We start from the raw sequence: 121,751 nt of genomic DNA, 5'->3' as shown, positions 1-121,751 counted from the left end.
TGGTTTCCATTACCTATTTTGGCTGAATAAGAGTGAATTTCCTTAATTGCAAGAACATTATCTCTGCAAGGGGTTGGGCTAGATAGTTTGGCTCTTGTTTCTGCCCTTCATTTGTATGCCCTGGGATGCTGGCGAGACAAAATGCTGCATAAATGCATGGCTAAAAACCCTGCAGTGTAACACTCAAATTCAATGGGACCACAGCATCATCCTTCCCATGCTCCCAGAACTCTACTCCAGTTTACAGACCTCACTGTTTTGTGCTGGCTCCTTTGAGCATCTGGCCATTTTCTGCCCATACCGCACAGCTCCATTTCACAAAATCTAAACCTCAAACTGAAAATGGGTATGGTAATACATCCTGGAAGGGAGATGTGTGTGGAGATATGCTAATTGCTAATGGATAAAGTCCCAATAGATGGCACTTATTTCTCCCAGACCAGATCAAACTTCCTTCCATGCATTGCAAACAGCTTTTCACGTGCATCCCTTTACAATAAGCTCTTAAGAACAAACACACTACCCTGCTTTTTGTACAGATCTGTTGCTAAAAAGAACAGGTATTATGGTTCAAAAGTCACTTTTTTTGGAGCATCTTTTATTTATTAATATAAAATAAAAGCTAAAGAAAACGAAAGTAATCCTGACATTGATGAAACTTACACCTAACCCATCCAAAGTGGAAACTCAAATCTTATCACAAGGAAAAGACGTGGAAAACCTTTTAAAGAAGTAAAACCAGGATGTCGGATACAGTGCTACTATTCTACAACGCCATTTTAATCCAGTTACACAACTAGAATTTAGTAAAGTCACTACAAAGCTTTCCCCAGCTCTGAACTGAATTCATTATTCCCATTTAAAAACATAATCACTTTAGCTAAAGTAACCACAGTATTGTCACAGCTCTGTGTCACTGCAGCTCTGTGTCACTGCAGCTAGATAAGACCTTAAATCTTTCTCCAGCAATATAGCTGAAAGCAAACTCTTGCAGCAGAACAGGTTGAATGCCGTATCACAACTACATCACGTCCCTTAAGACTGAGAATTCCCTTGAGTTTAGGACATTTGCTATAAGCAAACACTCTTCCTTGGAAAGCAAACAGTTAATTTCATCACTGTTTTAACCTCATTGGCTGCAGGCATGTTTCCTTCAAACCCCACTTTCTGTTCTAAAATTTCTTCTTTTTATCATCTCTTTTTGTTCAAATGCTGTATAACAGTTACAGACCAGACCCCTTCAGAATATTGGGCCTATTCTAGAGGTAGCATGTAGTTAGTCTAGTATAGTGCCCGAGAAGACAAGGGCCTGGTACACCTGACAAACTGGCTGCAGGGATGTCTGTCCCGTGAATCACAAAACAGTGATTTCATGTTTTAATACAGACCATGTAAAAGACGTGGTTTACAGCACATGTTCTTAAACAGCTGCATCAGCCATAGCCACGGGACAGCAAAGCGCTGTGCAAGGTTTGAAAGGATTGGTGAGGAGCAGAATATTCTCAAACTGGCTGTGAGAATGAAACCTATCACAGGGTATACAACTCCCTCTGAATATTATGGAACTGCTCTCTCAGACCTGGTTTGAGCCACCAGAGCATCTGATCCACTGATGAATATTGAAAAGTCTGAGCATGGCCAGCAGCAACACTAGCTCCTTGTGTCCCATATAAACTGCAGATTTATACTGCATCATATGTGTGCACTGAGGCTTTCTACAGTGGCAAATCAAAAGCTTCAGAGTGAGCCAGTAAGGAAGTTTTTTAATTTTTTGGCGTGTTGTTTGGTGGGATGCTGAGATTTGGACTGAACAGATTTGTTTTCATAAAAAAACATTTGACTTCTGGGGAGATCACAGTTCTGTGTGAAAACATGAATGCCCAGTTCCCAGCTACTTGAGGCTGAAGTAGAGATGTTGTTTTCAGTGCTCTACCACAACATTGAGACAGAGTTTGTGTCTTTTCCCATTGTGGACCCCTGCCCAGCTTTGGGGAAAGACTTGTGGCATTATAGTGGGACTGAGCTGGTAGGAGGACCCCAGCTATTCTGTCAGAAGGAATACCCAGTTTCCTTCTCCCTGGGAACCACAATATAATTTCCAAAGAAATGTATTTAAAACAAAAATCATTCAAAACCTGAATTATTGAAATTAATTACTTGAATGACTAAATTTGAAAAAATATAAAGCTTTTTAAAGAAAGACATGATCAATTCAAGAATTGTTATAGCATGTTAGATCAGAGGTTTGTCTTGCTCCATTACCCTGTCTCTGACAGCAGCCAATACTGTGCTTGGGGAAGTACATAGTGATTGTTCCCAGGGAAACTCCAATCCTCCAGCAACTCGCAGCTCAGGCTTCCCAAGACACAGGAAAAGTCTTTGGAAAAAATGCCCCTCCATGAATTTTACTTCAAGGAATCTGTGCAGCCGCTTTTGTAATGTTGTGAAGTTGTTACTGTCTACAATATCCTGTAGCAAGGAACCACACAGTTCAATTCCCCACCTCCTTTTTCATTTTTAGTCTGATCGCTGCTAATTATGCACTTACTAAACATCGTTTAATCTTTGCTTACATATTATCAAGTGAATGCTGAAATAAAATATGCTATCATCACATCTACTATCATATCATAGTGGTCAAACAGGTCATACAAAAATGAATCAAGCATAGCAATATCCCTATGAAGCAGCAGGAGTAAAAGTTATCTGCATTGGCATTTCAGTTTGCACCATTAGAGTGCTTCTGAAATTAATCTCCTGGTTGTCCCTACCTAAAATGCTTTTGTTTATACTGTAGAGAGGTCACAGTAACAGCTGGATTCACCCCAGGTGAAACTAAATTAAGATACATACTAAGATGGCTCCTAAGCCTCAGGGATGTTCAGCACTTTTCAGACTAGACTATTTTTCGGGGAAAAAAAACAACCTATGAGGTCGGTGTGTGTGTGGAGGGGGAACATCAGCTCCTTACCTTCAACTTTCAGTCTTCAAACCCAATCCTTCTACACTTCACTGATTGGTAGTGTAGACAAAGCCTACACAACTTGCTCAAGGCTGTAGAGAACATGAAAATAAAGCTCAGCCCTCCTGAATGGCTTCTTACCTCTTTGAGATATGTAACACAGTTAAGTGTGCAGTTACAACTTACTGCATCCAGACATTTCAGGCCTCGTATCAGGCTGCACATTTCATCTATCACCAGCTGCAGTGATTCAAGATTCCCTCCCTCGCCCCTCCTTCCCCCCTGTCACTTGGATCTGTCCCTCTCATGTTTCTTTTCCACAGAAAAAGTGCTTTTATTTCCATGAATGAGTTCCACAGTGACCTGGGACAATTCCACCCACTGGCTTCTAACAAACCAACTTAGTCATGGATGATGGTATAATTTGACTAATAATAGGTCAGCAGTGCAAATGCTGTGAGGTCAGAAATAATATAGCATGGTGATGACAGTCTCTTCCTGCTGAAAGGATAAGTGGGCAGTATTACTTTTCAAATGAGATTTATTGACCGCAAGCTGAAGGTGAAGAGGATGCAAGTCATCCCATCAGTAGACTTCCTTCCACTGTTTAACAAGTGATTGTTTGCTCTGCTGTGTAGGTGGTTTACAGTTAGTTGAATCACATCATAGAATCATAGAGTCATAGAATAGTTAGGGTTGGAAAGGACCTTAAGATCATCAAGTTCCAACCCCCTGCCATGGGCAGGGACACCTCACATTAAACCATGTCACCCAAGGCCTCGTCCAACCTGGTCTTGAACACTGCCAGGGATGGAGCATTCACAACCTCCCTGGGCAACCCATTCCAGTGCCTCACCATCCTAACAGGAAAGAATTTCCTCCTTATATCCAATCTAAACTTCCCCTGTTTAAGTTTTAACCCGTTACCCCTTGTCCTATCACTACAGTCCCTAATGAAGAGTCCCTCCCCAGCATCCTTACAGGCCCCCTTCAGACACTGGAAGGCTGCTATGAGGTCTCCACGCAGCCTTCTCTTCTCCAGGCTGAACAGCCCCAACTTCCTCAGCCTGTCTTCATACGGGAGGTGCTCCAGTCCCCTGATCATCCTCGTGGCCCTCCTCTGGACTTGTTCCAACAGTTCCATGTCCTTTTTATGTTGAGGACACCAGAACCACACACAATACTCCAGGTGAGGTCTCACAAGAGCATCTGAGTATCTTACAGAATACCAGCATTTCAATTCCTTAGTGCCAGTTGGAGGGCTTATAGCACTTTCAGTTGGCTTCAGGGTTTACATACACAGTCTCTGGTTTCGATTTAAGGGGGGCAGGGAGAAAGTACATTACTTTCTGGCAAGTTCAGTGTATTTTATTTTCATGTTTCATCAGGAAAGAATTGTAGTTTTAAAAATGCCTCTCTGTAAATACCTTAGTTCGTACTTTCTTATTTGTTATACAGCCAAATTTTGAGGAGATTAAGGACTAAATTTAAAAAAAAAAACAACCCACAGTAACAGACCTAAATATCGCAGACCTAAATATCTGTCTTGACTCTTACAACAATCTCAGTAGACGTTTGCAGGTCTTCAGAAACCTGGCTATGTGGAAAATGGTTTGCACATCCACAGATCTGTCAAATATTTGTTGGTTTATCAATTTTATCCCCCAACTCCTCACCCCAAGAGTTTACTTTTTTGGAAATAAAAAATAAGGTTGATATGTTATAGAGGGTCTAATGCATTTAGCATTATAGAAGAATTACAGAAAACAGGGAGTGGGAAGAGAGACAAAGAGATTTAGTCATTAATGAAATTCTCTCGTCAAAACTAATGGCAATGCTCCATTGAGACTTCAGGAAAGCAAGTTCAGGCCACAAACCACAACTACCACAACTAGAAGAGAATAAAAGCGCATTGTCTGGACAAGACATGTGCAGTGTAAATTCAGAGATGGATGCTACTCGGTTATTTTAACATGTTTCATTTATGAGCCAGACCCAGGGCTGCAGTTACCTGAGTGCTCCTTATTTGAGCATGAATTAAGTTTCATGTAACATTTACTAGCTGCAGAACAGATCGGTGCTTTTTTATACTGACACAGTAACTTATACAATGTTCCAAAGAGTGTGGCAGGTCCTGAAGAGCTGTAGAGAGCAGAGAGGAAGACTTGTGTATGCAATTAGAATTGCAAAGGAAATTATATAAAGCAGAACATCATTGCCAGGTTGGTATTTAGCCTATAAACAGGCTATAATATTCCCGCTTTTACAAACTCCTTCAAGAAATCTGATGTAAACTCCTTAATATACTGGAAATAATTATGTTCTTGGATTTCCTTTAATCTCATATGTGGGGCTTAATCTTGAGTGAGGCACCTGTGGTTTGAAGCTGATCTGTTGAGCTCATCTGTATCTGATAGTCCCTGACACACCATTGTAAATTAAACATGGCTAATTTGGTTATAGCTATGTTATCTCTTTTTGTTATGACATCCTCTGTCTCAGAATGAGCACTATGCCCACTGCATTTAACTCATCTATGTTTTCTTTTCCAAATGATCAGGAGCAGAAGTGAAGGAAAACAAACATTTGTAACTCCCTCTTTTCCTGTCAAACCAAGCCTGCAGTCTCCCTTCCCAGCCTGGGGATCTGTCAATAAAATAAGATTACTTTTGTAGACTCCATTTTTTGACTGAAGTCCTCAAATTCCAGTCAAATGGAGCAGAACAGGGTGATCTAGATTTTTGCATTTAAAGCTCACACCAGTTTCCATAAAGACTCTGATATCAGAGTGAATTCAGTTCAACAGCCTTTTGAGTTACAGACCCTTGCTGGCCCTCTGCTCAGATTCACTGGCAACAGATACTACAGACAGAATTGCCTTCCTTCAGTGCCATTTTTTTCTGTCAACACATTAATGGTCTTTATTTATTTATAGCATGCAGTTTATTTCCTGTATTGTTCTATTTAGTAATTTATTTTTTCTAAAAAGTGTCTGTGTATTTTATTTTTTAAAAATATTCTAATAGAAAGAGGAATGCTGAGACTAATAGAATGACTTAAAGATGAGATTTGTTTCATTCATCCTGAACCATAATCTTGATGTACTTTCTATGAATGGGGTGAAAAGAAATATTTATTGCACTTTGCTTTTTCATACATATCAGAAAAATAATAGGATTTAAGCTTCCAAGCCTGCTGTTAGTAGTTTCCACTGATAGATCCGCAGAGGTCAATCCGACAAGACCCTCAGAAGTACTTCATACAGAGGTCTTCCTGGGCACAGCTGTGGCAGACTGGGAGGTCCTGTTGGTTTTCTTCTGACAAGAACCAGCCGAGTGATAGCACCTCTCATTCATATCCTGGAGTCTGTGGTCTATAAATAACTCATCTGGTTTACATACAGGTAGCTATCAAATGCTCCTATCATCCGAGCAGTTGCACTGCTATTACCTGGCAGCCACTCAGCCACTCAGATGTAAACCCACTGGGCTGATATTTCTTTACTCAGAAGAAAAAAGGAAAAGCAAACCCAGAAGCTGCCAACTCTCCCCAGCTCCTTGTTCAGTCTTTCTTTCTACCTGCATTACTCTTCTGTTTTGGTCAGTTCTTGGTTGAACATATTCAGCTTCTCTGCCCAGTCACTTTCTAGTCTGCATTTTCCATTTCCAAGCTAGACAAGATAATACAGAAAAATCTTCTCCAGATGTGCTTCATTTCTTATAGACACCTTTCCCTACAGCCAACATCTGCTTTTGCTTATCCTCATCTGAGAAGCATGGCAAGATGACAGAAAACAGCCTTTTTTTTTTGGCTACACAACTCTATTTTCCTGTTATCTCCATTCGATTAAACCTCATTTTCCCTTTTACAGTGGCTTGTCAACAAATGGTTTTGAAAGCCCATCAGCATGAAGCTGTGCTAGCCTTTATTCTGCTGAATTCAGTGGTGAAATTCCTGTTGGCACAAATTACTGGATCCAGTCCCACATAAATAAAGACAGCTCTTGACTACTGGAAACAGAAGAATGCCACCAGTTTAGATATGGCCATATCAGCTGTGCCTGACCTGTGTCGTCCCACCAGGGCAGGCCCCAGGAGGGCTCAGTGCTCTAGGATGCCCTGGAGATGGCGTTCAGATGCTGAAATCCAGGCAGTGACAGTCAAGATGCCCCCTGGTCTTCACCCTCTTCCAGAAGGGTGCGGGTCTCCTAGAAGTCCTCAGTCATATCCTGTGCAACAGAGAGTTGTCTCTGACATCCAAAACCACCAAAAATGCCACTAGAAGCCAGTTGGTTAAGCAACTGAATCCCACCTATCAGGTCCTTGATGAGAGTGGTGTTTCTGACTGAATGTCCACTTTCACAACGTGTGCTCCTGGGGCCATGTGGAGACAAACAGGACAAATTCAAACAAGACTCTTTTGCTTGCCAGTCTGCCTGGGGTCATTGTGGCAGGACTAGGTGGGCTAGCTGAAGGATACAGGGGACTAATGCACAGGGACTGATACACTGGGGAGGAGCCATTGCAGCTGAGCATTTTAAGTGACCAACTGACCAAATTCCCTGGAGACCCCAGACAACTCCTTACAGATTAACAGCCCTGTTATTTCACAGTCACATTTCAGGTAGACCTGCACCTCCATCAGCGGGTGTTTCAGACTGAAGAGCTGTTCCAGGGAGCTACTGTTTCCTTAAGAGCTGGCTTCACAACATGGTCTCTGATCTCCCTGGTTGCTGCCACTGCTGCTGCTGCTGCTGCCGCTGCTGCTCCCTCCTCCAGCTGGCTCTGCTGCCTCGTAGTCCCTTTGCTTCCCACCCACTCACCCCAAAAGCAAGTATTTATGTCATTTTGAAGGCTTCCATCAGTTCAAGGAAAGAAGCACCCAAGGACCAAGAGCTGCAGGTGAAGCTCTGTATTGAGCCCTTAGAGTGGCTCTGGAGGATCAAACCACCCGTTGGGGACCCTCCCAGCTCAGGATAACCCACTGCAGACTGCAGGAGCCAACAAAAGCCATCCTCTTCAGCAACACGGGTGCTGCTAAGCTCAGCACTGCAGAAGATACTTTTCTTTTTGGCCTCCCCAACTACTATCACCACCTTTCCACTGTTTCTGTGAAGTTTCTGGGTTATAAATTTAAAATACTTACAAAACATGTTAACACTTTTGTATAACTAAAGATACATATTAAGATAAGCCAATTAATAAAATTTGTGTTCTCCCTTGGTGACAGAACAACTTGATTTCAGTAGCAAACCATCAAAATGTTCATTTTTCAGGTACCTGTCCCTATAATCGCCATAAAAGAAATGGGTAAAACATGGTGTAAAGAGGTGAGGTCTGAGGTCTCTTTATGATGTTGAATGCCTGACAAATAATGAATTGGATAATATTACTTTGGATAGCTTGGGAACCCCACACTGACCCTATGTGGCTGGCACCGGAGAAGCCATCCAGACCCCTGCCACGGCATCCAAGCAGATAAGAAGCCAGGTTTGGTACAGTGAACACAGTGTGGAGCCAGTGTGGCTTCCCTGTGTGCCTGGTGCTGTGTAAAGACACAATGAGCCCTTCTCTCTATTACAGTTGTGTTCCTCCCCTCTATGGGTTCATGCAGCTAACCTCACCTGCTGCTGGACTCCCCCCCCCAGCTCAACAGTGCACATCTGCCCGCCCAGCTCTGCCAGACACATCCCTGCTGGGAGATCAATCCTGTTGGCTTGTATTTTTCCTCCTTCTTTCCTCAGTAGGAGTGGTTTCTCCATTTTGCTAGAATGTAACTGACTGCTGTGGAAAAGAGGATGAACCAGTTGGTTCCCAGTCCTTCTTGCCAACCCACTGCCTCCATGTTTCAGAGGAGATGGGGTTCCAGAGAAAGGGGCATGAATTCTGCTTGCAGAGATACCAGAGGCCCTCCTGACCAAACTGCTTTTTGAACTGCTGTTCTCCCTCTGCTCCCCTTGCAGAGAAGGTTCTGCAGAGGCAGTCTCTAGACCAAGTATTGACTACAAAACCACCTCTGAAGAGGGGGATCTCTGGATCTCACCTCAACTGACCACTTGTGCCTTTTCAGTCCTTCTGCTGCTGCCTAGGTAAGCCCATCTCTAGCCTAGCCATGGAGTTCTGTTTCAGCTGCTCTCTAACCCTGCCTCAGTAAGCCAGGAAAGTTCTAACCCTGCCTCAGTAAGCCATTCATCTGCAGATCTGGGAAAGCTTGTGGGTTTTGGGGAAATAAAAAAGCTGCTCATTTTGTCAATGCTGTTCAATGAGAGCAATCTTTCAGCCACCCACGCCTATCAGCTAACTGTGCTTGGCCAGACATCAGAAAGTCAAGCCTGAACCACCAACAATTTCAGTATAACCTTTGCCTAGGAGGAGCTTGGGAAAGCCCACATGTTTTCAGACTGCATTAATGCCTGCTTCTTGGCTTGCTAACAGATGCTTTCCTGCCTCTATCCACTCATCTCAACCCATATAACCTTCTTCACTGGGTATCTGCCTGACAGGGAGGCAGCAGCTCTGCAAACGTGGAGGGCTGTGTTTGACTGAGGCATCAGCAGCTGACATACTCTTTTTGTGTTCCCAGCTGTTCCACACCTGAGAAACTTAAGGAAGGGAAGGTCAGGTGTGAAGCTTACTCAGTGTAGGGGTAAAAAACTGTATTCACAAACATTTACAGAGAGATCAGCAGCCAAAGGTACATGAGTTTGGAGAGAAGAGATTCGCCTGCACGTGCTGAAGAAATATCACTGAATTAATTCTCATGTATATAATTAAAGACAAAGTGAAGCTCACTTTTACTGAAGAAAGCAAAGTTTACCATGACCTGTTAACTAATGGGGTCTGAATTAAAACAAATATGAGATTTAGTGGCTGCAGAGGGGGTCTCTGATCCATCAGAGGTGAACTGCATCATAAGTTGAAGGCTACAGAGTCCCTTTTTTCTTATGCTTTGGGCAGTTGTTTTACAAAGTACTTTGTCAACTGGATACCACAGATAACCTGATGCCTGGTAGAGCTGGACAAATGGTCACCAGCTCAATATGTACAAACGTACAGCAATTTTTCCACTTTGGAAAAACCATTCTCGTCTAATTTCTAAATGCTAGACAGCTGGCCACAGTTACAGCACCATCTAGTACTTTCTGGTTAGCCTTAGTTAAACACATATTTGTAATCTTCAAAACCTAAACTGTAGTTACGGAGTTATGATGGTATCCGTTACACTGATGCTTTTTTATCGTTATTACAACTTCTGCCCAAAATGTTGGCAGTATTAGGACAGCTCAGCAGCATGTAATTTAACTTCCCTCACATCCAGAGTTGAGGGTGGTCCCTCTGATCAGGTCTGAGGTCACTGATGGGGCAGGTTCAGAGAAAGTTACTTTTGCCTTTGCCAGGGTCAGCCCAACTAAGGAAACCCAAAAACATTCCTCTTCTGTCAGCTCTCCCCCACCATCACTGCGTGACCTGCACCAGATCTCACTCATGTGAGAACCATCAGCTAATGGCAAAACAAAAGAGCTAATCACCATCTCAGCAGTCAGCCTGCAAAGGTCACTCTGCAAGAATTGCCGGGTCAAGATACTGATCACCTGTGCTGTCAGATGTGATACAACTGGTTTTCTTTCATTTCATTTTTTTATTGTTTTTCTAATTTCAATGATGTAAGGGAAGCCATTTACAACAGAGAAATACCAACACCAGACTTACTTAAGCTAGCTGTGATCATAAAATAGCCATGCTTTGCTCTTGTAGGATCTCCCTTGCAGGATGGGAAGGAAAGCCCCGGCTTGCTTTGATTCCCAGAAGTCCCAGGTCTTCTGATGGGACGAGCCAGCCTTTTAACACAGGCAGACCCTAAATGTCTTGTAATGCACCAAGAACATGATTGTAACAGGAATTTGTGGACCTCCTGTGTGGCCTCTCTTCCCATAGGGACTGACAAAGTACCATCCCAAATGGGAATATCTTACAAAAGAAGGGGTCTGAGTCTTCCCTATTGCCCTATGCTTCACATTTGCTATTGCACTTCAAAGTGCTGAGGTACATGGATTTAGTTGTAAGATGTAAGTTTAAAAGAGGGTAGCCATAAGCTGTCCCATGAAGGTGGCCATCCTGGTGTGCTCTGGATGTGATTCATAGTGCTATGGTAAAACATTCGGGGTGTGAAAGCACAGCGTGTTTTTGTCTGTCTGCAGTGACCCCAGGACAGGTTTTCTTTCTGCAGCTCTTCAAGATGTCTCTTTTGGGTCTGGTGAAGATGTTTAATTTCAGTTGCTAAGTTAACAAGTAAACACTCAGTGATAGAAGAAAATGCAGGGAGTAAAAAATAAGGAGACAGAGAAGAGAATCCAATAAAAGTAGAGGGAGAGGAAAAAAAAGATGAAATAGGATAAGGTGAAAGCAAAAAAAAAAGGGCTCATTACAGAACAGATAGCACATTCTTAGCCGCAGCCGGAATGAAAAATCTTTCATCAAATCAATGGCTTTGGAGACTTGGTGGGTGTACTTTATGTCTCTCTTGTCTAGTAGCAGCAATTTCCACACAGCCTCACACCTCCTGTGCTCACCACAGGCAGCAGGGAACAAAGATGCTCAGAAAGCAGGAGTGCTGTTGGGAAGGGCTCTGGCATTCCTGGCTGTTGCAGAGCAGGGAGGACCCCTTGGATCACACCAGACGGGTAATTTAAGGGAAGGGCGTCCTCCACAGGCAAGGGGGGAGCCCTGGTGGGATGGGCAGGAGCTGAGGTGCACAGAGGGCAGGCAAGGATGTGGGACTGCCTGCAGGCATGTTTGGAACCTCAGCCAAACTCAAGGCCTTGAGATATAAATCAGATTCTGGTCCCTCTCACTTTGCTTAGGAGAAACAGTATTGCTTAACTAATGGCTAAGCACATGCTGGACAAACAGAAGCAGCTCTGGCATTTTCATCAAAACTGCGTTCACTTCAGACTTGGCCAGGAGAGGACAATCAAGTGCTATTTTTGAGTGCAACTCACAGCAGTGCCTTGGAATAAGCATCTCTAGGAGACCTCAGCTGACATCTTTTAAAAAGCCAGCAAAAATCCCAAGTAAGGGAAGGGAAGGTTTTATTTTTTCCTGTCAGAGAGAATGCCTTTTCCACAAATCCAAATGAATATGTTTAATTAGTTCTGACTGGGTGTTAAACGTACTAAAAAAACTAAAGTGAAGCAGCAGCAAATGCACCTAAACTTGAACCCTGCTATACCTTTCAAAGGAGAAGACAGAATATCAAGAGTGTAGGTATGCCCACAATAGGAAAAGATTGCAGAATGCTGTTATACATGCATTTCTTTTTTTTTTTCCTCAAAAACTGAAAAAAAACCCAAAAACATAGAATGGTTTGGGTTAGAAGGGACCTTAAAGCTCATCTAGTTCCAATCCCTCTGCCATGGGCAAGGACACCTTCCACAAGACCAAGTTGCCTACAACCACAACCAGCCTGGGCTTGAATGTGTAATACTAAGGATCACATTTATTTACTCCAGTTCTACCGAATTCCAACAGCCTTGTCTCAGATTCTTCTCGGAACTACCATGGATTCATTTTGAACGCCTCAAAATAAGTTACTTTGCTGTCCTTAGCATCATTTGCTTATTTTTGAGATGCACTAGATCATCACACAAAAAGTAGATAAAAATGCAGTTTTTCCACTGTGTGGATATTTTTACTGCTGTTTTTACAAATAGTATCCTCACAATTCACTAGCAAAAAAAATTAAACAGATTTGGGGAGAAGGGAGAGGAAACATCCAAATATTTTCTACATTAACTCTTACTTTTGTGCTGATACAGCACACGAATCATATAGAAAAAGCAAGATCATTTTCCAATGGTCTCATTTAGACAAGACAAAATGCAGCCAAGGCACGCACTTCAAGCAAGCTGACATCCCTCAGTCATCCTGCCATTTCTGTGGAGGAGGAGCAAGCAGTGTTTTACATTCACAAAAGCTCAGTGAAACAAATCACAGTGAAATGATGTAAGGGGAATTACAACCAGAGAGGATGTGGAGGAATCTGTGCTCCTCTGACACATATAGCACAGCCACACCCTGAGCCTGGTACATACACAGGCTGCTGTTTAACGTCTGTGAAGGACTGCCTACCTGGGAAAGGCCATCCCACAGATAGATAGCATCCTGTGGTGGGTTTCTTGTCCAGTTGTGTTAGTGATCTCACTAGTATCAAGAGTGAGAAACTTGGGAGATGAGCTGTCAAGCTCAGATGGGTAGGGTAAAGGCAATATGATTATGGCATGCACACATTCCCCATTCTAGCAGGTGTGAACTGCTCCTCAGGCATCAGGATTTCTTATTCTAAACAGCCTACCTATCTAGCAAGCCACACCTAATACATATGTATACACAATTTTCTTATGCAATATGGATTAACACCACTGCAGAATACAGAAAAGTCACGTCAGCATCCCTGTAAAAGCCTTTCACAGAATACTAAATCTAAGCTGCTGAAACATTGCAAGAGGATCGCCAGAGACTGTAATTCACATAAAAGGTTTTTAAGAGCCCGTACTCTCTTTTTCTGCCACAGCTGGCAGCTACTATTTTCTGCATCAACAACAGTGTCACAGGCCAAAAATAGAAATAGTCCTTTAGAAAATAAAGATATCAAGATCACATTGATTGATGAGCAGAGCATATTCTTTGTGTTCAGTGGAACAAACTGCATATTTCTACTGACACTCACTCCTGGAAGGAGTCGTCTTCACAGCGGTATACCTATACACCACCTGATGTAAGGCTGGTGGTGTTCAATCCGTGACCTTAAGCCACTCTCCAGAATTAGATATTAAATAATAATTTCATTCACTTCAGTTACCAGTATGCTTGAAATATGGGCTGTCATCCACATACACTTGCTAGCTCAAATATGTATCATCACAAAGAAGTACTGTATTTAATCTGGAAACTGTCTCTGTTTTAATTCCGTTATACCAGCATGGATGTCAGAACAAAACTGCACTGTGCCTGCTTTCAGAAGTGCATTCTGTCACAAGCTGGGGACACTGGTTGTAGCTCACTGTGCTCCAGAAACCATCTGGGGCTATGCTTTTCACTCTACCCCACACTGCATGAGGCAGGAGATTTCATCAGGGCCAGGCTTGCAGCACTGACTGATTGCATGTGTTCAGGGACAGAAGCAGTCATGAACTGAATAGGCAAAGCAGATGCAACAATATTTTTTCATGGGCCAAATTCAGGCATAGTTTGAGTTTCTGGCTGAGACAGGAACACATTACTGCTACAAAAGCTCCAAATTAATGGAATTACTCACAGTGCTGACAAGCAATTGCCATGTTGGGGTGTTACTGTCAGTCTCCAGCAGCTTCCAACACTTACCATACACTAGTTAGGACAGCTAACCTGGAAAGGCACACAACATTTCTTTCCAAATCATGTAATAACATTTGTCATCACTGCACCAACTTATCATGTGTGGAATGTACTGATTCAAGCACTGTTATGAAACTTGTTTGTTCTTCATTGCTATTGTCTTTGGCTGCTGTGCCCTGTAAAAGGAGTAACTATGCTAGGATTGCATACACTATGCTATCTTGCCTTCTTGATCTGCTAACACATTACAGATCCATCAAGAAGTGGTTTTAAACTGAAGAAGTAGTTCAGCCTATCAGAAACTTGATCTGAAATATTCCTGGTTTTAATTATTTCACTTGACTAAATTACTCAGAGCCGTCTATGTACACTGAATGCTTACTAAGGCAAACTGTCTTAGTCCCACTAGAAATAACTGAGGCAATTTTTCCTGCCAGAAGACTTAGAAGCAGTCCCTGTGACACACAAGAAGTCTTCCCATCTATGCAGGTTGCCTGACTTGTGGCAGAACAACCTGAGAGCTGTTGCTCCTCCCATTGGGAATCTTGCTGGCACCTATGAGCCTTTGCTCATCCAATTTTTGTCTCTCCATACTCATCTAGTGTCAAATGAGAGAGTTTATCCTGTAAATTGAGCCTATGTAGCATCTGTAATTGTGTCTTATTATTACTCATTCTTTTAATGGTGTGCAATTGGTTTTCCAAGGCACGCGATAATAGTTCTGTGTGTGACTGAGCAGATGACTCTTAAAAAGCAGACTAATGAACACCCAGCAGCCTATACTTGTTCTCATTGTTTCTTCTAAATACTCATTCACTAGTGATTCTGTTTCTCTACAATTAAAATGATTTGAACTTAGATCTAATCAGTCCAAAGAGAACACAGCAAAAAAAACCCCTCAAAGTGTATGCATCTCAGTGACAATTTCATAAGCATGTTCTCCCACTTGAACAGCTTTAATGCTTTGCCAGTAAAAACTACAAATAGTTGTACTCCGCCCCATTTACAACAAACTAAACTTTATTGTTACAGTTTGCATGAGAGAAATATTTAATCTTTCCTATCATTACTGAATTATCTAGTTTTTCTATGCAGATCTATTAAAAGTTCAGCCATATCACAGTGACCATGGCACTAAACACTCTTTAATTATACATAAAACATAAAATCATTTACCAGATCAGTGTTCTCATATGACAACAGGACTATTTAAAAAGCTGTTTGCAATTTTCAAAGATTACTTGGGACAATGTAGGAAAGCAGGTCTCCAGGAAGTAGTGGTAATCCTTCATCTGTCCTATTTTTACTCAGAAATGCAGACAGAAGAAGGGGAGAGGTGTGTGTCTGTGGTGGTGTGTGGTTTCTCCTTTAGAGAAAGGAGAAATTTGTAAATTAGTTTGTTCATCAGTTTGACCCTAAAATTAGATTTCTGTCCCAAAGTTCTTTCCACTGTAATTAAATACCGCTTACGAAGGAAGTAAAGGATCAAAAATTGCAGTCTAGAGAATCGGATGGAAACAGTTTCTGTATTTTTGGTATTAGGGTACTTACTTTTCTTACACCAGCAAGAAAAATAACTCAATGGTATGAAGGGAGCTTTTCAGTCTTCTTTTCTTGGACTCTGCTAGCATAATAAAACATTTTAGTTTCCAATCTAAATCAGAATTACATTGGCTAGTAATCCCTGAAGTCAACAGCAGCTCTTGGAATCTGGAGTTCTCCAACATCTCCATCAGTTAGCTGAATGATGGTCACCTGCTATAAATATATCTGCTTTACATAATTTGTCTACAGAAATATGTTAACTATTTATTGAAATCATAAGGACTGTAGAGGTAGCCACAGACAACACTGGACACATTTTAAACTGATGGCATCCTGAAAACCAGGCTATGTATGGGGTCAGGATGCTCTGTAAGTGTGGGGGAAACAAATACTGTCAAGAAGGTGTCCTTCAGTCAAATTTTATTTATGAGAATGTGTTATAAAATCTTACTTTAAGGAGTGAAAATTCTGCAGTCAGAGAAGCTTCCCTGGAATTACGAATTCTGTGTGTACACAGAAAAGTTGCTTGGTCTTTTATTTGCAATGGATCAGAGAGGATGATCCTTATTCTTCTTCAAAGATCATTCAGGTCAATCAAAAGAGTCCCTTCAGCTTCAGGGGCTTTTGTATAAAAGGAAGAGACAAATGCCTAGGGCCAATAATGACCAATAAAACAGAGGCCTGTTTCGAGTGAGGAATGTGTATATATATATAGAATTAATTTGCTTATGGGAGATATATCATCTATTTTTTTTCCAGTAAGCAGAAACCATAACATACTTCTGAGTATTTCCCCTCTTTGTTTATTTCCTCATATCTTAACAAACACAACAAACTGAAACATGGAGCTATTTATTTTCTGTTCTGTGATAAAAACGATACATTACTTTGATGTCCAGAAATTACATTAAACATTCATTTATTTGTGAGAGTTTCATTATATTATTACATATGCCTTGCTTTGGTGCATAGGAAGTGTACAGTTTAACATGCTAATTTTATTACCAATTTTTAAAAGGTATGGAGCTTTACTCTATAATAGACAGGAGGTACAGGTCTGAGATTTCCATGTATTGTTGAGTACAGATGAGACTGGAATTTAAGCAATATGCCTTATCCTTGTAACAGGTTACTTTCAGTGAGAGGTATTTGTTTAGTTAGAATCAAATATAATCTTACAATCAAATAATAAGTAATTTTTTAATATGTGCAATAGCCTGCTAGCCTCTTGCTATTTCTGATTCTGTTTTGCATTTCCTCCTGTAGCCATAGCTGGATGGCGTTTTTTAAATATCTAGGCTAAACTTTTCAGAAATGATTAACAATTTTGGGTGCCTATTCAGGGTTATCCTATTGGGGCCTGAAAGCGAGTATTTAGCACTTTCTGAAAACCTGACTCCTTCAAGGTAGTTAATACCGAGGTGAAATTACTAATATTTACCAAACTTCTTCCATCCAAAGACACCATATATTCATTCCAATGAACTCTGATATCCGTTTTGTTCCACATCTTCAGTCGCTCTAGATTTCTGGCCAAGGAGCAATGGTTAAGATCTGCCTGAATATTTAGAGAAGTTTTAAATTTCACTAGGCAGCCGAGCACTTTTACACACTACTTATTTATACAGACAACTACATCAGGCTCACTTAAATTGCTCCACCTTATGTCTAATCAACATAATAGCTTGTTATTTGTCTTAAACTATAAACCAAATATTTAAACAAAACAAAATGCTATGGGGTTTTACAAACAAGTATATGACATAATAGTAATGATTTTGGTTAGAGCGGCTCACTTGTCTGGGAATTTAAACACTCTCTCAGAACCAGTACTCGGAGACAAAGATGTGAACATTGACGATGTTACGATGAGATACCACTCCACCCATGACGTAGTTCATCTCCAGCTTCAGGATGGCATGGAAAGGTCCAACAATGGGCCTTACCTGGCGAACTACACCTGTTGGGATACAAATAGGATGCTGAGATTAATAGGAGAATCAGATGGGTTCGGATGAGCTACACTCCCTTTCATTTTCAATATAGCTGATGGAAAGTTGGATCCACAAAGAGCTTGCAAGAAAGCTTGCAAAATAAGAATAAAATAGAACTTTTAAATCAAAATACCTTAAAGAAGATCTAAAAAGAACACTAAAATGCTGCTAATGCAGAAAACCTACATATCCTGAAATTAGTAATGGGGATTTTTTTACATTTTATTCAGAGAGATAAATTCTGTAAGCAGTCTGCTTCTAAGTAGGGCATAAGAAGACTTTCCCTAGTAAGGCAGCACACACATTGCCCTGAGAACTACCTAAGCACGCTCCCCCAAGACTGTGTTGAAAACCACATTTCACTTGGAACAGTAGAAATTAGTTGTAATGCAGCAGTAAAACCAACATTTTCCCTATAAACATCAGATAACACTCATCTGTGAACTGTTACTGTGGACAATCCCAGCAGGAGAGCTTAATGAGGAAAGTGAGACTACCATGGCATCTGTTCCTGTGTCATTCCTCACATGGATGGTGGCCATTCCTTCACCAACTTCAGGGCTTGATAATGAGGAAGGAATTGGCAAGGAAGAAATGAGTTATGTCTTCTAGGGCTTTAGTCCTTTTGTTTGCTTTACACAGAGGAGCCCCAGTGCTGGGATGCAGCAGGATGAGGACAGCTGGGGGCTGAGAGTGGTGAGGTCCTCAGGGGGGTGGCAGGGCAGGGCTTCTCCAGACCAGGCTTGTCCCACCACTCCAGCCAGGCAGCAGGGCAGGCCAAGAGGCAGACAGGTTCATCCAAGGGCCCACATCACTGGCCAGCTTCATAGTGATGACACTGGGCCAAAGGCAAACTGCAGAGGCAATGTGTGGGTCAGAGACCAGAACAAGAGGACATACGGCTGCGATGGAGCTGGAGACCAGCCCTCTTCCAGCACTGCTCAGGCAGGCACTGAAGCTGAAATGGGCCTCCTGGCCTGCGGGCATGGCGTGGGAGAGGACCTGGGGAAGGCCCATTTGGGCCATGAGGTCTTACCCATGCCTTGGCACAAGATGGCTAAACAGAATACTGTTACAGTTTCAGACCTATGCAAAAGAAAGTCTGCAGGAGCTTTGCCATTGACTCCAAAGGATCCAGATCAGATCATAAACATGTTGTAACTTCATGGTCATTTTCTAGGTCCGGTGTCACAGAGCAGGGAGCTACCAAACATCTCTCATCTGAAAGGTTGTATCCAAAAGGTCAAAATCACATAAACCTGAGGTCAGCCAGAAAGCAGAGGCAGTCTGGCGGAAACCCCCTTCCTTAGGCACCTCCTTCTGACAATTGACTTATCTGACAGGGTGTTTGATTCAGAAGGAAATACACAGTTCAAGAAAGGATTATTTAAGATGTATTCCTTCTGCATGCTTCACAAACAGGCAGCACACCAGTGCCTTCCCAGAGTCCCAGATGAGCTCCTACAGCAGTCCCCTACGAACACATTGGCTTGAGATCTGATGGGAGAGATAAACGTTTGCTTATGCAGGCTGTCAGCACCTTCTTCCAAGGCAATGATGACATTACAGTTTTTTCCTAAATACTAACTAATATCTTCAGCATGCAGTAAAATTGCAAACTTTTCACCACATTCGCTTTGCTTGCCATATTTGAGGAATACATTTTCAAGCATCCTTCCCCCTACAATTTATATGTACGTACATACATACATATATATATATACGTATTTATTTATTTTATTGTAGTTTTCTTGGCTACTCTCTTGCACCTTATAAAAATGGTTTGGCTTGGCAGATGATATATTGAAAAAGAAAAGCCTTGCTAAAATTGCCCTCCCTTTAGGGTAGCATTTAAAGCATTTTGCTAACAACACATCACATTATTGCAGGCGCTGCTTTAACTGACAACCGCGGAAACACACAGCATTGGAATCACTCAGTACTGGCAAGCTGTTTAACCCAGCCTGTTAGAGCTCATGCAGTGATCACCAAGCCTCAGATGGCAAAGATTGCTGTTTCCATTTACCAACCTTTTTATAGTGCTCTACACTTTCTTGCTCTACTCCAGTGGAATCTACTCCAGCCTAGAAGTGGGATTGCAAATCTTGTTTTTTTCTGACATGATGCCATTCTACTTAAGGTAGTTTATGCCATAGTATGGCATCTATCTATACATTATTGAGACACAGCATTCAAAGCAGTTAGTAACTTTCTTATTCTTGTTTGGATGCATTCTGCTAATATAACATTTATTTTCAAGGTAGAACAGGCAAACACACTGTGATCCATGTGGCAGTACTTTTCCACATAGTTCTCTTGCTGCAGTTTTAAAATCTAGCCTAACAGTCGTCTGAGAAGTGAATGCTGCACATGTTAAGACACATACATCAAAGCAAGAAATCGAATGAATGCACAAAGAAACAATACCCTTATGAGATTTATTTATCCAGTTTGCTGTGTCAGTGTCCTAGATGGTGCTGAAATGACCACCAGTGCAAAAGAACTACTTTTCTTCCTCTCCTATTAAATAAATAAGATAACTCAGATGGGTTTGTGCTTATCTGTGTGCATCAGAATGCAGTCACTCTAAATGTGCAGAAGAGTAGAAAAAAAAAAGAGTAAGAATAAAACCATGAAATGTTCTACTGGACAAAAGCATGTGGCAGGTTTTCAGTTCCTGGCAGATTTACTCATCGCAAGCTCTTTTTTTTTTCCATTTAATGAAAAGGGCTCAAATGGAAAACCTGAGTTTTTTCTCCACCAAACTCAAGGACAAATGAGGGTGGAAACCATGCAATAGCAAAACTGCCCAGAGCCTGAAACGTGGCTCCATGTTTATCCAGTTCCCAGCGCTCCTGTTGCAGTAGTCCCAGGATTTGTCTCAGGAACAGCGTTAAAGACTTCCTGCTATAATGTGTCACTGCCTTTTGATACTACCTGTGTCTAATTCTCTAATGTCTTGTGCTACTCATGTCAGGGATGAGTGAAAATGCAACTAATCCAGACCCAGATAAAGCAGTACCTTGTGCCTACTTCCACAAACAGATGTCTTTAAAAAAAGCCTGAGACTCATTCCTGGTACATATAATTCACATACATGGTTGAATGTATCAGTCGATATCTCCAGAGCATTTAGGATAGAACACATTTGAAGATGCCATGTGGAATAATTCTGGATGTTTTTAAGCAATGTGGATTTATCAGTTACTGCAACATTTTCCTAAACATGTTGTTCCACTATGCCTTTTGGCAGACTACTGCTGGGTCCAGATTTGTGGTCTGGCACCCTTCAGCATTTATAGCTGAATAGCAAGTATAAAAGCATACTTGATAGTAATAGGAAGGTTACCATTTTTAAATGTACTAAACAGAATCACTGACTGCTTTTTGATCTCTATTATACCAGTCTAAATCCGAAGTAGCTGGATGGAGCCACTCAGATTTGACATGGGGTAACTGCAGGCTGGGACTTGGTCTTGGATCACTGTAGCATTACACACTGTCCTGTGAGTCAGTTTCTGTAAGAGGCCAGGAGAACAGTGGTGTTGCGCATTAAATGACCTTAAAATAGGGGGCTCTCAAATACCACCATCAGCTAGTCCTCTCTGGGACCAGAGCTCCAGACCCTGCAGTCAGTAAATGGGGTGAGTTTATTAATGCAAGTTCACTCACATCCTTTTCCAATAAAATTAGATTTCAGCTAGGTTAGCATTTTGCACAAACACCACCCCCCCCTCCCCCCACACCAACCCCCCCCCCCCAACAAACAGGGAATGTTTAGCTACATTAAAATAGGGTGAATCACTTATAACTGAACAAGGAAATTCGTACTGCTGCTGAATCTCATGTGCCAGGCAATACTGAGCCTCTCTGTTGTCTTGCCTACAGGCACATCTACTCAAGCAAGTGCTTTTACCCTCCACTCTCATGTGCTTCTGTTGCTGTTTATACTCTTCAGTTCGTAATCTGTGAGCCAACCTACAGAAAACCCTATGTGTTGCAGGCCAAGCAGACTACTTTCCATCAGCTCCCCTTTGTTTGGTTTTGCTTTTTGTTAACCGAGCACAGATGTTATTACACATCCCAAATCTGCTTGGGTATCTTCATGGTTTGCTGACCTCCTTTCAAAAAACAGTGATAAGACTCCTTTTTCTTCCACACTTTGCCCTTATTGTAAACAGGATCTACACCAATCCTTTCCATCTGCTGATCTGTGTAAGCAAACAGCCTTGGCTTGAGAGTTAGTAAGTTTTTGGATGTCACAGTTATTTCTGCAGTGATAGTCAGACCATGGCCCAGAACTTTTAAAGCTCTGTGATGAATACTCTGAGCTGCCCTCTTGCTCTGTTTCTTCTTCTTTCATGTTTCATATTTTGATTTTGTCTAAGGTAAAAGTATGTACCATATGAGGTGAAGACATTAACCTAAATAATATATAATACTTATTTACAAGTGAGAATAATGACAACAGCCAACAGTCTTAGAGTTGCTGTTACTGGATTACTGAGGCTTTGCTTATCAAAGGAGATGGGATAAATAAGACATCGAGGCTAATACTGTTAATCTTATTAAGCCTTTCAGCAGAATTTCTGGTATTGTAATCAGATAGAATCATAGAATAGTTTAGGTTGGGAAAGACCCTTAAGATCATCAGCCTCAACCGTTAACCCAGCACTGCCAAGTCCACCACTAAACCATGTCCCTAAAAGCCAGATCTACACATCTTTTAAATACCTTCAGGGATGGGGACTCAACCACTTCCCTGGGCAGCCTGTTCTAGTGCTTGATAGCCCTTCTTGGTGAAGAAATGTTTCCTAATATCCAATCTAAACCTCTCTTGGTGCGACTTGAGGCCGTTTCCTCTTGTTCTATTACTTGCTGTTTGAGAGAAGAGGCTGACCCCCACCTCACTGCAATCTCCTTTCAGGTAGCTGTAGAGAGTGATAAGGTCCCCCCTTGAGCCTCCTTTTCTCCAGGCTGAACAACCAAAGTTCCCTCAGTCATTCCTCATAAGACTTGTTCTTGATATGCCACAGGTATTCCTTGGCTTGTCTATACCTCTTTAAGATATCATTACATTTCTCTGCTTTGAAATATGTCAGACCCTCAGGCAATTCACCTCTGTGTCTGGTTTCTGCTTGTATTTTTGTGTTAGGCAGTTGATTTGCTAAGAAGCTGTATTTTGAACTTAGGAGAAACACTGCTGTTTTGTTACCATACCATACTAACCCATTCTGGATGACAAGTCCCCGCATTATCATGTGTTAATATCTTGTCTCCAGAAATCCAGACTCCTAATTCTGACTTCTGTGCTAAGCTCAGTGCTCAGTACAGTGAAGGAGCACTTGCAAAACTCTTTATATAGTTAAATAATAAGCTCTTTAAATACTTAAAAAAAACCAAAACTTTTCTTATTTTCTTTTTTTTTTCTTCCTTTTTTTTTTTTTTCTTTTCAGTGCTAACCACAAAATTTGCAGCAATTACACTTGCAATGAGTGTGGGTCATTGTGTTCCTTACACCTCTTGCTGAATACTGCATTTGCATTTTCTCTAGAAAAAGTTCCTCTAAACAGGGATGACCACAGTTTGCCTGAAAGCAAAGCAGAACTAAAGAAGCTTATTTCCACACTGCCACTAGATAAGGCTGTTTGAGGTTAGTAGTGAGGATATGTGGTTTTATGTTTTCTGTTCCAGAAATGAAGGTGACAGTATTTTCCACAGGGATTGATTCTTGAGTCTAGTCAAGTATTTAAATCTGTATCATCGTAAGAACACAGTACAGACACGAATTGCATGCATTCCTCAAAAAGAGAGCCTCAGATAACCTAAATTCTAAGGACACCACCCCCTCCCCCCCCCAAAAAAAAAGCTGAGAAGTATTAGGAGAGCAGGGAAGGAATCAGAGGCTTAAGAGAGGGTCAGCAAGGACTGGTGATTACTGTGCAGCTGTATCAGATGATTGCTGAAAGAGGCGATGTGCTGAAGTAAACCTCCTCTTGCCTTACCTGCATATGCAGGCTTATGCCTTTGTGGATATATAAACAATCCAAACTACTGCCAAATCAAAAGCTGTTCTTCCAGGTAGCCCATGGGCTATGCTCAGGAAAATACAATAAACACAGTTATCAAAAATGTGATCAATTCCCTCAACCACATTTCAAGCTTTGTGTTAAGTAGCAAGAACAAGAGATCTTTTTCTCTTACCACCTTCCCATCTTTTCCCCTATACACATGGTTACAGCTATATTGTTTTGTTCTGGTCATCAAAGGAGGGTAACAAAACCACTTTTTTTGCTTTTCTTTTTGCTTACAGCAAGCACCCAGTCTCCTTTCTGTGATTCTTCTCTGGTGGAAAGTTAACAAAGAGATGTGGCTTTTTACTATCAGTTGAATCCAAAAGTCTTGCCCCATTTTCGTTACTGCAAGACTTCACATTTGCCATTACAGGCAAGTACTCATTTGGCAAGTTTTTCTAGGAGCAAACAATTTATTTAGGAAAATTTGCTCTTTTTTTCCCCTTTCTTCTTTACGTTCTTTTATTGTATGAACTGTGATCCAATAAAAAGTGACCACAAACTGATTAAACTTAGGATGGATGGTGAGGAGTTATGAAAAGAGCATAAGGTGGTGAAAAGAAGAATAATCCACTGTTCTGAATCATTAATCTATAGTTAACATATTAATCCAGTCTTAAATAGAACAAAACACATCTTTATATTAATTCAGAGGTCTCTTTTAAATGAAGCACTCTGTAAAAAATATCTAAAAGAATAAGAATGGGATATATATTTGAAATACCACAGGCAGACAAACAAGTCTGAACATAGGTCATTGTTTGCTTTTCCTTCAAAGTAAGCACACACTGCACTAGGGAGGGAACTTGTGTTTGCATCCTGGCAATGCAATATTAAAAGAAACCAATAGGGCAACTAAGAATTAGTCTTCATTCACTCTACTGCAAGTGGAACTACTGACCATATATATATAAAAAAAGAGTATTTTGCATTAGGTAGAATTAACAGCAACTCAGCATATGATATATATGAATTATAGTGTGGAATATGACTGCATGAGAATGCTAATATCAGCTCCACTGTACAATACAGTCATAGACAGCAACAGGTCTAAGGGCTGAGGAAAGCTAAAAAATATCCATCACAAAATGCACCCCTTTAAAAAAAAAATAACACAGGAAGGCTTGTCAAGAGAATGTGCTATTACATGATGAGAGAAAGTGCTGCCTCTTTTCAGATGGAACTTATGGGATGAGCTGCTAGTGACAGCTACAAGAGAGAGATTTCAATGACACAAAAAGACACCTTATAAATTTTCCTCTAGCTATTTTCCTTGTGCTTTAAATGGATACTTGGAACATGAAATGATTAATTTGGAAAAAATCGAACCACCAGAGAATGTGGTGAGAGCTGTGGAGCTGGAGCCTAACTCAATTGAAACTTAGGTAATTTATTGTACTTTATATTAACTTCCAGTTAATCTCAGTATATGTCCTGAAGTCCTACATTTGGCTGTTCCTAGATCTGTTTCCCCACAGAAACCACTTCAGTCCTTTTTACATCCTTGTCAGAGATGAACAGTCCTAGCTGTCACAATACAACAGTAACTGCACTTTTTTAAACAGTAGATCTTTCGGAATCACAAAAATAGCCTTTAAATACTCTGCTAGTCTGTGTCAGGCCACAGGTACATATGATAATATACAAAGGATGGACACAGGCTGTCCCCTAACGTTAGTGAACTTCTTTAATCTCATGTGGATGTTGAAGTAATGAAGCAGAGGTGATCACCTCAGCCTCCTGGAACCTAAAGCCAGTGCATGGCTATTAAAAGAAAAACAGCCCTGAACACCAGCATGCTAGTGTAACAAGTGGAGAACAAGTTTTTGTAGGGGAAAAGCATGTTTATGAGTTTTCAATGTCCAGCTGGAGACCAGTAACGAGTGGTGTCCCTCAGGGATTGGTGTTGGGACTGGTCTTGTTTAAGAACTTCGTCAATGACATGGACAGTGGGGTTGAGTGTGCCCTCAGCAAGTCTGCCGATGACACAAAGCTGCGTGGTTCAGTTGATACCCTGGAGGGAAGGAATGCCATCCAGAGGGACCTTGACATGCTTGTGAGGTGGGCTGATTCCAACCTCATGAAGTTTAACCATGACAAGTGCAAGGTCCTACACCTGGGTCGGAGCAATCCCAGGCACAGCTACAGGTTGGGCAAAGAAGAGATTCAGAGCAGCCCTGCGGAGAAGGCCTTGGGGGTGCTGGTCAATGAGAAAATGAACATGAGCAGGCAGTGTGCGCTCGCAGCCCAGAAAGCCAACTGTATTCTGGGCTGCATCAAAAGGAGCGTGACCAGCAGGTCAAAGGAAGTGATCCTGCCCCTCTACTCTGCTCTCATGAGACCTCACTTGGAGTATTGTGTACAGTTCTGGTGTCCTCAACATAAAAGGACATGGAACTGTTGGAAAAAGTCCAGAGAAGGGCCACGAGGATGATCAGGGGACTGGAGCACCTCCTGTATGAAGACAGGCTGAGAAAGTTGGGGCTGTTCAGCCTGGAGAAGAGAAGGCTGTGTGGAGACCTCAGAGCAGCCTTCCAGTATCTGAAGGGGGCCTATAGGGATGCTGGGGAGGGACTGTTCGTTAGGGACTGTAGTGATAGGACAAGAGGTAACAGGTTAAAACTTAAACAGGGGAAGTTTAGATTGGATATAAGGATGAAATTCTTTCCTGTAAGGTTGGTGAGGCACTGGAATGGGTTGCCCAGGGAGGTTGTGAATGCTCCATTCCTGGCAGTGTTCAAGACCAGGTTGGACGAGGCCTTGGGTAATACGGTTTAATGTGAGGTGTCCCTGCCCATGGCAGGGGGGTTGGAACTTGATGATCTTAAGGTCCTTTCCAACCGTAACTATTCTATGATTCTATTCTATTCCCTTAAGCAATACAAGAAGACCAATCTCCTCATGTTAATGCAAGATCCTGGACTATAATTTCAAGTTTGCTTTTCTCCTCTAGGCCTCTTGCTTTATACTGCTGGCCAAGATTTTCAAAATTAAGAGTAAACATCTCAGATGCATCAGTGTTACTTAAGACCCTAGTTATAGTTTCAAAGAAGATGTGCAGGCAATTAGGAAGTTTAGGACTAGAGAAATGATCGTTGCAGTGGCTATTGTAAAAGGCAAAGCTGGTAGGATCAAAAGAAAAAAAATCCAGCCATGCTGGGTGCTTCCTTGGATCAAACCATAGACAATAAGTTGCTGGTTAGACTTGAATACGAGACTATCTCAACCTAAAACATGTAAATACTTATCTATAGTGTGGAGCCAAAACTATATAGCCAAATTGGGTTTTGGCTCTGTAGACAACTCAAAGAAGTCATGTTAAGATTTGTAAGAAAAAAGTTATTTCTCATTCAGTATTCATTACATATATATGAAGTTCATCAATAAGGTTGACAAATAATTCACATCCTCATCACAAACAGAAAATACATATTTTAGGGTATTTTATCCACGGTTGTTTTTTTTTTTTCCTGCAAAAAGCTTTGGGGCTTTGCATACATTAAACTTTAATTAAATTCCTTTCCTAAAGGCTGCTCTTTATTCCAAAAGGTTATGCCAAAGTAATGATTTTTGGTGCTTAAATTGCTCTGCCAACATGGTTACTAGAGTACTTACTGACCCAGGGGAGAAGGGAAGTGAATCAACTGTTGGGTAATTGCTTAATGTATCCTAGCTTTGAAAATATAGTGTGTCAACCATTGCATGTTATAGAGAATCTTTTACTGCCTTTGGTAGAGTGAAAGCTACTAAGTCCAGTTCTGTCATGTTTTCAACATCACTGCAGTCCAGAATCAAAATCATGGAACAGTTGAGACAGGAAGCACCTCTGAAGACCAATCCGTTGCTCAAAGCATAGTCACCTAGAACATCTTGCTCTGGTCTGTGTTCAGTCTGGTTTTGAATATCTAAATGGATGGAAACTCCTCAGCTCTAGGCAACCCGTTCCAGTGTTCAACCACCTTTACAGTAAAGAAGTGTTTTCACATGTTTAAATGGAATATCCTGTATTTCAATTTGTGCTCATTGACTTTTGTCCTTTCCATGCCACTGAGAAGAGTTTTTCTACTTTATTTCCTACCATTATATTGATCAGATTCCCTCGGAGCCTCCTCTCCTCCAGGCTGAACAGCCCCAACTCTCCCAGCCTCTACTCATATTATGGATGCTTCAGTGCCTTAATCACCTTCTAGACTCTCTCTCCTATGTCCACTATGCCTTGTACCAGGAAGTCCAGAAGTGGACGCAGTACTCCAGTGGTGATCTTGCCAGTGCTGAGTAGAGGGGAAGGATGACCTACTTCAGTCTGCTGCCAATGCTTTTCCTCACGCAGCCCATTGGCTGCTTTTGGTGCAAGGGCACATTATTAGCTCAGGATCAACTTGGTGTTCCCCAGGACCCTCAGGTCTTTCTCTGTAAAACTGTTTTCCAGCTGGTAAGTGCCAGTGTGTATTCGTACACAGGGCTATTGGTCCCCTGGGGTAGGACTGTGCATTTCCCTTTGCTAGAGTTCATAAGGTTCCTGTCAGCCCATACTCAGTCCCATCATCCAGGCCATTAATGAAGAAATTGGCCCCAGTACTGAACCTTCAGTTATATCATTGGTGACTGGCTGCTAGCTGTGTTGATGATCACAAACCTTTGAGTGTGGCAGTTCATCTACCTCACTGTTCACTTATCAAGTCTACATTTCCTCAGGTTGCCTATGGGAATATTAAGGGAAACAGTGTTGAAAACCTTAATGCCTCTGTATCTTACTAAAGTCAAAACAAGCAACATTCACTCTTCTCTCATCTGCTAATCCAGTAATCTTTTTGTAGAAAGCTGTCGGGTTGGTCAGGCACAATTTCCTCTTCATAAACCTTTGTTGACTACTCCCAGCCACCTTCTTGTCCTCCGTACATTTGGAAATATTCTCCAGACGGATTTGCACCATCACCTTACCAGGGACTGAGGCAAGGCTGATGGGTCTGTAGTTCCTTAAATCCTCATTCTTGAAGATTGCTGTGACATTTGCTTTCTTCCAGTCCACAGGAACTTCTGATCACCACAGCCTTTCAAAAATGATGGAGAGTGGCCTCACAACGACATTGGCCAGTTCCGTCAGCACTTGTGGGGGAATCCCATCAGCTCTCATGGACTTGGATATGTCCAGTTTTTTTGTTTGGGGGTGCTGATTGACGAAGCTGAACATAAGTCAGTGTGCCCAGGCAGCTGAGAAGGCAAAGGATAGCCTGCCTTGTATCAGAGATGGTGTGGTCAGCAGGGCCAGGTCAGTGAGCATCCCCCTGTACTTGGCACTGGTGAGGCCTCACCTAAAATCCTGTGCTCACTTCTTGTCTCCTCACTACGAGAGAGACATTGACGTGCTGGAGCAGGTCCAGAGAATGGCAACAAAGCTGGTGAAGGGTCTGGAGCACAAGTGTGATGAGGAACAGCTGAGGGAACTGGGGGTTTTAGGCTGAGGAAGAGAAGGCTCAGGGGGGACCTTATCACTCTCTACAACTGCCTGAAAGGAGGTTGTAGTGAGGTGGGAGTTGGTCTCTTCTCCCAAATAACAAGTGATAGGAAAGAGGAAATGGCCTCAAACAGTGCCAGGGGAGGTTTATATTGGGTATTAGGAAACATTTCTTCACAGAAAGGGTGCTCAGGCACTGGAACAGGCTGCCCAGGGCAGTGGTGGAGTCACTGTCCCTGGAGATAGTTAAAAGATCTGTAGATGTGGCATTGACATGGTTTAGTGGTGGACTTGGCAGTGATAGGATGAAGGCTGGACTTGATCTAGGTCATTCTGTGATTCTATGATTCTATGAAAAGTTCACTAACCTGATCCTCCTCCACTGAGGGTTAGTATTTCTTGCTCCATACTCTCCTGTTGCTATGAGGGCTCCAGGACTCATGAAGGCCAGTCTTATCAGTGAAGAATGACGTAAAGGTGGCATTCAATTCAGCTTTCTCTATGTCTTTAGTCACCAGGTTTCCTGCCCCTTTCATAGGCACATTTTTCCTAGTCTTTCTCTTGCTGTTGATGTACTTGCAGAAGCCCTTCTTGTTGTGCTTCACAGAAGTGGGCTGTGCCTCTGTAAGCAGTCTCACAGGCATTATGTTCCTCCAGGCCTCCTTAGTTCATGACTGTGCCTAAAGGCGCAATCTAGCTGTCAAATGACAGGCATTTCCCAGACCACCAGATGTCCGCTGACTTCAGACAGTTAATGTACACCTTAGATTCCTCCATCTCTCAAAAGCTAAATAATCCTTTTCATTTTTTTCTTTTTTTTTTTTTTTAATTTTCCTGAAAGCTATCTGTATTTCTCTCAATTGTTTGTGACAATAACAATGTAGGCTCCTGCTGTGTGGTGCTCTGATAGTTTCTGATATAATCAGTTTTTATTAATAAGTGGCTACTCTTTGGAAAATGAAATATTTCTTGGTAATCATCACTGCAGGCATCAAATCATATACAGAAAAATAGCTCTGAAGATATCATTAATCCTTGAGCTTCCACAGCTGACAAACATAAACATGGTTACAGGATTCAGAAAACTCATTAATCAAAATACAAGTACTGAAATAGATTTCCTCTTGCTCTGAAGTATATTGCCCTCGTGAGTTAGACCTTCATTCAAGTTTGATGCTGAACACTTCACAAAATAATAGATTTTGAGAGTCAGTTTAGAGTTGGATGTTAACAAGGTTTCCATGCTGATGGAGAAATGCTTTGTGGGAATGTGGCTGGCTGTACATATCTTTGCTGAAGTATCTGGGGGCAAGAGTTTCAAAAACATGTGCTTTTCAAACATGGATCTCCCAGATCTTTATTCAAATTCCTAAGAGAATGGCCTAATTTTCAGCTATTGAGAAACCAAGTGCTTATAAACTGCTTCAGAAGTCAGCCTGAACATAAAATCATATTTTCATAAGGTACATACACTCAGGGCTACTTCACTGTTGGTTTAAGCTGACCAAAAATAGTGGACCTGCTATATCCTCCACCCCTTCCCTTGGATTAACACCTGAAAGAACCAAAAATGTAGCTTGCCCCAAAAGCACTAATGCTGACAACAGGGAAAGGCCTGGAGCGTTAGCACAGAGGTCAACAGGAGAGGGGTTTCCCTTTTGAGCACCCACAAAGCTCCAGATCACATAATACAATCCCAGTGTTCCCTATTAAGGAACAGAAAGGCAATGGTGGTTTAGGTACTGTAATGGTGAGTATCCCCCCAGTGGCATAAACAGGACTCCTAATGACTTAGGCCAGTTGATGCAGTTCTGACCATGTTATCGCAGGAACAGACAAAAATGCCTGTGTCCCTGGAGCAATTCAGTAACCACTACCCAACAGTGCAGCTCAAACGTGTACTGTTTCCTTCTCTGAGAGGTGTAAAAGAGGATCAGGGGAAGGGCAAGACATCCCTCAAAAAAACCCAGTGTAGTATAACAAGGTGGGCCCAAGCCTGCGACCATAAGCAACATCTATTGCTCATATCTCTCCATGGTCAGAGCATCTATTGATCACAGTAATCGTTTTTAAACCATGTAAAGACAAGGCCCTCCTTTAAAGACTGTCCAAACAATTGTCTCTAAAACTCTCCAGGTACTCATAGCCTTTGAAGTTTCCGCCTACTGTACATATCTCATTTTAAGTTAAACTAAAATGGAATCTGCTTCTCCTTTTGCCTTTAATTTTACCTCTGAATTAAAAAGGACATTACAGTACAGGAATTGCATTTCAGCATGAAAAGGCATCTTTCTGCCTTATTCAAGAGATCACAAATTTGGGATTCAATTTATTAGAAATGCTATCCTTCAACCACTCAATGAAGTTTAATTTCATTAACACTTGGGCTTCTCTAGAAAGCTTTGGCTGCTGAAATGCATCAAATAAAGAGGCAATAAAGAGGCCTCATGGTATTAATACTTTTTTTGGCCAGAAACAAATGGTAAATATTTTCAAAGCTATTATCTGTCATGTTGGATCATATGGAGCCTTGCTATTATGAAAGAATTAAAAACAACCTTTGATTTTACTGAGGTTTGGCTAGTTTACAAATACTATGATCTTTATTAAGGATACCAAATAACTTCAGAGAGATGTGCTCTTATCTTGGTTTGGCAAACTTGAAGTGCTTTTAGATCTCTGGTTTGCCTGCCAGCCAAACCTCGCAATGGGTTTTAATGTTGACAATGCTGTGAAATCACTCATGCCTAAAATGCAATAACTGTACTTAAAGTAGCCTCATTAAAAAATAGTTTCCACCATACATTTTTTAATCCTTCTTTTTCCACCTCTGAGAACGTGTCATGCTTTATGTAGTTCGAGAACCTCACATGTTACAAAAACAGGTGGAAAAAACTTAAGGGCTGAATGTCCAAAAGAGGAAAAAATCATATATGTCAGCTTCCTGATTTTAGCCCTACTACCTTATTACAGGGGGGGTTAGTGTCCACTGTGGTACATCATCACGTACATGCAATCTCTCCATTTAGCAAGAGTGGCTTTGTTTACCCTACCTGTCCTGCAACCACATTATTCTGTTTCAGCCAAGCTTGGATACTGTAGCATATCCATGACACCTGGGCAATTAATTATTGTCACCCTAAGCATTTCTTGGCAAAAAGCCACGCTGTGGCACACAGCACGATATGGCTCTGTGATTCAATTTACCATGGAAGAAAAGTACCTAATCCTGAGGATTTGACATGAAAGCCCTTCTGTAGCTGCTCAGTCATCACCTAGAGGCGACAGCTCTGCGGGTATTGTTAGCAGAACTTCTGATGAGGGAAGCTCTCTGAATCTTAATGCGTGTTAATCCCTGACCAAATTCTCAAAACAAGGCTAAAATAAGGGGTCACTTCACCACATTTGACCCCTTTAAAAATAAAAGTAATCCATGCATTTGTGCATCATACTGGGAAAAATTTATGATATGCTTTGAGTCTTTTATCTTCTGTCTCCATTTTTATAGGGTGTGTAGGTGCTACTGCAGGAATGAGACGCTTGCCATCAACACATGAACTTGGGAGCAGCAGCAGAAGCAGCTGAATCGGTCACACAAATATTTCACACTTGGAGATCCTCAGAAAAGTAGGTCTCTGACTACTCTAACCAGGGCAAAGAACCTCAGAAAGCTGAATTCACACAGAACTCTCTCAGAGGAATTGCTGTAGGATGTTTCTTGGTGTACTGAATCCAAATATGGCTTTATTGGCCGATTTATGTAATAACCCAGCCCAGTGTTTAAAATTAATATCAAAAAATGCATGCTATGCAATCTGAACCAAGGACCTTCTGCAGTCCCCTTAGCTGTTCCCTGACTCAGTCTGTATCTTTCCCAATCTGGCAGGTTTTATACTTCATGCCACAGTTCACAAAACTCCATCAGAGCTGCAGTGTGATTTATTTGTCTGCTTGCTTTATGGAAGCTGTAACCAAAGGTGGTCTGTATGAGTGTTTCTGTGATATACTATACCTTCGTACCTGAGGGGTGAGATGAACATTGGTCAAGGAGGAGTGTTTGATTAACCAGATACTTGTGATGTGCTAGAGTGAAATTTGGCATTAGGAAGGTTGCTCCACTCGAGCATGAGACTCATTCTCACCAGAAAAGCACCTTCAGCATTTCTCAGATATGAAATGGAAATTCACCTCCTGCTCAAGTTGCCTGTTTGCCTCCAGAAGAGCTCTCCAGCCTGACATTTTTTCTGGAGGGGAGGGAGGGTATTGAGAGATTTGACTACTGAACAGCACACTCATCAGCATCCCAAAAGGGCAGGTTCAGGCAATAAATCTAGGATCCCATTTACCAAATGGCTTCTGGGCACTCTCATCTCAAATGCATAGCTACTAATTTCAACAGGGCATCCTGGCCTAGAGAAAAACTCACAAAATATTCTTTGCTGAGGGAGTCCTCTTGTGAAAGGGGCAAGCCTAGATGAAACCAGAACAAAGATACTGAAAGGGACTGTGTCTTTTTACTGTAAGGTTGCAAGAGCCTGTCGAAAAACCTGCTGAATTATGTCCCTGCTCTCTGTGCTTACTGTGAATGACTGGACAGCATCAGTTTTGTATTGCCAGACACCATTGTCATTTCATGCTAATGACATTATAGTCATGACAAAAGGTGGCTATTGTTGCTTACTTTCTAGTAAGAGTACCCACCAGGGGAGATAATGTATGTGCTGAAATCCTCACCCACGAACAGCAGAGCTCTCCTGAACACCCTGACTGCCTACACCTAGCCTCCATTTCCCAACAGAGAAGCAATTGCAGGTGAACTGCTACCTTCAGCATTAGAGCTGCGCCAAGAAGCCCAAATCAGTCCAGGGATCTCATTATGCTAAAAGCAGTAACAAATGCGTGGTAAGAGCCAGCCAGCCTCTGGCCCAAAGATAAAGTCTAAAGCAAGAGAGGATAAGGGAAAAGCAGAGAGGAATGTGAAAGTACTTGCCCATCACAGCAGAGTGGGCCCAGGGACAAAGTTCAGAACCGAATCTTTTGCAACCCAGCGCCTCTGAATGTAATGTCAGATCATGCAAATGTCAGACCACGCAAATGTCAGACCACACAAATGTCAGACCACAGCATGGCAGACTGTGAAAAGACCTTGCCACACTGGGAATGGCCAAACTACTTACAAGACACAGAACTACTACCCTGTGTTAAGGAGAGGTTTCCTCAAAAGTCAAACCTCCAGTCTCCTTCTCCTGCCCCCAACCAATATGGATTACACAAACACACTTTCTTATGATATCTGTTTTTGTTTACCTTATGATCAATTTTTAAATGTGTCTTCCCAGCCTCTGGATCATACTAAATGATACCATAGTAAAAATTAGACTACTACTAAATCTTCTGTTGTGCTATCAGTAGCTGAGACACTTTCTGTAGTAATTCCAGGGTAATATCATGAACTCTCACACTTGTACATGTGGCTGGAAAGCCAGCACAGAGATAGCAGTGAAATCCTCGTCATAACAATGGAGAACAGCAGTACCTATCTGTAAAATGATAAGCAACGTTGATATCAGTGTATTCTAGCACCAGCACAACACCCCTGAGAAGCTCTATAGGTACAAGTGAAATTTTATAATTGTATTGACTCTGGATGTTTTTGATCAGAATAGTACAATTCCGCTTAATAGGCAAGAGTATCTGCTTAAGTTAGTATTGAATGCAACATGAAAGATTTCAGCCTACGAAAACTGCTTTTTGCTGTATGACAAAATTTTACAATCTTCCTGAAGTTTACCAGACTACAAGGTGGTATTACAGTCACCTAAGGAAATGAATGCATAGCTGAGGGGGGAAATGTTTTATAGTATCTTATAATACCTTAGGCATTGCTAGGACATTTTTGTACAGGTTGAAAATGCATTCTTCATTTTTCACTGACAGCTGGTTAAAGGAGGAATGCACTGAGAAGTCTATAAAAGCTTTTTTTTAAAAAAAATCCACAACTGGATAGGTCTGCACTTCTGTTTTCCTCCCACCCATGATAATAAGTGATGTGCAGTTGTTAACAGCGTCCTTTGGATTCAGTGCCACCTTGGACTGTAACCACACCAGGCAGCAAAGACTCCACAGCACTTCTCGAATCAGAAAAGAAAGAGGTTTCGCATCTCTTTTTTAGCACAATAGCGTAGAAATATTGGAGACAACTTTTTACACAACTATTTTTCTTCAGCTTGCAAGAAGTCTATGCACTATAACTCCAGCAGGCTGGCTTTCATTCCTTCTCTTCCACTGGAAGATACTTCCTGTAGGTCAGCATAGTTAGTTATGGAGTCTGTTCTTACTTCTTTTGGACCTCCATGTCTGATACGGCTGATCACTGATTTGATATATTTTCTTTCCTTGATCTTGCAATACTGTCCTTACCTCTTTCTTCTCCACACTTGTGCCTGCTTTTCCTACATCTCCTTTGGGAGACTGTGCTCTTTCTTTTTCTAACATTTCCTGGAGCAACTGTTTCCTCTGCTTCTGGTGTCTCTTCTTTTCCTCCTCACAAACTGCTGCTAGACACTCATCTCTCCCTATGACCTCAGCGTCTGCCTTTCCATCAACAAATCACAAAAGTCTGACAAGCCACTCTCCATCCAACCCTACATATTTCTCAGCATCACTAACATCTTCTCCTTGATGTCTCAGTGTCAACTTCAATAGATAACAGCTAAAACTGATGACCCGATTCTTCAGTCCACAGTTCTTTGTCGGTATTGAAGTCCTCACTTTTCTTCTGTAACTCCTTCTTTAACAGCTCCTCCCACTCTCTAAGCCTTTACCAAAAGGAACCTGTACCTTTTTACTTTTTTTCAGTGCTACAGTTTTGAGAGCATCTTGTTCCTTTCCATTCACACACAGGTCCTTCTTAAGGTGTCATCTCTCGTGTTTGTGACAAACTAGCAAAAACCTGTTTTACTAATGAAGGATTTCCTGCAAGGGCATCTTCATTGATCTGTCCTTTCTCCCCCTTTTTTCTCAGTGCTTGCTCCCTCTTTTCTTTGAATGCCTTCATCAGTTTCCTCTGCTCTGACATGTTGTCAAGGTTTACTACACTCAGCCCTTTCAGTAACACTAGTAATTATTTTCCTGCTTTTTTTTTCCATATGCTCTTATGTGTTTCATCTCTCTCTGAGCTAGTCCATGTCTTTTCCTTAAAGAAAATAAACCCACAGAACTCCTGTAGGGCTTTTCTACCTTTTCTCTTATAGAGAAAATTTGTCTTGTAGACAAAGGTATTTGGTGATCTAATTTCCATTAGCAGATTAAATAGCTTTGATACTCTGGTCATTTCTCCTGAAATATTACACAGAATGAAACATGCTTATTATTCCTTTTACCCATGCATCTATGATTTCAGGGTAAACGTATTCTTTCCTCTACAATATAGACAGCAAAAATTAATAATAATTAAAAATAGGTTACACAGATTTAAGAGGCATATGTCCATTAGTGGTCATCAAGCATGGTAGCCCAGGTGCACTTTCCCAGAAGCACATAAACTAATGATTACAGCAAGTTGGAATATTACATTTGCAGAAAGATTCCTATGTACCTCTCTGTTACTGGCTCATATGTTGGACAATGGTTACTGAGCTAGCTGGGAGTTTGTTCTGCTAGAGTCCCTGTGTTACATCCCCACAGTACTTATGTTCATGTAACTTAATGGGATAACCAATGAAGTTTCTGATATTGTTTATGCCCTTTGTCTTCTTCCACCCTTATGCAAACCCTTCTTCTTTCTTTACAAGAGGGACTCATTTTATGAACTCCGGAGGACTAGGATCCCATCTTATTTATTGTCTTGAAAACTACTTAGCACTTTCATGGAAACACCTAACATTCTGATTATTAACAAGAAAAAAATGATATTCTGATGAGAGCAGCAGAACTGCTGCTGGCAGAATTATTTGTAATCCTGATTTCACACATACAACATGCCGCCCTGAACCTCTGCCCCTTCAGGTAAGTATCAGCTGGAGTTTTGTTTTGTTTTCCCTTTTCCAGTTATGCTGCAGGCAGTTTACTTTGCAGCTTCCATCCATTAATCTCAAAGTAGTTTTACATAGAGGAATTAATTAAGAATCTTATATACAAGAATTAATTAAGACAGTAGTAGGCATGTTTTATCATCTCCATGTTGCACATGGGGGAACTGAGGTGAAGAAAGAGTTGCGCAATTCTTTTGCAGAACTGGGAATATACTTAGGTGTATATCATATCCTCTCAACTTGCTGTATAAGAATATCCTTTTTCTCCTAATGCTGTGAGGCAGATATCCATTTTACCAAGTAAAATACCATCGACACGCAGTCCTGTTATTCAAAATGGAAAAGCTTCCCTCAGGCGAATACCTTGGCCAGCCAAATATCCAAACACATCCCTCTTTCTTATTTCAGACAGAAAGAAGCACATAGCACGAAAAGCAAACTACTGTAACTACTGTGGGATCTGATAACATTTATACTCTTCTAAAGAATCAACCCAATACCTGAAATCTGTAATCTTATCATCCCACTTTAACAGACTCTCCCTCTTTCTCAGCATTCACATGTATACTTCTGTTTGATAAAGAAAGAAATATAAACCTAATGACTGATGATTTTTATCTACAGTTCATAAAACCTTTGCACAACTCAGGCTGTAATGTCAAGCTTCTGAAATGCAACAGTGCCACCTTCAGATCATGCTAAGTATGACTTTTTCACAAACCATCAGTGTGGAAGAAGCACTGCAGTAATTTTCCTATTCATCCAAAGTCCTGCTAGAAAACCCAGAAGCACATACATTTATAGAATCGTTTTAGTTGAAAAAGACCCTTAAGATCATCAAGTTTAACCATGAACTCAGCACTGCTACGCCCACCACTAAGCCACGTCCCAAATTGCCACAAGTTTTTAAACTGAGAAACCCAAATACTTCCAGCTAACTTACTCTCTAGTAACATGGCCTGGATTATGAACTGTATGATACGCAGTGGATTAAAAGAAAAAATCCCTAACCAAACCTTGCACCACGCATTGTTTCACTATTAGAGCACTACAAATAATCACAGAGGAATCCACTATTTTCATTGTAAAATATTTCTGCCCAGTTTCTGCTGTGTTTTTGACTCCTGAAAACTGTCTCACATGTGTAAACTTGAGCAGAACCTGCACATTCACATATTGAAGCACAAATGTTCAGTGGGAACAGTAGTCCTCTATTTTCATAAATAGACATTAATAAAGACCAAACAAATATTACCTTTTACTACCTGGCATATTCATTCTTTAAGCATAAGAATCACAGCATATTCCCTTGCTACAGCACTAGCATCTTGCATCAGGCAGAGCAGCACATCAACTGGGACCTGCTTCTGCTCTGCAACCCTCACATGATTTGCCACCTACTCCTGGGTATGCTGGGTCCTAGAGTGAAAGCCAAGCAGCGTAACACTGTAAATATATATCTGTGTGCATGTATACATAAATATGTATGCTAGATACACTATACGCATTACATACTGCATACATTATGCACTATATCCCCCAAAACAGCCCTGCTCTGAGAGCAGCTCATCAGAAAGAATGACCCCAGATTGTGTTGCGGCCCCTCCCTGCTATTTAAATAGATGCAAGTCTACAACATGATCCATATACACACATATACCTCCTGCCATGTCTCCTCCCTGCAAAGCTGAGACTCTAAATCAAATTCATATGCTCCATTCTGAAGTTTCTTCTAAACCGCAGCATTTGTCAGATCCCTTTTACCTTCAACAAAGGTATTTATTTAAAACTGAACCAGCCTGTCATTAAGTATTAAAATAGGTAACGGTTTCAGTAAATTCAGTCCTGCTTTAAAAAAACTATTATCCAAAAATTGGTTCAATGCTGTTTAAACAAGAACCCTTAATTAAACTTACAGTCTCTTCACTAACATGCTGTATTATTATATTGAGTTTGATTATAATGGGCAAGGCTCATCATTTTAAAATGAAGCCATTTGCATTTGTAATTAGCACCAATTCTGAAAGAAGTTAGAACATTTCTCAAATTGAAGTTTAGGCCTTTACTATTTTTAATAAAAAACTAATTGTGATATTAGTTCAAATTACATAGATGGACTGGAGAATAATAAATCAATACAGGCTTGAAAATCAAGGTGGGAGTTAATTACTTGAGTTAATTTCCTTGATCTTGTTCTACAATATTATTGGGAGAAGAAAGTAAACAGAAAACACTACTCACCCACTGTCATACCATCCATGTAACGCTTGATGATATCAAAGGAATCTCTTAAATTTCCTTCTGTTATGTCAAATATGATATCTGCCTGGTTGGCCGGATATGTAGGTGTGATGGCACGAAGAAAAATAATCTCTGCAAAGAAAGAGGATCACAGAATGCACTGAGAAGTATTTGAAAACATCACTGAGGAACCTGATAGAATGTGATCCATAATGACTTGCCCTCAAAGCTGGTGGAGGACAGCCCCCTCCCCCACCGCTCTCAGTTTGTCCTTTGAAAAGAAATGAAAAGAAAGAAGATCTGGGGGAAGGGAGGATTCAGAGAGATTTATTTTCTCCTCCTGCACCATGCAAGAAGCCCTGAAGCCAAAACACTATTAGAGTCCAGAAAGCCAACTCTTGGAAACCAGGCAGACTTGCAAAATCCCAAAGAGGACAGCACTGAGGATCCACAGGGTGGGCAGGGGAGGGGGACCAAATATACAAACCTCTGAATTCTGATTTCATTAGGCAGCTAAAATATTGCCATTACAAATTAGAGCCCTTTTGAGTATTGGAAAAAGGTTTTAGGTTTGAAAAACAGAAACACAGTAAGAGTATCTTAGCCTGGGGGGGGTGGGGGTGGTATTAAGTATTATTACTCTCATTATTATCCTTGCTCTACAGATGATGAAAATAAATCATGGAGCTGTAAGAATTCACACAAAGCCATGCACTGAATTACGGTTTAGGAACATGTCCTGGGCTTCAGTCATACTCTCAGATCGCTAGGTCTCATTTCTTTTTATTAACTCGTAAGGGTGGACTAATGAGGGAAGTTTGGGGAGCATCCTGGGCCAAATCCTTAGCTCTGCTGCCAGTACACCTGGTGAAGCTGAAGGGGTGTGTATGGGAGAAGTGGCTATGGGGCATGCCTTTGCTTCCTGTGAAGTAGGGCCAGCCAAGGCCTGAAACAGGCCTGACGCAATCTATAGCAGCTATACATAGCTAAGTTATTGGTGGTTAAATGGCTCCTATATGAACAAGGACTGGACGTCTCTTGCCCTGCTTCTTTTGCCTGGTACAGAAGTGAAGAAACAACTTTGGCTTTCATTTAGGACGAATTTATGACACAGCAAGGCTGAGACTCTGCATGCATCAGAAATTGAGACTTAGGTGCTTTAAAATCCCCTCAAAATAATCTTCTTTCCTCTGCCACTTCTCTCTCTGTGTCTGTGCTGTACAGCAAATTGTTGACTAGGTTCATCCCACAGAGAAGTAGGGCTGAAAGCAGTCATCCCACCTATGGATGTGTACACAATCCCAGTGAAGATGCCAGAAAGTGAATACCAGTGCCAAGCAGCAAAAATTGGCTCTCGATCTGTATGTATGTATGTGAACTAAGCAAAGTGAGAGTGATCCTTATGAAACTGCAGGACTTAAAAACCTGCAGGTGCTGCAGAGGCTGAAGGAACTAAAGAAATACAGATGTGCCCATGAGAGTGCAGCATCTGGGGCTGGAAAATTCACTTCAGATGACTGGACAGATACTCACTTGGATACTTTTTAAGAATCCTAGCTTAGAAGCTTCCTGTCCAGCCCTTGAAATTTCCCTTCCTTTATTCTATATTTTAGAAAACATTTATTTCATAGGTCAAAAATTAGACAATCACAGTACTAGATAGCATATTCAATAGAATGTATTTTGTGATTAATGTTTCCATACAGATAAAGGCTATATTTTTGGAACAAGTCACCTGTCAACAGAAAACAACAGACCACAAACAGATGAGAGGAATATAATGAGTACCTACTTCCTATGGGAAAATCTGCAAGAAGGGAAAAAAAATGTCATGGGGCACACGGCTATTATGTGGGTAAATGTGGTACCTGGGAATTCAGACTCAATATGTATTTCCTAGGAAGCTATATGAGTTAGAACTCTAACTTTCTCTGCCCCATAAAATTAAAACTCCTGGATATCGAAGGGTTTAATTAAATGAATAGTACACTATAATTTGGACCTGTGCAAACATTTTACTGCACTGGTAGCAAGTCTGGCTTTAAGCAAGGATTTCCGGTGGAGGTTTTCTATGTGGTAGTCTATTAAATGGAACAAGGAACAAACCACTTACCTTCAGGTCTTGTAAATTCTCTGAACGTGGGCAGTGAAATGACAGTGTGGGAAATTGTGTGGACTGGATCCAACACACAGTTGACATCATTAGGTCGACAAGACTTAATGCAACGGATAGTATCTGTCTTTTCAAGTCTGACACTAAGAGAAACGAGAGAGAAATATGCATATATTTTCTGAAAATTAATTACTTCTCTGTGTTTTGCAATCTGGGGAGCTAGAAACTATAATTGATAGAAGTGTTCATTCTTCACCTCAAAAGCTGAAACAAATGCACACCATCGGAACTGCTAGACCACTGAAAAACTTGGCTCAGCTGAGTTGCGCTCAAAATCCCATTAAATCCAGTTCTTTAAGCCAGACATGTGAAAACAGGGAGAGCTGTAGAGCATGAGATGCCACAATGCCATGTAAAATCTATTCCAAAGTACAAACAAGACCAAACAATTAGGCCCAGATCTTCAGCTGCAGTGTGTGGGCATGGTCTCACCAATTACAGTGAAGCTGCGCTTATTTGCACAAGCCTTTTTTGCACTCCATGTGATATCAGCCATATAAACAAGAAACAATTCCCACTCTGGAAATCTGAAGAACCAACTTTCTTTCACGATTTTCAGTGCAAAACGAGCCAGAAAAGCCTCTCTGAAGTTTTTTTGTTGTTTTTTTTTTTAATTTTTTTTTTTTCACATGCCTCTTTCCATTTAAACTGAGAAAACAGGAATGAAAACTGGGAGAGGAAAAAAGTTAACCACATTATTTAAAACCTCAAAGATTGAATTCTGAGTTTGGGGAAACGGTAAGGGTCATTTCATATTCGATCTCAACCAGCTGCTCATTCGTCCCTGAAAGTCTATTAAAAGTTAAATGGTGACTTCTCACCCTTGTCCACTAGAGTGAATTTAAAGTCACTTACAGTTCAAGAACTTCACACAATACCCAGTCTGTGTTCATGAGAGATGAAAGGGCTATGCTGGGACTTACAATGTGACTAAGCCCCACAAATGATCTCAACTTTGACCTGCCCATTTCTTCATATTTCTAAGTGGAAAAAAGAAAAGACTGCAGTGGCAGAGGGGGGGAATTCAAAGATTAAAAGGAATAAAAATTTGCTGAGTAAAAGGGAAACAAAAATGGAAGCTTTAGTTTGCCAGATACCTCTAGAAACAAATGGATCTTGCTCTTTTCAAAATGTGTTGCCCAAGTCCACATCTACAAGCCATCTTTTTTCAGATGTTCAAAGGAACTTTACAGCTCTGTTAATACCAAATACATCAGTGACTTCTTATTACATGCTACCCACATTTGCTCACCAAAGAAAACAAAACCAAACAAGCTGATATTGCATGAAGCTAAAATAAAGATAAAAGAGAAAACATGAATCAACATTAAGGAAATTATGCTTTAACAGATGTGAATGGACATAGTCCACAGGAAGGCAATGAAGCTGCCTTAATTTACACCAGCTGAGCCTGGCTTCTGATTTTTCACTCTGTAGTTGATGTTTTGAGACTGGCCAGGAGATGGAGGCCAGGAGAGACCTTTTACTTCCCACTGTTACCTGGGTACAAAATTTTGTCATTTCCTAGACACCTCACAGAGAACAGAATACAGCTTTCTGCTGAAATGTTTCATGCTGGTCGTTTCAGAACAAATTAATTATGGATATATGGACATAATAGTCTGACCTACAGCAACAGATTCCACCCCCTTAAACCCCAGCTGCCAAATTAAGAAAGGACTTCCAGCTAGCTGACCCTCATGTCTGTGAAATAAAGATCAGCTAAATTACACAGGCTAGCTCCAGCATAATATAGTCTATTTCAAAATACATAATAAATAGAATTGAAGCAAAATGTGCATCATTCATGTTTGTTTCCCTCTCCCCTTTTTTCTTTTTTTCTTTTTTTCCCTGGCTGCATACAGAGGAGTTTAGCAGACATTTACATCTATACAGCCATGCAAACAAACACTGCATCTTTCCTCAGGATCCTGCTGAGCTGGGGTCACAAGAGCCAAGTCAGACTGGTTTTACTTCCAGCAACATGTTTAAAAATGCTGGAAAAGTTCTTGAATTTTTTTTTTCTCTTTGCATTACATAATGCAAATAATAACTATAGCATCCTCTAATGATTTTAGGGACACCAATAAACAGTAACTTGCATAACTCACATTGGAACGTTATTACTAAGGAAGTACTACTGGTACAATACATACAGCATCCTATATTTTCATAGCTGCATTTAGATAATAGGATATATATGCAGAAACACTGGTGGGAGTGTCTGAAGCATTCAACATTGGTCTGCCTTTGCTCCTTCCTAGAAAGGAAAAGGAGCTTTACTGTTGACTTCAGCTGGAACAGAATTGGGCAAATAGAAACATTTCTGAAATTCTCATCCAAGAAGCCAGGAATTTAAGATGAAGTTCTAAGACTTGCATTCATAATTCTCACTTTTGATTCACTGGAGTAAATCATTCTGACAGGAATTAGGTACCCTGCATACAGAAACTGAGGATCACAATGATCACAAGCGATTTGTGTTAGTTCTTAACTAAAACTGGTTTCTAGACCAATGCAGCTTGTAACCATACATGTTACAGACAAATGTTTGCCAGCTCTCTTTTTTTGCACCATTTTTCTCCCTTCTTATAGATCCCACAACTTTTTTCTTTCTTGCATGCTTTGTCCATACTACTAAATTTGAGTTTATGCTTTCATTTTCTCCTGCCCAAATATTCATTCTCTTATCACCTTTCTTTTGATATCCCTGCTAATTGCTTCAGCATATCCAAAATAACACTTTGTTCTTTCACTGCTTCAACATCCCATTTTTAGACAACTCCTGCAGTAACTTCTTTGACAACTAGCATCTATTTAAAATCCTGTTATTTGTTATTAACGATGTGCTCTGATCTTAAAATACTTTTTAATTTTATCCTTACACATCATCTTTACATTTGATCTTCTGATTAACTGATGTTTTCATTTCTGCTCATGTCCTTCTGTAGTAGGGACAGTGAGGGACAAAAGTTTCTTCCTAAGTGCTGAGAAATGTCTTTATTCAAATCTTTCCTTCAAGTTTTCCCCTCTAACAAAAATTGCAGCTCTGGACCTGGTGCCTCTTTGAGACCTTTTTCATTTAAAAGAGAAAAAAGTTAAGAAACAGCTCAGCTGCTCTGATTATTTTGCAAATAATCTTTTCCCGAATATCATTTTTCATTTCTTCTTGGGTCCTGGTATAATTTATTTTCATATTCTCTCTTAGATTCAATTAGTAAGTTCTTTGGTTCAGGAACTGTGACTTCATTTCCATTTGGAAAGAATCATGCACAAAAATGGCACTACATAATTTCATACATGTTCTTGAATGTTCCAGCCACATTGCAGCATTAAAGTGTCTAATACAGGAGAATCTGAGCTTCATGTTCTTAAATTACTTGCTGAATGCAATTAATATAGTAACATTTTACAATACTGAGGGCCAAATTCTCACACTGCCTTCTTTTCCTGCCAAACAAATATATATTAATGCTTGCAAAAATTAAGTTTATTTTTGAATCTTTATCTTACTTAATTACAGCCTCATAATGAACTGGTAGCCAGAAGGCATTTATATACGAGCATCTTCTGTGGCAGTAAGAAATCCCATTAGTTCAAGCAGCATGGGCTTGTGCTTTCAATATTTAAAACTGGGACTCTATCCCCACTGGCAGCATCTGGCAGCTTTATAAGTATGTGTCAACAGACTTATTAAACATTGGCATTCCTCATGAGACTTGAACTCCTGTCAGCCAGCTGGGATAAACTTTGCCTTAGGGAACATGTAATACTCTGGCAGAGTGCTGCAATCATGCCCCAATCTAGTCCTTGGCTGATGATGAGCCCAAGAGCCTGCAGCTTACAGCTAATAGAGTAATTCCTTGTGTTCAGGTGATTAAGGCTTGTGATCTTGGCTTAGAATGTTCGCAGTTTCTAACCTTGTACCTTTCTTGTGTCTTCTGCATTTATTTGGTGAAGCATTCTTTTTTTTTTTTTTTTGTTTGTGCATTCATGTGGATTACTCTTCATCTATGGACGACTACTCTGCTTATGTACCAGGCGACAGAGATATCTGAGCCTAGGATTGTGTAAAGAACACTGATTTTTAGATCATACCTCTGGGACTTAGCTTTTAATATTTATCAATACAAAGACTGAAGAGTAAAATAAATCCTTTTCCAGCTCACAAAACAGAAGAACTCTGAAGAAATTCCAGTTGTATTTTCTACATTTTTCTTGATTGCACAGAGGTGAATGAAGAAACTTGTAGAAGTAAAGGAAGAAAGATTTGGATATCGGAGTTCTGGCTTATCTTTTAGGGGTGCTAGGGTTTGGCTGGGATTTTTTTGGTAGTGGGTAAAGTCTTTAAAATTAAATATTTACCAGCTTTGATATGGAAGTTGGAGAGAGACCAACTAAATATCTTTTTCAAATATTCCTATAGACACATCTCAGGATATTGCCTGTGAAATAGAAAAGAGCTCTCTGCTAGTAGCTGAATGCTGTTAGGAATTGCTGTTTTCCCATCATTAGATTTTCAGTTCAGTGGAAATTCCACAGAAAAGAAGATGAAAAATCTCAAAAATAAATGTTCTTTAGAAGAGATTCTCTTTTGTACCATCTTTAAAAGTTAGAACTGGGATCTGTACCTGATGGAAATCAGCACAAGCTCACTGGCTACAACAGAGCAATGATAACTAGGGCAGCTTGAAAATGTGGGTCCCCATTTTCAAAGCCACTTGTGTGTTGGGGCACCATGAGGTCCTAAGGGCCTAAGTTACACACTTTTAATAGATTTTCAGAAAATGCACAGAAATTTGCCCCTGAAGTGACAAAACTCTCTAAAGATGTCTCAGTTGAGACAGGTCAAATTATATACTTATTTTATTTAAAAAATTTAGACCTAAACATATGCCGCTTTGTATCATCAAATGAAACCAACTCCATTACTGTGTGAAGTAAATGAATTGTTTTCAGTCCTCAGTATACTCAGGCAATAAGCTCTTGGACACCTGTTTCTGCTTTTTATAATGACACAGAGTACATGTAAGAACCTCCCTAAATTGAGACGTTCAGTTATGGGGGAAAGTGGAGTACTGTAATGATGATGGCAAATAAAATGCAAGTGCAGCATGCAACAGATGAACTAAAACTTTATTAAAACTGGGAAATAAAAGCTACTTTTAAAAGAGAAAAGGTAGCCAGTGATGCCTGTAAGATAGGGATCAAAGCTGTGCAGAGACAAAGATAAAAAGTTTGGCAATAAATGTGTTGACAGTTCCATGGCGGAAAAGTTGCATTTGAATTGTCAGAAGAAGGTCTCTGGGCTCTGCGATTTGCCGCTGCATGACCACAATGCCACTGTGGTTGTTCACTTTTTTTGTGGTGAAAAACCCCTCCTGGTTCCCGCTGATGATGGACAGCAGAATTTTATCCCCAGGGACAGCATTGGAAGGGCCCATGCGGAAAATGTCGGTGGGTACTTGAATGTTGGTAGGAAAAGAGAGGTGATAGTAGGTTATTCTCAGAGGCAGGCTCTGGCACTCCTTATTTTCATTACAAGGCAAGCGCTCACAGCGACTGCAAGAAAAGTGAGAACACAAGACAAGAGGAAGATTAGCGTACATTTAGCAAGCGTGATAGGAGAGCAAGGGCAGTGGGGATGGGAAAAGATATCTTGATTTGCATACTGTATCCATTCTTCACCCTGGCACCTCACTCTTACTGCAAATGGGCATTTATTAAATAAAGACGAAGTTTTCTGTAGCAGGTGCTTTTGGAGGAGCATTGCCATTTTCAGAAGTGCTGCCCTTTCTTTGCACACACAGATGGACTGAGTCTGGCACCTCAGTGCGAGTGAGAGTTTATTTGCATCTAGATCAGCTAAGCTCTTCCCAGGAAGAATGCTGTCTCTCCCCTCCCTCAGTTTTATTCTTTTGTTGATTGGACATAATATTAAATAAAGAAAGAGATCCTAAGTGGTTACTGAGTTGACTGTGTCCTACTTGGCATGTCTGGCTGGATTTGAAAACTGAGCAAAGTATTCTGAAAACCACAAATATATAAAGGGTCAGCCCTTCTGAGGGAGAAGAGGCACTTTAGATACTGCACTACGTCTGTTCATCATCTGACAGCATACAGAGGAATGTAAAACTTATTTCCAACACTGCCTGTATGTTAAGTTTTATTGACTTTGAAGGAAAACCTTACTCCTCTTGATTTGGCACATTATTCCTCTGTGCTACCAGGACAGCCAACATGAGTCAGTCTTAACACCCATCTAGGAAAACACTGAAAGCAAGATCCAGCAGCCTGATGTCTCCACCATGATGCTGGTAAGAAAGTTGCCCTTTGCTGCTTGTTTCCCTTATCACGAGACATTATATTACAGTGAAAAAGTCAAGAGGACTAAGAAGAAATCTCCCATACAGGCTGAAAGTGAACAATGAACATCAGCACTAGAAATTACGATTTGCATGGAGAGAGCAATCTCCTGTCTTTCTGTTACTGAGAACTGTGAAGTTTATCCAGCAGACTGTGGCACAGGCAGGTATGAGCATGAAAGTCACTGCTATTAAAGAATGTTATAGTCTACCAGCACATTAATGGAGATCTGACATGTCATGATACCTGATGGGTTTGAGAAGTGTTTGAAGAATTGCATACAAGGAGAGTTTATATGAATTTCAGATTAAAGATGCCCAGCACCACGTTCGAGTTGTGGTGAACACCCTCTCAAGACAGGTGCATAGAAGTAGAGATAGACACGATGATCTCACTTGGATATTGACTTTGCAAAATTTGGGGATGATGAGATTGTGCATTTAGCTCCAAACTTGCTCATGCACAGCTATGACTCAATTACATTATGTACGAGAGCCTCTCCACTCAAAAGCAATATTAAGTTCACAGGCTGAGGCTTTAGAACCTAAACTATTTACTCACTCCTTTACTAACAAATGCTCCAGCATGAAAGCCTGGCTTGCTTCTTACTACCTCAAGGACATGTGAGTGCCCATTTCATTCATTTTGTTTTGACATATGAAATTGAGCTCCTATCAGGAGTATCTGGTATCAACAGAACTGTAGCTCATAAGCAAACCCCACTTTGTTGCCAATACATCGTGACCTGAATTCCAGGAACTTTTTATTATATGCAAAATAAGCACTTTTAAGAAGAGTAGTTAAAAGCACCCTCAGTTCTTCAGTTAATGTGTTCTATATTTTCTTTTAATACCACTTGCAAATGAAAGTACAAAGCAATTCTTTGAAGACTTAAATGCATTCTTAATTTTCTTCATCTGTGTAAAGAGCATGCACAAGTCTTCACAGGATGACCAGCTAATTAGGTGTGGATACTCCCGGAATATTTTCAGGTATAGCAAGTTCTGCGTTCTTTTGTGAAATGTCACCAATAACTCCACTAAGAAGAATTACTTGGTTTTGCTGAAATCATGAAACAAGTCAAGACAGTTAATTTCTTAGTTGAAAATGTTTTCTTCATGTAAATCTTTTTGGAATCATGTACCTGCTCATGAGCATTTACATGCTCATAAAAATGCCCTGATTTATTCTTTTATAAATAAAATACGTTTTATAATAATAGCTAGATTTTTTAAGAGAACAGAACCCTAAAGCTTCCAGTTTCCTAACAACAACTTTCTCAATCAGGACATTTTCCTGATTCATTTGTGGAGACAGATGTGCCTGCAGCTAGAAGCTAGAATTATTAAGAATTCATTATCTTTTATCATATTCTTTGGTGGTGCACACTACACACTACACACTTCACTATAGGTTTAGTTACTATTCACTTATTGTTTCACCAAATAACCACAAAGGAGAGAGAGCAAATACTACTGCTTTCAAGAGCCAGAGTTCATCCTAGAGTCATGCACCAAAGGCAATAAGCAATGTGCATTTAAATCCCGGTGTACTCTTTAGACCTTATTTAAATACTTCCCTTCAGTGGGCAGACGAAAATCATAAGGCAAGGGAATCCAACAGCCTGCCACTAGTGAGTAAGCAGCCCAAGATTCGGGATGCTGCTCCAGCTCTGCGTCATCTCAGGACGGATGAGCTGGCCGTGCAGCCACCTTACCCGGCCACCACGCCGTGTCGCTGTGGGAGAGAGCACAGGGGACCCAGCGAGAGAAGGGGAGTACCGAGGAGGCAGCAAGATGCTACCAGAGAAACCCAACCCAGGGCCCAGGTAAAACACGCTCTGCTTTGCAGTGAGGAGGGATTATATGCATCTTTGCAAATGCTTGCAATTAGGCACATGAGCTAGAAAAATAAGCACATGCTGCTGCTAAACACTTTTTCCTGAATTTGTTCCTGATTATTTTAGCTCACTCACTACTCTGTTCTTCTACATTTGATTTTGTGGCTGAAGTACTGGTTTTGAACAATTTCTCATAGTGTGAGTTTCATATACAACACACTGGTTACTCATACAGGAAAATAAAACTATCAGAACTAGAGAGATTCCATTTTAGATAATGAATACATCTCCTAATGCAGAAATGAGGAGAAAATATTTTCTGCCTTCCCTCCTGTTGATTTCTGAGCCTTATTTTTACTCCTTTATGCCCAAAAGAGTTGAGTGGCATGCGACAACTCCTCATGTGCTGAAGAGACAATAACTTTTTACTAGCAGGATTTATGACTTTGTAATTTACTTCATATATGGAAAACATTTCAACGTGCTGAACAACTAAGCAAGCCTTATTACTAAACTGTACACTACATATCTCTGAAATTCAACCCTATGGATTTCCAGAGCTGTAATAACCTTCCAGACCTCCTAGAATATAATCCATTACAATGGCCTTCGCTCCTGCTATTGTTAGCCTGTATATTCCTTTTCAGTAGGTTGCACCACACCTTGAGGCCCAGGTGAGCTATCAGCCAGGCTGCATCACCACATCATGGATCCCTACATTGATGTTAATAGAGCAGCTATGTAGAGAAGGGGGATTTTGTCTTTCTTACACTAAAACTTAAAAGGAATGAAACCAGCTGATAGCTGGTTTTCACAGACATTTCTTAAGCAGAGGAGAATCTGGAGTTCCACTTCAGGCTGACACAGGAACACAGTATTCAGCAGTACAGCAGACAGGATGGACAACCTTGCATGTCCCTCCTGTCTGGAGCTGGAAAGTCTCAAGGAGTTTTCAAGCCATAGAAGAGACAGAAGCTCAGATCTGCCAAATCAGAGGGCAACTGCTTGTTGCTTTTTTTATTAAATGAACAAACCAACGTATTGCTCTCTATGCTTGTTCTTGGAAATGAGTGAACTGCTTTTGCCGAAATTTGCCAAAGCTCGAGTTCAAACCAGACACTTAGCATGTAAAATTTTAGCCATTGGTTACATTCTGGAAAAATTCTAAGCAGTTAAAAACAGGTCCTAATAATGAAAAGTGTCAGGTAATCTTAATAATATGCAGACATGTCTAGAATATAAAGATATTTCCCAATCTGGCTCAGTGCAGCACACATTTCTGACACGCCGCCATAACCACTTCTTTATCTTTTCTGCTATTTTTCTTGGCTTAAATATTATAAATGTTAGACTTCAGTGTCGCATAAAGAGAATTTAATTGTTATGCAATTCGAAAACAAAAAGTGTTTGGCAAGGCAGTAGAGCAAGTTAAGTTCTATTGTGAGTAGATCTTAATTATCCTTGGAAAAGCACCAAGCCTAAAGGCTGATCAAGGCAGAAAAAAAAGCAGAATTTAAGCAAAAGAGTTAAGGCCTTCAATAAAATCGTTACCACTAAGAATAAGGCCATGCCAGGCACTTTGCTGGCCTCTGGGGAAGGTTACACAGGCTGTTTCCTCCTGAAGCTCAGTGTATCTATACAGCATCCTGAGCTTTCAGCCTTTGACATAGGATGATTCTGCAATTCTTCACCTGAAGACAATCACCACTGCAACAGCCACCATGCAAAAATCTCTGCTTTAAGGGTATTAGGTAAGAAAACTTCTGGATCACTGAGGACTGTTTCCTCTATATAAGAGTTTTCAGGAAAAATAAGGATGAACAAACTTGGATTTGTAGGACTGAGGCATATTAAATGATAGCTGCTCCAAAGAAAATATTGGAGAATAGGATAAAAAATCCTATGAGGTGCCAACTGGATGGGATGGAATATGTGCTGTCTTTCTTATGATGTGCCAAGTTGGTGAAACTGGAATGTGTTTTGAATAAAAAGGAGAGGGAAATAGTATCTGTGTTAGATACGATGCTATAAGAAGCCAACTATTTTGATTTCAGAATCCTGGCACAAGATTGGGTAAAAAAGTGATTTAATGTCATTATCATGCAAAACCTATTGAAGATGTGCTCTCTATCAGCTATGGTGGGTTATATATGCCAAAAAAGAAAAAAAAATAAATTCAAGATATGTATATTCATCTGGATGTTAAAAAGGTGCTGAAGAGCTGCCTTATCAAACTGTTCCTCAGTGGGCAGAAGGTAACACAATACATAAACCCTGATTCCAGTATAGAATCATAGGATTATAAATGGTTTCGGTGGGAAAGGACCTTCATATCATCAAGTTCCAAGCCCCATGCCATGGGCAGGGATGCCTCACACTAGACCATGTCGCCCAAGCCTCTGTCCAACCTGGCCTTGACCCCTGCCAGAGATGGAGCATTCACCACTTCTTTGGGCAGCCTGTTCCAGTGCCTCAGCACTCTCACAGTAAAGAAGTTCTTCCTTATACCTAAACTAAACTTTCCCTGTTTAAATTTAAACCCATGTTTAACAGTGTTTAAATTTATACCATGTTGGTATAATACTCGTATACTGGCTAAGCATGAGCGTACCCATCTCCCCATTGAACTAACTTGAACATTTTGCAATAAAGATAATGAACTCATATTCTCTTTGGTTTATGCAAACACATTTTTTACAACAAATTTAGTAACTGTCTTTAACTGTTGAGAGGGAAAAACCTAATAAATCCAACAAGATAGTAACTCAAGGAATTAAAGTAATTAGAAATTCACTGAGCAGCTATGGGGTTTGCGTTTGACTCATAGCCTAATTATAGCCCTAGCACATCAGAAGAACCTCTCCCTATGAGTCTGTTTGAGTTTGGCAGAGTAAGCCGTTACAGGGCCCCAAAAACTCAGACACAGAAAAACAATTCATGCATTCTACTACTTCCCCAAAACAGCCTTAACATCTCAAATAGCCATTAATTTCAACATATGCATAAAAATATAGATCAGATAGAAGATGAAATGGAATGTGTGTGTATGATGCATGTTTTATAAACCGAACTTTGTAACTCAAGGATGTCCATAAGAGTAGAAATTTGCTAATTCTGCTTAGTAGCCCATTGTAAATGACTTTTTTTGAATTAGGATACAAATGAACATACAATATTACAAATAAAGAGAACATCTGCATCACAAGGCATGGCTTGTTTAGTGATGTGACAAACTGATCTAAAATTCAATTACTATTAACACTTGTAAAAATACAAGCATATTTTATAAATATCTGGGTTTATACCATGAACTCGCTCTATAGTGTTCTGATCAAATACATCTGTTTTGACACTTCTATGGCATTTCACAGATTAAGTTTAAATGGAAACTAACTAATCCCCGCAAAGTCCCTCTGATGATCAGAATTAGCTTCATTCTACAGGGTTGCCACAGAGCACTTGATTTTATCTAAAAGATGGTGGGTATATGAACACTGACTGTGAAAAGCAATAGCAAACTGGTGATAAATGTGATTTATCAGCTTTCCTCCCTAGCTGGTGGAGGAAACACTTACCTCGACATGGGCCACATGTAGGGGACCATGGAGCAACCCTTGGAAGAATTGCTGGAGTACAGGGTGGCCATAAAGGGTGGCCATAAAGCCACCGGGTGGGAGGAAAAGCAGCTATCTTCATCAGCATAAACTCTAGCTACAAGACTGAAATTTTGAAACAACTTCTCAACTTAGCACCATTTGATAAGTATAAATGAGCTGCCAGCTGTGCCTCCTCCCAAAGCTGTCGTGTATTTTCAACAGCAGAATACATAGACTTTCTTTGAGGTAGGTTAAGGGACAAAAACATGAGCTGAACCTAACATACCACCCTTCCTAGGGTTTCCAGCCTTTTTAGCAGAGCTAAATGGTACTAAAAATAAGACATTCTTGCAATACTTTGCAACAGCACCTGTAACATTTCAGAGAGGGGCCTAAAAAGAACTCTTTCACTGTGTGCTAGTGAAATAGTGTAATAGTAAAGAAGAACTACATGTGAAAGAGAATAGGAGTCAGAATCTGAAGCTGAGTATCACCCTCCAAACAGGTTGCCTGCAAGGTAGCCAGAAAGAGAACATCTGCTCATGGCTCTAGATATCATCACAATGCAAACCACTGGCACTTGGCCTTTTTTAAGGGGATACCTTTTTCTTAGACTCAAACAGGAACATGAGAAAGGGACCAATTCTGTGTTTGCAAAATATAGGGTAGGCCTACCAACAAAATACATATTTGTATGTATACATGTTCTGTATTCAGTTGGGAGTGGCATGAGAGATCACGTCACCAAAAATTGTTCAACCTTGAAGAAGAAAGTACTTACGTATCTCCTGACTTGCGGTAATTTTCTGGACATTCCAAAGACAGACAGCGAAAGCCCCCCTGGATGTTAAAGCAGGTCTCATTGAAAGAGCAGTTATGGCTTTCTGCAACACACTCATCAATATCTGCAAAGGGAAAAGGTGAATTAAACACATGCTTTTCCTCTACTTTCCTCTACACCTGCAGGTGTCAGGTGATGAAAGTATCACATCAGGTACTAGAAAACATGGGGTGCAATTAAACATTAGTGCAGGATTGGAAGAAGAGGGCAGAATAACAAAAAAGAAGAAAACTAGCCCAAATAACAGGCAAGAACAGGAAAAGGAAGAGCAGCAGTGCCACTAAGTGGACAAGACCTAAATATTTGCCGAAATGCTTACAACATAATTCTTTTAATGGCTGAACTGTAACAAAGTGGATGAACTTTTCATAGCATTCACAGTGGGAACCTTAATCTCCAGAATATTTTATAATTCTTTAATAATAAAAAGCATTTCTAATTCATTGTATAGTTTACAACAGAAACTTCCAGTATATTTATTATAAAATATTGTTTTCTTGAGATTTCAAGCTGATGTTTACTGCTTTACTGATAATGTTGTAGGTAAAGACAACTTTTTAAACACAAAAACTCAACTGACTTTTCAGAAGTCCACAACCCAATTAGGTCTTCCTGCAGTTACTGAACTCACCTTGGCAGTTGCGTGCATTGGGGGCCAACCTGTAGCCAGTGGAGGGACAAGTACATTGAAAGCTCCCAGGAATATTAACACATCGATAGGAACAGATGTGCCCTCCAGTAGGTAAAGCACATTCATCAATATCTGTAAAAAGAAAACTATTATGGATTCATGACCTTCAACCAAGTGCACATGTACAGTGTTCCCTATGCAAGCTTCAAAAGCAAGTTCATTATTTTAATTGCTGGGCAAGGAGAAAGATAATCAGATAGATGTGGCTCGAGTCAATATAAGGCTGTCAGGAATAAATGGAAGTGTGAAGAAAATTAAAAGCAATATAAGGGCTCAAGAAGTAAACTAAATGCATAAGAGCAAAGCACTTCACAGTGATGTATATCACAGTACTTTACAAAAGGGAGAGGAATAGTTTTATCCTTGTTCTTACAAAAAGAAAATTGAGATGAGGTGATCTGCCCTTGGTCTTAACTGTCTAGTAAGTCCTGTAGACCTAAATCCAAATTCTGGATCTTGTCCAGGAGGTCACACCCACTCCTTGTATTTGAGGAGAACCTACTTACACATTAGTTCAGAACCAGCCACAAAAAGAGGATGTATAAAATACTACCTAGTAATATTATATATTACATAGGCAAGATACGTGTTTGCCTCTTCACTTGAAGACTAAAAATTCTGTTAGTTCCTAAGGAAAAAAAAGCAAAGCAAACCAAACCAAAACCCAACACTACATTTCTGACAAGTTACAAAATTATGCAAGCTACAAATCAATGTAAACAACAAACTGACACCACACAAGCAGAAATATTTCTAAACTAGGACATTAAATACGGTTTCATAGTTTCACAGGAAAATACCAAAGAGAGTCAAATGTCAAAATGAAATAATTACAGGTACCTGTGATTGTTCATGTATGTTATGGTTAGAATAAGAAATGGTCACTCATCTTCTATCTGCAAAACAGTGATACTTACCTTCACATGAAATCCCGTCTATGTCACTGAGTTGAAATCCACGGCGGCAGTAACACTGATAAGAGCCATACACATTGGCACACTCTTGACTACAGGGGCTGCTCTCACACTCATTTAAATCTGAAATGCAAAATTATATACCTGAACCACAAACATCTTGCTGTATTCTTCATTCCTATTACAGGAATAAGACAAAAGTTTTGATGATGATTTTCTTTTTGTTTCATTAAAAAAGGATGGGATTTATGTCACTGAGTAAGCTGGAAATAGGAGGCTTTCGGTGTATTATGCTCACCAGGGTCTCGCAGTATAGGCTCATCTGCACTGTGCTATTCAAGGTGTATGGCTTGGAGGAAGTCTTCAAGACCACACTTGCATTTTTCTATCTAGATATCAGCAAGGCTGGTTTTAAAGGTCTTGAATCCAGCCTAGTTGGATCACCCTTCAAAATGCAGTAAATGCAGACCCACACATCTCTGCATGATCCAGCCTAAGGGCAATGTATTTGAATTGTGGGCTACAGTGGCCTTGATTAACAGCATTCATGTAACTGGAGATAACATACTGGGTTGATTTCTCATGCCATTCCAGTGTAGTCCTCCAAGCTAAAATCATTCGGAAATAGCTAAAGAGCAAAAAGTTGTATCTCACACCGTGTAGCCAGAGCATATGACAGCCGTACCTTCACATGACCTGCCATCAGCTGAAAGTTTGAATCCCATGGTGCAAGTGCAGTAATAAGAGCCAGGAGTATTCTCACACTTGTGAGCACAAAGGCGGCCTGGGTAGCGTCTGCATTCATTGATATCTGCAATTATATACAGAAGTCTAGATGTATATTGGCTGGCTTCACTGCAGTAGTAGTCTGGACAAGAATGCGGTCATAAAAGCTTGATTTTTATTTTCCAGATCTAAATTTCATTTAGAAGCACCCCCATCCATAATTGAATTAGATCTATAAAGAAGATAGTTGCTTTGATCTTCCAAAAGAATGTTTTGCTGTAGGTGCACATAAAAATATCACAGAAAGCAATTACACACATTCTCATAATCTTACCTTTTAATAGGACAGCAGATAACATGCTGACAATACTAATACACCTTCCTTTGAAGTATCAGCAGCTCTTTAATATGGTATTAGATTTATACAAATAGTACAGTAGACAATTTTGCATTCCGATGAAAGAGGTTATGCAGAGAGCAGCAACATTCTTTACACATGATCATTTTTTAAAACGCCATGGCTGCATTTATTTAGGTAGATAGGTGCAACTTACCAATGCAAGTTCTACTGATGACATCAAAAGAGTAGCCAGTTTTGCACTCACAACGGTAATTGCCTGGGGCATTTATACAAACATGTCCTTCTCCACAAGGCTGATTAGAGGATGAGCACTCATCCACATCTAAAAAAACAAGTGAAGTGATTGAAAGTACTCTTCTGAGCATGCAAGTTGAGAGAAGAGCAACATGTTTAGATATTTCTGTTTTCCTTGCAGTTCTTCGATATAAGCCATTTACAAAAATTGAAAACACATGCAAAAATACCTCACTTTGCAAAAGTGACCTTAGTTAAAAGCCACCCAAAAGTCACATCCCTTTCAACACTACTTAAATGGCTTCTATGAGACATCAAGTGGACCTTCTGTTATACTTCTATGTATTGAGAAGACCACACAGCATTGTTCCAATACATTAATATAGTCACAGACAATAACATATCTTTGGGGGTGATTATTATTTCTCTTCTTCTCAGAATATAGGGTTTCATGAGTTATTTGAAGGACAGAAAGTAGATACTTGTCATACTTCATTTGTTAGGACTTCCATGAGGGAAAGGACTGGATCAAGAACTGATTGTGGGAATGTGAAAAATTTGGCCAAAGTTCAAGAAACTGGTAAACATAAATGATAGACTTATTTATTTTCTTCAAACTGTGTTTTCTTCCTAACTGTTACTTACCTACGCATCTTGTTCCATCTTCATTGAGATGATAACCTCGGCCACAGCTGGGTGACATTCGCTGGCAGGTGTATGAGCCATCAGTGTTAATACATATTTGTCCCGCTGGGCATGGCATGTTGTTGCTCAGGCATTCATTGATATCTAAAAGAGCACAATAAGTTAGTGTAAATACCTGCTGTCTGAAGATGTTCAAGTTAAGATGCTTTCCTTACATAATTCCTCAGATTTTTTAGAAGTTATACCCATGGGAGAATACAACTATTAATGTCATTTAGCTTCACTGATATAAGGCTTCCAGGGTGAAAATCAGAAGAGGTATGAGAGGCCCAAATCCCACTAAAAAGCAGTGGAAATTGGGTATAGAATTTTTATTTGTTTAAAAGCCTTTGAAGGTGTCCCCTAAACAATACGAAGAGATAACCAACAATTCAGTTCACCAGCTCAACTAGTTACGCTGCAGTCTGTGGGTTGTGGCACCCAGTGAATGAGCTATTTGGTAGTATGTGCTCATACAGGTAGTAGCTGACTCTATTTTTCCAGAGAGATAAACTATTACTTTGTCATAGGATAAGTTGTCCATGTAAACACATAAGAATGTGAATAGCTTATTTATGTTACTACAAGACTATGCAACCCTCTCCCATCTCTCAAATGTATGCCTGTAATAAGACTAAGCTGTGTTAGAGTATAACCTGTGTGGTGTATCCAGCCAAGATGGTAAGGAACCCATTGTTATGCAAGGTTAGCACGTGCTATTAGTTTGGGGGAAAAGAGTTACAGAGCCAGAAATCAGTGGCTGCAGGAGATACTGAGGCCATCTGGAAATGTTAATGTAACTAAGACCTGAGAGTCTGTAGGAGCAGCACTGCTTGTGAGTGTTTGGGTTTGCACCCCATAACCTTCAGCAGTGTCCAGCTTCCTGCAAATACTTTACCTAAAATTTTCCTGTTTCACTGGGATATTATCATAATTTTACACAATGGTACTGTTAACTGTTGAAGAGCTACTGTTTTCTAGTTGGCATGGTATAGTATTAAGTACAGCATCCAGCTTGCAAAACGTTGGCTGCCAGACATGGAGAAAGTGATCTGGTATAATGAGAAACATTTGAGCCAACCCTATCCCAGCTCACTGAAGTGTAAAACTTTCAAATTACAAAGACACTGAAAAGACAGGAAGGTTTTCATACTTTTTCCCTTCAGTACCACATAGGGTAGCATTTGATTCACATTTGAATCAGCCTCTGAAATTGCTTTCGTATATATTTTGGGCAAATGCATTTTAGGAGACATAACTTTTGCTGCTGCAAACTGGCACATCTGTGAAGGCAAACTAACTACTAATTGCAGTGGACCTGATGCTAGCTATGGCAGATATACTTTTTCAAAGGGTTTGCTGTGCACAAGCACTTCATTTTAAAGGCTGCAATTTTGTTTTCAGTCTCAGTGTTTCCAGTGTCAGATTTCGGCACTACGGGGTATGATATGGTCAGGAGAACAAGGGGCTGACAATGAGCTAGACTTGGCAGCTGCTGCCGCTCAGCCAGTTCCACAAGTCCAAGACACGCTATGCCGAAGGGGGAATTCAAAGTTAAGTTGAGACTTGAAAATACTACTCAAGGGAATAACTGATAGATTTGTAGGTCACATTAGACAATTCCATTCAGAGTCTGCTGGAAACCACTAACATAAACGTTATAATTCTGTTTTGTAGGAGTCTTGGAAACAAGGCATTAACTTGACAGATTGCAATCAGTCTTTAAAATAAAACTGTTCCCCAGTGTGTCACAACTGGCCCATCATTCTCATAGACAGTGAGGTTCTTGATAAGCTGTAACTAATGGAGGACAGGTCTAGAAAGAGCTACGTACCTGTAAAACCAAGCATACTAATCTCAACAAAGTGTGTTACAGAGGATGTCATAAATTACAGCTTTTTATACTAAGTTTTTGTTAAAACCTTTTGGATAGAGGTAAAACATCTTGCAGATTTTTTGTTTCAGATAAAATACCCAAAAACTTCAGGAAAACGTTCAAGTGTAGGTAAGTGCCTTAGGTAACCAAATCTCATTAAAAATAGAGATCTAATACTTAAGTCTTTTATTTAAATTATTTTTGTCTGTAAATCTTACATGTAAGACCAAGCCTTCCTTTAAAGTATCAGAAAAAACACATAGAGCAATGCATACACGCACGAAGAATGACTTGAGAAGCTCAGAACTTGCTGAAACTGCACTTAACTCATAAGCAACGCTTAAGTATTCACTGAGATAAGAATATCTTACCAATACAGTTGCCTAGCGCATCTTGTATAAACCCATTCATGCACTGTAGCTTGGGTCGGCAACGGAAAGATCCTGGAGTATTCTGACAGATAAAATCGGGGGGGCAGTTATGAGTACCAGTCTCACATTCGTCAATATCTGGTACATCACAAAAAAAAATTGTTAGCATGAATTTGACAGAAGCTTTGTCATCACATTTGAAACATAAGACATAGTTAAAAACGTCAAATAGATTTACCCTCAGCGTACCTCCATGCAGTTCAATGCAGTGACCCAAGATTAATCTGACCTACTACCTCAAACAGAATCACAGTAAACCCAAATAGAATAAGTTAAGATGTTTTTATTATTTCATTATTAACATTACATATAGGGAGGGTCTGTGTGCTTATGCTTTACAAGTTTAGTTCTCACAACTAAATGATTCAAAATCATTATAGAGCACATGAAGCATCATGTTCGGCAGTGTTCAGCCTTGATTCAGCAGTGTGCTCAGCTTAAGTCAGCAGAATTTAATAATATGTCCAAGTGCAATTTAAATTTTTACCTCAGATCCAATGTAGATGTTACTTTCTTTCATAAGCAAATTAATTGGCCTTGATTCTCATTCATATTAAGGCTTGCAATATCCTTGTGTTATTGTGCTTTTAAATGCACATAAATACTATTTTCAGTTTAGTATTTCAGTTCAGAATGGACATTAAATATTTGTGAATAAAATATGGTTCAGATAATGAAGACAAGGGCTAGTGAATGTAACACTATCCACATAAAAGCAACTAAAATTTAATGTTTGACACCTAACAATAGGATGAAATCTCCTAAAGCTATTAAAATACAGAAACTTTCCACAAATAGGATGCCTCAGCTTTCCCACTCATGCAGCTGAAGTAACAGCAGATGCCGCTGCTTATCCCTCGAGCTTTGTGAGACTTAAATAATGATTGTGGAGCCCATTTTAAGTTTATGATGGATTAATATTAAATCGGATTCAGCAGGTTAATGGTTGGACTCAGTGATCTTAGAGGTCTTTTCCTTAACTATATTATTCTACAATTCTATGTTGCACAACTCAGTCAGTTTGCTTGGTATTTAAAAATCATACCTAAAGATTATTAATTTTCTATTTTCATTGCTATTATTATAACATCAATAATTAACATTCTTAACAGAGGTTTTCCAGATAAGAAATTTCTAACGTTAATAGCATTCATAATTAACTATCTGTACTCCTGTTATTCCAGAAGAGAAAGTTAATACTTGCAGGTAAGGTATTTGCTGGTCTAAATCTGATGTCATTCAAATCAGTAGAACTTTTACTTCAAAAGGATCAAAGTTAAACCCTGATACTTTGAAAAACATCGCCTGTATATTGCGCAGGTTTTTCATTGGAGTAAGCTTTTTTTAGTCCATCTATTATTCATCACTGACCAGTTCCTACAATATAACCTCACCCATAATTTTGCTTGAGTTAATTTACTCAGTGGAATGAAATTTGTCTGTTTATAAACAGTTCTAGGCTCTGGGGGAACAGACTTTCCCATAGTGTAAACCTTTTCCACATCAAATGGAATCTGCTGCTAATTTAATAATAATTTCTGCAAAGTCAGGTGAAGTTGTGAATGCATGTAACAGCATACTTCGAACTAGATGCAACTTGAAATCAGTCATTTCTTAAGAAAAACAAACAAACAAACAAGACTATTACACTCGTGTTCAAAAATAACTAGTCTAAACCAGTATTTGTAACCCTTTTTAATTTTTAAATCCTTAAAAATGTTGTGATTAAGAAATTGATCGCTTTGTAACAGATTTAAACCTCCTGAGGATAAAAGCTTACTTTTTTTTAAAAGATGCATCTAGCTTTTCAAATTGAATCACCATGTCACTCCACTTGCCACACTTCATTTAACACTCCAAAGTGTGCAAACTTGATTCTTTCAGGTGAAACTAAACTATTAGACATGGTCCAGAAACAGGACTTAGACGCTTCACTCACTAACAAGAAACTAATTCATAAGACAGGACTAGAGCTAGCCAGAAGTAAACTCCAGAAAAACATGTACAGCGTGTGTGCTGGGCCTTCAAAATCAAGTGTTTCCACTCTCAGACCAGTTCCTATTGCACAACACAAATTGCCAGTGTAAAAGAAATGTAATTATCTCTCCTGGAAATCTCTGTAGTAGTCCACAGACAGCCTGATCTGGTATCTGCAAGGCGACAGGTGGAAAACTACTGTTCCAGAAGAACTAGCACTGCCTGTGCCCCCCTGTGTAACTATGGCTCACACCTAATTACCAAAAGTAAAAGAGCATGACATGATGATGTACTTATTTTTTTATCAAAGTCTGAAAAATTTCAGCTTCTCTGCACAGGACGTACCTTTGCAACGACTGTCATCTGTTAGTTCATAGCCAGTTCCACAGCTTGTGTCCCGCTGACAGCGAAAGGATCCTAACGTATTGACACAGGTTTGTCCAATCCCACAACTGTGTGTCCCAGTGATACACTCATTAATATCTAGAATATGAAAAATTATTGGGAGTGGGAGGGAGAGGGCAAAGAAGTTTGGCATCCACATATATCAGATGTAAAAGTTTTCTTTTTTATATTTCACAGTAAGTTAATCTTCAATACCTGACCTGATCAATCATCAATTCCTATTTTATATTCTGAAGTTTGTATCTGACCTACTTACCTAGACTCCCTTTTCAGTCAATGACAGAAAAAGACACCCTGATAAGTAATGCTTGTCATCCTAGAATAGCTATGCAGAACAGGCAAGAGGAACCGTGCCCTGCAAGTCCTTCTCTCTCAGCAACAAAAGGAGTCTAGGCTGACATTTGCTCAGAAGCAAATATCTACATTGCACATGTCTGAAGTCAAATGCAATGACCCCTATCCCAGCCCATTTAACTTTGTATGCCTTCAGTTCTTCTGGGAGACACTTAATCCTCACCCTTGACGCGTCCTATGCCACATATGATATCCAAAACTTTCATCCTTTTTGTCAGTTGTGTCCTTAACAAGGTGAAGAATTCTACTCCATCTGCCTTATCAATCACAATCTACTATTACAAAAGAGAACAGGTATTTTATTTTGGTTTTATTCGTAAGAATAAGTTCAAGATCTTTTGCCTCTTCTCTCTAAATCCTGTCTCTCTTCTTGATTCCTTCTTAATTCCATCTTCCCACAATTCTCATTCCAACCCTCCGTTTATATCGACTTTTTATGATATCACCTCTTTTGCCAGCTGGCATAAGCATATTCTGATCTCTTCTGTCTGCATCTTTTTTAATCTAGTCTTGCTCTTTTAAAACAATAATGCTGATAACTGAGACAATTATTTCTTTTACCTTCGCAATTGACACCATCTGCTTGAAGCTGATACCCAACAAAGCAGGAGCAGACGTAACTGGATCCTGTGTCTCTGCACTGCTGAGAGCATGGACCACCACCTAACGGGATATTTTAAGAAATCTTATGTAATTAAGAGGCTCTTCACAGGAACTGAAACAAACCATTAATTTACAGGATGTTTTCTGATTTATTTAGAAAACCGATAACTTAACATGCACATATACAAAAGACGTGATTGTAGTCACTGGATTCTTTTAGCACTAAAAATCAATACGAGAAGTATATTAAGAAGTTAGTCATTGCCCATCACTGTTAGAAGTTGAAGGAAAAATGCTGATGAGCTCAGACACCTCCTCATGTTTTGGCTGGAAGTTAAAACTTTGTAATGGTGATTACTGTAAAATAAGGAAGACAAGATGCATCATCATAAGTTAATGAAACATTTTTACTATTAGCTGCACTAGGCTATATTTTTAGCCCATCATTATTAGGACCATACTCCTGAATTAGCTATTGTGTACATTCTTTTCCTACTTAGTAGGCAGGAAACATGAACGGGAGAAGAGGCTATTGTGAATGACAAAGGCTTCAGACAACCTGAAGACTTAGTATTGGGGAACTAAGAATGTAGTGGGGTGTGTGCAGGAGTCACAAAGGATGACAAAGAAAGTTGGGGTTATTCTGGCAAACAGAAAGAGAGAATACAATAGGACATTTACACAAAATTTAGCTCATCATTAAGAAAACCTTTTTTTTTTCTGAAATTGTTAAGATAATTTTAATATTAAAAACATTTCGTATTCTCACAATAGAGAAAAAGTTATGTACTTCCAACCATTTGTTATAAGAGTATTGATACTTTTATTACAAATAGAACCTGTCCTCTTCTGTTTTTCAGAACAGCTGGATAGGCATTATAACAAAAGGTTTAAGATAAGCGCAATCAGTGCTGGCAATGCAGCTGGAATACTTTAAACTTTTGAGTGAATTAATTTTTTTTTTGGTAAGTGTAAAGATTTCCAATGAGGACAGGGCCATTATTACACCATGGAAAATTAGGTCTGTACACAGTACTGGCAAAGACAATGACATTAGAAGGAACCATAGTATTGCGGCTGAAATGGACAACTACTGCTTTCTGAACCTTTGCTAATACTTGAGCTCCTGTCAGCCACAGTAAAACCTATCATGAAGCTGTTGGAAGAATAGAATTAATTCCCTCATATACCACAAAGGTGCTCCAAGACAAATTGCTGGAAGTTCCATTGCCTAAGAAATTTAAGTTTCCCCTGGTGAAGTTCCAAAGATCACAAGCAATTTTGGTATGCCGAGTTTGTTGGAAAACATACTGTAAAAAGAAACTTTAATTTGTAATTAGCCATACCAATCCATCTCTTGCAGGCATCTGATTAACTGACAAATGCAACAACTGAGTACACAAAGAAATAATGCTAGGAAAATATGTAACACATTTTTCTGTGTCACCTCTTATAATTAGCAGCTGGAGACAAGGACAGCCAGCATTGACTTTGACTACCTAATGACCTAGTAGACATTTCAGTCCTCTCTAGAGTGTAATAGCTATGCAACATGCCACACAGTAAATCATCTCTCAACTAGAATATAAGACTACTAAATTGATTTTAACCTAAATACATTACTTAGTTCTGAGATGCTTGTAGAAAATAACAAATCACTGCTTAAGTTTATAGACACGTAAATCACATGTGAGAAGCAATAAATCAGAATACTTTGCAGAGGAATATCCCAACAACACATTCTTCCCAGGAAGCAGAACAGTCTGACTAACGAGGACAACAGACACTTTTCTTCCCTTTTTTCAGGTGGTGTATGAAAAAAGAAAACTTGTTTCATTTCGTATTCAATCACCCTGATCATCCCAAGAGGAGAATAAAAGAATGCACATATTTAATATAGGATCTCCATATCCTGAAGAATCCAGAGTACTCCACAGGTTCAATAGGTAACACCTCTGAGGTACTCCCCACTAGAAGTTAAAAAAAAGTTAAATGCATACTCTAAGTTTCAGGTGGATAAAATGAACTCCACTATGGAGGACAATGCCTCCCTTGTATTTAAGAACTATTGAGGCATCACATATAATGGCCTACTATTTCTTAGAAAGGATCTTCATTCTGTTAGTTTTACCCATAACCAGCCTGGGTAAAAGGTTTTGACTAATCTCTAGATCTCAGTTTGCTTCACTTTTATTGGAGGCAATCACAAAAGAGCTGGCTAACAGGTCTAGTCACCTGACTTACCTCTGCAGCCATCATGGAGATAGGGATCTTCTTGGTCTAGTTCTTCCTTTGAAATTTCAACTAAGAGGAGAGATAGGCATTAGAGGAGAAAGCACTTTTCTTCTCACAGTAAAAAGCTGCCTGCTTGGCATGGGACTCAGACTAGGGTTTTGGATAAACTAGGACAAAATTAAAGAACATTATTTACATATTTTACAGCTATTTCATACTTGAATTTGCCATTCAAATGTACATGGCCACTGGGCATTTTCCATCTGACTGATTCAATATGAAAGTCATGCTGTGATCATAGATTAAATTTGGGCTGAGATTTTCAAATGCAGGTTCTTAACATTAGGCTTTTAACCAGTGCTTAACCTCATTTTCGTAAGACATGCTGCTGAGGCATGCTTGGCCTCTACTAACTTTATAGCAGCTTGGGGTATTCACAGTTATAATGAAAATCAGATTAATCTCAGTTATTTATTTAGACTTCATTCCAAAAAGAACTTCACAACCAATTTTTGGGTACCTACTTATGGCATTCTTTCATATGTACTTCATATACCTTAACTTGGAGTTTTGATCAGAGGTACTTCTGCTACATGTATATGTCCTGAGAGCTCCTTCTCTCTACAAGGAAAACATAAAGGGGCTGAAATGGGTTCACTGTCTGAACCCATTGCTTGCCCAAAGGACTGGCTAATGGATTTCCTCCAATCCTGCCACTTTGAACATAAGGGAAATGATAGGTTGGTAGTGAGAAGTGTAAAACCAAAATCTCAAAATATTCTGGTTATTGAATAGGAAGTTTGGTCTCATTTCATACGATTGTCCATAAGCCTATTCAACCACCCGTCTCTTACGGGTGTGTAAATAATAAATCACGGATGTGAAAGCAAGATTTCTGCAGTGGCACAAGGCTGGGTTGGTACACTGAGTCCTCGCACTACAGGGGCATTTTGGTCATAAGGAAGCTAAGGAAATCAATTTGCGCAAATCTGGTTTGATTTTATAGAGGTCTCCGGGGGCACAGTACCAGAGCATATTGGTTACACTACCAAGAAAGTGTCATACAAGAAATCAGCTTGCCTTACCCTCTGCAGTAGAATGCCTTGAATGTCTTTCTATTGCATAACACAAATACAAGGTGCTAGTCCAAGAAGCTGCCTGGGAAAAAGGAGACTGATCTCCTCTTAATGACTAGCAAAAGTGTCTATTAATATTGTTTGCTCTGCCTTTCTACAGGCAATTTTTATTGTCAATAGGGATATTTGACATATGTTGAACTACCTGCTTGTTTCTTAGTTTAATGAAGAGAACATTGTCCTGCCCTGCTTCCTGACACAGACTCATTTTTGCAATGCACAGTGTTTGGCACAATAATCATACTAAAACCATACTAACCATATGCATAGTGGTTATTATGCACACCACTTGCCTCCAAGGGTAAGTACAGAAATCCCGTATGCTGTGCTCACAGTCTGGATTTTCAGGTGCTGATAATTTTTTTCATGTCATGCAGGGACACTGAGTCTAAAAAATTTTCTTATTAGCAGAGTGGTCTAAGTACAAGGTATCTCCTAGTCCAGTCACTTCAGCCAGAGCTAATGGACAAGGGGACTTCCCCTGCTGAAATAGCGGCACACAAAGAAACTGGAAGGGCATTTCTAAATGTTACTTGATAAGGGCAGACACTGACGTAAGCCAGGTTTGAACGACCTGAAACAAGTCTGATAACACATTGGCTCAAGCTGACCAAAGCAAGCTTTTGTGGTAGGATCTGGGCTTGACTTTCAGTGTTTGGTTAGGATGATGTCTTCAAAATCTGTCACTGGTGATCTGCAAGCCAGCCTGCATGTTTTCGGTGCTCAGCTGCCCACTAAGGGGGCAACACTACACAGCATGACTTTTCTGCAATTTTAGGGCTGTCTGCTAAATGAAAAAGGAAAAATACCACCAACATCATGTCTGTAAGAGTCAGGATGCCCACACAGAATTCCAACAGAAATAATTTAAAGTACAGGCACTCCTTGTACCTCATATCATTTTGTATTTCCCTTTTTATACTTGCAACATAAAATACCTTGCTCCTTTTTAGGAGCATCATCGCTGATGGACAGATCTTGACCCTTCACACAGCAAGCTCTGAAGACAATTCCACACTGGTATCCTATCTTTGGGTTGGGTTCACAACTCTGTCCTTGAACTTGGGCAGTCTTTCCCAGCAAACAACAGTAGCAGCATACCTGTTAATAAATAAATAAATAAATAATAATTTAAAGAGAGGCAAATCCTAGCCCTGAACAAATCAATGCAAATTTTGTCAGTAGTGTCAAGAGCGTTACCTCACCTTGGCAAGCTTATGGAATATACTCTGCAAACTCTTTAAGAAGTCCTGGTATACTTAGTCTGAGACATTCTGATCCATAGTTGAGTTCAGTGAGCTTTGCATTGGGCCTACATATAGCCAAGCACAGAACCTGGATCCAGTTCTCACAGAAACTGTGTCTGTGTGAATGTGTGTGAAAGGCGATGTGGAGGACCAGAACGGTTCCCTGCCAACATAGTCCGGTTTCACACACCAGCGAACAGTGGAACCTCTTAAGACCTCTGCTTCCCTTATGTCCAGTTCAATTAAAACAGGACGCAATCAATGAAGTGCATGACTCAGTTTATAATTAAACTGCCTAGTCAACTTCCCAGCAAAAAATACCCCTGAACTAACAGACAAACAAGCCAACAAACATCATTCACCCAAGGTTAGTGTTAACAGGTCACAAAGAGAAGCAGTTCTGCTCTGAAAAACAGACTACATAGTCAAACATTATTTAAAAGCATTGCAGTCCTGACATGGCTTCCAACGATGAAACATGGTCTGCCTCTTTCAGACCTGCTGAACTACTGCCCGCAATACGCCACAGAAGTGAACACAGGGCAAGTTAATCCTATGGAGGCTTCCTTTTAGTTCAGCTTGAGGGGACATTGCTGACTAATTCAGTTTTCTTCCTTGCTGTTAGAAATCAGCAAAGATGTTTAGTTCTCTGAAACTGGTCTGCTACTGCTACTGTCAGATAAAAGCAGATTTAAGCTTTTATTCTTAGTTATTCTTCCAGACTTTTTTATTGCTTGAGAAAAATAGCCTGCACCATGAAACACAACAGATGAATATCGAGTAAATGAACATTGAACTAAATGTCTGTAATTTGGTGCTTTAAGCACTACAACTATCAAAAAGAAGGCAACTATGACATTGCGTTCATTACTCTCAGATGTAAACCCCTGCCTATATTCTACAAGGTGTTATGTATGTTTCTCCCTCTGTACTGCAGTGAAAGGCTCTTCTAACAACTCAAGCAGAGTAAAATTAAAATAATAAAACAATTTTTCTATGTTTCTTCAATCTTACTTTACAGCATTTTGAAGTACCTAAGCATGCCATTTTGTACTTTGTGTTTCAATACATAGACAAATTCTCTCCCCACTGCAGACTGCTGTACAGCAGGAACTCTCTCCTCCTGGCCAATGCTGTGCTGTCGTTTTCATGCTCACTCTAATATGAAGATACATGTTTTCCCTTATTAACTACTGTTTAGTGGGACAGTTCCTCACTACCCATTTCTATTACTTGGTTCCCCAGCTACTTGCATGTAGTGGTGGATGCTCTGGTTTCTTCACTAATATGACTGGGATATTTCCACCTTTTCTGGCTTTTCCGGATGACTTTGGAAATAAATACTTGATGATCTCTTCCAAGAATTGCAACATTTCTGAATATGTATTCTGTCTAACATGTCTAACATTTTCCTGAGGCATCCTTCTCAAAGTTTTTAACATGTCTATAATTTTGTCAAGATTTCCAATTTTCTCAACCATAAATTAGAAGACAGAAATGAAAACTGTGCTACAGATTCACTGTTTGACTTAAGCTTGTGTATTTTTGATAACAAAACTAATTTAAGTTACTGAATAGAGCTCATGCCTTGCCAGGTTTTGACATCATATACTTCTGCATATCCTCACTGTCTTCTACTGTTAGGCATATGAAGTGGCTCAGTCTAGTCCTTTGTTTTGTTGCATAATGCTCAAATTGGGATTTACAGTGTTTCTTTAGGCTTTTTAAAGAGTAATCATTAATCTTGGAATTCTTGAAAGTGCTGAATAAACTTATATTCATCATTTTGTCCAGGTTGAGTCACCACTTGAAAGACCTCTGTCTCCAGCTAACGTGAATCTTCAATTACAGAGCTTGCTAAGTCTTGCACCATCTGTAAGAAACTGCATTCTCACTTACCATAATTGAAGGCATTGAACCATTTGTTCCAACCTACATTTATTCTAAGTGTGCATGATGCATCTTGATTTAACACCTTGAAAATGATAATAATTTATGTTGCTATACCACAGCCAAAACAATCCAAAGATGGAAAGTGTCAAATGTTTTCTTAACTGATGTTCATGGTAATTAGCTTTTAATGTTGATCCTAGAAGATTCTGCACTGGCAGTCCTAAGGGTTAATATTTCCTGTTCAACTAAAGAAAACAGGAGAATAAGCTGTTGAATGGCTTTGTGCTCAGAGCACACCCAGAACTCTGCATATTTCACCTCTAAACTTAGAAAGTCACCTTTTCTTTCAGTTCTCCCACTGTGGAATGGTAGTAATGTAGCAGTGATAAGGCTAGTTTAACTTGTTAACATGTTCATGGAGAGCTCTGGTATTATTATAACTATCACTATTCTGATAAGAATAATCTCAACATTACTTTTTTTCATACAAATTTTTCCAGGGTCGTTAGCCTTTTCTGAAAGCCTTTGATCCTTTAGTCCGGACTGCAGTTCTAGACTCCATATCAGTTCAGCTCTTGACGTGTTTGCAGCCATTTTCCAAAGGTTGCCAGCAACCTGGAGGCATGTTTCAATGACCGTTCACCCATTTGCTAGAACCATCACTGCCTTCATGGATAGTACAACCAAATGATGGAGTTGCTACTACACACTTTCACTGCCCATAAACTTGCCTTTGCTTCTTAAGTGATCCCAATAATAAACATCTTCCCTTTGCCTCTCCCCTGCTATTAGCAAAAGTCCATGCAGTTTCAGAGCCATGCCTTGATATTCATTTCTGGATAGAAACCTGTGTCCTACTTGAAGTCCTATGATCCCTTGCCTCCTCTTACACCTTGCCTTCTCACAGAAAGGAATAAAGATGAAAAGGAATAAGGGAATAGTTATATGTGAGAAGCTTAAAGATTTAATTTTGGTGTAATTTGGTGAAATTTCTATCATCAATAAGCTCTTTTAATTAGTTAAAATGTGTAGTAGTGCTTTATTATTTATATTACCAGAGTTTAAGAGACATATTATTTAAATTACTAGATCTGGGTGAACCATGTATTAACATTGCTTTTGTCTATTTGTCCACAAGAGGTCTCTCACTTGCTGAAATCCAGACTAACCAGTAGATGCTATGAAAAACAGACTGAAAAAAAATTCAAGTCAGCCAGTGGAAATTTTCAGGACTTTTGAAGATCTGAACAAAAATTAAAAATAAGTTCAACAGTCCAAAGCAATAAAACTTTTATGCTCACCCAATATACACAAACACAGTATTCTTGCCAAAACTGGGGAGATAAGGCCATATGTTGATCTTTGGGAAAAGAAAACCTTTTATAAATCCATTTCTACATTGCCTGTACCAGAAACAAATCTGAAATTGATTACTGTTTTTGATCAAGATTTAAAGATTAATTTTTGCAATTTTTTTTTCAAGAAGTTACACTTCCAAAAAATCGGAGGAGTAAAATTCTGCCCATCATTACCTATGCCTACCGCCTCTGCGTGTAAAAGCCGAGGCAAGTGTTTTCAAAATATGGTCCTTTTATCTTCTTTCCAATCACAAGGTTTAGATTCAAAAGAAAGATTTGCTGCCTCATTTGCTGCAAACTGCTGGGATTAATCCTACTGACTGAATTACTAAATCACTCTTTCTGCTTCTTTGAAGGAGACAAAGAAGATACAAAAGATTTCCTGTGCTACCTAAGCTAAACAGAAACCGAGCAACTCAGGCAAAATGAGATTCAAACCCATGTCAGATGGACTTGATATTAAAACTTGTTTGTTACAGCATGGTACAACTGCAAGATACATCATCTTGCAAGGTCATCAGGTTCAAACTGTATTTAATGAAAGAAATAATGAATTGGTCACTCATATTAGCTCATAAATCATCTATGTCCATCATGGATCAGACTATCTACAAAGACATATCTACAGCTAACTCAGTAGAGTTATTAAGTGTAAGATATTCCTATTGCGGGGGAAGGGGGAGGTAGAATGGGGCTGACGATGATTAAATAACACTGACTGTGTTTATACAAGTAAATTAAACAGGGACAGAATATGGGCTTTGTCCTTCAATCATCTGTAATGTTTAAATATTAGGAAGCTCTAATGGCAACTAACATCCTCTCAGACAATGCTGAAGCATATTTTGGGGTTAGCACAGGCCAGCGAGTGTTCCCAACAGCCCTTATGCACTATGTTTTGCAGGAGAAAGATGTCAGTTACGTGACATGAGCTGTGCTGAGCAGTTTATTCTCAGGGCCAGAGACCAAGGCCAAGTTCAGTTTGTTTAATAATACAGCTGTCACCATGAAAACCTGACATCTTTAAAGAAGTCTGGCCATTTTGAAAAACACCATTAACTCTTCCTCACGCTGACAAGCCAACAAAGGAAACATCAGTCAGTTGATGGGAAAGTAGGTTTCCTTGAACAGTTCTATTCTGGTTTAGAGTTGTCCCATGGCATGTGTTTAAAATAGTGCTGCTGTTCTAAACCTGTCTCTTTTTGCAAGCACTTGAATCTGCAGAGTAGTAGCCATCACGGTGTTTGTTCATCTGTTCATAGCCCTTGAAAGTACTGACACATAGGGTTAAATATTTTTTCATGCCACATGCACATTGGGATGGACACACTTCCTAATAGCAAAGGCTGCACAGGGGCAGGGCATACCCTGGACACGGCTCCTCTGGGGGACACACTCCACCGTGGACAGAATCAGGCTGCAAATGTAGACAAGTTTGTGACAACCCAGCAATGGCAGCCTCATCAGCATGTGTTACCTTTCTTACACTCACAGCGAGAACATGGATCACTTCACGGCCCTGGCACCAGCAACATCCTACTGCCAAGAACATGGTCAAGATGTCATTTTGAAGAGACATGAAACTTGTGAGTCAGACATTATCTGCCATCTTCTATATAGTTGATTTTTTTTTAACCGAATGACCAAAAACACTCAGCATTTTTGAGCTGTGGGGAAAAATTAAAATCATTCTTATCTATTTTCATCACCACTGAAAGAAATCTGTAACAGGACCAGAGCTGTTAATGACTGGGTCATGGTCAAGGTCAAGATCTTGCTGATGGAACTTTCTTCCAAAAGCACTCTGCAGAGTGCTATGAATAGGCTTCCTTTCAAAAACTGAGAGGCAAAGACAGTAGTAAACACAGAAGGGAGGGCACAGATTAACTAAGGATGCCAACAGTAGGAATTTCTATTCTAATATCAAATACTATTATCACAAGCTTACATGTCTCCATTCAATTGTAAATCAAAGTGGTGTTAACTAAGGACACATACAGAAGCTAGAATAATAAGTACACTAAGAGGATTAACTTCAGTCCTACCCCTTTGGACCACCAATACTGAAAATCACTGAGTTTGACCTTAATCCATGAAGCTGTAATGAAAGCTGAAGTCTGAAACGTGGCCAAGTTTCTCACCCATCCTACAGCGTTTACGTCTTATTTTTATGCAAAATTAGTTTCATAGCTAATTACCCATTCAAGACTTTCCACCCTTTTGCATTCTACCCTCTGCTTGTGCTAAAAATGTAATGAAACAGTCTGCTTCATTCAACAAGGAACTGTTTATCTCAAAGAAGCACAAAGTGGACAGCCTTAACAGAGACACGAAGTTTAGGAGGGAAAAAACCTGTTTATGTGCATCAAACTGAGTATCATGACCTTCAGGGTCAACCCTTAATAGCAATCTAGACAGTCAATACCGTTTCTTAAGGATGAACAGGAGTATCTCTTATGTCTCACCTTGAAGTAGTCAGCTTCACAGGTGGAATTTTCACCAATATGTGAGTCACACTCTTCACGTACATTGGCAAACTCAATCCCATCTGAACAGTACTGCTTCTCCAGGTGGCTGCGGCAGCACTGTATCTGAGTCGTGCTGACGAAAGGATGGGAGCAATAGGAGAAAAATGTCATACATAGGTCAAGAATAGATAATGCAAGTTTTGATAATTAGCATTTATCTTATGGAAAGAGGTTCACATTTTAGTTACCATGCCACATATTCTTAGGAGTAGGTAGAAAGTCTAGGTGATATGTTTAATACTGTTTAACAGCCTGTCTACCTTGCAGTCTGCCCTAACACTTTTTTAGGCAAACAGGTAACTTCAACCACATTTGTCACAGGGCTCAAGGTCTTCAGGGCTTGCATTCTTGCATGTTTTGTAATAACTGATGGCTGAAGACAAGATGGCATGCAAATCAGTGCTCTGATGGAAGTGAGAAGTGAGAGTCTGCAATCCTGCAGCCAGGCTACCTTCACACCTGCTGCCCCTTGCTCAAATGAACAGACACAGCATGTTGAAAGAAGCTCAGTGTTGCTCTGTGGGACAAACGGAGATACAAGGAAGTGAAGATACCAAGGAAAAACATAGCGAGAAGAGTGTATTGCAAGCAAGAATTGAAGAAAGACTGGGGGGAGAACAGTATTACAGGGCAAGAAGATGTGCAGGGGAGAAAGGATAAAAAACTGCAGAAACTCAGCTCTTTGGTACTTCAACTGCTCATAAAATCATTCTATTTTATCTCAGTTTCAGTGAATAAATTGAAAACTCCTTCCTGTAGCAAAATAATCTGTGTGAGGAGGCTTTAAACTCCTCCACTCTTGTTGCTACTGCCACTTGAATGCAAAGCCACTGAAGGAGATATCTTCATTTTCTCCACACTGTTTTTAGCGTAACTTGGCTTTGTTGGGTAGCACCGTGGGTGGAGATTGCAGTTTAAAGGTCTTCCACTGCTACCTCCTGTAACAGATACTGGGAAATGGAGAAGAAAGCTAAAAAGAACAGTAGCAAATCAGATTACATGTACAAGGGTATAAACATATCCATGTGTTTTGTGATAACCCAGTTTCACTAAGAATGATGGAACCCGAGTTTGCCAGGGGGAAAGGGAACTATCCCAAAGGGAATCCAAACTGATAAATTCTGTTTACAGTACAATCAGTCATGTCCTGATATGTTAGAGATCTATAAGAAGTGCACACAGAAAAACCCTATAAATGCACTTCTATACCCATCAGCATGGGAAATCTTACACATCTTCCAGACCAACAACACTGAACACATTCTGTTTGCCGTTATGAGTATTCACCTTTCCCCCCCCATCTCTAGCTATGTGAACTGATGAGTAAAATCTTTTAAAGGGTTGCTTAGAAATACATAAAAACATGTATGGATATTCAGCACACTATTACCCTTTGCTCTTAAAGATCCTTCATTTACACCATTAGATATTTTGGAAGTGTAAGGAAGAGGGGTGGCTTCTACTGTCACCTGAGATAAGTGGATTCCCATGCATCACCTCTGGAGTAGCCTCCCTGCTCTCGACGACCGTAAGATGAGCTTTCAGCTCCCAAATGGTGCGAGGGACTCCCTCAGCTCTAAGGCCAGGTCATCCAGTCCAGCCCACTAAAAGCAGGGGCTACATGGATATTGGGCTGACATTCTGCATCTCTGTGCATATTGGCTTTTAAGCTACAATCCTAAGGCACGGTTGTTAAGCTACAATCCTGAAGATCCCCAATTCTTATTTATTGGATTTTGCAATGGTCTGATTGTGCAGTTCTCCCCTGGACAAAAACAGCTACGAGATTTCAATGCATAGGAACAAAAATCAGGATAAATTCATGAACAAATTATTCAAAAATAGACTCTAAAGTCAGAGCAAGAAGTTAAGCCCAGGCCAGAAACTTTATTTGGCAGAATATTTGAAGGTTTTGATATTTGATTTAGTTCCAGTTTGGAAGAATATGTAGTTTTTTTGTTGCTGAAATTCCCTCTGAAGAAGTATTTCCATTCCCTGCCCAGCTCTGGGGTGGTCTGACTGTTAGGACTTTGGGAGCCTGTAAAACCTGAACTTCAAGCGCCAGAGTGTGGGAGTTGAGACTTTCCAGCTTCTTTAGCCCTCCAAGTCCTGTTGAGGAGCTAGATTTGTTAGCCACAGACAAATAAACAGACAAACAACAGCAGTCTTTCAGTAGATCTGTTTGATTTCCAGTGTGGCCTTTTTTTTTTCCCCAAAATACAAATAATCTCTTTGAAATCTCTGAGAAATTTGGCAATTTCAACCAAAACAAAAAAGTTTCTTAAAATGTTTCCCACAGCTGTATTCATAAGTCATGTGGCCCACCCCAACTGTAATAAGGAATTAAACATCAATTGAATACTAGATTAAAATACCATTTGTTCATTCTCAGAACAACAACAATAAAATCACACTTCATTGCCCAAATCCTACAGTGAAGTTGCACTGGTAGCAAATATTGCTTGAGACTGTAAAGGCTTGTATGTCTGTAACAGAGGTAGAAATACTTGTAAGATGACAAAGAAAAATGCTAAAAAAGTCTGCACAGTACTGGTCTTCTGGCTGCAACTTAGCCTGCCCATATGACTATCTTTTTCCCTTTGCTGATGGATGTTAAAGCATACTATCACAAGCTCTTCAGACTGATACTTTTGAAATGATGAGTATCCATCCCTCTCTATGCTAGGTTATGTGTGTCTCCCTGGCTCAGACCCTAACATAATATATACCCACTTTCTACTTCACAGCAGAAGGACCAAAAGGAGGTTGTACTGAGGTGGGGGTCAGTCTCCTCTCCCAAGTAACAAGTGATAGGACAAGAGAAAATGGCCTCAAGCTGCTCCAGGAGAGGTTTAGATTGGATATTAGGCACAATTTCTTCACAGAGAGGGTGCTCAGGCACTGGAACAGGCTGTCCAGGGCAGTGGTGGAATCACCATCCCTGGAAGTGTTCATAAACTGCGTAGATGAGACCCTCGGTGATACGGTATAGCAGTGGTCTTGGCAGTGCTGGGGTAATGGTTGGATTTGATGATCTTCAAAGGTCTTTTCTAACCCAGTTGATTCTATGATTAGCCAGTAAAGGCTACTGATTTTTCTCCTTGTGTAAAAGCTTTCAACATTTCCTGTGTAGCATTCCTATTAACTTCACGTCTACAAACAGCATATAATATTGGTCTCTAAAAAAAAAGAGAAAGTAAAGGGGTACTCTCCTGTGGTTTTGGTTGTAATTTTTTTAGTCACTCCTAATAATTAAAAGGCTGCTTCTACCTTATCTGCCATATTCTGATTTTCAGTTAAAACAGTACAGCAGGACCTTATTGACATGAATGCTTATTTGCAATATGGCTGAAATGTTAAAACACTAAATATGAAATATCTAGGAGCATGAGGCCTCATAACTGACATTCATGCAGAGTATTACAGGTAAAATCATGCATCTTTGAAATAAGTTTTATTCACGGCTCACTAGTGAACAGAAATCACTTGGACATTTAAAAAATATCCTTATTCTTTGTTGCAGATGCTGATCCAAATGTTATTTCATTACTAGGTAATTTGATAATAAATCAAGATAAAAAATATTTATATTTTTACTTTTAATTTCTGTTTAACTGATGTTGCTGATTTTCATGGAATAATTTTCGAGCTGAAAATCTACCTACCTATTTATCTTCACAACCTCTTCATATCAATTATTCTCCTTCCCAGAGGATGCAGTCCTAAACCAGCACAGATTTCACAATCACCTGGTTTTCCTTTCATTTCTTTCCATAAAAGCATTAAAATTTATTTTTCTCTGAAACAATGTCTCTCTTGTCCATTTCATTTCACTACCCTCTCCCTCTCTGCTTTTACTTATTAGCCTGTCTTCAAACTATGTCAGTGCTATTCATGTGCACAGTGGAAGGCCTTGGACAAAAAATATTCAAATTAAAAAGAGACTGATTCCACGCCAGAATTATTTTGCAAAGACAAGCTGGGTTTTCCACTCTTAGTCCTTTCAGTTTGCAGTTTTACATGCAATAGAAATGGGTTTAAGAAAATTAAGAGCAAGATCTGGTATTATGTGTGACACAGTATGACAAATGAAAATAATGAGTGCCTCAACAATGAAGATACATACATTTGATCATGTTTTATAAATAAGCAAAGGATTCAAGTAAAAATAATTGATTCAACAAATCTCAAAATTAATCAGCTGCAGTTTGTAAAAAACTTTATAGATTATATAATTAAAGTTTTCTTGAAGGTAAAGGGTAAAATTATATTTATCTTATATATTATGTAGAGAAACAACACTGACCATGTGACAGAGAAGGATGAAGTTTGGCATTACTCACAAAGTGAAGTAAGCAAATTATCCTAAATGAGTGGCAATAAAACCCTCACCACATCATAGCAGACTGTTCTATCCCTCTCACTGTGAAGCCAAAAAATCTTTGTGACTGTGAGGCACAAGTAGCAGACTACAGAGAAGAGATAATAATTAATAAAGACAACTTCTCCAAAAGTAACTTTAAACAGCTTTTTCATACATAGAACTGTCACAACTTTGACGTCCAAAATCTCAAGCTCTTCCAGACTTACAATGGCATAAATCAATAAACATCTATCAGCAGTCAGCGTCTGGTGCCTATCACTCCAAACACTCTTGTCTCATTACTTCCTTGTGTTCCCGTCTGAGTCTGTATCCAAGTGCTGCCACTTGTCTGTACTTAGGAAAACAGATGACCTTTTTGTTCTGTTCTTGCACTGTACCCAGCAGAATGTTCTGCAGCTTCTCCTTTTATGCATTCTTGCAACACTAATAACAAATAATGTAACTCCAAAGACTTTACTCAGTGCTGAAGGCATGCAATTCTCATATGGAGATAGACGGTTTCTGGCCCAGGAATTAAGTTCGCTTGCTAAAAGCTCTGGGCAGGTGAAACTCTTCATTTTTAAAGGATGAAGATTTATTGGGCAGGTTGAGTTCCAATAAACAAAAAAAAAACAAAAACAAACCAGAGCTGTGCTCTTTCCGTTTGAGTTTAACCACATCACAGGAAAACGGATGAATGGGCAAAAAGCTGCTGTTATAACAGCCAATGATATTATTCATTAAAACTCTACACTTATATTTACTGAGTCATGAAGACACAGAAAAATATCATTGTTGTCCAGAGTGATAATATGGTGGGGTATACTCATTTGTGGCACAAGCAACCACAGTAAGAGACTGCAGACATGACTGGTTTCAACTTAAATGCAACTGAGTAATAGAAGCCATGTAGATCTTGTGAACTCATGTGAACTTCAGAAAAGACCTGGCTCACCTGTGCCCACAAGAAAGCGAGCATATCTGCAGTTTGACCTGTGCCATATTCAGCAAGTGCCATTCACATGGATGGCAAGGCCCTCAAGAGCCACAAGAGATTTAGGGGGAAGGATCCTAAAAAGATGTTGAAACCCAGATCTGTCAGCTTGTTTCCAGGATACATGGCAGGTGTGAGAATTTCAGCACTCGTGGAATCCCTTCTTAATTACTAGGAATGTGCTTTAAATTGTTTGGAAAAGATCAAGGGGGTGCAATTCTAATTCACTAAGGCACCTGGTTCCTCATATGAACAAAAGAAAAGCAAAATAAACTAGCTTGCTTTGAGGGAAGGACTGAATCTGAGATGCTATTATGTTATTATTATTCTAAGCAGAGGATTCAAAACCAGCATGTAAATTCTTGTCATGTGTGCTGGGGAAAGTACTCACATCCAATCTGTTCTGTGTTGCATGGTCTTCGCAAAGTAACTGCACAAAATCATTTTTCCTTCATCAAAACTGCTCATTTCACAATGTATTTTACCCTTGCATTCAACTGCTAACCTTGCAAACCTAAGCTAAAATATGGAGGGCAAACAGCTCCATCTGGTATGAAGTAATATGGGTTTGTACACTCAAGAGGCCATGTTCTTTTAGAGCTCTTCAAGTCCGATGATCTATGCTGTTCAACACTGTGCTGCACTGGACAGTCAAAAGATCCCAGCTGGAGTTTAAACAACTGCATAAATGTCAGGTGTTTAAATAAACATTTATTTATGTTTATTTAAATGCAGGTGTTTAAATAGGAAGGAAGTTATTTGGAAAATCTGTAACCAATAAGGCATCCTGTGCCATATTCTCACCTGCAAGTGCAACAAACCTGGTTCTGCCCACACCTCTGTGCAGGAGGTATAAATGTACAAAATCAGTGCCACATGTTTGCAAAGGGAATTATGCTCCCTCACTGCTCATTCTGGCTCCAGTTGCACCACCAAGTAGAAGTACTATTTGTCCCTTACTTTTCTGTCTGAAAAGGTATCATAAAGGGATTTTTCTCTGTCTCTCCCAGATAGGCCAGTTTGTGATTGTAAGTGGAGTAAAATAATATTGCCATTAAAGAAAATAGTCAAAGGTGCCAAAGGTTCACATTTTTAGAGTGAAGCCAAGCTTCACTCAAACGTAAATGTTTCTTTATCATGCAGTCATGAATGAATGCAACTGAACTGCATTTATCCATATTTTTTTGTTTATCAGTAAGTGCTCGTGCCTCTCACAGAATCCATGACTCTACCCATTTCTGAATTACCATTACATCACTATGATTTTCTTAATTGCATATCAATTATGCACAAAAGCTAGATGAAGTGTTAGTAAGCTTTTGTCGGTTCCTATCAAGTCTTAAAGGCTCTCTAAAATGGCAGTCTTTAAAAGAATACATTACATTTACAGTAGAATCACAACTCACATTTATCAAATTAACATTAAATCATTGAGATTCTCACTCCCAGATTGTTCAGTAAACTTGGTTTCCTGTTTTTGCTGCTTCTGTTTTGTCTATAACTCTTCTGACTCTTCAAGGTATTTTCTAAATTGGGATTTAAGTCCTATCTGTCAATTCTTCTGCATAAGAGACTGCTTTCAATGCCAATATAAATGCAAAAGTCAGAGAACATGGACAGACTTGCCTGCAAGACACATTCTTTCCATAATAAAGATCAATCTAACACATCTACAGTTACTGAGGTTAAATCACTTTGCAATGCATTTGAAAAGATGGGAGCAATGTAACATGTCTTTAATACAAAGTCCTCTGTGAAACTGCCCCTCAAATTACCCATCACAAACTGTTAACTACACAAATTATATGCAACAAGTGCATTTAACAGCAAAAATAACACAAACTATCACTAACATAAAAAATAAGAATGTCCCAACCATATAAGAGATTCAGTATAAACAAAAAATTACTGTTCAAATAATTTTAACCTTTTAATTATTTCATGTGCTAGATTACATAATAATAATTAGGATCATATTAAAGGTCAGCAGGTTTAAGAAATCTATTTATAAACTAAAGGTTACTATTGTCTGTGGTCAAATACATTTGACAGAAGTCAGACAATCTACATAACCAGAAATCTCCTCGACTTAAGCTTTAAGTCGCCACACACAGCAATTCACCTAAGACCTGCAGAATAATTACCTTGTGGCATTACACCGAAGAAACAGTTTTAAAAGGCTGTCTTACATAAATACATATGTATGTATTCAATCCATGGATTATTCATGTACAGGATCTGTCATGTTTCTTGATACATTTTTGTTCAAGAATTTGGACCATTGCTGAGCTACATCCACAATCCTTATAAACTGAAGAAGCTTGGCTGACATTTGTGGTGTCACACTGAGATGTATTGACTATAGGCAAAGTCCAAGCCCTGTGAGTATGGTACTCTTCTGCCTAAGAGACAGCACATGTCAAACAGATAGAGCTGGATGACTCTATACTAGAACAGCAAAAATTTAAAGGACATAATGGAAGAAAAGTAGGTACTCAGTAGGTACTCCCCAAGGCTAGAGGTGAATTTGAAAAACTTGAATTTAGGAGCTGGGTGCTTTATCTTCTAAATCAGCTTTTATACCTGCCATTACCATGGTTTTATATGCAAATACAAACTGTAGTTTAATATACAATACTTAACTATATACCTGCATTCTCTGGACTCAGATATTAAGGGTAGAGAAGCACATATTCTGTTTTTATTTGCCCATTCAATGCCCTTGTCACAGCATTCTTCCATTGAAAGATCTGCAGAAATGAGGAAAGAAAGAAAAAGACAATATATTTAATATAACCTTAGCAAATGGTATTTCATCTGCCAGTTAAAAACAAACAAACAAAACAAAAAGAAAATCCATTCATTTTCCCTAATCTACACACAGAATAGTGCACCCATCCACAAGGCAGCCATGGCCAAATGAAGCATCTGTTAGCACCTTGCAATAAGTGCAGATGCTGGAGGTATTCCTTCCACGGTAAAGCAAATTGCAGTTTCTCTTTACCTGCCACATAAAGACACAGCCTAGAGCCTGATAGCCTAGCAGAAAAAAGTTCGTATAGATAAGAGTACTGCACAATAAAAGGATCTGTCAGATTCACTCTTTTATTATCAAAAACATCAGTAGCAATAAGCAACCTTTTGAAATCCTGAAAAATACAGTATTAATGATGCTACTGGGGTTGGAACTAGATGATGTTTAAGGTCCCTTCAGATGCAAACCATCCTATGATTCCATGAGATCAAGTAACTGGCTGATATGGAAGACAGATTAATCTCACGACAAGTTAGTTTGCAGAACTATTTTTTTCCTGAGGTTATTTTTCAATTACTGTTTTACTCAAAAGCATGTTTGTAAATGCAGAAGTATTGTACAGAGGGACAGTATTTTGATAACATATGAAAGAAAATATAGATACCAATTTATAACAACCCTGAAACTAAGAGAAAGCATAATGAAGATAATTATTCGTTCAGAAGATATTTTTGCAAAAGTCTCTAATTTAATAAATCTAAATACTGTTAATGAACTGACAAGCACTACAGATTTGCTTCATATTCGAAGTGCAAAAGTTCACTGCACAGCAGGTGTATCAGAACTTGGAATAAACATGAGTCACATTTTCCTATTAATTATCTTGTAGTCCAGATACTGAACAGTTCCTTGTATAACAAATACGCCATCTGTGTAAAAGAAAAAAATAAAATCTGATTATCAAGAGGGACAGCTTTCTAATGTTTTCTCTTTTTTCCTAAGATTTCTGCCTGATGGCCCTGACAGAATGCACCCTTGGGTGCTGAGGGAGTTGGTTGATGTCACTGTCAGGCTACTCACAACTATTTTTGAGAGGTCATGGTGAACAAGAGAAGTTCCTGAAGAATGGAAGAGAACAAATTCTCCCCCATCTTCAAGAAAGACATAGTTTCCCTTATCTTCAAGAGGGAAGACCTAGGAAACTACAGGCTGGCCAGCCTCTTCTCATTGTTTGTGAAGGTGATGGAAAAAATCCTCCTGGTAACAGTGTCCAATCACAAGAAAGACAAGAAGGTGACTGGGACAAGTCAGCTTGGATTTATGAAAAATATATCATGCCTAGCTAACCTCATAACCTTCTACAATGAGGTGGCTATCTTGGTCAATGAAGGGAGAGCAGTGGATGTTGTTTACCTTGATACAAGTACGGGGTTTATCTCTGCCTCCCGTAACATTGTCACAGACAAACTGGCAAAGTTAGGTAAGTGAAATGGACACTGGGAAGGAGTACACCTTCAACAAGTTCACAGCTGATACAAATCCGTGGTAAGGTGGTTGATGCACCAGAGAGTTGTGCTGCCATCCAGAGGGACCTCAACAGACTGGAAAAGTGGGCTGGCAGGAAACTCACGAAGTTCCGCAAAGGGAAATGCAAAGTCCTGCATCTGAGGAGGAATAAGCCCTATGCACCAGTACACACTGAGGACTGATCAGCTGAAAAGCAGCTCTGCAAAGAAGGGCCTAGGTGTCCTGGTGGTCACTGCCAGCAACACACACTCACAAAGGCAGCAGCCTGCAGCCAGCTCTGCACTTGAGTTAAATGTGTATCATTTTTCAACACAGTTAAGATTGACTGCAGACAACAGCACTAAAAATACAGTGATTTCTAACACATTGTATGAAATTTGATGCATATAGCGTTTGTTAGCAATACACTGGCAGACAGAGCACATAAGACAGTGTCCCTATTCCCAGAGAAGAGATCAGACACAAATTCTCTCTTTCCAACACCATCTTGAGCTGCATTAGACAGAATATTGGCAGTGATTTGAGGGAGGTGATTCTTCTCCTTTGCTCAGCATCAATGTCAAAGTGCTGTGTGCTCAGCATCATCTGGAGCATCATGATGCTGACTGGACTCAGCATCATCTGGAGTGCTGTGACCAGTCCTGGGTTCTGTATTTCAACAAAGATATGGACTTACTGGAGTGAGTCCAGGGCAGGGCCATCAAGATGATTTATGCACTGGAGTATCTTTCACATGAGGAGAGATAGAGAGCTGGAACTGTTAAGCCTGGAGAAAAAAGGTTCAGGAGAAATATAATTGATGTTTATAAACACCTGACAAGAGTGGATGAAGAAAATGGAGCCAGACTTCTCTCAAGTGTCCACTGACAGGATAAGAGGCAGTTGACACAAATTATACTATATGGAGCTCCATCTGAATACAACAAAACACTTCTTTACTGTGAGAGTGTTCAGACACTGTATGATCTCAAGAGGTCTCTTCCAACCTAAATGATTTTTGACTAATTACTTAACAAAAAATAAGTAAGAACCATTCATCTGTAGGTTGCTGTGCTGCACAGAGGAGGGCAAATCTCATTTACTTCTTTTTGATGGAGGAGGTGAAGTAAAGATTGATGAAATTACTTGGCCACGTTACACAGCAAGTGGGTGGCGAAACAGGGAGTGCACAACGGGTCATTCCCAGACCATCTCTCTACTGGATCATAAAATGCCTCACGATTGTCTCATTCTTAGTTTTGCTCCAAGCATATCTAAAAGGAGCAAAATTCAATAAGCAGCAGCATTATATTCAAGACTATCCATCTTCACAAATTACTTCCTGCAGAGCCTAGTAAGGACGAGCATCTGTCTCCTCTGGCTCCCCCTACACCAGTTACAAAGCCATCATTTCCCAGGGGCTCCTGATGTAGAATGAGGTTTATAGCTTCTTTCCATCTCTTCATGTACCCTAACCCTAACCTGTTGCAGTTATCAAAATAAGTGGAAATATTAAATCTGTTCATGATCGCACTTACTTTGACACACATCAGAGTTTACATGAGTACTTCAAATCGCAGACCTTCATATGGGAGAAAGGACAAATAAGCAAGTAAAGATAATTCCCTCAAGTAACTCAGCTGTTTGCAGGGCAACGTATATATCCCAACTAGTGATTATAATCCAACAATTCAAAGCAAAATGGAAAGAGTTAAATGAGATTTTAGGATGCATCGTTCATCTTAAGCTAGGTACTCTTAAGGTAATTATCTGATCTACAGTACAAAGCTCTGGAGTATTAAGCATAATTCTGGCCATCCCTCCTTAGAAAAGATGACATCAAAATGGAAAAATGTGTAAAAGACAGACAAGAAAGATGGTCAGAGGAATCAAAGCCCTATTCTATGAGGAAAAATTGGAAGAAATAGACCATTTTAAGCCTAGATAAGTGAAGCTTATTAAAGGATGTGGTTCCTGTCAACAAATATTACAGTAGTAAACAATAATCAGAATTATGGGATCAAATAAACCAAATGTGTTTTAATAAGAAAATCATTATACTTACAAACAAAATTACTTTAAATGTCAGTTTATAACGGAGGTCTGTACTCCATGACCCAGGTCACCCTTCTAGTCTTACTTGAGTACCCAAAATAATGGTCAAAATTCTGTCATTACAAAGTCAAAGCAATATTTCTCTTGAATTCCTCAGTGAGTCCACTATTCATGCCAGTGTATGAAAGCCAACTGCAGTTCATAATGATACAGAGAAAATCAGTCTTGTAAATAAATATCTGCCTGTGCTGAAAGACATGAATTTGTGTCTGATCTCTTCTCTGGGAACAGGGACACTGTCTCATGTGCTCTGTCTGCCAGTGTATTGCTAACAAACGCTATATGCATCAAATTTCATGCAATGTGTTACAAATCACCGTATTTTTAGTGCTGTTGTCTGCAGTCAATCTTAACTGTGTTGAAAAATGATACACATTTAACTCAAGTGCAGAGCTGGCTGCAGGTTTTTGCAAGGCTTTGTACAAATGGGTCTTTAGCCAAGTTCCTCCCCAGAAGGACAATCCCTGGCTCTGGACACCAGTTCTTCCTTCCCAGCTCTGGCAACACACCTCTACTGCAACCAAATAACTCAAGAATTCAAAGCAGGCCAAGCTAAGCAAGCTCGTCTGTAGGAGTGCATCCAGGCAAAGAAGGATTTCAGATAGTTTTCTGAGGAAGAACTGTGGTCCAGACTCATTGTTTTGGTGACATCACGATTCATACCCTTCAAAGATCCTGCCAAAAATCTCTTGAGAACAGAGGGAAGTGAAAAACAAGCAGTAAAAAAAGGACTCCACCCTCAAGGCCATTCTTCTAAAACATAACAATAAACCAGTGAAAAACATTTTCTCTAGGTTGGCCTTGAAGTTTGCTTTTAAAAATGGCCATTTGTGGACAAATCTCTACTCTTTCAAAATCTGAGAAAGTGCATGTCTCACACTTTGGGAGTCAGCTCCTGATTGCATTGGAATCGATTGTGACTGCTTTGGCATGAAGAGTTGTTAATGAATATTCAGAACCAGGACAGACTTACCGTCTCGTAACTGTATTTTTCCACTGTTGTGGATCCAACCTTACATGTGCATATTCATGTGGCTCCCAGTTGGAAGCCTTTGGGCAAGCAGTTCATACTGAGGCCATTTGTGCCTCCTTACACCCTCTTCAGGGGACCAACAGCATGGGGGGCCATGGCCTCCCTTCAGTTTCTCATAACTAGAGGTTTGTAATGCAGGATATCTGAAAGGAAAGGGAGGCAGGAAGCAGATGGTAGAAACTATGCTGATTACGACATCTCAGAGAATGTCACTGACTGCGCAGAAAGTGATGCGGTTTCTTTTCTCTAAATGTGACCATGTGTCTTTTATTGCTCATGGCACCCCTCAGAGCTGGAGTGCTAAAGATGATCAAATAGAAATTACAGTACTGTTCTGCTGAACCTGGTGCCTGTTACTGTTTTGCCAAGTGTATAATGTTTCATGCAAACGAGCCAGAGAAATCTCAGGCATCTGAGAGACAAAACACTTCTAGGAAAGGCTGATGATACTGTCTGTGTCCAGTTGAAATGTGCCCTTTTATCTGGAGGGAGAAACCCTACAGGAAAGTTGTAAAATGCTGGAACACACTACCTGGTCCATTTTGTAAGTTTGTGAAGTTACTGTTCAGCTTTTTGGTATCACAAGACAGAGAAGTATGAAGATAAACCAGAGGTCTGTTAAGATGGTAGCATGTTTACTTCCTTTCCACTCAGATACAGTAACTGTGCATGGTAATTGACCAATTGAGAAAATCCAAGTCTATATTAGGTAAATTCAAATGCAGCTTTATCACTACTTCGTCCCTGTAAATAAGTATGCGTAGCAGGGCATCCAAAAGAATTTGAGTTGTGTTAGTATGGTAAAAACCGAGGATCCCTGTCCTCATGTCAAGGTGTTACATGTAGTATTGTGAGAGGGATTTCAGAAGTCTCTCAAGAGGACAGTAGAAACATCTGGAACTCTGACCTCTAAAACCTGTGTCAAAGAAGACCTATCAGATAAGAAGTGATTAGAGGTCACACAAATTCAAATATTTTGTGTAGATGATGCATCCATGCGCTAGCAATGAACTATGCTTGCATCAGCAAAATGTGTACAGGCATATGGCTGTTTTAAAAAAAAGGTAGTCTTCTAATCTTAACAGGATTGCCATACTGCGTGGGAGTTCAAAGCAAGGAATGTGGTTAAAATCTATATAACCTTAGACTTCTATGATGTAATGATTGCTTATTCAGCTGCTACAGTGAGTATTTTCTGCAAAAGAAAGATAAGCTGAAAAATGCTACCCAAAAGCATGATTCCTGGAATGAGAAACCCTGAATTGTTTCTGGGAATTGTGCAAAAAAAATAAGCAGAAGTAAAAAGGACTGGATAATTTTCATGGCAGTAGCATTCCATCTAGATCAAAAAGGGACAGATTTTTTAAGTAACAATCTGTAATAGCAGCTATTCTGTACAGTGGCTGCTGATGGAAATTCCTATGTACAGCGCAGGATTAGATAGCTGCTCATTACTCAGTGCTGACCTATGGAACATTTATAAAGCTAATGATAATACCAAACCAATGCTACACCTGAGCCTAGGTGGGTTTAACAAACTAGTGCTAGTAAAGCTTTCCAGTTCTTCAGTGCAATAGGTGATGTGACCATCAAATTCATCAACCTCTCAGCCCACATAACCAGCTATAGCTGGGTATGGATTTGAAAGTGAATGCAGGTCAAGGGGTCAAAGTCACACCTCCTTATTTAGATGTTTTTAATCTTTTAAGGACATGAATTGATAACGTTTGTAAATCGTGGTGCAGGTCTTTCCCTTCACTCAATTTACTCTGTCACAGTCTCAGCACTATGGAATGTGAGAAAGCAGAACATGATTATCACTTCTCAGCATACGCAGACACAGGCAGCAGATGGACTCTGTGAAAGCTCAGCACCATTCCAACATGCTTCAGCAACAGTATGTCATCCAGAATTTTTGGAACTCATGATTACAACAGGCATGCATTCATTCAGATTTCCAGTAAGAAAAATACTTTCAACTTTCACAGCATACCTTTCTGACAAAACTTTTTTTGTCCTGTCAAGAAAATCTCTTACTAGTGATGCTCATCCGTCAGCTGAAAAAACCCTCAAGTCTACATACGGATTTTGATCCTCAAAATAACACGTTGATCACCTGTATTATTCAGAGTCACGTTGTCTTCCAACCTCCCTTTACATCTGTAGTTTCCTGACAAAAAAGCCCAGAGTGACTGCACAACCCTTTGGCCAAGGCTCAACTGTGCTATAGGTTCAGGGCAGACAAAGTGTGCTTGGCCTGATCTGCTATGCCAAAGCAATTGTTCTTGGAACAATGACACCTGGCTAATATTAGGTGGACAAGGCAGTTGCTTTTGTAGCAGGGATGGCAGTCAAGTGCTGCCAGCTGGGATTTGTAGTCTTGAGTTTTTGGCTGTGCTTACAACAAATTGTGGAAATGCTGTTTCTGGCAATGGAAAAACACTCTGGCTGGTCACTGAAAGCATCAAATAGACCCAGATATGTTTAGACAAGAGAGAAGCCAGCTGACTTCAAAGGTCCAACTGGTAATAGACTAACATGATAAGTACAGCCTTGTTACATCTTGATCTTGTGTATAAACCTAGGGATTAGGCACACAGAGCAGAGGAAAGGGTGAAGGACACCTGAAGCTGTGAAAGAGAAAGACATAAACCAGAAAATCAGGCCTCATGATTCCCTGAAACAAATGGTTTGAATTGGAGTAATGGGGTGATACAGGAAACCGTTACCATTCTCCATCTGAGATGATGTATTTGCTGGATCTCTTCAGGCTGGAGTTGGCATGAAAATGCCTCTCCTCCACTTCATACGCAGAGAAAGAACTAAAATGAATAGGAGATTCCCTTTTTCTTCAGAGACGTTCTTGTTCACCTCAAGACTGCCCATCAAATATGCCAATACGCCAACGGGGTAAGATGAATAGACACAGCTGAGCTGTGGCATTAGTCACCTTTCAACAGTAAGCTGTTCTTGGTCCTTCCACACTAGATCGTTCTTACAGATTCCTTTAAAGAATATACGAGTCTAAACTTCCCTAACATAAAACTTGGAACCAAGATGCCCTGTCTTGTAATACCCACAACAGCACAAGCCAGGAAGCAATTTCTAGTGCATCTGTTGCAGCCCACAAGGCTGTCTCTCTACTGCCTGCCCTCAAAGAGAGCCTATTATAATAGTGCTTCTCTCTTCCAAGTGTGGAGGTCATACTGGATCTTTAAGGACTGGCAATCACCTACAGCTCATGTACTAAGAAATACGACCTGAATAGACTTTAAGTGTTTGAACCTTTACCTTCAGATGAATTCTCAGCTAAGTGTGATTATTTCAGAATAGCTGAAATCATTGAAGAAACCCAGTTAGCACACTAAACTAAAGCAGCAGCACCCTAAAGGAAATGCCTGGTACGTTAGTGTGTTTTGTGGTTGGTTTTAAAACAGCCAACATTTTACTGGAAATTTTCTTAGGTCTGGAGAGCACTCATTTATGGGGAATGTGGCTCTGGTAGCACCAGCAGTGGCCATCACACAATTAGGGGGATTTTTCAGATATGACCAAACCTCATTTTGAGATGTCTGTTTGCAATTTATAAAAGCAGCTCTTAAAATCATTCATGGCAATAGCTGGTGATAAGGTAGCTGCTATGTTTGGTGATACGGACAGTCCTAAGGGAGGCAATGTTATGTTGCAACATGCCTTGTTTTCTCTGGTGGGGAAAGTAAGAGCTTTACTGTAGCTTTGTTGTTTTGCTTCAGGCCTAGTAAGAAAACTTTTCAAAAAAAGTAGACAACTGGCTACTAAAAAACTAGAAAAGGTGACTCCATTTATTGCAGGAAGACTATAAGGCATTTTGAATATATATCAAAATACCATAAAAGATAGGGATGTAGGAGCCCTCAAGAGGTTGTCTTCTCTTACCCGCTAATCTCAGGCAAAACTGATAAAATATGGTCAGTTTTAGGCAGATTCCTATCTAGTTCAAAACAATATCAAGTGGGGCTGATCCCATAACCGCTCTAGGCAATGACAGAGAATGCTTAACAATACATTACCTCACTGTCCACTTCAAAAGCCTATTGAAACCTATTTTTTTTGTTATTATTTCCTACACACAGGCTTCTACACACTTTAACAACTTTCTATGTGTCTGAAGATTGCTACTTCATGTGGATGGATGACTTTTCTGTAAAGAAATTGACTCGAATTTTTTCATCTTTCCAGGTAGATTATTTTGGGGACTTCTGTAAGGATGCTGGAGTTTGAAAGATGATACTGAAAGCAGAAGACTGAAGGATGTTCTGAAGATTTCTAGAAGACACAAAGATACTGAGAGAAACTTAATACTACAGCCCACCAAGTCAGCATCATGTAAACAGCTTAGTATAAGTAATGGCTATCTTAGACCTTACATATTCACAAAAACATGAAAAAAGAGTGCATTCACAGCTCTGATGGGCACAGGTGGCCTAAAGAACCCAGTCTCACCAAGATGACAAGGTGAATCTGTGAAAAAGACTCATAATTGGGAGAACAACAGCAACTGCTCTTTCGGACAAGCATATGTTAAATTTTGTTCTTCACTCTTCCCTGTATGAAAAAAATCATGTAATGAAATTACTTCACAAAATGTTGATACCTTGAAGTGTCATTTTCTTTCTCATGTAAGAAAAACTTTTTATCTTCTCTTGATTTTTCATTTCAAATCTTAAAAAAAAAAAGTGTGCTTAGAAAGTTTTATATAAGAGGTAACAATAAAGCTATTGTTAATACTTTTCATTTGTATAATGAGCTTAATCCAAAACATACTGAAGTAAATGACAGTCTTTAGATAAATCTTAAAGAGCTTTGAATTAAGCTTATATATATATATTCAAATTAAAGCAACTGAAATAGGAAGGATCTGAGAATATGACAAGGCTGCACGTCTCAGAGTACCAAACATACATACGCTTAAGCATTCCTGTATTTTCTCATGAAAAATAGTTACAGGAAAAACATTTTCACACTGGGATTTCTCTGTTTTCATCTGATCAGAAAATGAGCAAGAACAACTATCCTTTTATATACTGCTTAAGTGAAACAGATCTACTCTGTAGGCATGTTTATTGCTGAATATATATATATTTTAAAAAAATGGACAATGATGAAGGATTCTCATATTCTACTACTGCTATATTTAAAGAATAGTCTGGAAACATTAAGTAGATGGGATAAACTTTACCCACAGTGGGACAAGGTTCAAGTATGGAGAGAACCACAGACTTTACAGAACATGAAGTAAACAAAGATCAAGTTTTTGCATGTAATTATAAGGCAATGATTTGGAGAAGGTTTTGTTTTGGAGAAAACATTACTAAAACTTTTTCTTACATGAGATTTTCCTCATTTTTTAAATTATGTATACTGAGCTGCAAACTGGTATCTAGCTCTTCCAGATTTTCCGCCAAAGTATTGATATTAGAAGTACTCAATACTTGAAATTTAGTCAGTGATAAGAACTTCAAAGCTGGAGGATTGTAGCATTTTGAATGGATGCACTGCTGGTAGCATTTGTACAGTATATCCTTCCAGTGCTTACTAAATCCTTGGAAATACCTTAAAAATCTGGAATATATCTGGCAAAGTATTTCAATATCCATACACTTACTTTGGCATTGATACAGAAGATTTTTTTAGGTACTGCTTTATTACTAATCTTAAGGTCTCAATCCAGATTTTGACTAGAGCCAAAAGTGAACCCTTTAGCAGGGAACATTTTACAGTCTTGTCCAGCATGGGTCATTTATGGGTGCTACCATAATCCAGAAAACAACATACTTCCTAGACTTGTGTAGTATGTACCCAAAACCTCATCCCAGATATCATTCAGCTTCTTTGGAATGAAGATTGTCCACTAATCTGATTTACTGAAAAGAATTCTCACGAGAATTTGTGAGAATCTAGAAATTCAGTATCTTCTTAAGATCCAACAGCACATACTTGAAATCAAAAGGGCAATTTGTCAAAGTTTTTAAGTAGGTTATACAAGCACAAAGCAGAGACAAAGTATTCATGAGAGCTGGGGGGGGGAAAGTGCTACTTGTTTAAATAAGTGAAGCCAAGACACTTCATTAACTATATAGTCAAATATAATCATGGAATGGTTTGGATTGGAAGGGACCTTAAAGATCATGTAGCTCCAAACCCCCTGCCACAGGCAGGGACACCTGCCACTAGACCAGGTTGCTCAAACCTGCATCCAACCTGGTCTATTACAAATACAAATCTGTGAATTGAGGAGAGCATTAGCACTGGAGATCCTTCTTTAGGACTGGTGCATGCAGTTGATCAGAAAAGACTTTTGCAACTTTTACTGGACTGTTCCAGTGACTTGCCAGAAATTAATTCAGCAGGACAAAAATCCTCACCAAGGGTATAAACAGGCAGGTTTCTGTCACAGTTACTGTACACACTCTCCCTGTCACTGTAAGTTACCCACCACGTCATCTTTGTAGGTACTACTTTGACTACTCCTCCACTTAACTTGACATTATTCAGAGCATTTCTAAACTGATTTTTACTCACAAAATGTTATGTCCAGAAATTCTTTACATTTTTCTAGGGCTCTTCACTGATCTGTAATGACCCTTCCTCTCCTATATATTCTTGTTTTGCTTCTTGTGCCCTATTCCTCTGTATTCCCTTTTCTCTTGACAACTCCTTCATGGACTTCTCTGTGGACAATTTTTCCATCTTTTCTCAGCCTGCAATCATCTTCTCAATACTGCCCCTTCACCTCTATATCTTACCTTGGAGCACTGTTATCCACCCTCACAGTTTAATTATATGTGATGACTACTGAAATCTCAACAGCTGGCCTACTTCTTTCCATCAAATAAACCCATAAATATATATGCCTGGTATTTTCTGAGTGCTTTACAAGAACTTTTGCCCATTCTGGCTAAAACGACCTTCTTAATTTGTTCTTTCTTAACTTTGCTCATTTTCCTTACTCCCTGTCACTGCCAACCATCACATCTTGCTACCTTTTTCACAAAAGCTTTTGTTCATTTATCTCTTTCATCCTAAACCGCTGTATGTTACCATTAAAATTCCTGACTATGCTCTGATGGTTTTTTATTTGGATTTCAGCTCTCTTTCTTGATCTTCTCTGTCTCATCCCCTTTTATTCTGTACAGATATTTTACTAGATCTAGTAAATCCATGTCCTCTGTTTACTGAATTGATTTTGTCTCCTACTTCTTTAGGTCTATCCATAACTCACAAAACCAAACTTAAATTCTTTCATGGTCCCAGGTAATCCTATTTCTGCCAACTCCCAGAGGGCTAACACACATCTTTCAGAAAATGTTAATAAAAGTATTATAGAACAAGTTGGTCTCAATACAACTATCTATTAAAAACACATGTAAAGTTGATATGAAACTTGCAGAATGGGCTAAAGTGCAACAATAAATAAATAACTTTTGAAAATGCATTGACCTGCTATCAGGTAGTGCCTGAAATCTGACAGTGATATAAATATACTGCAGTAACTTGATAAGCTAGTTTATGGATTTTCATCTTGGATTTCACTAACAAGTCTGTTTTCAATTACACAGATGAAAACCAAGAGTTTTAACATTTTGCTCTTCCCCTGACTGCAATAAAATGTCATGTCTGAAAATGGACTATTACAAAAAACCTCAACTTAAAACTAACGTAGAGATAGCACTCACATTTTAGAACTGTATTTTTTGATACTATCTGATTTTGGGGGGAGATTTTATCTATGATAGAAGGCAAGAAAGCACAGATTTAGCCTTTTGGAAGTTCTACCTCCACCCATACACTTCTTACAAATTTATTGCTATAAATGCACATGTAAAAATCATAATCTTAAAATAAAACTCATTCCACAAACTCAGTGGAACATTTTTTTTATTGCAAACTCTAAGCTCACCCTGAATAGACATGTTTCCAGATGTTTAGTGAGTTAAACTGTCTGTGCCTGTAGTACCAAGACATGCCAAAGATGCAGCTAGAGGATGAACTATTCAGACAGTGACTGGACATAATGATGTGAACAATTTGTATTCTTCAGTAGATGGCAGTTTATATTATAAGGAAAACAACAACAAAAAATGGTTTAAAAATGTAAATTTTGCAATAAAATAAGGTTGCATTATAGAATTTAGAAGGTTTTTAAGACCCTTACTCTTGCAAAGAATGATGTGCATATTCATATTCATATGCACTGGACAGTTACACTGAAGGCAGCAGTCCCTTGGGGTTTTTTTCAGAATGAGGACTTTAATTAATAGATACTGATGATTTGGCGATTCATTAGCAATGAAAAGCAATCAAGAAACCTGATGGTAAAAAGCTTAGGAGGAAGCTCTTTCAGAAATACGTTGTCCTAGTAACTTGGCAATTATATCACCAAAGCGCTTAGGAACACGTCTTTGCCCCAAACCCCCTTATTCTAGTCACACAGAGGAAAGGAGGCACGCTCCCAAAGAGCCTGCACTTAAACAACATGATCTCACAAGGTAGTTACTTCATTTGCCTGCAAAACACAGATGGCCATGTGAAATAATGCAGAAAAAAAAAGTATCTTTCTTACAGCAATTACAACTACCAATAACTATTTCACCTGAGTGAAATCTACCCTTCAAAATGTAGTATCCTAAGCAAGGACTGTTGTCTGGTTTTAGACATTTAAATCTAATTTTATCTAGCGTACTGCATTCAGAATTCTATAGATGTAGAAATTCTCAGGGAATTAGAGTATGGATTTCTATTGGAGAATAAAAACCTGGTATACCTTTTACAGACAAATTTGGCTATATTTTGTGTTCAAAAAAACCCTGTGAAAACCTGAACTTATATATCTAATTACTTATCCTTTTTCTAAGAAGCAGTCCAGTAATTAAGGTTAAATGTGCAGAGATTACAAGATTAAATTCTTCTATGTTTTACCATAACTCGGAATGCTTAAAATTACCATGTCTGATCACTGTGATACATCAAAGCCACATTTTTGGTGATGTACTGTTATCTGAGAGAAAGTAGGAGTGATCTGAAGATTCTGGCACTAAATATTGTTTTTCTAACCTTTATTTTTCCCTCCTTTTTTAAAAGGAGTGGCTAACATCTCTATCAGAAAGCAAATATTCTGAAGGATATTTGTGAGTAGTGCTCTTCCATATGAAAATCAAAGAGCCAGAACACTGGCTTTTGTCTACCATTGTTAGGCCTATGCCAGAGACCGTATGTTTCTAAATGTTTGCCTGGACTACAGCACAATCAAGCCTCAAGTCTGAATGGCCCCCTCGAGGTTACTCTAATAGAAAAAGTCGCTTATCTGTTAGCTATGACAAATTCATTATCACCATATGAGAAGTAGTTTCTTTGTCATATATTACCACTTCTATTTGCATTGGATTGCTACACTGAATTAAATCAACTGAATATCCATTTTTTATATGGTATTGAGACAACAGGGGAAAAGTGCGTAGTATGGGAAAGGAGCCATGGCCTGGACACAGATCCCTGCTTTCAAAAGCAACTACATCACACCCCATAATTCATAAATGTTTCACATTTTATCTTCAAAAAGCCTGCATCTTTTGCTTTGTTATTCCTCCTGCTCCACTGAGATTTCACGTAACTCCTGCTCCTGTTTCCCATTTGAGGGGAGGGGGGGGGGATGTAATTTGGTCCCCTGCAGATCAGACCTGGCACTTCCCCTGACCACCCGTTTTGGTACACATCACCTTCACGGTGTGCGATTTCACCCGGCCCCCATATGCACCGGTCCCCTTTCGTTGCAGAGGGGCACCGTGCGACAGCGCCAACATTCCGACAAGGGACATTGGTGACGCTTTTGGGACATCGGCTTGCAAGAGCCCCTTGGCCGCCCCCCGGGGGCCCGGCCGGCTGGTTCTCCGGGAGGACAGCGCTGCCCGGCCTCGCAAAGGACCCACTCACCAGTTCCTGCTGGCCAAGTCCGTCCCTGCGGAGCCTCGCATCGACCCGCCAGAGCACAGCTAAAGCGCTCCGGGGGCGGCGGCCCCGGGGGCAGCAGGAGCCGACAGCACTGGGCAGCTGCTGCGGAACCGGTGCACGCCACGCCTTTCAGCTCATTTGAACGTGGCAGAGGCGCTTTAAAGCCTGCCCGGGACGCCCCAGGGGTACGGGAAAGGTGGGGGGCACGGGGGACAACAGAGGAAGCCCAGAGGACCAACTGCCCTACGGACCTCCAGCGGCGGGTCACACACAGCTCGCTGTCCGGAGCGCTGCCTCCCGCTCCCACCGGAGCGGGTACCACTGGGGCAGTGAGGCGTCCCGCCGCCCACAGTCTCCTGGCCGGGACCCCCCGCCGCTAGTCCCGAGTGCAGAGCCGGGCCCACGGGCGCCGGGGAGGCGGCGGGAGAAGGGGGAGCGAGGCGCAGCGCAGCGCAGTCCAGCGGACGCCCGCGGCTCGGCTCCGTGCCGCTCCCCGCACTTACCTTGGCCCCGGAGCGAAGGCACCAGCGCCAGGAGCAAGAGCAGCCGAAGCGGCCGGGCCCCGCGGAGGTTGTCCATCGGCCGCCCGCAGCTGCCCGTCAGCGGGAGCTCTCACACCGAGCTTGGCTTGGCTCTTCTGCACCGTCCAGCGGGCTCCTTCTTTTTTGCTTGTTGCTGCTGCTGCTTCTGATGTTATCCCAGCCGCCTGAGACCGGTTGGAAAAGTTTGCAGGAACCCCCCACTCGGTGGGCTTTACAAAGATTTAATTCACTGCCTGCCTGGTTAATTATACCGCCTGCAAGTGCTCAGCAGAGCAGAGCTGCCACTACAGCTCGGCGGCAGAGCCCCGTTGCTGCTGATACCCTACCTCTGTCCCCGCCACCCCACGCACACACCCCCCGCTGTAAAAGTGACTGACTCCCTTTAGCTGGAAAACTTTACAGATCCTCAGCGTGAACCTAGGGCCGGCGTGACTGGTTCTGTGAAGGAGAAACGCAGCGACTTCTCTCGGTGCCAAGGAGGAGAAAGCCACAAACAAAGACAAAACAAAAGAAGCCACCTAGCAGAGAAGGAAAGGTTTAACCTCTGTAGAGAAGATTTTCAACCCCCATTCTTGCTCTTTCCGTGGAGTTTACTCCAACACAACTTTTGTCAATAAAAAATGATTTTATAAAGGAGGGATATTCTAGAATCTTTCAATGAAATTCATCGGGGGGGGGGGGGGGGGGGGGGAGGTGGGAGGAAATCCCTCCTTCCCTGTTCCTTAAAAAGTCAGGATGAGAATTTCAACCCAAATGCGGCAGTCAGCTCTACTCTCTCCTCCCTCCCCCCCATCTTACACCCCCCCCCCCCTTTTTTTTTTAAACCGCCTTATCTTATTTAAACAGGAACACAAACACTGATAGTGGTCAAAGGAAGAGCTGGAGTTGAAAGCACCCAGTTGGCTATGCTGTTGCAAAGATCTTCAAGATAATGAGGGGGATAATATTTGCAGGCAAATGTGCATGGAAACAAATGGAGAGTTCATCACCTTCTATACTTTGTCCTCAGTTTTACTCAAACAGTTGGAAATCAGTGTGTGTTTACTCGGTAGCTGTGCCACATGGACTCTGGTTAGACTGCTCCTCTTGTAGCTACTCAGTAGTGCAATTTTTGAGTATCTCTTTTCAAAATGGCCAGCTGGGAAAAGTATTTAAGGCAGTAAGAGTTGAAAGTGTGCATGTTTGGTTCAGCACCAGGTTACTTGCTCTTCCCTTTTCTTACTCAAGAACATAAATGGGGCTGGATAGGACTTTGAGCAGTGTGGTTTAGTGGAAGGTGTCCCTGCTCTTGGCTGGGGGGTTGGAACTACATGATCTGTAAGGTCCTTTCTGGCCCAGATCATTTTACTATTCTATGATAAAAATAGTCATACTGCCAAGCATTCAACTATCCCAGTAGCCGGTTTTCAGCAATGATCCTAGATGGTCTCCAAAGGAAGAGTATGAACAAGGGAAACATACATGATAATTCTCCCAACTGCTGTCCCAGGCTTCAGCTGCTTTGAGTTTAGAGCATTTCCTCAGTGGAATGTGGTTTCTGTGTACTTAGCAGCCTTCAGTGAATTCCTCTTCCACTTATTTATCCTGTTTCCCCATGAGCTCTTGAAAACTTTTATCATCCAAAATATGCTTTGGCAACAGGTTGCAATGATCGACCAGTGACTGTGTGAGGGGCCATTTCCTTTTGTTGCTTTTGAACCTGGTTCCACTAACCCTCTCATGGTGCCTTCCAACTCAACTGATAAAAACCATGTAAAGTCACACATAATAGCTTGTCCACACAAGTTACCCTGATTAACACCATGTGTGGACATTCTTACTCCAGAGTGAGGTTATTCCTTGTTCCTGTTTAGTTTGCCACCACAACCTGTTTACTGGAAATAAAACAAATTCAAAGAACAGTTTAAGAATATTTCTAGAAACCATCATGGCTATGGTCATCTGCAGATCTGATAGTAGGTTTTTCCTTGATTTGGGGTGGGTTTTTTTTTTCATAATATTAATACACATTTCCAGTATAAATCGGCACTCTCACCTACAATCAGATTCAGTGGTCTTGAGTACATGTGATTCCAATTACTGACCCCAACCTTTGTAGAGAGCTAAGCCATGCACTTCGGGCTCAATTCAAAAAGTCCTGGAAGTCAGTAGAAAGTAACAGTCTATGTGAGAGAATGTTTTGCATAACCACATTTTTTCTTACATCTGTTTGCAAAAGCCCTGTAATCCTTTGTGTAGCTTTTAAAACAAACAAATTCTTTAATGAGGATTTTATTTGTACTTCAGAAGAATAAAAATCATTTGCAGAAGCTCAGATTAATGAGTAATGACAGCGTAACAAATTATTGCGCAAGTCATTTCCAAGGGTCTTGTTGAGAGTAGATACATACAAGTAGCCTGACAAAGAATTTATAATTACTCTAACAAATCTAACCATCTATGGTAGCAAGTTCACAATTGTCATTTGGCTACTTAGTTTCATAGGAACAGGAATTCTTGAGATGGCCTGAATAAGCCTATGTAAGGACATCAACCCCTGCCTTGTAGTCCCAGCTGTTCTGTCTTCCAGCTCCTCTGTTTTACTGCAGAGTAAAATATATCCTGATTTTTTCTTCTCCACCCATCTGTCCCAGAAGTTGAGCAAAAGAGAGGGAAAGGAAATTGCTGTGTCTTCTCTGTTTTCAGGAAGAATGTTGCAAGAGAGAAAAGAGAAATGAAATCTAACTGTAGTTAGATTTAATTTCCATTGCCATAGGGCCCAAGAAGAGAAACTTCTTGGCAAAAAAAATACTGGTTCTTGTTATGGAAATGTGCCACACTAAACATGCATAAAAAGGCCTTTTTTCCTTCTTAATAGGAAGGATGTATCACTGAGTGCTACAGATGCATGCAAGATGATTTACTGAGAATCTTCATTATCAAATCCCAAACTACTGACTATCCACACCAAATGGATACCAGCCTGAGTCCTTTGCTTACTTACAGGCTCTAAGTAAGCAAAGGAAGATGGGAGGACTTGAGACCTCCCTGTTTCCCTACTGTGGACGAAACTGTGCCTCCAAGTCTAGCTAAGATGGCTGACATAGTCACCACCTTTATGCCATATGGCTTATGATGGCATCTCTAAAGTCAGGCAGGACTGACTCAGGACTTCTTCCAGAATAATTGCAATGTCTGATGACATTTATAATCATCCTAAATTTGGACTGTTCTTTATATAAATAATATAATATTTATACCTATATAACAATACCTACTATATATAACACCTATATAATACCTACTTATATATGTAGTACCTATATAAGTAATATTACATATATGCATATACATACTTATGTGGATGCCAAGAGCCCAAGCCACATATACCATATGGGTACCATATTGCTACCACATGGGTAGCAATACAGATGCTTGTATTCAAACCAGGGTATCTACTTGGCCTCTATGTTTCAAATACCTAAAGACTGTTAGAAGAGGCTTGGCTTACTTTATAGAGCTTTTCTTGTACGGACAAACCCTTCACTGCTAGATTAATCTCTGACCATTTTTTTTCTCTTTGCATCAATCAGTTAAATATTCCAGGCTGGGACTCATACCTTGAGCCCTTTTCAACAGCACTGCTTGTAAGCATTTTGAGTTTCTACCCATTTTAGAGTTTGTATCCATTCTATAAGTGTTGTCTACATTTTCTTTCTTGTCTGATGAAGCAAAATTTATATAGCTCTCTTGGATACTCGAAACACACACTAGTTTTCTATTAATATGTGTAGGGTCTGCTTCTAAGACAAGAAGGAGTTTATTAGTGTATAAAGGAATGCTTTGATGATCCATGTCATTTCCCTTGTGGCATTACTTGTAGAAATCAGGAATAACTCAATCTGACATTCATGGGGCATTTCCTGACTCTCCTTTGAGGGATGCATCCTCCCAGTCTCTCAGATCTCCCCCTTCCCATAAATTTTCTTTCCCCTTCTAGACTCATGTTGCTGCAGGCAGAGCTAGTCTTATGTGCAAATAGGCAAGGCATTTTCCAGGACTCAAGGCCTAGGAAGGCTGGCCTCCTTTTGGATAAGCTGGAGATCAGTCTGAGTCGTACACACACGGTTTGGAGGGCACAATGGCATATGCCTTAGACTTTGCTTGGGGCCTTCACAAATCTAACAAACAACAGCAGGGATCAGTCATTACTTTAGCTGCAACCACACAGAGGGTGACTTAAATTTGTTAATCAGCATCTGTAGCAATGGCTATTTTCACTGTTCAAACAAACATAAAATCTCATTATGAAGGGTGGGGAAAAGCCATCAATAAAGTAAATGGCAATTCTGGCAAAAAGCCATTTCAATTCCTGACATCCCTGATAAATCTGAGCTCCATCCCTGTCAAACAAAAATAATATCCAAGTATGTGACCAAATGATTTTTGGGAAACAGAAAATATACAAGTGAATATAAGACATTACAGGTTTGCATAAATAAAATTCCAGAGTTTGTTCTATCTACCAGCTTAAAATCAGGAGCACACAGTCTTCTACATTCCCTTATGATCACTTGAAATCTGCTTCATTCAGCTATTTCATAATTGTTTAATGAATTTGCTGTATTATTTGCAAAAGTTTTTGCACAAGACTAATAAAAAAAGAAGCCATCCTATCCATCTACAAACATTCCCAGCCTGCCAGAAAAAAATTATCTTTACCAATAGAAACTGCAGTTTAAACTCAGTATAAGCAGTCAGTGGAAAGAGTATGAACACTGATAAAGCTCTATAACAAATTCATGTATGCTGGGTTTCCTCCTTTTCCCTCAGCCTCATAGACAGCTTCTGCTTCTTTTCCTTAGCCTTAGTTTCTTTTAAAGAGGTTCCCAAACATTATTTAATGTACCACATCTTTTAGCCTTTACAGCCCTGGGCTGTAATATCTTTGTCCCAGGAACCCAAGATCATCCTTGGTGGCCTGATTCTACAAACACATGTTAATAATATACACAGTGAGTGGGCCTTGCATTTACGCAATGCTTACACAGTTCTGAGTGGTGGCTATAGGAGGGCACCTAATACAAATTAACTGAAAAGTTATTGTGGTGTAGCAAGATGTTGGGAAAAAAATATTATAAACTACCATATTTTCTGGCACAATGCTATAGAAACTGGCTGACATGTGGCATATGCAAAGTTGGTGGACACTGGCTTTTAATTGGAAGGGTGAATGGATCAGAATATCTTTGGACAGCTGCAAAAGGAAAAGTAAACAGATTAGCCATATTAAATTAATTTAATGGGCTAAGCTGTTCCATGTTGCATGTACCCTGTGGCTCCTAGGTCTCAGGGCAGACATTTTCATTTTTATATACTACATCATTAGCCACAGACTACATAGATGAGGAGACTGGCTCAGAGTCTTTGGAGAAAAGCTGTAGTGTACTTCCAGTTTTGCATAATAATTGAGCTTTCTGCCTGTCGGGGACTACTCTGCCATTCTTTTCTTAGCTTCTGGCTGAGCTTTGGAAGCAGACCTAGCAACAGAATTTAGGTTCCATGTAAAAAACCTCAAACCAACCACCCTGTACTGCCCATTTTACTCCAGAAAACCCTTTCCTCCCACTCCTATTTCTTTCAGCTGTGATTTCACAACTGTTCTTTGGTCATAGAGTTTGGGACTGAGTCAATGAGATTTTCCTACTAGAGGGAAGAATAGTCCCTCGTGTAACGTATAAGAAAGAGCATGTGACATAGAGACAGCAGAAAGTCGTACCAACAGGAGGTAGAAAAAACATTCGGTCTGCTCTCAGAATTGAAACCCCAACCTAATGCAAGTTCTAATTATTTAGGAATTATTTATCTGTGAGAAATGTGGCCTGCTAAACAGCAAGTTTGAGCAGACTTTAAGAGAGGGTCTGTTTCCAGCTCTCCCTCTGGCTTATGAGATATCTTTTGGCAAGATACTTTACCTGTCTGTGCCTCATTTTATCTCTAAGAATAACCTAATTTGTAAAGTGATTTGAGCTCCATAAAATTAAACAAGCTACATACATAAGAGTTAGCTGTTATAAACTAGCAAGCTTGAGCCATTAACTTTTCATGAATGTGGCATGAAGTAATGTGAGGCAATTTTAGCTCAACTCTATTTCACCCATTTAAAAGCAGCATGCTATATAATTGTCTACATTAGAATAATGTTAGTGTTTGGAATAGTTCTCATATAAGTTTCTATATACATAGAAATGTACAGACAGGCAAATTTCCAGCTGAATAGTAGATCTATACATTTGCTTTGATAGTTATTCCATAATTTGTACTTTACTTTTGAAACTTTACACAAACATACAGGCTAGTCATTATGAGGATCTATTTTGTGTGTGTAACTATTAGCTTCATTCCCAGTCAGAAAACAGGATTCTTTCAAGATTTCAGATTTCCCATTAAATAGGTGTATTCTCTGTATATTCAGGGGTAATATAAATTGAGTCTTAACTCTCATAAGGCAGATAGCTAGTAAGAAAAGCATTTGCAGAATCATTAACATGAATCCAAAATAAGAAGTTAACTGTATCTTTCAATTTCCCCCTCCATTTATGCAATATACTGCATTTAATAGCTCTGCTAAAGATGAGCGAAATCTTGGCTCTACGGAAATCACTGGCAAAAGTCCCACTGACTTCAGTGGGGCCAATTCTGCTGTTAACTCTTCCCTACAAGGAAAATCCAGATTGCCTAAGAAACTGGCCTGCCTCTGTTATGACCGTGAGCTGGACTGCTTACAAGTTGAACTGACCTTGCACAATTACTAAGGCTGTTGTTCTTGAGAATTTGCCAAAAACTTAAGACAAAGCTAGCACCATAAATTAGCCCCAAACTTTTACCCTGCAGTAAAACAAACCTCCTCACTTTATAAATGAAAGCACCTATGCAGACTTACATCTTCCAATGGTTTCACTGACAGTTTTGCTTTTATAGAAATTAAAAAAATTCATTCTCAGTGTCTTAAATGAGCACCAGTTAAATGTTTTACCTTCAGATCTGACATTTCACTATAAATGCAGTAAAGTATACAAAATCAGGTGAAATACTGGTATGTTATTCTGTATCCATTTCCTGAAGCTATCAGAATTAAGGATTATTTAAAGATATGTCTACAGCATGACACTCATTACAGCAGACCATTCAGACTGCTTGTTCCCATCAAAAGATAAAGATGACTTTATGAATAGAAAAAAAACAAACGTAAAGGAGATATATGCACAAAGCAGTACGTAGACACACAGATAACGCTTCTGCGCTTTCCATCAGACACTAAGCAATCTACTTTAGTAAGCTACTGACTTTTCTACACTCATTTAGTTATAATGCACCTTGCTCCTCTGATCTATTTCACCTAGCAGTAGCAATACCAAAAGCCAGCACTGTTTTGTTTGTTTCATTAGTATCAATCATAATTTGACCTTATATTGCATATCCTACTGCTTAGCTATACACTGCAATCATGACCGGTTTTGTTTTATTTAATTTTATATGATGCATTGTTTGTAACTTAATTCTGCCCATTTCCTGACTACTACAAAAGTATTGAAAGCCAGGTCTTGAACTGTCACTGGATAACAAGAAACTGCCTTCAATATGTAACAGAAAGTTCAGCAACATTGTCATAATGCAAGAAAACCCCTAAAAATCCAACCATAGGGAGTTCTCTATGATACACTGATAATCTTCCACATTTAAAGTGCTTTGATAAACATGCCGAATGCAGACACATGTTAGTGATCACTCAGTATATTTCTGTGTCCCCTTGGTAAGTGTCTCTAGCCATTTAGATGCATTTTTCTTTTGAACTCTGGGAAACTTTGCAATACATGTTAAACTACTGTTGTTCTATTCCTAAGTGAAAGAAATTTGACTGTTTGCTCTGAACCAGCAAAGCTAATAATAGCTTCCACTTTGCAAGTAACTGCCACTGAAGTAAATGCTAATATTTCTATTTGAGTGCTGTAAGCCTTGATCCCGTGAGATGGTATGTAGTCTGATTTCAATATAGCAGAACACTTCATCATTTTTTAATAGGCTTATTAACTTAATGCCCTTAAATTCTTTGCTGAACTGTCTTATATATAGTGTCCTAAACAGAAAAGCTCACTCATGCTTTTCATTTTACAAAACATATGTTGGGAACTGTAGTCTTTCACTACCATTTCTCAAGTACTGTTTAAAAGCTAACCTATGCCAGACTCCATCATGGGTCAAAGAATCTTTTTCACATACATGCTACTCATACCTCCTTCTGTATATTCTGACAGCTCACACAGTTTGAGGTCTTTTTGACCTAATTTGTTGTTACAAATGTTGGTACAATGTTTATATTTCCTTTTTCAGAAAAGCCCACCATACAAGAAATGTTCATAAATTCTCTTCTATTTTGCTGTTCCATTTCTAGTAACAAAATTCATTCTGGAGCTCCTACAGTTTTCACTGCTGGTTTTCTGTTCAACCCAGTATTGGGGAAATGGGCATGAACAGTAACATCAGCATTTCTTTTATACATCTAAAATTAACCTTAGTTGTTGAAAAAGTGGAACAGTCTGTTTCTCCTATATACTGAGTTTATTTCTTTTGTGAAAGAGGCAGTGACTGTCCTCCTTTTAAAAAGCTGAATAGCTTGTTACTGAATTTTTCTTCAGAAATTACTTTCTTGAAGAATACACATGAAAGTGTGCTTGTATCTCAGGAAAGCGCATCCCATGTGCACTTTAATCAGGAGGGCCGACACAGTAGTAGGGACTTTCAATAGACTACAGGCAAATATCCTGTCACATCATCGTGACTATTGCTCATTGTGTTAGCTAACTATAATCTGTTTCAGGCACAGCTATACATGGTAGCATCACTCCTTTATTTGATTACATGGACATTAGCACTGTGATATCCCATTTGGAAAGACAGACTCCAAGATACTGCCTTGATATAAACAGTAACTAATAATAGTAATAATGGTATATGTACTTTCAGTAAAAAACAATGTTATTCTGATGATTGCTGTGGCTGTCCTGGAGCCATTGTATTCCGCAGGTACTCTCTGCTTCTGTGACACACTGATTAATAAAGTCACTTTAAAGTTCCTTTGTTCTGTTTAGAGTAATAAAAAAGGGGTTTGTTGTAATCTCTTTCTTATTAACAGACACACTTGAGAAACACATACAGGAACCTTCAGCAATTTTAAGTTATACATTATGATTGTAAAGGTTGTATACTACTTGAGAACCAGAATGCACAAAGAATGTCTTCTGTCTTATCTCTGACCCATGTGATAATGTTCAAAATTTGTTTTTCTTTTGTTTGGTTTTTTTTTTGGTTTTTTTTTTTTTTTTAGAATATGACAAAATGCTCATCAGCCGGTGTGAGTTTGTATGGCTCACATTTTACTCAGTTTGTGCTACTTTTGTCTTTAGCATTCCCATTTGCCACATAGGTTGTATTTTATTTGGAGATTTCCTCTATGCTTCAGAGGACTCAAATAAAAGTAAACAAACCAGCTGTTTTCCATTGTACATAGGACAGTGGGCTGACATTTCCTTTGCAGCGTGGGACTGGAGCTGTCATTATAGCACATTTATACAATGAATTATGTACATTTATACTATAACACATTTGTACAATGAATTGTTTAGGTAGTCTTAGTTATGAAGAGAACAGGATACATATTTTCTGGGAGACATGTACAAAAATTACTTAAATTACCACCTTCTCTTTTGACCCTAACATGTATGAAAAGCACTCATAATTATTTGTGAAACACCACATAAATATGAAGTTTGAGTATGTATTTCTTTTCTTGTTTGTGTATTTATGTATATATGTATGCATTTTTACGCTGGCCTGGGTTTTGGATCAACACATGCCCAGTTCCAGCTGAAATACATGTGAAGTTAATGTTCAGTGTCCCTCAAAATGAAGAATTCTTGTTTAAAAGACCATTTGTACATTTCAGCAAGTTAGATGTTTTGCCTCAGGACTCCTGCACTCCAGCCATAATTTCAGGGAAAGACTGAACAGATACATAATCTAAAAAGTCACCCATGGCATGAAGAAAAACAGAAGTCATGTCATAACCAAAAATGCAAAGGAAGTAAATATATGTATGTCAAAGTTCTCCAATGTGTAAATCCTCATGTCTCCACTGATTTCAACAAAACTGTGCCATTTTACAACAGAAGAGGATTTCCAGCTCTTAGAAAAATAAGAAGGTGTAGTATCTTTTGTATTTCTGTATTTCTATATGTAGAATAGAAATTTTACTCATGTTTCTTCAAAGATATTCTAGTTCATATCTTTATTTTTAAAAGTAGAAAAAGGAAAAAAAATAGCTTTTTAAAAAATCCTAACCAAAGTTTTAAAACAGACTTGGAAAAATATCAGTCACTGTAAAATCAGAACTTTAACACGTGGTATAAAGCACTACACTTAGCTGTAATACTTAAAAATATTCTGACACTGCTTGTAAAATCATATATAGGACTTGGACTTAAAGTTTTTTCTGTTATTACATTTCCTGTCTCCTTTTTTTAATGTGTTCTTTTTTTTCTCTTTCCCCAGAGCTGAAACTTCTTAAAGCCTCTGCTTCAAATGAAAGAAAATCTGGTCCCAGATGTCACTAATTGGGAACAGGTTAGCAGAGAGATTTAAACAGAGATGCCTGAAGTTACAATTCGTCATGTGGGATCTGACAACAGCCTATTTCCCTAGGCTCTTTCATTTAGTTTGCATAATAATAAGCTTTAACTAATACCACCTAAAACACAAAGGATACATTTAAGCAGGAAAATTGCATTAATACTGATCTTTCAAAATGCTATTAGTGTTTGCAATATACTATATACCATGTACATATCTCCTTTCTATCCAGAGGTTTGGCATAAGCACAGATTGAAAAGAAATCCACTCTTCAAAGTATTTTGTTTCTCATATCAAGCAACCTGTTTCTTAACTTCTGACACTTAAAAAGTACATTTTAATTGAAAGAGTAAATGTCTTTCAGGAGATTATTAAAGAACATTTTAAAATTAATTTTCTCTAATGATATTTGGTGAGGGAAGGAGGAGTAGGGGAATTGTGGTTTGTTATGGTGTAGATTTGGTTTTGCTGCTGGAATCAGCAGGCATTTTGCTATTAATTTCAAGGGCAGAAGTATCAAGCTAACTACATTACAGTTGCACTAAACAAATCAATGGAAATAGTTACCGCCCAGAGGGTTGAAGTATACCGTGCTTTATTTGAAAGCTAGTCTCCAAAAAAATAAGAACATCTAACTGCAAATAACCAAGACAGTTTTGTATATTTACATGCAAGCTTGGTCCAAAGACTAATGAAGTCAGCTAACAATTGTTAACAAGTTCCAACTAGTTAAGATTGCCTGATACTTAACAGCCTACTATCTGCTAATTTTTTAACAGAGAGAGATACTAACACTTGTGCTCAATTAAAAAATTGAATTTGTATTTATATGACTTCTTTTTCCTGTGATACAGTGTGACAACATAATTAAACATATAAATTCTGGCATGCTCCAAATTGCAGTATTTTGTGAGCCATATTATCCATTGCCCTGTGTCTCAGGTTTTTCTTTCGTTTTCTTTGCTTTATCTCAAATGACTGTATAAGCATCGGGGCAATTTGGTCCATTGAAGCCTATGGCAAAATTTACCTTACTTCATAGGAAATAGGATCCAATCCAAGTTATGTGAAACATTTTACATTGTGGAGATGGCTTTAGACATACTCTGTCCTTCAAATAAAATGAAAAATAGCATGCAGTCGGTATGTACACATATACTAATTAGCCATATATTCATTATTCTAGGCTGCCATTTATTAATGTATACATTCTTTTTACTCTTAATCTGTAAGTATTAAGATTTGCACTTCAACTACTGCAGTTGAGATACACTGGTTCTGAAAAGAAAGGTTTTAAATAGCAAGATCCTATTTCCTTTTTCAAGACTAGTTTTCATTGCTGGATTCATAGCTCATTATAATTACTCTGATATGCAATACTAGAGAGTCTGACCTCCTTTCCTGTAGCAGTCTTTGACATACAGTGTTCTACTGTGGGAGCCAGGCAACCACTGGGCATTGAGGAAGATGTATCACTTTTGGGAGCCTCAGCTCAGAAGAAGGGGAGATGCAACTTAAAATTGAATTTCAACAAAAAATAAGTTTTTCACTTAAAAGAAAATTGGTGTAAATTTTTCATTTAGTGCAACTGGCAGCTGCACGTGAATTCTAATACAGAGTCACCTTCCCATTGGATTAAAAAGATTCTGTAATTTTTCTGTTCATTTAATCCCTGGTTTCTTCAGTGGGTTCATACAAAGTCTCCAAACAGAAGAGCTCAGAAGGCTTACCCATGTAGGTGAAATGGAGAAAAGCAAACTGTCCTCTTCTTACAACAATTGTGTTAAACAGGCAAGTAAAAGCCACAAGTAAGTTCTGAACAATTTGTCTTACAGGATATTTCAAGATCTCGAAAGAAGCATTCAAACTACTCTTTCAAGCTCAGAACATCTTATCTTCAACATTTAGTAGGGAAATAAAACAGTATCCACCCTGAACAAATGGCAGGAGTGGCAACTTTGGCTGGTGGAGGGAAGGTAAGGAAGATGACAGGAATCACCATACCTGCCTTGTATTATATTATGTAGCCATACACCTCCACACAAGATGGGGACAGAATAAAGCACAGCATGAAGAGGTAATGAGACATATCCATCATAACCAGAGGCTGTTTTACAACTAGTAATGCAGGCGTACAAAGGGACAGGAGCAACTCATTGAAGTACTTGCTCTGCTGCACTGAAACTTGAGGCCTTACCTTCTGGCTCTGTGGCTGTATCAGGTCTGTAAGGGTCTAACAGGCTCCCACTTGAAGAAGCAGCAGAAGTGGAACATGATTTTATCATGGACTTTGAAGGGGTCAGAATGAAAAATGGTAGTTGGAGGCAAAAGGTACAAAAGGTACAAATGCTGTTTCTGGGTTTGTGATGTCCATAGCGTGCTCAAAGCATTACTGGTAATTACTGTTAGTTCTGAGTTGTACATTAAATTGACTACTGTAATTAAATACAAACACCAAGATTACTGTGAGAATAATAATAAAAAGCATTTTTACAATTCCTTTAATCTTCTAGAAGTACTAAGAGAATAAGGAAGAGACTAACAACACAAGAACACAAGCGAATTTTTTTGCTCATACCTGCTGTGTCTCCTTCCGAAAAACCAGTTTGGCTTCCCTGTGAGGAACAGGAAAATAAATCTACTATACTGATTGGAAATATAATTTTCAGACTACATTCAGTCCGCAGGGGCACAGGTCTCAGATCTGTCCTACGGATCTAAAGAAAACAAGGTAATGCAACTTCTGCTGTAGACTAAAATTTTCATTGATCCCAAAGTAGCCATTTGCAACCACTTTAGAATATGAATTTCAAACAGATCTGCCTGTACTAGATCCTCTGATATACTAATGGCAATCTTTAACAATATGAGAAAAATAACATAGTGGAGCCTTTTTGCAATTTGCCTGAATCTAAACACATATCATGTATTGGCAAGATAGAAATTGTTTAGTTAGGTTGAAAATGGCATACATTACTTTAAGAAACAAATCCCCTATAAAACAAGGAATTTAAACACCAGTGGAACTGTTAAGTACTTCAAGTGACAACCTATGTTAAGCATCTTCCCAAATGAAGGCCCAACACACAGGAACTGATACACTTCAATATTTACTAGCTGTGCAGACCAAGAAACAGGCTGTTGTCTACTACCTGACGGTTTATTTCACATTAGCCTGACATTAAGAACTAAAGTGATATGCTAACCTTACAGAAGATTACGATTATTGAGGGTTAATATACACTGCAAACAACAAATAATATAAGGAAAAGCTTTAATGCAGGAAGAAAAGTCCCAATTTTATCAGAAATCTTATAACAGATTCCTAGGTATACACATATACATCCATATATATAGGGAGATACATGTATACACACAAATATATTAAATTTCTAATCAGCCAGGAAGAGTCTTTAGGTGGAATTCAGAGTCCTAGTGTGCTAATTAGTAGACTTACTTAACTGCTAACTGAGTAGGCATGTTAATGATGGACAGTGTGGTAGCATCTGGGTAGACAGTGAATAAATAGTGATTTCACTATTTATCCTTTCATTAATAGTTTTATGCTATTATAATTATATTATTTTCAAAATCCTAAACTTGCACAAATCTCATTAAGTTGAGCAAATAACAGGATTAATTGCTGTTAATCGCATTCAGCTGAAGTTAATAATGTAAAATATACTCTTCTTAAATGCCTGGAATTCATTAAAGACAAGGTTATACATTGTAGCTGTGGTGCGCTGAATCTTAATCTAATGCAAATGCCTTGGGAACTTCCATTCATTCATAACTTTTCAGCTGAAATATATGAAAGTATTAATATAATCTTGGACAGCAATATTCTTCTAGATCTTAAACTGTCTAGTTTGAGGTTTTAAGAAATATATGCATTAAGGAACCACATAATTTTTTGTTGAGTCTTAGCTGAAAAGCTGATTCTTCAGAAAAGATATTCCAGAGGGTTACACATTCTGGAGTGTTACAGGAGCCTCAATGAATCAGTAAATGCAGAGCAAAGTATTCTGCTTGAATGAACAATAGATACATTTATGAAACAGTCATGTTCCTAGAAAATCATGATTAACATCAGCTTGATTTTGAACTCTGGTGTTTTTTGTTTTTATAGGCTTTGGAGATGAAAACTTAAAACAAAAACATGAGTTTCTTCTCACCATGTATAGAAAGTATGTATAGTAGCTTGATAATCTTAAAGAATAAGAGAAGAGATGAATCCTTAGCTGAAGTGCAAAAGTCAACATAATTTTAACCAGAATCATTACTCTCTAATATTGCCTATATGTTATTTTATGTCCCAGCTTTCAAGAATAAAACCAATTAAATATCTAAACTAGACTGCAATTCAGTCAGATTTGGAAGCCAGACTCCCTTCACATGTTATGAAAATATTAGCTCAAAATTCTTACTTAGATATCTCAATAGCTTAATAACAGAAAACACCACATGCCCAACATTCTCTAACTAGGTGACTTCAGCCTTTATCGTTTTTAAAACATAAACACATTATTTGCACTTTTTATATTCTCAGCATGAGTGCTCAGTATCAGCAGCTGAACAAAAAAATAAGGCTCATGTAAGATCAGAACTGCATCTATAAATTCAAACCAGGGGTCCATTTAGTCTAGTATCTTTTCTAATAGTAGCTGTTAAATGGATACTCAGCAAAGAGCAACAGAGAAAAAACAGACTTGACTTCCCTTCAGTAGTCCTTCAGTTTGCAGTTATATTCAGCTCTCATAATTTCCTGAGCTTAATGGAGTCTTTCTGTTTACTAATCTTCAGTGGTTTTCTTTTCTAAGTGCTTTCCACGCTCCCCTAAAATACACACATATATTAGCATCTATAGTGCCTTTTGATGAGCAGTTCTGTGGGTCTTCTATCCTGCACAGAAAGAACTACCATATTATACTTTTAGAAGTTGGCTTAGCTAGCTTCATTTGGCAGTCCTTAGTTTTTGTCTAAGAGACAGTGGACAGCTGATCCACATCAGCTGTCCACATGAAAGCCAGGATTCTGTGGATCTGCCATCAGCCTTCTAAATCACCCTTTTCTGAGTTAAAAATGCCTAGCATGCTAATCCCTCCCTTCTATAGAAACTCCATCCTTTCATTACCTTTTTTTATTTCTCTGAACATTTTTCAGTTGCAATCTCCTTTTGAGATCAAGGGCTCAGATTGTGCACCATATTCGAATAGCTGAACTACATTTTGAATGAAATGTACATGATGGCATAATGGTGTGGCATAATGGTGTTCTATCATTATCAATCCTGAAAATGCCTAAGAGTTGACCTGTTTTTTGGCTGTCACTGAGCAATGAATCAATATTTTATGAAACCAGAGATCATAACCTCAGAATCTTGCTCTTGAGTGGTAACAGCTGGTTCAATTTTACATATGACTGAACTTGATTTCGCCATGTGTATCACTTCACATCTATCCATGCTGAATCTCAACTGCCATTTTATTGCTCAGTCACTCAGTTTTAGAAGTTCTTTTTCACAGACTTCTCTTCTTCTTTCTGCCCTGAATAACCTAGTATCTTCTACAAACTTTGAATCTAAATGTTCACCTCTGCTTGAGATTATTTATGAATATGCTGAATAAAGTAGATCCTGGCACAGACCACTGCTGAACTTTGCAAATGACCAGTCCATTGTAAACCTGACTTTTATACACTTATCCTGCTTAGTCAAAATTTTAGTCAACTGTTTAGCTATGCAGGGAGCTTCCTTTTAGTTGCACAGCTGATTAATTTTATTAAAAACTTTCAGTGGGGGACTTCATTAAATGCATTACATATTTACACAGACTATATTGCCTGGAACAATATCATCCACAAATGTGTCGATCCTCTGAAAGATGACCCAGAGGTCTGTAAGGCAGAGCTTTTCTTTATAGAAGGCATATTTAGTTTCTTATGCAGATAATACTAAGTTAGGTTTATACTCATTTTAATCTTCACTATGAATTTATAACAGAATTCTGCATGGAATGGATGACTACACATTATAAATGCTAACAAAGTATTTCCAAAGCCAAACAGGTAATGGATTTACAAATATGGGGGCAATGAGGCAAAGAAAGCAGGGCAGTGACTTAAGGAGTGTCAGATGATGCATCCTTGCCATCCTTCCAGTGGCCCAACGAATAAGAATGAGGTCCTGCCAGAATGACTGCTGGGGAAATGATTATGGTCCAGAAAATCAGAATTTCCTTCTTGCTATCTTGGCACTTTTGAGGAATACAAGCCGATTTATGGCTATGCTAGCTGTAAATTGATACTGTCATGTACTAATAGTAGCTGAGCTCCTCAAGTAGCCCACCAAAGCTGTGTTTAATCCTCCTCACTTATGTTCAGGCTGCCTGGTCTGGAAGGAAAGCAAATCGGTGCATCGCACCTTTTTCTTTTGCTTGTCAAATCCCAAAGCTGAGAAAGATGTGGAATGGTCTTACTGCTCTTAATTTCTTTGCACAGACGTGCAGATGAATTGTTATTTTCTGAACCTCCATTCAGGTTTGAGAACACATGAAGGAGACCTTGTTACTCAGGGAGCAAGGTTCACAAAACCAGAACCTGCCATTCTGTGCTTCTGAAACCTGCAGAGTCAGCTCAAACAAGAAACACTAACATCTTTCAGGAGGGAGAAATGGCTCTGCTATCTTCTGTCTATACTACTGTAACCTCAGTGGACATAGCCATGGTATTTCTAGTCTTTAAGCTGCTAAAATAGATTGGTTAGCATGCAAAAGCAGCAACTGATGAAGCTGTATTGATTTATATAAATGGTAAACTGGATTACTTCACTTTTATTTTCACTGGAGTCACAGAGTCTCAGCATGGTTTGGGTTGGAAGGGACTTTCAAAAGTCATCTAGTCCAATACCCTGCAATGAGCAGGGACATCTTCAACTAGATCAGGTTGCATGTACCCTTCTCTAAGCCAAATCACAGGTTTTACTGAAAATGTAAAGTCAGATGATTAATTCTTTTTCTGTAATTCATGAGAAGAAAAAGAACTAAACAACTAATTGTGAAAACCTAGAAACCTGGAAGGCTAAAATTGTCAGGGAAACAAACTTCCATAGTTATTATTTGAACCCTTTCTAGCCAGATGAAAGGTTACTCTAAGGCACATAGGAAAATCTTAAAAGAAAAATTCAGCATTTAACTGTGAAAATAACTGTATTAACTAAAGTTACTTTAAGTGATACCCCACATCCAGTTTTCCACAGCCAGCTACGCTACCTCTATCATCTATACACCACATTGACTTATAATGCTTAGAATGCACAATCTAAATAGATATATTTTCTTTTTCTACTGCCTGGAGGATGACTAGTCTCTGAGGCCCATCAATGAAAACTAGAACAGTGCAAAATCAAAGATGAGTGGAAAGATATTGTCTGGATCATAACATTCCCAAGGTAGTGTATATACTTCTAATTAGTATTTATATTAAGGGTGGCTACATTTGTAAAGATACTTGTTAAGACATTTAATTGTGTATGAATATAACATGAACTAGCACCTAAATATATTTAAAACTCCATTGAAATTTTTATATTGAAAACTCCATGTCCATGAAGGACAAAATGGAAAACAGAATTCTTTTTAGAGGCCAAACAAAAGCACATGTGTGCCAAAATATTCCTTATTAAAACAGAGGGCAGAAAACTACAGTGAGAGTTGAACACACAAATGGAGATCACGCTAATAGGAAGATGTCAGTGTTCACATTAATTAGTTGTCTTGTTTGTGATAATAGTTGAGCTGCTTAGCACCCTCAGTATTTTCAGCCTTTTAACTTTTATCAATAATATGTAACTTATTAAATTAACTATAAAATAAATTCAAGAGGTGTAAGAGGAGCAACAGTGCTATCTAAGCAGCCACAGATTAGTAAGCAGCAGCTTTACATTTAGAGAACAATTAATTTCAGTTTCTCCTGTTTTAATGAAGACTAGTTTATTACAGATCTTTTGCAAAAATGAACTGATGCAAGATGCAAGGAGTGAAGAATGTGAGCTCCTGAAGATGTGCTGTTCATGTCTATAGCCAAAGTCTAGTCAGCACTGAAGTGTGGAAACCATATGTTAAGCTTCACAAACACTCTGACAGTACTGCTGCGAAAACCACTTAAGACAGCAAGGAGCATGTTACAATTACAACATTCTTACCATAAGCTTCACCACCATGGATGAAAGAGGCAGCTATAGCAACATGAGGAAAATCAGAATATTCTAGGGGCAATTGCTGGGTCTTCTGCAATAGAAGCTATGCATGAAGAGCTTTTTGACCTTTAGTGGTTATAATAATGATAGTTACAATTGTACACTACTGAATAGAAAAAAAAAAATAACTGTGGGTTTGTTGTGGTTTGGGGCTTCTTACTTTTCAAACTTACAGTGTACTGTAGTCGTTTGAGATTGCAATGAGTTGTGGCTTTGATTTGTTTGCAGGGCATCTCAAACAAAATACATCCTTTTCACAGATACATTTTTTGTCTAAAATAGCAGCAAAACCCAACATCCATTCAACTTCTTTCAAATAATTCAAGTAGCCAGGCCAATATCTGTTCTCCACCCAGTGTACTGCAGAGCAAGTAGACATTCAGTATCCGATAAATCTTTTATACCTAGGTTTATGAACTGGATGGTGGAAAGGCCATCCTTAGCTTTTAACACTCCTATGGACACAAAGTGTAAGCTACAACTCTGCACCTATAGTTATGATTCTAGCCAAACTGTTAGGAATCCTTAGCTGTCCCTGGTAAGGGAGGCGTATCTCCAGTTAATATTTGAAATTCAATTTACCTGCTGCTTCTGTCCATCACATAATATGAGATTTAAGAATTTTCCAAAAGACAAGAATCTTCCTAAGAATAAACTTTGTAAAAGTGAAGAATCCCATTTAAAATCCCTCCTTTCTCTACACAGACACTGTAACTGTGTAGAAATATTGCACCTCAGTGTTAGATAAAGACTATTCTATATAGCACAGAAAACGCATACCTAAATGGTCATGACTTGCCTTACCAATGAATGGCAAATACTTTCCCCTGTGAACCGCTGCTTCCCTGGGTACACTTGGGCTGCGTTACATCTTAGGGAGCTAACGTAAGGTCATGATCTATTAGACTGGCCTATTCAGCACACTGGCAAACTTGTGAAACTATTTTTACCTCAGTATGTTAAAATTTCTTGCCTGCAGCTGATTCTTGCTTGTGTTACTCCAACTGTATTATTGCAATTCCCTTTTTCATTCAACTCTCCCGAGTGATTTCTAGTTGAGCTGGTATAGTCTTTGTAAATAAGTCTTCTAGGGCAAACATCAAAGGCTAAAACAAAAAGGAAATGGAGGCAGAAAGGAAGTTAGATTGTCTAAAGTACTTTTTAGAAACTAAATTAAATTGCTCTTTTGTTTTCCTAGTGTGTTCGTACTTCTGTCTCTTGTACTTTAACAGCTTGGACCACATTCAATAGACATATAAATGTGCAATTTTATTAACTTCCATTAAGGCTTGTGACAATAGGTACTTGGATAAAGAATGACTTTATCTGATCCTAGGTCACTACTTAAGTAGATGCTGGAGAATTATAACTTAGGAGGTAACAGATAACAAAAAGTACATACAGATTTCTCAACCCTGGGCAAAGCTAAATCACCATTTAGGCATTCTTAGACTCTGAATTTGAAACACAAATACACATGAAGTAAGCATCATTACTTATTTTGGGCATAATTTTATGGAAACTATTAGTGACAAATTATTAACTGGTATAGCAAACTGCAAAATGATCATACATGAGACTCACATACACACAGACTCTCAAAAACAGAAAATATAATCCATAGAGTGCTTAATTTTATGTGAGGAAGAATGCATTACAGATTTTCTATCATGCTGTAGGGAAGTTTATTAATCCCTAATCAGTGGGAGTAAGCCTGTGACTGGAATGTGACATTGGCAAATATACATTTCTGTAGCTAATAGGCCTGCTGTAACAACTAAAAAGCAACTAGGTCTTGGATTATGTCATTAAGTAAGAAAAAATATGTCATTTGAAAATATGGAAGAAAGATGGGACTTTTTTTCATTCCCCCCCCCCATTTTAAATGGCAAGTTGTGTGGCATCTACACAACTCCAGGACTGTCTCAAACTGAAAAGGCAGGAATCCACTGAGTCACAGATTAGCTCTTCATATCCAGAATAACCTGGAATATTCTACCTCAACTAGGAGAGAGCAACACTTCATAGCAGCAGAGGACGAAGAACCACCCTTTCTGTCTCCCAGAAAATTATATCTTTCCTTCCCTGTCTTACAGGGCTTCTTCAGTTGCAGTCTATTGGTACTATTTGTGCAGCTTGGAGTGCTTTTTCCTATTTAAATCATAAAAGAATTTTGGTTCTGATTCCCTGCAACTACTGAGATCATATAATTTCTGAGTCTTTGGAAAACCTTCACATCATGTCTGCATATGGGTGGATTCATTATGAAGACAGAATTATTAACTCTGTCCACAAGAAAACTACTGAATAAATTTTGAAAACATTACTAAGTTTTGGAACCCTGAACTCTTCTCAGAAGGGATAAAAACTTTCAGTTTTGCACAGAAGAATTTTCCTCCATTGAAGTTTTTGCCACTCTGGGCAAGCTGTTCCAGTACTCTGTCATCCTCACAGGAATGTCCTTCATCCCAAGTACAAAAGGACAGCAAAGCCTGTGCAAAAATGGCACTATACATTGGTTTGTAATGAAATATATATGTTTAAGAACAGAAAAACTAAACCTGAAAATTCATGTTGGCAGTCACGTAAATCATCACAAGAATGCTCGTTCTACTTCATTTCTTTGTATATTCATGTCTACTATTATGGATACTATAGTCAAAAAGCTTCAGTCCATGTTTATTCTCTCTAAAGTAGATACAACGATAACTCTGTTCATACTCAATACCATCATGTCCTTTGATAAAATTATAAGCACCCATCAGAAAACAGGGGACAGTGAAAGCACAGAGATCGCACTAGTGACTTTAATGATTTTAGATGTGGACATTAATCCCTTTGAAACAAAACTCATAGTGTTTCTTCAATGTACATCTCCTTCAAGATTCAAGGAAAGACAGATACCAGTTTTGTCAAATCAGTAAACTTGAACATTGATGTAGCATAACAACTATTATATGTATTATACACATATTTTCTCTACACATCCAAAAATATACAGCTAAAAGTTACAAACACAACCATATTTTCCATGGAAAGTAAGAATAAAAAACCTGTAGAGTATCTAATTTGAGTACAATTTACACAGAGCCTGAGGCTTCAGAATTCAAATATTCTCTTTCTCTTGCACATAGTCTTAATTCAGATCACAGTATGACATTTTAGTCAGATGATCAGAATTTGATTATGCTTTGCATTTAGGACCTCACATTTTAGCATATTAAAACTATTAACATGGCTCCATTCTAAAGATAAACAACAGTTTCTAGACACAACAGTTTTTGTTTGCCTAAATGCTTTTTACTGAATCTGAGCAGCATTTGAAAACCATACACTTGCTTAATGTTACTTGGCAAGAATGAGAACAGCATTTGGGTTACAAGCTTAGTGACATCATTGCTGAAGAATTAAGTGTTTTTCCCATCTATTTAAAAAAACCCTGGATGCTATATAATGTTTAAAAAAGGTAATCTCTATTGTCTGTTCTTAGTATGCACATTTCTAGTAATTTACATTTCCTAGTGCGTACACCTCTTCTATTTTCAGAGATCAAACAGATTATACAGAAGATAGGGCCCATAATTCTTTTCTCCTCTGTACATCACAGAAAAAGGAAAAACAAAACTAGCACTGAAAATTTGCTAGTTACAAGGAAATACAAGAATGTGAACTGTCAATTGGATCAGACCAGTTGTCCATCTATCATAATTTCCTGCTTTTGATAGTAATTTAATACTATTTGTTTTAGGGGAAAATAAAGGAAAGACATAATAAACACCTTCCAAAGAACCTGTCCATAGTTGTATCACCTTTCTACAGTTGAACTATTGGCTCCTGAGCCAGGTAAAGCACTTAAGTGTATACTATCTTTAAGCATAAGCAGCTCCATCACCTTGAATGAAACCATGCATATTCTTAACATGCTTTAGTAATTTATCAGATTCTGGTTTTAATAATCACTTTAAGCCCTGAAACATGACTGCTTGCATAATAATTTTCACACCATGCCCAAAGTAGTTCAATAGATTCTCATTAACCATATAAAGAAACTCTTTTAGATTTTATTAAACCATCTCAAAGACTCTTATTTCCTTACATTATGTGTTGCTTTCAAACATTTCCTTCTACATTTTTAAGTGTATTGCCTTCCATTTTCATTGTGCTCTGTTATCAGAGAATAAATAATATGGCTCATTCACTTTGTCTATACTATTTGTAGAAAGCTTGAGTGACTGGAGACACCAGAGCTAACCCAAACCAGGCTTAATTTGCAATTCTGTGTGAACGCAATTGCTCTACTTTCAAGGTTGGCTGCATTTCAGAAGCAGTTGGTGTTATCACATGGCACATAAGGCAGTTAATAAGTCTCTTCAAACCTGAGGGTACTTACAAGTACTACAGAACTAGTAAGTCAAAATGATATGAGACCTTCAACAGCTTAGTGTGTGTATTAGTTGAGATACCCGGGCCTACCAGTTGCCCATTACAACCTGAAGTCCATTGTACCCATCAAGTTATCTTACATATTTTTATATCTTTTCATGGTGACACAAAATCTCTAGTGCATTTATCTTGTTCTAGTCAGTTTTCTGCTTTAGTTGTCTTTGCAGTTTGGTGCAATTATTTAACCTTATCATTTCACAGTAGTGCTGTGAAATAGTATTTTCAGATTTCAAGTGAGCACAGAAAGTAGGAATAGATCTAATCTAAGTGTTTGTTTATATTATTTGCTATAAAATTATTTTCCTTTTGAAGACTGGAAATTAAAGCGGAGAAAGCTTGAAGAATGCTTTTGTGGTCAGACATGAAACGTGTGGCAGACCAAGGATATGTAATCATGGTCTCCACTGTTCCAAACTATTCCACAAACTATTTTTCTCATTAGATTAAAACTTTTTTTTTTTTTTTTCTCTCTCTCTCGTCTCAAAAATGCCCCTCTCTGAATTTTTTGGTAGAGGACAATAAGAACCAAGCATAAGGTATTGAATCCTATGTTGCTCAGTTACATAATTTCTTAATCTGATTTTGGGGGCAGCATCAACTGCTGTAATCTTTCCCCCAGGAGTCTATACTTCTCTCAGCTATTTTTCTTCAGGGGCTACAATTTCTAATTGGTAGTTGTCATTATTTATAGAACCCATTGTCTTTCACTAGGTTTAACATATTATCATGCTGCTTACTGACTTTATCATGCAAGTGGTCTATCATACAAAAGTGCTTCCTAATGCATTTTATGTTTTCAGAGACCTGGGCTAGAGAAAATATGGTATTTATGCTATCACTGTTACAGGAGACTAGCTTTAAGATGAAGAAGGTAGATTCAGATTAGATGTTAGGAAGAAATTCTTCATTATGAGGGTGGTGAGGCACTGGCACAGGCTGCCCAGAGAAG

The 121,751-nt window shown here is 39.2% G+C and overlaps 1 protein-coding gene across 3 annotated transcripts; it reads right to left on the bottom strand.

Moving 5' to 3' along the window:
• Positions 1-16,715: 16,715 nt before the first annotated feature.
• Positions 16,716-98,114, bottom strand: FBLN1 (fibulin 1). 3 transcript variants are annotated; one of them, XM_062634927.1, is made up of 18 exons: positions 97,959-98,114; positions 97,402-97,604; positions 82,153-82,252; positions 74,083-74,218; positions 68,058-68,220; positions 65,993-66,052; positions 63,707-63,808; positions 62,732-62,869; positions 60,350-60,487; positions 58,064-58,207; positions 57,378-57,506; positions 56,783-56,908; positions 56,101-56,220; positions 55,124-55,255; positions 54,433-54,556; positions 41,790-41,932; positions 39,677-39,808; positions 16,716-17,839 (listed from the first exon to the last, which is right to left on the bottom strand). In XM_062634927.1, the coding sequence occupies exons 2-18, from the start codon at positions 97,475-97,477 to the stop codon at positions 17,700-17,702; spliced, it is 2,103 nt and encodes a 700-aa protein (XP_062490911.1). In that variant the 5' UTR covers positions 97,478-97,604; positions 97,959-98,114; the 3' UTR covers positions 16,716-17,699. The 3 variants fall into 3 exon arrangements, with proteins under 3 accessions (XP_062490911.1, XP_062490910.1, XP_062490912.1); XM_062634926.1 differs by lacking the exon at positions 97,959-98,114 and having other exon boundaries at positions 97,402-97,805; XM_062634928.1 differs by lacking the exons at positions 16,716-17,839; positions 39,677-39,808; positions 41,790-41,932; positions 97,959-98,114 and adding an exon at positions 46,968-47,411 and having other exon boundaries at positions 97,402-97,808.
• Positions 98,115-121,751: the final 23,637 nt, after the last annotated feature.

This window comes from Pezoporus occidentalis, unplaced genomic scaffold (assembly GCF_034315485.1).
Source record: "Pezoporus occidentalis ecotype Australia unplaced genomic scaffold, CSIRO_AGI_Poc_V1 ctg44, whole genome shotgun sequence".
In the NCBI taxonomy this organism is placed as follows: domain Eukaryota; kingdom Metazoa; phylum Chordata; class Aves; order Psittaciformes; family Psittacidae; genus Pezoporus; species Pezoporus occidentalis.
The sequence above is the reverse complement of the archived record's forward strand: the minus strand, read 5'-3'. Positions and strand labels throughout refer to the sequence as shown.

What these genes read in the sequence shown, in the direction of transcription:
- FBLN1 (XM_062634927.1), bottom strand. Translation starts at nt 97,477, where the DNA reads ATGGACAACCTCCGCGGGGCCCGGCCGCTTCGGCTGCTCTTGCTCCTG. An exon ending in AGATGACAGTCGTTGCAAAG is followed by an intron (nt 60,488 to 62,731) that starts GTACGTCCTGTG and finishes GTGATGTACCAG; the next exon opens with ATATTGACGAATGTGAGACT. An exon ending in TGATGGCAGGTCATGTGAAG is followed by an intron (nt 56,221 to 56,782) that starts GTACGGCTGTCA and finishes TTTGCATTTCAG; the next exon opens with ATTTAAATGAGTGTGAGAGC.